Consider the following 144179-nt stretch of genomic DNA (forward strand, 5'->3'; position numbering starts at 1 on the left):
GCTGAGAGATGAGAACTCCACTGTGAGTGGCTTTGGAGGTGATAGGGACAGGGAAGCAACTGCAACAGAGGAAGGAAGTGGGAGGGAACAAATTGCTCCTTTCCTTGGCTTCCGTGGGGCCTTAGCATTTGAGTAGGATTCTGCCAATTTTTCCCCACTCAGCTGGTGTAGTGTGATCCCTTCCCCCTCTGGGTCATGCTCTACCAGTAGGTACCTGCTTGCAGCCTACCTTATGATCACACCCACCAGCTAAGAAGCACTGTACTAAATGATCCAGTAGGTCTTTTCCATCTCTAATTTTTGCAATTTTTACAATCTAATATTTGAAATTTCTAAGGCAATGCAGTGATAGTTTCCCTAGAATTATAAACCTGTAAATTAGTTCAGCCACAGATATAATTGATCCCCTCTATTTGTACTACTGAGATCATTTAGACTAATTTTCAATATGAAAATCATGTAGCTATTTCGGTTTATGATTTTAGCTGAACATATTGGCTCCACCATCTTCAAAATTCCGAATTCTGGAGTGTAACCAAGATGATCTTTCTGCTCTGGAATTCAAAGCATGGCTAAATTAATTTTCCTTTACATATGAATTAGGATCAAGAGCAAATAGACACTAGCACAGGCCACACTGAGCATAAAAATCTTCCCTGTTGGAACTGGAACATTCACTGGGCTTGTAATAAAAAAGGAAGCTTATGGTTAATCTTCAATATTTCACTATCTGACAAATCATTGCATATCCTCAACTCTTCAGGAGAAATCATCCATATTAAATGCCAGGTAGCACATTTTTGGAAATTATTGCCCATTACAAGTAAACTATTTTTTTTAAAAATCAGTATTTTATTATACAGGCATAACTATATAAGCAAAAGTTAGCACCTTGCCCCTGGAATTTATTTAGGCATTTTAAAGAATAGTCTTTAAAAAAAAGGGACACAGATCTGAATTTTCTATGAGATATGCTTAAACCAGGCTATTGTTCAGCAGTAACTGAAGGCATACTACCCCCTAGTGGCTCACAGGGTTCACAGTTTGGTTCAATGGCTCTCAGCACCCCCACTATACAAGTTGGTCCAGCACCCCTGGTGTGGGATGATTCACAAGACATGCTCTCCTTTAAAATATGATTTACTCTGTCAGAATTTTGGTAGCACCTTGTGACAGATATGCAATTTCCTGCAATATCCTTGAAAAATCCTTATTGAATTAGGGTTAAGTATCTTTGGAGCCAACTGTATTAAATGCAAAGGTTATGTATTGTTGTGAACATGTATGTAACCCCTCTAGGGGGGAGATGGGATGTGAACCCAGGGAAGTGACAGACAAGCAGTATCCTCTCAGGACCCTGGCAGTGAGGAATATCAGCTGCATCAAAGATTGAAGTACCACTCTCCCAAATTTGGCATCTGATCTAGCAGCTAGGTCCAGTGCATAGTGCTTTACAAATATTGTATAAGTGTATTGCTCGACCTAGCAGCCTCGTAAATTTCAGATATTGGAACATTTCAGAAACTGGCTGAGGATTTTGCTTGGGCTCTGGTCAAGTGAGCCTTAATAGACAAGTGGGAGAAAACACGGTTACCTACCTTTCATAACTGTTGTTCTTTGAGATGTTTTGTTCACGTCCATTCCACATTAGGTGTGCGCGCGCCACGTGCACGGACGTCAGAAACTTTTTCCCTTAGCAGCTCCCGTCGGGTTGGCAGGGGAGCCCGCCAGAGCGGTGCCTCCACGCCGGTGCATATATACCCCTGCCGACCCGACCCCCCTTCAGTTCCTTCTTGCCGGAGACTCCAACAGAGGGGAAGGAGGGTGGGAAGTGTAATGGACGTGAACAACACATCTCGAAGAACAACAGTTACGAAAGGTAGGTAACCGTTTTTTCTTCTTCGAGTGCTTGTTCACGTCCATTCCACATTAGGTGACTCACAAGCTTACCATAGGAGGAGGAGAGAGTCATGGAGCAATTGATTGAAGAACAGCCCTGCCAACCACCGCATCATCTCTGGCTTGCTGCTTGACTGCGTAGTGGGCTGTGAAAGTGTGCACCGATGACCAGGTGGCTGCTTTACAGATCTCCTGGATTGGGACGTGCGCCAGGAAAGCTGTTGAGGACGCCTGTGCCCTCGTCGAATGAGCTGTGATTGCCAGGGCTGGAACCTTGGCAAGCTCATAGCAAGCACGGATGCAATCCGGAATCCACGATTAAATGCATTGCGCCGAGACTGGAAGCCCTTTCATTCTATCAGCTATGGCAACAAACAACTGCGTCGACTTGCGGAAAGGTTTAGTTCGCTCCAAATAGAACGCCAGGGCCCTTCGAACATCCAGAGTGTGCAGACTATGGTGACTCAGGTCCATGTGTGGTTTAGGAAAGAACACTGGTAAACAAATGTCCTGGCCCATATGGAATTGCGAGACTATTTTAGGGAGGAATTTTGGGTGTGGCCTGAGTTGCACTTTGTCCCTATAGAAAACTGTATAAGGAGGCTCCGAGGTTAGGGCTTGTAACTCGGACACCCTCCTCGATGATGTAATGGCCACCAGGAATGCCACTTTCCAAGAGAGGTGCAGGAGAGAGCAAGAGGCCAGAGGCTCGAATAGGGGACCCATAAGCTTGGAAAGGACGAGATTAAGGTTCCAGGGAGGGACCGGTGGGCACAAGTAGGGGAACACTCTCTCCAGTCCCGTGAGGAACCGCACCACCATGGGGTTAGAGAACACAAAGCATCCGGATTCCCCCGTGTGGAACGCTGAAATGGCAGCTAGATGCACCCTGATTGAGGAAGGAGCGAGACCCTGATGCCTGAGGTGCAGGAGGTATTCTAGGATGACTGGAATAGTGGCCTGGAGTGGCTGTATCTGCTTAGGCTCACACCAGCAGGAAAATCTTTTCCACTTAGCTAGATAGGCCGCCCTAGTGGAAGGTTTCCTACTGCTAAGGAGAATTTGTCATACCGGAAGAGAGCACTGGCTCTCCATAGCGTTTAGCCAGAGAGCTTCCACGCCATGAGGTGCAGAGACTGCAGATCCGGGTGGAGCAGGCCCCCTCTGTCCTGCATGTTGAGGTCCCGGTGTAGGGGCAGGGCAATCGGAGTGGCCACTGACAGCTCTTGCAGGGTTGTAAACCAGTGCTGCCGAGGCCAGGCTGAGGCAATCAAAATTATCATTGCCTGGTCCCTGCGAACTTTGAGTGGGAGTGGAGGGAAGGCGTACTTCAGACTCCTGCTCCAAGGGATCACGAAAGCGTCTGCGACCGAGCCTGGACTGTGGTTCTGGAATGAGCAAAACCGCGGACATTGGCTGTTGTCCTTGGTGGAAAAAAGAGGTCCATTTGGGGAAACCCCCACTTCTGGAAGAACGACTGCAAGATGTCCAATCTTATCGACCACTCGTGCACACGGTACGACCTGCTGAGGCTGTCTGCTAGCTTGTTCCGTTCTACCAGGAGATATGACGCTATGAGATGGATGGAGCGGGCTATACAAAAGTCCCACAGAAGAAGGGGCTCTCGGCAGAGGGGAGAGGAGCAAGCTCCGCCCTGCTTGTTTATATAAAACATGGCGGTGGTGTTGTCTGTCAGAACTGTCATGCTGTGACCTTCCAGAGTAGTGTGAAAGGTTTGGCAGGCTAGACGAACTGCCCTGAGCTCCTTCATACTGATGTGGAGCGACATCTCAGCCTCAGACCACAAGCCCTGCGTCCTTAGGTCCCCTAAGTGAGCTTCCCAGCCAAGGTCTAACGTGTCTGTCACCAGCGTCGGAGCAGGCTGCAGTGCGGTGAAGGGGATACCCTCGCATACTACCGGCCAATTGAGCCACCAGCGCGGGGAGTCCAACACCTGGGCCGGAACTGTCACGACAAGGTCTAGGGGATCTCTGCCTGGGCGATACGATCAGGCAAGCCACGCTTGTAAAGTCGTGAGCCACAGTCGAGCGTATTTGACTATGTGGGTGCACGCTGCCATGTGCCCTAGGAGCTGGAGGCAGCATCTGGCCATGGTAGTGGGGAACCTTAGCATCAAGTCTATGACCCGCTGGATGGCCAGGAACCTGGATTCCGGAAGGCTCGCTCGTGCCTGCACCGAGTCCAGCACTGCCCCGATGAACTCCAGCCTTTGGGTTGGTATCAGGGTAGACTTGGGCAAGTTGACTAGAAGGCCCAGCTTGCGGAATGCATCTAGGGCCACTGTCACATGGGAGCAGACCTCCTCTTCGGACTGACCTGCGAGGAGTCAATCGTCTAGGTATGGGCATACCCATATTCTCCTCTTTCGCAGGAAGGCTGCCACTACTGACATGCACTTTGTGAAGATGCGGGGGGCTGTCGCCAGGCCGAACGGGAGGACTGTAAACTGGTAATAGTGCTAGTTTATGGTGAATCGTAGGAACCGCTGGTGAGCAGGGTGAATATCGATGTGAAAGTAGGCATCTTTCATACCGAGGGCAGCGTATCGATCCCCTGGATCCAGGGACAGGATAATAGTGCCTAGGGAGACCATACGGAGGTGGACCTTGACTAAGAACTTGTTGAGCCCGCGAAGGTCTAAAATGGGCCGAAGGCCCCCCTTTGCCTTTGGGATGAGAAAGTAGCAGGAGTAAAACCCCTTTCCCCTTAGTTCCCGAGGGACTTCCTCCACCGCCCCCACCTCTAGGAGCAACTGTATCTCCTGCATAAGTAGTTGCTTGTGAGAAGGGTCCCTGAAGAGGGACGGGGAAGGGGGTGGGTAGGAGAGAAGGAGGAGAACTTTAGCGTGTAACCCACCTGTACCGTGCGTAAGACCCAACGGTCTGACGTTATACAGGACCATGCCTGGTAGAAGTGGGAGAAGCGGTCCGAGAAACATGGGGAAGGATCTGGGAGCTGGGTTGGTACGCTGTCCTTGAGTGCACCTTCAAAACCCCTGCTTGCTGCCAGGCTGGGGCTTGTCCTGGCCCTGGCCTTGACTGGGCATGTTATTCTGCCTGTGCCTATTGTCTCTGCCCCTCCTGCGGTAAGGCTCCTGCCTAGGGCGGGGCTGGTACTGCCGTTGTTGCAATGGTTGAGGCTTGAATGGCTTCCTCTGAGTCACCGGGGTGCATGCCTAACGACTTGAGGGTTGCCCAAGAGTCTTTAAGGCTATGCAGCCTGGCATCCGTCTGGTCGGGAAAGAGGCCAGACCCTTCGAAGAGGAGGTCCTAGATGGTGTTCTGGACCTCTGGCGGAAGGCCCAAAGCCTGAAGCCACGCTGAATGCCTCATCACCACACCTGAGGCGATTGTTCTGGCTGCTGCGTCTGCCGAGTCCAGAGAGGCTTGTAAAGAGGTCTTGGCGACTGCTTTTCCCTCTTCTACGAGGGTCGTGAACTCAGGCTGAGAGCCCTGGGGCAATGAGTCTTTAAATTTGGAAACTGCTGCCCAGGAATTAAAATTGTGCCTGTTTAGGGTTGCCTGCTGGTTAACAACCAGTAATTGGAGGCCCCCAAAGGAGTAGACCTTCCTGCCATAGAGGTCCAAACGTTTAGCCTCCTTGGCCTTGGGGGCCGGGGCTTGCTGGCCATGACGCTCCCGTTCGTTCACGGCTGAGACAACCAGCAAACAGGGGGTCGGATGAGAAAAAAGGAAGTCGTATCCCTTGGAAGGGGCAAAGTACTTTCTCTCCACCCCCCTTGCCGTCGGTGCGCTGGAGGCTGGGGTTTGCCAGACCGTCTTGTAGTTAGACTGGATGGTCTTTATGAGCGGGAGCACAATTCTGGAGGGACCTGCAGGGCTTAGTATGTCCACCATAGGATCCTCCTGCTCCACCGTTTCCTCTGCCTATAGGCCCAAATTTTGGGTGACCCTGTGGAGCAGTTCCTGACGTGCCCTGTGGTTGATTGGGGCAGGCCCCGACACCGCCGTGCCCGCCACAGCCTGGTCTGGGGAAGATGAGGAGGTGAGGGCCTGCTGAGCCTCCTCCGTTTTTTTTCTTCCTGCCCTTCATCATATGTCAGGGGCACATCCGAGCCCTGCCTGGTAGATTGTCCCTGGGAAGGCCCGGGGCTCGGTGCCACTTCCGCTCGCCGGTGTTCCGGAGAAGTGTCTGGCGGCCTGGATACCGTAGCCTCCTTGGGCGCGGAGGGGTGTCTGTGTGGGGACCGGGACTGGTGCACCGAATGGCCAGACCTTGAAGCTCTGGAGGAGGTCCCTTGCTGCTGATGATAGGCCCAGGGTGTCCAAAAGGGCCATTGTCCCGGCGGTCCCCATTGGGGATGCCACACGGTCTGGGGCTCCCTGCTAGCTGGTGCTCTGCGGGCATAGCTGGAGCGGCCTGAGTCGACCTCGGATTCCGAGGAGGCCGATCTCAAAGGCCAAGGCGGTGCCGTGGCATGGTGACGTCGGGGGGCTGGAGAGCGGCTTCTCCCTGACCGGGACCGGGATTGGTACCGATGCTCTCGGGACTGGGATCGCTGCCTTCTACCTGGAGCCGGGGATTGCGGTCTTATGTCCCCTTGGTGCCGGCTTAGTGGCGGTGCCAGGGAGCGGTGCGCCGGGGGAGTCGGTGCCGTGCGCTGGCTCGGTTCCAGTGCCATTGAGTCTCGCTGAGTCAAAGGTAGCTGGGAGTCCACGGAGACTGAGCTTGACCAGGACCGGTGCTGGGGAGGTGACCTCGAGCAGCGCACCATTGCCAGCCTGCTTCTGGACGGCACCCTTGGTGATGGCACCGGAGGCTGCTCCTTGTCAGGGCGGGGACTTGCCGCCGACAGCTCGATGAGGTCTTTTGCCGTCTCAAAGGTGTCTGGCGTGGAGGGCTGTTCTAGGATGTCCTCCAGCCCTTCTTCTGCACTCGACCCACTTAGCCCAGGGCTCGACGGGCCTGTGGCGCTGGAGCCACCGGTGCTGGTGCATGTCCTGGGGCCGCACTGCCCTTTTGAATGCTCAGTCCCTTGAGAGGCACCACCTTCTTATGTGGGGAGCGCCCTTTATTGCCTTTCAGCTGCCCCTTCGACCTTACTGGAGAGGTCGAGCGGTGCCTGGGCTTGTCCTGTTGTTTCAGTGCCGCATGCTTGCGGTTCCCCACCGGTACCGGATCACGGATTGATGCCGGAGCACTCTGCACCGAGGACGCCAGCACCAAAGCCAGCTGGTCTGAGGCCGCAAGTTGTAGCGCGGCCTCCATGAGCAACTGCTTGAGATGAAAGTCTCTCTCTTTCTTAGTTCTTGGCTTAAAGGCCTTACAGATCTTGCAGCGCTCAGTCTGGTGCGCTTCCCCCAAACAACGGAGACACGAGTCGTGGGGATCACTAATCGGCATAGGCTTGCGGCACGTGGCACAAGCCTTAAACCCTTGGGCCTGCGGCATGCCCCGCAGCCCAGGGCTGGTGCTGGAAACAACTTCCAGACACCTAAAACAAAGGAAGCTTAACTATCTACTATTAAGAAGTGCTAACTACTGATAACTATTAACTACAGATAACTGCTAACTACTGATAACTGTTACAAGTGTGCTAAGGGATCACTCACAAGCGAGAGAAGAGTTGTTCCAACGCCACCACCGACGGTAAGAAGGAACTGAAGGGGGGTCGGGTCGGCAGGGGTATATATGCCCCGGCGTGGAGGTGCCGCTCTGGCAGGCTCCCCTGCTGACCCGACAGGAGCCGCTAAGGGGAAAAGTTTCCGATGTCCGTGCACGCAGCATGCACGCACCTAATGTGGAATGGATGTGAACAAGCACTTGAAGAAGAAGTACACTTGCCAGCTGGTAGCACAGTTAGATACAATGCATTATCCATTTTGATGAAATAGCCTGGGTCTTGGAACAGCCAGCTATAGCCACAAATAGGCATGGGAACAGTGTGAAAGATTTGGTCCTGTAGATGTAATATCAAAGAGCTCTGGAGATGTCTAGAGTGCATAGCTGCTTCTCCCTTTGTGAAGAATATGATTCAGGGAAGAACATAGGTACATTTAATTGATTAATTTAAGTGGAAGATGGAAACCACTTTGGGAATGAATTTTGCATGAGGTCTCAGTACCACTTTGTCCTTACGAAACATATGGACTTGAACGTGAGTGCCTGCCACTTGCCAACTCTCCTGTCTGAGGCAATGGCCACCAAAAATACCATTTTGAGGGTGAGATGGTGGATGGAGCACTTCAAGAGAGGCTCAAAAGGACACTCCATCACAGCTTCAGAAGGATGATATTGAGGTCCCATCCTGGAGCAGATTCTCTGACAGGTAGGTAAGTGTGTGTTAGGCTTTTAAGAAACTTGAAAACTGATGGATGAAGGCAGTGGCACTGCCAAAGACGGCAAGCGAGCCAATTTTTAATGGCATGGTACTGCCTGCCGGGAATCCAGCATGCCATTAAAAATCCTGCCCAGCCCGGCCCGCTTTCCTCTGCCCTCCGCTCCCCCCGCAGGGAGCAGAAGCATAGGCGTGCGCACGGGGTGGGCAAATAGCCCCACTCTCCCAGCGTGGCAAGCCGCGGGGTCCGCGCTTCCAGGCTGGAGCGCCCGGCTGAGCGCAGCAAGCCACCGGCTCCTCCCCCGCCTTCCCCCCACCCCTGGAGCTCTGCCGCCACACGCGCAGCGCTCTGGGGGTCGGTGCTGTGTGCTCCTGCGGGGCAGTGTTTGGCTCCGCGGGGAGGCAGACACGCTCCCCGCTCAACCGGAGCCATGCCACCGCACGCGCAGCACTCTGAGAGGCGGGGCTGCGTATCTGGCTCTGCTTGGAGCCTCATGGTAAGGGGGCCGGGGCCGGGGGGGTTGGATGGTGGATGGTGGGAGCAGTCAGGGGACAGAGGGCAGGGTGGGTTGGATGGGGGTGGGATCCCGGGCAGGCTGGTTAGGGGCGGGGGGGGGTCTCTGGAGGGGGCAGTCAGGGAGCAGGGGGATTGGATGGGGCATGGGAGTCCCTGGGTCTGTCAGGAGGCGGGGGGTGGATAGGGGTCAGGGCAGGGAGCAAGGAGGGTCCTGGGGGGCAGTTAGGGTGGGGGTCTCTGGAGGGGTTGGTCAGGGGACAAGGAGGGGGGGGTTGTATGGGTCGGGAGTTCTGGGGGTCCTGTCAGGGGGCGGGGAGAAGTTGGATAGGCATGGGAGTCCCGGGGGTCTGTCTGGGGGCGGGGGTGTGGATAAGGGTCGGGGCAGTCAGGGGACAGGTAGGGGGTAGGGTCCTAGGGGGGCAGTCAGGGGACAAGGAGCAGGGAGGCTTAGATAGGGGGTGGGGTTCTGGGGGGCAGTTAGGGGCAGGGGTCCCAGGAGGGGGTAGTCAGGGGACAAGGAGCGGGGGGGGGGGGGTTGGAGGTTCTGAGGGGGGCAGTTACCCAGCCCTCTGCCCTGAGCCCTGACCTCCCCCCCCCCACACCCAGCCCTCTGCCCTGAGCCCCGCACCCCCCCAGGCCCCTGCCCTGAGCCCTGTACCTCCCTCATACACACCCAGCCCTCTGCTTGACTCCTTCACCACCACCCCACGACCCCAGCCCTGACTCTGGCACCCCCACACATACCCAGCCCCCCCCCCTTCCCTGACACCTGCACCCCCTCACATGCCCCCAGCCCTCTGCCCTGACTCTTGCACCCCCCCACATCCCCAGCCCCCCCACATCCCCACCCCCACCCTGAGCACCAAACGGGAGCTCCTGCACCCCACCCCCACATTCCCACCTGCACCCCTCGCATCAAATGGGAGCTGCCCAGGTAAGTGCTCCACACCCAAACCTCCTGCCCCAACTCTGAGCCTCCTCCCTCATTCTAGCTCCTGGCCAGACCCTTCACCCCCAGCCCTGTGCTCAGTGGACTCCCATCCTCAGCTCAGTGCAGAGGAAGAGAATGGGCCAGAACCAGGGAGAAAGTAGGTACCCACTGGATGTGGGCAGGGCCGGGACCCCAGACTGGCAGTGGGCTGAGCAGATCCGGCAGCCGGGATTCCGGCTGGCAGGAGCCGGCGGATGGAACCCCTGAGCGGCAGTGGGCTGAGCCGCTCAGCCCACTGCCAGTCTGGGGTCCCAGCCGCCAGCCCTGCACAGCCTGCTGCCGGTCTGGGGTTCTGGCTGCCGGACCCTTGCCAGCCGGGGTCCCGGCCGCAGGCCCCGCTCAGCCCGCTGCCAGCCTAGGTGAACAGAATCCCAGATCAGCAGTGGGCTGAGCAGGCCGGCGGTGTAAGATCAACATTTTAATTTAATTTTAAATGAAGCTTCTTAAACATTTTGAAAACCTTGTTTATTTTACAATACAACACTAGTTTATTTATATAATATATAGACTTATAGAGAGAGACCTTCTAAAAACATTAAAATGTATTACCGGCACGCGAAACCTTAAATTAGAGTGAATAAATGAAGACTCGGCACACCACTTCTGAAAGGTTGCCGACCCCTGCTATAAACCATGTGTGTTGAAAAGCTATGTGAAAAAGTGCAATTCCTGCTCACACCACACGGGTGCAGCACAGCTTCTGGATTCTGAAGAATCATGACCTAATGCTAGCTTCCTTCTGACAGCACCTGCAAACTTTTCACAGTGAAACCTGGAGGTGCTGCAGCAGTAGCCGCACCCCTAGTTTCCAAGCCTATGGATGAGAGAAGATTGAAAGCAGCTGCATTGGTGGATGGTGTGCCAGTATTGCTGCTAAGTGGACTTTGAGCTACAGGAAAGGCCAGAGCATTTTAACTGCAGCAAAAATTGGGGATCTTTGGTACCAGCACCAGGTCTAGGCTGTGTTAAGCAGCTCTTATCGAGAACCTTTTCAACTTGGTGGAGTAAGGTTGGTTTTTTTCCTCGATGGAGGTTTTCTTGCTTTGTAATAGGATTTCTTGAACAGAGCAGTCCTCCATGGTGCTTCACCAGCCAACATCCAGGCCATCAATTGTAGGGACTGTAGAGCTGGGTGGAAAACCTGGCCCTGATCCAGAAAAAATAAGTTTGGTTGGCCTGGAAGCTTGATCAGTGACTATGTGGACAGCTGCAAAAGGTCTGTCAGCCAGAACTGTACTGGCCAGTAGGGAACTGTGAGGATGAGTGTGGCCTGGCTTTGGCAGTCAACCTGGGGATTAGTAGCACTGGTCGGAAGGCATATAGGAGGCCTTAATTCCACTGTAGGCATCTGACAATGATCCAAGTCTCATGCTGCCTCCAGAACTGAAATTTGTACTGGTCCTTAATGAGAAATGGGCCTGTCAGTGGCATCCCCCATGGACTTAGTGATGGACGTCAGCAGTGACCACTCATGATTGGTGACAGACTGTCTTCTCAGGAAGTTCACCAGGTCATTGCTGTCTTCTGGGGGAGTGCAGCTACTGGGATTATGCCATCTGGCACCATTTCCACAGCTTGACTGCTTCTCTGCAGCAGGGAGAAGAGCATGCTTGTTTATGTAGTGAGTGGTGCATCTGGTTCCATGTTCTCAGAAGGAATTTTTGCAGGCACATTTGGAGAAACCTCAGGGATGAAGACAAAGGTTTAACTCTTGATTTTCACCCTAGTTGTTCATTAGCAATACTAATTGCTGCCCTGAAAAGGTGAGGCTTGCCTCAGTATCTGAAATGGGATCCTCACTGACACATACTCAAAGAAGCTGTTTTTACAGATCAAGAAGATCTGTATTTCTGAACTGTAAGGTCTAAGCTGGGCTACCAAGTTTCAATGCACCTTGTTTGCTCATTTTTTTAGTGCATGTGTGTGTGTAGAAATGGAGAAGTCTGGCAGACTTCACTACTGACTTAATGACTCACATTGGTTTTTATTATTGCTGCTCACATCTGCTGGAGAGAATATGTTGCCAATCAAGTGAAGAGCCAATGTAAAGACTTGGTTTAGTATAAAAATGGTTACCTACCTTTCTGTAACTCTTGCTCTTTGAGATGTGATACACATGTCCACCTACAACACTGTGGGTGTGTTTTCACCTCATGCACAGTTGTCAGAGAACTTTTTCCCTCAGTGGTACCTGAACAGTGATTGTAGGACAATCCATCCAAAATTGGCATTGGCCCTGGACTGACAGGAAATGGCATAATTAGATGCAAAAATGTGGACTGATGACCAAGTCACTGCTTTACAAATATCCATGATAAGCATTTGGCCAAGAAAGCCACCGAAGTTGCCTGTGCTTTAGTAGCATGCACCAATACTCTATCTGGTGGGGCTATATTACCCAACTGGTAGCATAAATGAATGCACAAAGAGATCCAGGATGAGATTCTCTGAGTGGAAACTGTTTGGCTCTTAGCCCTGTTTGCAACTGCAATGAACAACTGCATGGACGATCTAAAGGACTTAGTATACTCCAGGTAGAAAGCTACAGCTCACCTCACATCCAATGAATTAAGTGTCTCTTGCGCCTAGGGTTTTGAGAAGAGCATTGGAAAAGAGACTGCCTGGCTAACATGCAAATTAGAAACTACCTTCATGAGGCTGGACATAAAACTTTTTCCTTATGGAAAACTGTATAGGGAGGCTCAGACATTAGGGCTCTCAACTTGCCCATGCTTCTAGCTGAGGTAATGACAACTAAAAATGCTACCTTCATAAAGAGGTGGAGCAAAAAAATAAGTTGCAAAGGGTTCAAATGGTTGTCCCATTAACTTTGCTAGGACCAAATTCAGATTTCAAGGAGGGATAGGACTTGCACATGTGGGTAGAATCTGATCAAGCCCTTTAGGAATCTGGTAACAATGGGGCTGGAGAAAAGGGATCTACTATCCACCAAGGTATAGAAGGCTGAGATAGCTGCCACATGTACTCTTATAGAGCTAATCTCCAAACTCTGATGTTTTAGGTATAGAAGATAGTGCAGTACGAGGTTCGGGGGGCATGCTCTGGGGATACACCTACCTGCAGGACCAAATGGAGAAGCACATCCATTTGGCCAGGTAAGTGCCCCTAGTTGAAAGTTTTCTACTATTCAGAAGCACATCTTGGATGTTCTTAGAACAGGATCTCTCGTTTGGGTAGGGGAGGCAGAACTTGTTGGGATTAGGGATAGAGAGCCCAAAACCGGGGCTGGTGGTACCAGGAGCTCATTGGAGACTTGCCCCTTGACTACACCAGCCTTTACTGAAGCATGGAAGGTTATGGTACCATGAGTTTCTGACACACAGAGGTAGGTGCTGCAGGCATCAGTACCAACTGCAAACCTTCTTGCACCACCAGGGATAGCAGCACCAAGAGGCTAAGTAGGTCCCACTGGGGTGGTTGAGGGTGGCAATGACTGATGACTCTGCTGCAGAGCTCTTTCAGGGAATGCCGTTGATGATCCTGGCATAGACTCAGGTGGCAGCGATCCCTTCTTCTTAGCTGAAGACTGCTCCTGCAAGAGACTCTTCCCCCAAATGTCTCAGAGTCTCTGCTTCTACTAAGTTTTGACACTGACACCCCTGAACATAGTACTGAGTCTGAGGAGGGTCTAAACCTTTTCTTTCATACAGGCAAATGGGACCAAGGAACTGCAGACATCTCTGGTGTGCTCTGTACCATGGGGGGCAAAGTGCTGCCTCCATGAGCAAAAGTTTGAGCCTAGCCACTCTATCTTTGAGCAGGGCTTAAATCCCTCACAAATGTGACATTTATCACTTATTCAGGATTCTCCCAAACATTTCAAACGGGCTGGATGTGGGTCACTGACCAGCATAGGTTTAGCTCAAGTGCGGCAGGACTTAAAACCTGGTGAGTGTGGTATGGTTCCAATACCGATCCCAGTATCAAAAGATGAAAACTAGTCCAAAAAGACCTAAAAATAAAATCTATCGCTAAAACTAACTTAAAGTTAACTACTTCCTAACAATAACAAGGTATAGAGACAAAAGATTGAGAGACGCTTATGACAAGTCTGAAATTGCTCCAACAATTGTCACTGTCAGTAAGAAGGAAATGAGGGGAGTCGGGGGCAGCTTGGCCCTCTTGTGACAGAGTGCTCGAGCCACCCTGGTGGGTACTGCTGAGGGAAAAAGTTCTCTAACAACTGTGCACTAGGTGCATCCACACCTTCAGTGGAATGGACATGTGCAAGCACTCAAAGAAGCAGCAGCATTCCCATGGATAAACCGTCACCTGAGAAGAGGAAGGAGAATGAGCCACTCCCCGCCCTCCCAACTAGCTCAGACACGAGCACTTGGCCCAGATCATGTTTGCTTCCCAGCTTGAACCTGAAGTAGTTCCTGTAAGACACAGACAATGAGTTGTAGAAGCAAGCAACTCAAAGGTCAAGAGTTCTGAAACAATTCTGATGGCTGAAAGATGGTATTATGGTACCTACCTGGAGACACCAAATGGACTCTGATCCTTTGTATCAGGTGAGTCTTGGAAGACCTAGAATAAGGCAAGGATCCAGGGAGGATAAAGAAATAGCAGGAATAAAAGTCTCCTTTTTAAGGTCTTTGCTGTATCAAGATGAGTACCCAAGGTTAGTGGACGCTGACAATTTTGGCCTTAACCTCTCTGTGCCTCAGTTCCTCAGCTGTAAAATGGGGATAACATCACCACCCCACCTCACAGGGAAGATAAATTCATTAATGTTTGTAAAACACTCAGATACTATGGGGAATACACTATAGGAATATTCATGAGTAAGGCTGGGAGTTTGTCATGGAGATCACAGAAGTCACTGATTCCGTGACTTTCTGGGACCTCCATGACTTCTGCAGTTGCAGTTGTGGCTGGCCCAGGGACTGCCTGAGCTGCTCAGGCAGTCCCTGGAACGGCCACACTGGCCGCTGCTGGGGCAGTCTCGGGCCACAGCGCCCCTTTCCCCCCCAGCAGCAGAAGTTTGGGTAGGGGGCTCAGAGGGTTGGGGCACAGGAGGGGGTGAGGGCTCTGGGCAGCACTTACTTCGGGGGGGGGGGCGCTCCCCAGAAGTGGTGTCATCCCTCAGCTCCTAGGCAGAGGTGCAGCCAGGGGACTCTGTGTGCTGTCTCCGCCTGCAGGCACCACCCCTGCAGCTCCCATTGACCGCAGTTCCAGACCAATGGGAGCTGTGGAGCCCGCACTTGGGGCAGAGGCAGCACACAGAGCTGCCTGGCCACGCCTCTCCCTAGGAGCAGAGTGAGGGGGATGTCGCTGCTTCCAGGGAGGTGCGGAGTCAGGTAGGGAGCCTGCCAGCCTTGCCCGCCCCCAGCAGCGGTGGGGGTCCCAGGCCTTGTACCACCATCCCCCCAGAACCCATGGCGTGTCCCAGGCCACCCCTCCCACCCCAAGATTTAGTCAGGGGTAGATAGTACAAGACAGGTCACAGGCCGAGAGTTTTTGTTTACTGCCCATGACCTGTCCATGACTTTTACTAAAAATACCCATGACTAAAACCCAGCCTTACTTATGAGAAAATTAATAATTCTGCATTCAGTGCAGAATTTGGATGGTGTGCATTACATAACTCCCAGGGCTAAATACTGAATGATGAGGATAAAAGGGAATACTGAATGGTTACCCTTTCAGTGAGCACTGTCCACCCTAGTGAATGAAGCTGGGGTCCATTGGAAAAATAGTATGTGGCCATGTAATTAAAGACTATCACAATGAATACACACAAGGGGGCTGAATTAAGATTGCATGAACAACTTTAAAATCTGGTATTTCCTAAATTGTGAGTGCTTGAGTTTGCAATCTTAACACACTTTTGCAAATGTTTAGCTTTGTGGTGCAGTAAAGTGCCAACTAGTGAGGTATTATTGTAAAAGTTCTTTTAAATACTACAAAACATTGTAGATGGTTTCTTCCTTATCTTTGAATATTTAATATGTACAAGTTTCTGAAAGTATTCTATTTGAAATTCACAGATTGTCAGCATATCTGTTAATTTTATGTCATTACAAGCTTTCACTATATGTTAAACCTCTCAGTTATGACTGCAAAAACAACACGATTCATTATTAAAACAGCAAAGTTAAAATTAATAATTTTAATACATTGGGTGTCTTTAATTATGGAAGTACTGGATGTGCTTGCAGATCCATAGTTAAGGTTGAGTTGAGTTCTGGCACTTAAAGCAGGGATTCAATCTCTTCATCATGTATGAAGAATGCAGTGAATCTTCCTTCTATACACTGGTCTACAATTTTTGAGAAGTCATCTGCTTCAGAGATAAAATGTGCTATTTATTATGTATTTTGATGTGCTGAATTCAAACATGACAATTAAAACAACTGATTGGCTACTGTTTCTAAGATATTTAAGTTTTTACATTTTATGTCTATGTATATTGTGTAAATAGTAGAGTTTTAATCATAAATTGTAAACCTAGGTCTTTTCATGTGTTTATGGTTGCTTTACATGATAATATTTCACCTGTACTGTTTATGTAACACTTTAAAAATCAGCAAAAGGGTTATATAAATAAAATTTATTATGAAACAAAAGGCAAAAAACTATTCTGTACATAGTTTAGTCCTATTCAGTGTCTACTCGGCGCTTCTTGGCTTGTCTCTTGTATTCATTAAATGGAGCATCTCTTGTCACTGTCCAGCAATAGTCTGCAAGCATTGATGGGCTCCATTTGCCCTGATAGCGTTTCTCCATTGTTGCAATGTCCTGGTGAAATCGCTCGCCGTGCTCGTCGCTCACTGCTCCGCAGTTCGGTGGAAAAAAATCTAGATGAGTGTGCAAAAAATGTATCTTTAGTGACATGTTGCAACCAAGGCTTTTGTATGCCTTGAGGAGGTTTTCCACCAACAACCTGTAGTTGTCTGCCTTGTTGTTTCCGAGAAAATTTATTTCCACTAACTGGAAGGCTTTCCATGCCGTCTTTTCCTTGCCACGCAGTGCATGGTCAAATGCATCATCTCAAAGAAGTTAACGAATCTGAGGACCAACAAAGACACCTTCCTTTATCTTAGCTTCACTTAACCTTGGAAATTTTCCACGGAGGTACTTGAAAGCTGCTTGTGTTTTGTCAATGGCCTTGACGAAGTTCTTCATCAGACCCAGCTTGATGTGTAAGGGTGGTAATAAAATCTTCCTTGATTCAACAAGTGGTGGATGCTGAACACTTTTCCTCCCAGGCTCCAATGACTGTCGGAGTGGCCAATCTTTCTTGATGTAGTGGGAATCTCTTGCACGACTATCCCATTCGCAGAGAAAACAGCAGTACTTTGTGTATCCAGTCTGCAGACCAAGCAAGAGAGCAACAACTTTCAAATCGCCACAAAGCTGCCACTGATGTTGGTCATAGTTTATGCACCTCAAAAGTTGTTTCATGTTGTCATAGGTTTCCTTCATATGGACTGCATGACCAACTGGAATTGATGGCAAAACATTGCCATTATGCAGTAAAACAGCTTTAAGACTCGTCTTCGATGAATCAATGAACAGTCTCCACTCATCTGGATCGTGAACGATGTTGAGGGCTGCCATCACACCATCGATGTTGTTGCAGGCTACAAGATCACCTTCCATGAAGAAGAATGGGACAAGATCCTTTTGACGGTTATGGAACATGGAAACCCTAACATCACCTGCCAGGAGATTCCACTGCTGTAGTCTGGAGCCCAACAGCTCTGCCTTACTCTTGGGTAGTTCCAAATCCCTGACAAGGTCATTCAGTTCACCTTGTGTTATGAGGTGTGGTTCAGAGGAGGAGGATGGGAGAAAATGTGGGTCCTGTGACATTGATGGTTGCACTGTCCACTTTTTCTTCTTTGACACACCTTTCCCAACTGGAGGCACCATGCAGAAGTAACAATTGCTGGTATGATCTGTTGGCTCTCTCCAAATCATTGGCAGTGCAAAAGGCATAGATTTCCTTTTCCTGTTCAACCACTGGCGAAGATTTGTTGCACAAGTGTTGCAGCATATGTGTGGGGCCCACCTCTTGTCCTGATCTCCAATTTTGCAGCCAAAATAAAGGTGATAGGCTTTCTTAACCATAGTGGTTATACTGCGCTTTTGTGATGCAAAAGTCACTTCACCACAAACATAGCAGAAGTTATCTGCACTGTTCACACAAGTACGAGGCATCTCTGCTCACTTTGGCTAAACAGAAATGTGTCCCTTTGCAAAATCAAACACTGACAAATAAGAGAGCATGACACTGTATGATTTCTAGAGCTGATATAGGGCAATTTGTTCTGCAGAGTGATGTAAGATTTGTTATGATTGCATCATCCATGACTTCTAGGAATAACATGATGCAATTCATATCATGTATGACGCAATACCAGCTTCAGATTGCATCATTCATTGTTTTGCCTAAAAAGCAAGTACTGTCCAAACCCAGTCATGGATTTATTCATAGATCCAGTCAAAGATGTATTTTAGTCATTTCTGGTTTAAATTGAGATCCCTTCCCTTTGTAACTCACTTATCCTCCACCATTCCCAAGTCAAGGGTCGTATATACTGCCCCAATAGCATATCTTGAAAACTAGAGCCAATCAACAATTTTAAGCATCATTTTCGTTCTCAGTGACCCAGAATTAGTAAAGTTTGACTACATTTATTTCAGAAGCATTTTGGCTGTAGAGCAGTGTACTCAGAAAAAATGTAATTTTAGGGAACTCTCCAAAAATTTACAAGTAGATAAATTAGCTTGAGTTAAAATTGGTGCTTTAAGAAATTGAGCACCCTGTCTCAGACCCATTTTTGTCCTGATTGATTTTAATAAACAAATAATGCAACCTCTTCAAACTTTCCCATAAAGTTACAACTTACTGAGTATATTGGCCACACCTGAAGAATTTTGTTACTAATTAACATTCCTTTTTTGCCATTATTCTTCATAATGCTAAATTTCTTCCTCAGCAGAAACTGACAAATGTTTTTCTCAGAGAACTTCACAAAGAACTGCTTTCTTTCAAAATGGTTGCCATCTTCTATTGTTCCCAATGGGAACGAGACTAAAGGCCCCCTTAGCAAAAATAACCACCTCCACCCCTTGGCAACAATGAGAGTGAAGCCCAGGTGTTTCAGGGAGGATGATAGCCCCTAGATGTTTAAGGACCTTAGAACATCCAGCTCCAGTGGTATCTTATGTATGGCTCTTTCTGAATTTTCAGCAGTGATGTCTTTGATCAGTGGATAGGTAGATCAGAAAATTTGTTACTTGATGATTTAATATCTATGACCACCAACCTAGGTTGTTTCCCTATGAATAGGATCCAAAGGTGGCTAAATTCTTTGTCTAACAACCTTTTCTTTCATTATACCTCTTCCAATGGCCACCTCAAATGTTTGTAAAGCTGTATAAATAACTTCTCAAATTTGGTCATCAGTGAAAATTCAACTTCAACTTTACTATTACTGATAAACTTCTAATGATCACCTACAACAAAATTGCTATGAGTCAATTACTACATCACTTTTTCTGGGTGGTATGAGCTAGCAGTCTTGACACAGAAAGGAAGTGATGGGTAACATTTTCAATTCTGTTTCTTAACTTATGAAGTAGCAAAATGCTTTCAGCTTATGATTTTTCCATTACAATAAGGAATATAAAGTGTAGCCTATAGAACCTCTCTGTTTGTAGGAGTTGGGTAAACATCTTTGTGATCTTAAGACTAATGCCTAGACCGTCACAAAGGTAAATTTCAGTTTGGAGATGAAAACAGTCTCAAACAATAATAGCTTTGTAATTGGTCCATTTCAGAGGAAAGATAAATGAAGATGATTTCCTATCCATCTGCTTTCATCTTCTTGGCCCTGAATCCAGGTCATGTCTAAATGCTTTCCAAGAGTGAAACGTATCATCCATTATATAAAGAGTTTCCTCTTTGAACAAAAAGGGTGAGGTACTTGGAATTGAAGACTACACAGGAGCTGATTGGATAGATTGGGATTTCACACATCAACAATTTGATCTGAACATGGACTAGAGGAGGGGCTACAGAGTACTTATTCAAATTCTTGTCGCCCATAGATGCTGGTGTACACCTGATCAGAGATCTTTCTTCCACTATTAACTAGAGATTGTCTCGATATAATGTGCTCGAGAGAAATAATATGGTTTTAGAGGAAAGTTTCAGGGTCTTTTTTGCTTCATTGAAATTGTTAGTGGAACAGTCTATTCCCAATCAATTTCCCTCTCTAATAAAGGTTTATGTTTGATTGGATCCTTACTCTTCAGATTCAATAACTTGAAAATTGCCTGGGCTGAGCCCTCAATACCTCGAGGATACAGGTAAGACTCCCATCTTATTTACTTTGAGTCCCAACGATAAAAGTGACACAGACCAAAGAGCCCCAAGAAGAATGCTCTCCTCCTTCGAGACATCTTAAATATGCTGTTCCAAAATGGACATTTAGGTCAGACCCTGCATCACCAAATTCAATAGTAATTTTGATTAATTTCAGTTGGGCAGGATCACCCCCTTTATATTGCATATCTTTTAATGCCTGATCCCTTCTCCTGCTTCTCCATCCTGAGAAGAGAGACAAGCCACAAAGCCACTAAATCTAAATTTTACAAGGGGGAAAAAAAAAAGATTAACTATAAAAATTTCTCGCTCAGATAAACGACTTCCTGACTATAATGATACCAAAACTGAAAAGAGCTCCAGGACCAAGTGGAAGAAAAGGAACTGAAGGGCATTTGAGACTGGACCACTCATAATCTTGGTCAGTGCCATGGTAGATACATATGTGGCTCCAGGATTAATGTGCTTAATGGTTCAAGGATTCACAAGCCATAGCATGTGACTAATTGATCATCAGCTGCACAGATGGATTCATGAAGGATTTTTTTTCCACCTAAGAATCTGCTGCTCTAATCCTAAAACAATAAGGCATTTAACATACATCAAATGCTTCAAAGACCTCAGTGCATCCCTAGGGTTTATAACCAATTCTAAAGAAACATTTATTAATGCCAATTGCATTGTCTACCAAAGATAGTGTCAAAATCAAGGCCATCCGAAAGCACTAGCTTATTTTACTAAAGGGGGACAAAAATGTTTTTCAAGCCTCAGTGCCTCTGCTTTCAAAGAGATATGCTCTAGATTACTCCAGTGTATGAAATTTGTTTCAGTTTAGAACCAGTTGAGGTACAAGCAAATGAGAAACAGACCTGCTTCATTTCTTATATCTGATCAATGGTATGTGGTTTTCTGCTACAGTAACTTACATCATCTCAGGATGTTTCTCTCTAGAGCACACTGACTCATAACCTGAGTTTGTTGAGTATTTAACATTAAAGAATAAGATCAATCCCAGCAAAACAAAATACACATATCCTTTGCTCTACAGTTTTCAGCATGTGGGCTCACCCTAGATCTAAATCTAAAAAGCTTTTCTATCTGACATTAAAAGAGACTTTAACACAAGCCTTTAAATATGTTTTTATATCCTACAACTCATTATGATAAAGCTTTTAATAAGAGGCCCACTTTCACACTAAATACCTTTAAAATTACTGAGTTTTACATTTTTGTAATCTACACTGTAGCTATTTGAACAACCTCAAGAATTGTGCAAAGAGGTGTGCCATAACTGATATTAAGAAATATTAGTAGTCAAGACTTCATTTAATTATGGCCTGAGGATACCAAACCATGTCCTGGGAGATGTCAACTATACTAATTCACTTAAGTTTGGGGATTAATATTTTTTGGCAGAAATCTTAAACAGAATAACATTTCATATAGATTTTAGTCATTAGTGTATGTATATTTTCATTGGTTTTAATGTGAAAACTCCACAAAAAGGAACTAAGCTGTATCAGAAATTTGCAGTTCAGTTTTAACAGACCTGATACAACTGGATTCATTTTCTTAAGGTGACAAAACAGGAGCTAACCAGGTTTCAAAGTGGCTACATCAGACATACCTTTATGTTATTACTGTAAAATATTCAGTTACGTTTTCCCCTGTAGTTAAACAAAATAAGAGAGGAAGTGTAGTCTAGTGATTAGACAATCAGACTGGGATATAAGCATTCTGGGTTCTGATTCCATCTCTGCCACTGACTCAATACATGATTATGGTTAAATCACTTACCTTCTCTTTGATTAAGCTTCTTGATATATAAGATGGAGATAAAAATTACCTACCTTAGTTGCAAGACTTAATGTCTATTAAGGGCCTTGAGCTTCTTGTATATATCAATGGAAGAAAACAAGTCAGAAATACCTCCTCAATAAGAATGAGGAGTACTTGTGGCACCTTAGAGACTAACAAATTTATTTGAGCATAAGCTTTCGTGGGCTACAGCCCACTTCTTCGGATGCATGCAGTGGAACATACAGTAGGAAGAGTGTGTATATATATATACACACACACACACACACACACACACACACACACACACACACAGAACATGAAAAAATGGGTGTTGCCATACCAACTATAACGAGAGTAATCAGTTAAGGTGGGCTATTGTCAGCAGGAGGGAAAAAAAAAACTTTTGTAGTGATAATCAGGATGGCCCATTTCCAACAATTGACAAGAAGGTGTGAGTAACAGTAGGGGGAATAGTTCTACTTTGTGTAATGACCCATCCACTCCCAGTCTTTATTCAAGCCTAATTTAATGGTGTCTAGTTTGCAAATTAATTCCAATTCAGCAGTTTCTCGTTGGACTCTGTTTTTGAAGTTTTTTTGTTGTACTATTGCCACTTTTTGTTGTACTATTGCCACAATTTGGTCTGTAATTGAGTGACCAGGGAGATTGAAGTGTTCTCCGACTGGAATTAATTTGAAAACTAGACACCAAATGTCAAATGGGGGGATTCTTGGGCTAGGTAAAGTACCAGGCCCTGGCTCTGCAAAATGATGTCTTATGGGTTCAGAAATGGAGGAAGTGGACTGATTGATAGCTGCATCAAAACGGAGTACCAAAATTTATGCACCCATGATGGAATTATTTATATTACCTGAGTTTTGTTTGAATTAAATCTTCCTTAGGACTCTTGGGATTAACAGAATGGGGGGAAAAGGGGAGAGGAACGTAAAACAGATGATTTCCCCATTGAATTAGAAATGCACCCATAGACCCTATGCTTAATCCTGCCCAGAAACAGAACACTGAATGCTTCATGTTCATAGCAAATAGATCTGTCAAAAGGACTACCCTTTTAAGAAACACCTGAACTAAGACCCAGTCTTTTAATTCCTACCCAAGAGATGGAGGTATGTCTACTTAGGTGACTTGCCAGACCATTCTAGGAATCTAGAAGATGTAAAGCTACCAACTTGATCAAGTGTAGGATTTACCCAGTCCCACAGGCCTAATGCTTCCTTACATAATAGGAATTACTTTGCTCCCTACCTCCACCTGTTTATATAGTCATAGCTGTTGAGTTTGCTGTCAGGATTTTAGTGGTGGTGCCCTGAAGAAGTGGGAGAAAACCATTGCAGACTAACCAAACTGCTCTGAGATAAAGAATATTATGTGCCACTGAGACTCTGCTCAGGATCACATGCCTTGATTTGAAGAAGGCCCAAATGAACACCACAGCTCAACCTTGATGCAGCTGTCATCAGAAGAATTGAAGGTGGTGGTTGATGAAACACAATACCCTAGGAGATATTCAGAGAGTCTGTCTACCAGAAGAGAAATGAGACTACCTTTAGAGAAACTTGTACAGGTAGTTCAAGCTGTGTCTACTTAGTTGATAAATAGTCCTCAGACAACCTTGGAGGGGTTGAAGACATAACCATTCACGCACAGACAGGTAAGCACAAGCTGCCATATGGTTAATAAGCTGAGGTGCACAGTCACGGTGGTTCTTGAGTGAAATCAAAGACGAGATGAAATGAGAGATTCCCCCCCCCCCCCCCGCAATGAATCAAGGACAGTACGCCCTTGCTAAATTGGACTCCAAGACTGCCTTTATGAATGCTATCTATTAAGTAGAGATGAGAGCAGACTTGTCTTGGTTGATTGAAGCCTAGCTTAGAGAACAGTTGTAGAAATGTATGAAAGTCTCTGTTGATTTGCTGAGCTGACTGACCCTGAAATCAGCCAATTGTTCAGATATGGGTACACATGCAGACCCTGTCTCCTTTGGTGAGATACTACCACTGCCAGGAAATTGATAAATACCCTGGGAGCTGTAGGAAGGACAAATGATAGGACTCTGAAATGATTGTGAAGATTGCTGACCACAGAATGCAGATACTTCCTATAAAATGGATAGATTCACATAAGTGGGCATACTGAAAGTTGAGAGCTGCAAACCAGTTCATATGATCTAAAGAAGGGATTATAGAATTAAGGGTGACCATCCAAAACTTGAAGTGATGAATAAACTTGAGATGTCCGAATCCTAAGATCTCCCTCTAACCAACTTTCTTCTTCAGGAGGAAGCAGTGTGAATAGCACAAATGCAGCAGAGTTTTGTGAGATAGGTCCCTGAAGAGGGATGGGGTAGGAGGGTGTGGAGCAAGTAGGCAGAGTAAAATCAAATTGCGTATCCTTTTCAGACGGGTTTTTAAAACCCACTGATAAGTGGTAATTGCATTCCATGAATATGCAAAAAAGGAAAGACAAGTGCCAAAGGGAGGGGAGATGGTGTAAAGATCCTCTGTAATTAGTCCACGACTCTTGTGGCACTGGTACCATTGACTGAGGGCAGGTAGAAGTTTTCACCTTCAGTACCTTCAGCTCCACTAATTATAAAGCTCTGGATACAGCAGATAATGGAGAAAGATCAAGTAAAAACGGGCTCCAGTTCTTGAATAATCATAAGGTCTGCGGGTGATATGAAAGGAGACTTAGTGGATGGAGACGGTACCAATGATGGTATCTAGATGATGGATACTGATACTAAAGTCCCAGAAACAGTCTTGTCCAGATGTGATACTGATAAGTCTGAGGTACACGGTACTGAAGACAAAGGTAACAAAGTTATGTCTGTTACAAGGTGTAAGGCATGGTACTGACTCTAAGGAACGTAACCCACCAGCCTTAGAAGACTCATGGGCAGTGATGTGGTTTTTAAGAGGTATTTTTAGAAGAGCCATCATGAAGACTCTTATCTTTCTTAGCTGTGACCAGGACAGTAAATGGTACTGAGCCCTACTTAAGAGATCTTTAGTCTTCCCTGCTTTGGGCAGCAGGAGCCACTGACTGACCTGAGAAGGGCTATGTGTTTGCTAGCAGCATGAGGACTCTAAGGGCTGGTCTACACTGGGGGAGGGGGGGAGGGGGGAGAGGGATCAATCTAAGATACGCAACTTCAGCTACGAGAATAGCATAGCTGAAGTCGACATACCTCTCGTCCTCACGGCGCGGGATCGACAGCCGCGGCTCCCCCGTCGACTCTACTTCCGCCTCTCGCCCTGGTGGACTTCCGGAGTCGACGGGGAGCGTGTTCAGGGATCGATTTATCACATCTAGACGAGATGCGATAAATCAATCCCCAGTAGATCGATTACTACCCGCCGGAAGACGTACCCTTAGAGCCAGTAGATTTCTTACCGCTTAGTTTAGCATCACTGGTAGCTAAAGCACTCAATGAAACCTGCTTTGAAGCAGGAACAGACTGCTGCTCAGGGGGTACCTCTGACCTAGGCACACTCCACGTAGATTTTTCCATTAGGAACAAATTTAAATGAGCATAAGCCCTATGTGTGCACTTTGAAAAAGAATTACACAGGGGATATGAGACTCCCCTGAACAAAATAAGCAATTAGAATGTACATCATTAAGCAGGCATAGCAATCTCACAGGCAGAGCAGATTTTAAAACCTGTAGACTTGGTCTCCACCTTTGGACTTAGTTCTCAGTACCATGGTGAGACTAAACGTAAAAAAAATCAATAGCCAAAGTACTTAAATAAAATAAATAAATTATCAAAACCTAAACTACTGCTAATACCATCTAAGCTACAAAGTAAGCAGGACACAGAAGCCCCTCCTCTTTTTTTTTTTTTTTAAATGTACGGCAAGGTGATTAGCAACATTCAAATAATGAAGTCCAGATTAGCGAGTCAGTGGGCAGCTTCAGGAATGTCTTTGTAAGTCTGAGAGGCCACTGACAAATGATCAGTGCCACTGAGGGGCACTGATTTACAATTTGGTACATAATTCGTGACTGGTAACCACAATCTCATTGTGTTTCTCTTCTTTTCCAAAGGTATAAGAGATGACAGTATCTGCCATGCAATGTTCTAAAACAGTTTAATGGTGCGCAATGTTCATACTGGTGCTCAATGTTCAGCAGTCGAGTATACCAGTGCTCCAGTCTGTGTTTGAAGAATGTGGACATCAACACCCCATGTTGAACCCATGGGTTTTCAGACAAGACTAGTCCTTGCTTTCACCTTTCAGCTTTTCCAGATGGGCTTTAAAAATCAAGCATCTACCACGAATGGTGAGAAGGAACTGAGTGGTGGTTGGAGCTGCTCTGCTTTTTGTACTTTTACTGCAAGGGGCATGAAGATGTATAGGAGGTATATGGGGCCCCAAAAGACTGCCGGCAACAAGATTCCAGGTTTGCACGCACAAGGTGCACAAACCTACAGAGGGATCCATGTGGGCCAATTCTTGAAGAACCTTCATTTCAACTTTAATATTTTCAGACACTGGAAAGTTTTATATTATACAATTAGAGATCAGAATGAGAAATCTGAGTAATATATAATCTGACATTAGTCAGAAATGTAGGGATGATAAATTCCGTGTCACGCACAATTACCAAACCAGACCTAACTGTTCTGAGGTATTTTATATTACAATTTTATTTTCGCTCTATAAAACAATCAAATTATTTAGGGAAAAGCTTATTTTTCTAGATTTATTCTGTTCCAACAAAGCCAGCTGACAGACAGATTTTGGGTTAAAAATAGAGCAGCTATCAATTATTTTTTATTATTTGTTTCAAATGTGTCGTATACATATATATATACATACACACACACATATACACACACACACACACAGCCAAGATCTCAACCTTAATTTATTCACTTTGTGTCTAAATATATTGGATTTTTGAAGATAAAATTTTAACAGACAAAAATGAGTAACTGTCATCTTCAGGAAAAAGTTTGGGAAAAAATTCTGCCTGCATACCTTTTTCTGTAATTTGTCGTCTGCATTTTATTAGGGACATTTGTATAAACATCCGGGATCTTTGACTTTTCTTAGATTGCATCTGCTTATTATCCTTCTGGACTCATAACCTCTATTTGTGACCTCACAAATAATTGCTGTTCAGATGATGTAAAAAATGTAAAAATGTAAAAAACAAAAATCCCCAAAGACAAATTGTAGGCAGGGATCACAGAACATGAAGTAAATTAACTAAACAACAGAGATTCTGGTTTTAGATATATGGCCTAAAAAAACACCACGGACAATAAAGACAAAAATATAATCTAAGCACCCTAAAGATATAATTTGAAGTATTTCATCAAGTCAGTGGGTTTTTAACCTTATTAAAATTATTCCTCCTGCCATACATTTTAAAGTATGATTTTGCTACAATATTCTGAAATTTGATATAATCACTAAAATTAGTATACATTTAAGGGTAAAACATTTTAATAATGTTTAACTTATAAGGAATGTAACACCATAGGAAAACATCATCAGAAAACTACAAGAGCCCATATATCCTTTAGTTAAATTTAATTTGTCAGATAGAAGTTATCTATTTACAATCAGTGTGTATTGTAACAATTTCTATTAATAAGGTCACTCAAATCTTCTAAAATATTAACTGGCTGCATAGCACATTTGACATTATTGCCTATACTGAAGAGGGAAAATAAATGGATTTACAATAAATTCTGGCTCATATGAATTCTGAAGGGTTCATGTGTTGAACTCTCCTTCTCCTTTTAAAACAAATACACCTAAAAAAATTGTTTGTTTAGAGCCTAATTTAGTTGTATATTTCTCACCATTTCATTACAACAATCACAACACAGACAGTTTAATAGAAAAAAAAAAAAAAAAAACCATGTATCGCACACAGCATCTTTAAAAAAAAAAAAAAAAAAAAAAAAAAAAAAAGAGCACTAAATGGAATAAAGTGTTCCCTTCCCCCAATTTTACATTCTGAACAGTGATTCCATCAAGATATTTTATTCAAAAATGTAATACACTGATTTTGTTTCATACTTGTGACAAGAAGGCCTGAGTTGGTGGGGAAAGGAACAGTCAAAAAAAGCCTGAGAGGGGAAAAAGCTCATTTAATTAATTTACAATAATTTACAGCTCTTTTTTGTAAAAAGGCATTACAATTGATCACAAACAGGAGAAATCCTGGCTATTTTACAGTTCTAGGTACAGAATTTAAATATTCAAGCTTGTGATGAAAAGCGGCAAGGTGGTCGCAGTGTACAATGTAAACAAGTAGCTTTGGAAAGTGAACAAGGTCCTTGAGAGTTCTTTACTAAAATAAAATAAAACAAAATAAAACCCAAACGCCTCATTCCTTCCTGATACACGATCACAGGTCAGTGTGTAAAAGTTCATTTACAAACATAATTTAAACTGTATTCAGCCTAAAAGCACTTTGACATGAAGAGTTTTATAAGATCCAGTCTGAATGGGGCAGTGTTGAGGTCCCTGTAAAAGTAAACATCTTCCATTTCTTAAAAAAAGTGCCACAACATTTGCAGCACAGTGCAGCATAAACTTTAAATACAAAAATATTTTTTTCTTCTGTTGGGATAATAGACCTTGCATCCTGGAAAGAAGTAACAATACTGCTACTGATAGAATATCCAGTCCATGTCTTTCAAGTCATGTAAGGCAATTACTGTGTTAGTTTACTGTATATGGCTAAAAGAAGGTCCAGAAAATGTTAGTCTTTGTTATGTTTTCCGGCTACTCCATGTATGTTCAGGTGTACTTTTGTGATCTGCTGAGTGTTCAAATGGAGATCTATGTCCTAAGGGAGACCTTGAGCCATAAGGAGACCTCTGATCTAGTGGTGACCTTGGGCCACTACTGGAAGCTCTATGGTCCATTTGCCAGTCTGAGTGGTATCTATAGTCCCTGGAAGATTTATGATGGCTGTACTCTGAACTAGATCGGTGATCTGAGTGTATCCGGTGGTCTGAATGGGAACGGTGGTCTGAATGAGACCGACTGTCTTTTAAATTTCCTTCCAGGCTTGACCTGTGATCTCTACTCCTGTGGTCATCCAGCTTTCTATGTTTACTATCACTGTAGTATCTGAAAGATAGGATAAATTGTTATTTTGGTAATAGTAATAAAAACAAGGGTTAAAATGGTGGCAATCTAGCAGAATTATTTTAAGAGCTCATTCTTTTAAATTCTACACTATACACAAAAATTAAGCTTTGGTGCTCAGAAACTTGGATATTCTTGTGTTTGTCAAAGGGAGCATACATATATATAAAAACAGATGAGATATATACTTTGTCAAATTAGAAAAGATGAAAGTGTTATAAAATGAAGAGATTCCAACGAGCCTGGTAACCATATTTCATTCCATGCTCTCATGCCCCATCATCACTGATGTCTTACTTGTCCAGTGTTACTGAAATAGGTCTACCACTTATGATATCAGAATATCAATTTTTCTTCCCATCCAACACAATTTCTTTCGTTTTGATTGCCTATCACTTCCATTGTCAGCCATCCTGTCTTATATTGTCGTCTTCTGCTTTTTTTTTTTTTTTTTGGTAGGGTCACAGTATTCACTCTTTATCAGAACTTTCTATTCCTTGAACTGACTTAAAATCTTACCTATATTACTATTTATGATAAGTTTATAGCGGAACACAATGTGCTAGGTGTTTTTCCAAAAGAAAAGAAGACAAAGTCCTTGACGAAAGGAGCTCACAATCTAAGAGATAGAGGTTAGGGGAAGTAGTACAGAAGCAGAGGATTTGTATATGTAGATGCATAAGGGAATGAAGGTGTCCAGTTTATTGCTTTGATCCTGAAATAACTCGAGTTTCAAAATGGTGCTTAACTGCATCTTGGCAAAATAAGGTGTCTCTCTCACACACACACACAAAATCAAACAATCTTTAAGAGGGATTTAAATGCACAGAGAGTAGATGGTCTTGTGGATGAACTCAGGAGAGGCATTACATTATTGGGTAAGTGTGAAAGAAGGCACATTTTAATTATAGCACAGTATTCTAATCAACTGTGAGAAGATGTTGGATAAGTATCTACAATGACCTAACAAACTGGCAACTTGTTTTTGGTATGAACCACATACTTAACTGAAATGCAATTAAAAAATCCCCAGAAACAATACCAACAATAACAAAACAAAAAACAAAACATCCCTCCCCCAGATTTCTATGGATTATTAGCAAAACTCACCTGCTGTCCTGTTTGTAGTGATCCCAATCCCTGTGATCTTTTCCATTACTGAAGGCAGAATAGGGCCTTTTTCTAGAGTCGCTTTTTTTGTAAGCATCTCCCTGATGTCTGTCTTTGTAATGATCGTGGTATTGTGACAAATGTCTGTCAGAGGAATAACTGTCCCTGCTACTGTCATCATGGTTTGTATTCTCTTTCAGTCTTTCCACATCTGCTTAATAAAATAGATAGCTATGCTGAATGTGTGTTTCTGCGTAAGGGAATTTCATAAACTACAAAATTTCTAGTTGAAAAGTATGAAAGGATTATTGTACAAGACAACACTTCAACCTCTTAGATTTAACTGTGTCAGAGAAATACAATGATTTGTAACAGAAGCTAACAATGGGAGCAAAAATGTGTGAATTGAGAGAACAGGGGTTGAACAGGCAGAAACAAGAGTAGAAATGCAGAGTGGAATTTAGAGGTGGAGAGATAGAGATTATGTAGGATCTAGAATGAATGGATGAAAAGTTCAATTTGATTAATTAAAGGACAGGAACCCAACAAAGTGTTTCAATGAGAGGTCAATGTGGGTAATGTTGCCTTTACCAGTGGAATTTTGAACAGTAGCAGGGGGAGCAGAGAAAGTTATAGTATTCAAGGTGAGAAATGTCCAAGGCCTGGACAAAAGTTTTAGTAGTGCAACTAATGAAACAATGGCATTTTATTGTAATTCAGAGGAAGTAGTACCATGGCTTCATGAGTGATTGGATATATATATAGTGAAAGAGGAAACAAAAAAGTCAAATACTGCATTGTGGCTGCAAGCTCATGAGATTGGGAGGATAATGTCACTGTCAATGACAAAAGAGATATTGCATCCTACACCATAGATTGCTGGTCTCTGCTTCAAGTGAAGACTTTAGAATGCATGATAGTGATTACAACAACTGCAAGAAAACAAAAAACGAAACAAAAAAGCCCATAACAAAAACAAAACAAAGAAAGAAAAAACCCATGTTGGAGCCTGGAACTCGTCTAGAGGCATCAAGTGTTACTCTTTCTTAACATAATTAAACACAAAAGTGTATTTTCAAACGTGTTCTAATAAAAAGGATTGCCAAATAGCAAATTACTGTTAAAAACACTAGCTGCAGTTGGATTTGTGCTTGACTTAGTTTCACCAGCAAAAGTATGTATGCTGGGTCTCACTAAGTAAATCTATCTGTAGGGACAAGTTCACTTAATGCTAGGAGGAGTTTTAGAAGGTTTCAGAGTTATTGAAGTTTATTTCATTTCAAATACCCTACTCAAAAACATTTCAACACACCACCACCATGCAGAACTTCTTACCTGGATTTCTAATCACATGTGTGTTCACATTGCTGCTGATATTCTGGTCATTGTGTTGCTAAGAGAAATAAATACAACAATTGGCATTACTAAATCTCAAAATTACAAATACTAAGTGCTAAAACATTCCATCTGATCAAAAAGGTGATATTAACACACAAAAATATATCCTTTAAATCAGACATTTTCATTTGTAAAAGGTAAATTCAGAATCCATTAACACTTTACCCTCATAAAACAAGTTTTAATACTTCAAAAAAAAAATCCTTTCAGAATGTCTCTAAATATAAAACAATATATTACCTGAGATTCCTGGCGTTTTTTGATTGCGTGTTTATATAGTTTGTGCAGCTTTCTGGCGTCAAATTCTGTAAACTTTGAAACAAAAATCCACAAATTTCTAGAGAAAGGGAAAAAAAAAAAAAAAAAAAAAAAAAAAAAAGGACAGATCAGCCTTCCTGCATACACTGGTTTTCCTTTATGCCACTTTGTATACAATGGGCCTGATTCACCATTGTGATATTTCAGTGCCACACTGGTGTAATAACATTGAAGTCAATGGAGTTGTACTGCAGTGGTGAATCATGTCCCATCGCTTGAGAAGGTAGCATATCTAGCAATACAACCAACAATTTTGCAGAATTCTCTGAAGATATAAAGCACTAAATGCTACACATGTATTATTAATTCCTCTCTTTCTTTACTGCTGTGTGATGTTTATAATAATTAGTTTAGAATGCAGATATGACCATGAAGAAGTAATTGACATCAGTAAAAACTCTGCTAGTTAAGGGTGGATGGACCTGACTTTACAATAGGAGTTGAGTGCTCAATTCTCTTAAGAGAAACAACATGGGTGACGTAATATCTTTTGTTGGACCAATCGTTAGTGTTGGACAAACTTTTGAGCTCTGATCTCTTCTTCAAGGTCAAAAAGCCCCCTTTGTTTGAAAATCCCCACTAAAATGGAAACTGTTACTCAATGATGTAACTTCCAAGATTGATTTTTCCCAGTGCAAGACTTTTGTGCCACATGCCTAATTTCCTGAAAATAGCAGAGGCAGATAGTCCATATGATTCCATGGGTTGGTCATGCATCTACTGCCTTGAAACCAGATGAATTTTCACAACTGAATAATCACAAAGATACTAGTGGAAATTAATCCTAATTCATTTTCTGGACGCTTGTCCAGACTGGGAGAGGGAACAATTGGTGATAAAGAGTTTGGTGGGAGGTCCCATGTGGGGAACAAAGTCCTTGAAATTTCAGGGCCCCTATTGATTCAAAAGAGAGTGGGAAAGAGGAATTTCCTTGCTGCTGTCCCCAATTCAACTTCAAAAGCCAGGATTGCAACATAGAATGTAGACGTGTTAAACTGCCACTTTAATTTTCATGGCTGAAAGAGAAATTTGAAATAGAGGGGGGAAGTGGCAAGGCTAAGCCTGGAACTATTTTGAACTACCTAACACTATTTGGAAGGAAGTAATGAGGTGCAGCCCAAGTTCTTGTGGCGAGGCCAGAATCCTTTTAAAAAAAGGTCATACATATGGTCATACATATCAGTTCTGGAGAAGACACTGTACTTGTGAAGTTTGCTGATGTAGTGCTGAAAACACAAACCACAGAGCATTCATTGATTTTCTCACAGGGTTCCGAAATACATCTTCAGTGCTTAGTTTACTACTTCTTCAGCACACTAAACTTTGCTCTTTCCTGGCAAGTGATTAATTATTACTACCTTGGCCTAAGAGCTTTACTTAAGTACGTACAATAGCTGTGTTTAATGACACTTGTATAATCGGTCACACATGGAATCTCTGAGAACTGTAGGGAATGATTGTCTTTAGCATGCTGTTTGTCCAATCAGATATTGGTGTAGTTTGTCTTTCAGTGCCCTATGTATGGCCAAAAAGAAGCCAGAGTTTGCACAGCCACTGTATGATTAAATATAAGGTAATCTACCAAAAACACCATGCATGTTATGGATAGATAAAATTTCTTAACATTTGCTGGTAGTTTTTATGGCAGTGATACATGGGTAGATATAAGGTAGCATGGATGATCTTAAATGTGAATGTTCATCAATTTTTCCCCCTTAAAAATAAAATATAATTGTCTATTTAGATTGTATGGTTTTTGGGGCATGGATCTTGCTTTCATACTTGTCTAAAGTGTTTAATATAATGTTGGAATACAATAATTGAGTAAGAGCAGCAGCATTCTGGAAGTTGAGGATTTTTTTTCCAATTAGAATTAATGACTGAGGACTTAGGACTTTTTTAATCTATTTAGAATTGTGTGAAATGCTGAAAAATATCACCCTAACTTTTTATTTGAAAGTATAATCTAGGTAAAATGAAGTCCTTATAATTAAGCACAAAAACATATTCAGAGATTCTTTCTGATCCTTTCTTGCCGTTATGTTTGAAATTTTAATGCTAATATTAATAAAAATTAAGTGATTTTTTTTAATAAGTAAAACATCCTATTATATGGCGCCAAAGTTTCATTGTAAAGCCATAGCTGACAAGCAATCTAGTTTCACAATATATTTTAGTGTTTTTTCTAGAATGGAGGCTCTAAGCAAATTTACATAGGCAAAACTTCAGAAGTGTTCACTATGCAAGCATAATGAATACAATAATAATCAAGATTAAAAATTAGATGCCATCTTCTGTCTTTACAGATAAAAGTTCTTTGCCACTGAAAGTTACTTATAAATTACTCAGGAACTTATGATTTGCTCACTTCCAGTCCTTTTTAAAACCCGGAGGAGGCTCCACCTAGTGGACAAAGTACAGCTTGCAGGGGTAGTCAATTGTTTTTTGTCAAGGTCCAAATTTCTTGGTCAAGATATAGTCAATGTCCAGACTCCAGAGAAAATAATACAAAAATAATAACAATAATGATAAGAAGAAGTAAATAAGATTTCGGGGTCCATTAAAAAGCATCTGGCGGTCTGGATTTGGCCCACAGTCCGCCTATTGACTATCCCTAGCTTACACAATGATACACAATTCAGCATATGGAACATGAATCTGGCTTCAAAAATCCACTACACAATTCAAATTTTTTCTTTATAGGTCCTCATATGGTATTTTAAAACATCTGTAAGTAGATTCAAGAATGTGAGAGTTGGAAGCCAACAAAAATGGACAGAAATCACTCTAGTTAATAGACACAGTGATGGATTTTTCCCTTTCGTTCATGAAAAATGTAGAATTACTTACTTCCTCCACTGTTTAATAAGTTCAGGATTTGTGTACTCTTTTAGACATTCAGTGATGTGATCCCCAATTTTGATTAGACACTGTCTAGTATGCTCCAGCTGTTCCCTTTCTGAAAGACCTTTTTCTGGTCTATCCAGCTGTTTCAGCGCTGCTTTAACAGGCCTCATTCTTTCTTTGCACTGTAAAGTGGAAAAAGGAATATATGTCAGGAGGGAGGGGGAAAAAGCTAAATTCTACAACATGACCCACCTTACTACTGTGATATTTACACAGGAAAAGACAGTGCTACTCTAAGCCAAATGAAACATCAAGCCTCTGGCTCACAGCTCTTAAAATTCTCTTTTACTACAGGTTTCCTTTGGAAAAGTTATAATTTAAACCGCTGCGATATTAGCTTCTTTATGAAAGCATTAGATTGTATTTAAGATTTAAGAAAATATTTTTCTTAGAAATAGGATATTACAAACAGATATGATGACTCTAGGTATTATAATTCTAATCTGTTGTCTTTTTTTTTTTTTGACCTTTCAGCACAAATACACAATACTAGACCTGTGTTACTTTCAAGAAACTTGTATACAAATTCAGTGTCAAGACCATAAATGACAGTATTCCATAAATCCTGAAACAACTGGAGCCTAGAGGCAAAGTGACATTCCACTCAGGAAAGGATCTGCATTCCTCTTCCTCTCTTGTTGGGCGTGGTTCCCTACCCTTCAGAAAAATCTCTGCAGCGCTCTCTCAGACAATCTTGCCAGTGGATTGATCCCTATGAATGAAGCTAAGACTACCAAGGAGATGCTGGTATGGACAGACAGATGAAACTCAGTTCAAGCTTTCCTTGCATGAGGAAGAGTGGAAGAGGCTGGCTCTCCTTGTCCCATATCCAGCCCTCCCAAACACCCATTTCTTCATGAACCAGTGAGAAAAAGTGGAAAGAAGGGGATATTTGGCTCTCCTTGTTACCTATCTTGATTCTCTAAGTGAAAAGAGAGAAGGGGGGAGAAGAGGGGAGGCGAAGAGGACAGACTGAATTGTAACATCTTATAGTGGAAGTGATGCTTTCAGTAGGTGAACAGGAGAAACTGTCAAAAGCAGGGTCTGACTGGACTATGTAGATAAGCTCCTGCCTGGTTCACTGATATTAGAAGGACTTCTGGAGAGACTGCAGCAAAAGTGCTATGATCTCCAACACAACTTTGTCTCCTTCATCAACCTGTTCAGTGTCGTGAGCTCTAAAAGCACCTGGACTACTCTTTTATCTTTTTCTTATTATGACGAATATGGGGAAGAGTGTATTTTTTTTAAAAAACTCACACGGCCAGAGCATTCAACAGATACTCTTTATTCAACAATCAATTTGTAAGCACCGAGAGGGTAATAGGATAATAAGCAATAGCCAGCATAGATTTGTCAAGAACAAATTGTGCTAAACCAAAATAAGTCCCTTCTTTGACAGGGTTACTGGCCTAGCGAATGGAGGGGAAGCTGCAGATATGATAAATCTTGTTTTTATAAGGCTTTTGACATAGTCCGATATGATATTCCCATAAGAAAACTAGGGCAATATGGTCTACATGAAATTGCTATTAAATGGATGCAAATCTGACTGAAAGACTGTAGTCAAAGAGTAGTTATCAATGGTTCACTGTCCATCTGGGAGGATGTATCTAGTGGGGCCCCACAAAGATCAGTCCTGGGCTGGTGGTATTAATATTTTCATTAATAACTTAGATAATAGAGTTGAGGGTATGCTTATAATATTTGTGGATGACATCAGGCTGGGGAGGATTGCAAATACTTTGGAGGACAGGATTAGAATTCAAAATGACCCTGATAAATTGGGAGTGGTCTGACATCCAAGCTGCAGCCCCCCTCCATATTACTGCCCTGCCCACAGCCTCCCCTCCCAGCCCACAGCCCTGACCTCATGCAGGTCCCTGACCTCATGCACTAGCAGCTTTGTGGGGCTGCAGTCCCAGAAAGAAGCACTGGGACATGCTGAGCACTGGTGACAGGCAGCTTTGTGGGGCGACAGCCAGGGAAGGCACGTTCTCCCAGCACTTTCTTCCCTAGCTGCAGCTGGTGTCTCTCTTCCAAAAAATGTTGCTAACTTGTTAATAAGCTGCGTGCTGATGCCAACATCTGAAGCCCCTTAACATAAAAGGCAATGGGATGGGATTGGTTCTCAGCAACATGTTGCTATTAACTGGCAGTTGTTAATATCCAGGTTGCTATTAAGTGGAATCTCCGTATTACACTTACAAGGAAAAAAACCAAATGCACAAATACACAGTGGGAAATAACTGTCTAGGTCAGGGGTCGGCAACCTTTCGGAAGTGGGGTGCCGAGTCTTCATTTATTCACTCTGATTTAAGGTTTTGCGTGCCAGTAATACATTTTAACATTTTTAGAAGGTCTCTTTCTATAAGTCTATAATATATAACTAAACTATTGTTGTATATAAAGTAAATAAGGTTTTTAAAATGTTTAAGAAGCTTCATTTAAAATTACATTAAAATGCAGAGCCCCCTGGACCGGTGGCCAGGACCCGGGCAGTGTGAGTGCCACTGAAAATCAGCTTGCGTGCTGCCTTCGGCACGCATGCCATAGGTTGCCCACCCCTGGTCTAGGTGGTAGCACTGTTGAAAAGGATCTGGGGGATTATAATGGATCACAAATTGAGTATGAGCCAACAATGTGAAAAAAGCTAATATTCTGGTGTGATCATTAACAGAAGGATCATATTTAAGACACAAGAGGTAATTATCCCATGCCACTTAGCACAGGTGTTCTAAGAAAGATGTGACCAAATTAGAGAGATTCCAGAGGAGAACAACAAAAATGACAAAAGGTTTAGAAAAATATACCTGTGAGGAAAGGTTGAAAAAACTGGGCATGTTTAGTCTTGAGGAAAAAAAGACCCAAGGGGTGAGTTGATTTTCTTGTTACCTATCTCTCTTATGGCCCCAACTATGAGTTAAACCAATCTGGGTTCTTTTAGATTCAGTGGGCCCAATTCAGGAGGAATGTAAAAGGGGGTGTAAACTACACGTTGGTAAACTGAGTATGGATGTTAGTCAAAGTCTGCACTGGTACAGTATATATAGAGAGAGCAAAAAAAGATGTAAATCATCTCTGAATCTGACATGTGCTACACCCAGACTGAAAATTCAACTCGGAGTCTAGGCAGTCTGAGAACTCCATGTTGCATCTAAGGTAATCTGTCACAACCTTCCCCATTAACATTTTCTATTAAGGTAAGATGAGAAACCGAGTGACAGTCAGCATGATAGTCAGTGTTAAGAAATGCTTCTTGAGCATGAACCTGACTGCTGGTTTGAATGAACATGGCATATTGTGTTTCAGTATGCATGTGTTATGGCCAAACAATGGGCCCAGTACATCCATCCCTCCTGAACATAGACAGGCCCATCTTCTAGATTGCAGGCCACATCTCCCTCAGCATAGGCAGAACCTCTATGATCAAGACAAGACGAAACAAAAGATGAAATATTACATTCGTCCATTCCTCACATAGACCTACAACAAGGATCCTCACATACGCCTACAACAATCCAAACTGATTCTAACCTATCTTGTCTGTGATGCACACAAATCTCAGGATTTCACATTTTTAAATGTTATATGTTGCTGGACATATGCCTATCAAATGATCTGTGACGAGATCAGAGCATATTTAGGCACCATGATATCACTGGGAGATCATTGTCATGTTTTCATAGGACCTCACTAAAAAGGAGAGTGCATATTTAATATGTAACTCAGAAGTGCAAACACACATCTGAAAAAGCTGCTATTGGGCTTGTGCAGAAATTCTGTAATGTTTGTCTGCATGAAGACAGAACTGAACCTTTAAAATATATATATATATACACACACACACACATACATACACACACTTCTGAGTTACATATTGAATATACATATATATCGCCCACATCTTTGGTGCGCTATTCTGAGACCTCACTGGCAATGGATCAAGTGCCACAATGCCTAAGCACATTGGTGTTAACTAAGCATATAGAAGCAGTTTTAATTCAGAACGTCATTCTTTTTGTGTTAAATAGCAGCATTAAGATAGCAATAAGGAACTTACTACACTGAATGTCTTCTGATCCAGTTCTTCAGATTCTTCAGATATAGGAACTGGCTCACTAATTGCAGTAATATGAACTGGAGTATCTGCTAATGTAGCTTTCTTGGTTTTGTCTCTGTTGTCAGATTTGACTTCATTTATCTATAAATAAAATATTAAAATAGATCTGAAAAGGGAATTGCAGTTTAGTTCTACAATTATACTATCTTACTACATATATTGACCATTTACATATATTTAATTTTTTCTTTTGTTGTTTTGCCTAGGGATACGGAAAGGAGTCTGAACGTTTCTTATCCCATTTGCACTTTCAGACAGCTAAACTATGTGGCAGTAACAATAACAGAGCATTAAGTGATCTGAAATGCCTGTCTACCTCAAAACCAACCTGGGCCTTTTTTTTTTTTTAATTGTATTACATAATATACTGAAGTCTAATTACCTTCTCTTCCTTTGCTTCTTTTTCTTTCTGTGTGGACTCCTTTACTTTGCTTTCTCTCTTTTCTTTCATATCTTTTTCCTTTAATTCTTTCTTATCCTCTTTTTCTTTTTTCTCCCTTTTCAGATCCCTCTTGTTTTCCTTTTCTTTTGTTTCTCTCTTTTCTTCAACCTCCTTCTTTATACCAATATCTGGCTCAGATTTTTCATCATTTTCTTTTTCTGCTTTTATTTTTTTATTTGAATGTTTCACTGAAGCGATCTCATCCTGCAATATTTAAGTATAGGCATCACATTGCAAACTCAATTCCTAGTTTTACAAATTTTACAGTAGTCAGATTAAAAATATACCATTCTTCCTCAAAGTGTGATTTTTTAAAACTTTAATACCTATAAAGTGCAGTTAAATCACACAGTGATAATGTAAAAACAATTACACTTCTGAAATTTAATAGGCATGTGCCAGAGAACGTTGAATTGGTCAATACCAGCTTTACGGGAATCACATTCTAGAAGTTTTCTTGAGAAGGAAATAGAAAAGTCAGTTGGGCAGTAATGATGCCCTAGGCACAAAGCAGTACAGCTTTATCTATAGCTCCAATGCTGGATTAGTATTTCTAGCAAATTTTAAGTCATGGGTGGGGAACCTTTGAAATCACACAATGTCATTTTTCAGACTATAATCACAGTTTATTATGTAAGAATTCAGAATCCCATCAATACTGCCACAGCTGCAGTTTTCTTTATAATTAGGGCCCTACCAAATTCATGGTCAATTTTTGTCAATTTCATGGTCATAGGGTTTTAAAAATTGTAAATTTCATGATTTCAGCTATTTAAATCTGATATGTCACAGTTTTTTAATTGTAGGGGTCCTGACCCAAAAAGGAATTGTGTGTGTGTGTGGGGGGTAACAAAGATATTGTAGGGAGGGTTGTGGTACTGCTACTCTTACTTCTGATGCTGCTGGCGGTGGCGCTGCCTTCAGAGCTGGGCAGCTGGAGAGCGGCAGCTGCTGGCTGGGAGCCCAGCTCTGAAGGCAGAGCTGCTACCAGCAGCAGCGCAGAAGCAAGGATGGCATGATATGGTATTGCCACCCTTGCTTCTCCACTGCTGCCTGCAGAGCTGGGCCTTCAGTCTGAAGGTAACTGCGCAGAAGTAAGAATGGCTTAGTATGGTATTGCCAGCCTTACTTCTGCACTGCTGCTGGCAGGGCGCCGCTGCTGCTCTCTGGCCACCCAGCTCTGAAGGCAGCGCAGAAGTAATGGTGGCAATACTGCCACACACACCCTGCAACTTCCTTTTGGATTAGGACCCCCAATTTGAGAAACACTGGTCTTCCCTGTGAAATCTGTATAGTTTAGGGTAAAAGTACACAAAAGACCAGATTTCACAGAGGGAGACCAGATTTCACGGTCCATAACGCATTTTTTATGGCCGTGAATTTGGTAGGACCCTATTTATAATTAAACTAAAAGGGATTAAACCTACTCCATAATGTTTAACTAACATAAGATTAACAATAGCTATCACAGAAAATATGAAGAACTCAAATGTTAAACATTTGCTAGGAGAATGCCATTCTAACTATTTTGTGTAAAAGCAATACTTAAGTGAGATGGAACAAACTGAACTACAGAAATGTTTCCTTTAACAGAACACATTTCAAAAATACCCACCTTGTTATCCTCCTCTTCCTCTTCATCAGATTTTTCTGAGAGCAGTGGAGAAGAATCACTTTTTATCTCCTCTTTAACTTTTGCAAGTTTTACTACTTTATTCTTCTTAGCTCTTGTTTTCCTCCTCTTTGAGTTTCCCTGAATACAAAAACATCATTCTAATTCTGTCAACTGAAATGCCTCATTGCCACGAGCCATTCAGAAAGATTTGTTTCTATATTAAATAGAAGTTCATTTTATTAAATGGTATTCAGTTATACAAGTTACCTTGTTAGACCAGAAATGAGAAAGGGAGACAGCCTGATAATAAAGAGCACATACAAACTAAAGACAAAAACCCTACGTAATCTGATCTTATAAATCATTATTTGAGCTAGCCAGACATGCTCTGATTAAATGGTCATCAGTGTGGAGAACAACTGGAGGGGGTGGGGGTGATGATCTGCTAACAAGCAGATTACTACTTCATCATATTGTTAAAGATCTGAAATTTCACTTACTGCACCAGAAAGTCTTTGTGCTTCCTTCCTTGCAAGATCTTTATTGAGTAATTTAATGAGGTAGTCTGCGCGGGTCTGCAACTGCTTGGCCTGGGGTTTCTTATCCGGATCATCTGGTAGAATCTGAGAGGAGAATAAAAATCACCAAGTATGAAAACCAGTATTTCCAATTTGGAAGATGCCAGAATGGAGAAGCAGCAGCAGCAGCAGGCTGGAGTAGCAGAAATACAGAGGAGAAAAGCACTGGAGGTGGGAAAAAACTGCATGATTCTGAATCCACTCTGACACTACACTGTAAATGTGCTGGTGTGGAAAACTTCTTGAAACCCACTTTCAACTTTTTGCTCCTTCCCACTATGTACACTAATACAGGAGCCTCAAAAGCAATTCACCAACACAAAAGTTACCAACCCTGGTTTTGTGTTTCTGCTCTCATAACACATAATTCAGCTAGGAGAAGCTGGGCTCCTGCATCACATGGCCATCAATGGATGGAACTTCCACCTCAAATAGCATACTTACTTCTAGTGAGTGGGGGAAATGAGTCAGGTGAACAAACAGGGATGGGGAGCAAAAAACAAGAGTAAAAATGAATGCAAACAGCCAAAAAAGAAAGGGGATGAGAGAAAATAGAAGAGGAGAGTGCTAATGGTCTGAAAAAGGAAGATAAACATTGTACCAGGACATGGCACAACGGAGTAAAGATGACCATGACATCTACCAGTCAACCACAAGAGGGGTTCCAATAAAGCAGAGTTGGCGTATACTTCTTGTGAGATTTCAAATTACCATAAAATAAACAGTTTCAATGGCTCCTCCTTACCAACTAAGCAAAATGAATTTAAAATATGCTCACCAGCTGGATGGCAGGACATACCTTGTGTGTCAAGCTGAGGTCAGGATCCATTTTTATCATTTCCCAACTACCATACCCATATTCATAGATGCCTATTAAAAGATTGGAGTCATCCTCTTTGCCCCAATCTATATCAAAATGAGCTGCCTTAGTGTGGCATGGAATGGCATATCTAGAGGGAAGAAATCAGAAAGCCAAATAAACTATTCTTATTTCTGAAAACTAAAAAGGTGGGAAAAGATTAGGTTTTGACTTGCTGAGAAAGTAACTCAGATCTATTTTCTAAGGTTTTCAAAAACATTTTACAACAATTTTAATTAAATTAAATTAGTGCTGTGATCTGTGTGCTAAACAGGCCAAGATTACTATAGAGGCACTATAAGGCCTGTATCTGGAACCATCGTTCCTGGAGTCATGTGACTTATTACATTCTCAGGACTCATTTTAAAAAGTTTCTAACTTCAGATAGCTGTGAATAAAAGCTTGAAAATGTGACCTAAGTATAACCAATGCAGTGTCTGCAGACAGGCTAAAACAATAGCTACAAGAGGTGTGAATCTCAATGAGTTAACCCAAAAGCCACATGCTTTGGGAGGCCCGGCCATTACCACCCGAGAAGAAGCTTCAGCATGTGGCTAGAGATAAGTGCCCATCTCAGCCATCCAAGTAGATACACTCCAGTAGCCAGGGTAAGTATTGCCATACCCCATGCTTCTTCAGTGATGGGAGAGGGAGGAGGGAAAGAGAGGGGCCCCCTGTTGTCACTCCTGGAAGGGAAAAGAAGGGAACTCTCCACCACCATTCTAAACAGAGGACAAGGAACCACAGGGGAGCCCCCCTCAGGTCCCTGTATGCCTAAAATCCAGATTGCTTTAATTAGGCCCAGGTGCTAAAAATGTTTGCATAGATCAGTATATAAAGGCATTAAATATAATAAGTTAACAGAAAATAGCTTATTTTTCATATTAAAAACAATTATTACTACTCACCGTTTCCTTTCTTCTGGATCTGAAGGAATAGACTTGTGCAATGGTGCCAACTCTTCCTCATGAGAGATGACTAGCTTTGCATTCACTTGTACTCCTGATATTCGGAATGTTGGGCCTTTAACTTTTCCAAGTCTGCCCCCTTGAATTAAGAACCATAACAATGTAACATATCTTGTACATACAATGGATAAATGAAAGTCTATTTTATCTACTGGCAAGTTTAAAGAAAAAATAAACCAGATTTTTATTTTAAATGTCCGTCATGCAGTGGTACACCTTAACATTTTATTCATCTACTCAAATTAACTTTGGTTAAACAAAACTCCAATCAACCCCCAGAATCTCAAGTATTGCCAATTATTGGTACCCAGATTTAATTTAAACTTTTGAATAAAGTGAAAATGTACTGTCTACCCTTATAATTCACCCAGAAAAAAACCTTACACACACTGGTATTCATTGCCTAATCCACCTATTTGATGTTTCTAGTGTATCTGCAATAGTTAGACTCAGATTAATAACTCTGATATCATATTTAACTGCTTTATGTAACTTATGCTTGATAAGTCCTTTTTATTTCATCTTGTATTGCTCAAACATACTGTACCTGCTCTTTCTTGTCCAGAGGAATTGTCCTTTAAAGCCTTAATGCATCCATTGTGTACCAGTTCCCCCAATCGCCTAAGGTCTGTCTCAGATTTATCAACTAATTCAGCATCTCTAGCTATAGCATCTAGCCTGTAATAAAACACAAGTTCTTCTTACACCTCTGAAGCTTTGACACTTTGTTAATGACTCCTTCAAAATATGAAACTAGAGAGGTAATGTCAGTCTGCATTCATCCTACTGCATGCACATCTGGTATGTTGTGTGCAGTTCTGATCAATACAGTTTAGAAATGCTATAGAAAAACTAGAGAAATTGTAAAAATGTCAATAAAAGTGATCTAGAGATCAGAAAACAAGACAAACAGGAACAACAAGGGAGCTAATTTTACTTATACAGTATTGGAGTGTGTACATGGTGTGTGTTTGAGACAGACACACCCACATCGACAATGGTTGGTAACATGATCCCACCGTCTATAGAAAGAAGGACAGAAAGAAAGAGATGAATTGCTCACATAATGCAGAGTAACACAGTTTAAGAAGAAAAATGAGGACTGACAGAAAAACATACTTAACAGTAACACTAACTGGGCAACTGGGGCCTGACCATTGTGAGTCTTTTCATAAACTTCAACAGGCATTGAACAGACTTTATGATAGCTTACAAAATGAGGTGGCCGAATAGCCATCACTGAAGATGACTTAACACTGTACTAGGAAGGACATAGTGAATAGTCCTGCAAAATGCAAAGGATCAGATTAAATGACCTGAGGTGTCCTTTTGGCATTCAGTACATATGAAAAAAGAAAAATAAACAATATGCAGATAATTTATTATTATTATTATTAAGGTAACGGACTAGCACAGTGCTCTCTTTTCAAGATATGGACTCTTGGTATATCGTTTTGATGTTTAATATTATAAAATTCCAAATTGCTATGTAACTATAATCAAATAGGTTTACCTTTCCAGAGGGCCACCAAATTTCTTGTAACTCTTGATAAACCTAACAACAGAAAATAATTGCACTGTTTAAGTGTAAGCTTAACTAATCATGGTTTAAAAACTACAGTGAATAATATGCTTATTGCAATATAAAAACCAAGTTATATGGATAATGCTAAAAAGAAAAATCACTAGGGCAGTTTAATGAATCAAGATAATCCACATTTAAATAATCCACATTTAAAAACAAGTGCTTCATTAAGTTTACTAGATAATATAAATAAAACAATAGAAGCTACAATTTATTTCAGAAATTACTTTATTAGTTTCACAAGACAACAGATATTCAAAGCAACTAGATGAGTTTAGTCATAAGATCAAATGTGGATTTACAGTAAATAGTGAATTCAGAGATATTATTCCTCGTGTAGTTAAGAAGGAGTAATGATTCAAGACAGATTATTTCAATTAGGATTTAAGATACATGGCAGAAAGGAGAAGGAATATTATTGCAATTAAAAGAATCACATGTGGATGGTAGATTATTAAGAAATATGAAACATCTGGGTTAAAGAGGGGAAACAAAGCAGCTTAATTTCCTTTTCACACATGATCAGAATCCGAGTTACTACTGTAGTCACAAAAGCACCCTTGAAAAAAATGCAGCAATCCATTAATGTTGCTAGATGAAATGGAGAGAGAATGAGGATCTTAAAGTTTAAAATTATGTTTATAACCCAAAATATTCTTCAAGTGTTACAGTCGTTTAATAGAGATAAATTTAAATACTTAAATTATAGAAACAAATCAGCATTTTACGAAATGCTGAAAAGGTAAGATTAAAAAAAGTAATTATTATTCTCCCTCATGCCAAACATTGTTTCCCGACCCAACTATTTGAAGGGATCATGTCAAAAGATCCCTTAGCTTAAGTGATTTCTTATGGTTTTAAAAACTTTAAGCATCATGTCACAGGAATTCAATTACAAATGGTGAGAAATTCAAAACAAAACCCACTCAACTTCTTGTAGGTCTTCCCACAAAAATTTGCAGGCTCTTTCTCCATCCACGGTTTTATATAAATAACTATGAAAAAGAAAATATTTAGCCTACGCATACATATTTTATAAAATTTTCTCACCATTGTAACAACTGCTTTTTGAAAGTGCAGTGTCGGGAGAATGCAGGAATTAGGAGCTGTACATACTATGAAACAAGTCAATCAGGCATCATACTCAACTTAATATTATACCATATTAAAATGGGATCTCATTGTGTACGTATTAATAGTCCATTATGTCAGCACCATATAAGTACTTAAAGGAGAACACCCAAATGCCTACAATAAAAATTCTTAATCCAAATTCAGTAAAAATTGACTTTGTTACATAGTGTTAAAGTATAATCTGATGAAATTTCATTTCACAACTATAAACAAGCAGTTTCCCCCCCCCATCTTACCGCCTAATCTCTGCATCACTAAATCCTTTAATATTCTCTCGTGGAATAGTGCGTGGTCTTCCTCGTTTTTTGGGTCGTTTTCTTTCAGAGATAGAATCACTATCAGAACCAGAGTATCTTCTGTTCCTACTACGCCTCCCTTCACTTCCATTGAAGCTAATCTGGAATTTTGAAAAGGAATAAGTCACATAAAGTTACATAACCAAAATTAATAATAAAATGTTTCTCAGTTTATCTAAAATACACTGTAATTAAAAAAAAAAAAAAAAAAAGGAAAGAGAAGTGAAGAAAAGTTTGTCATAACTCAAAGATACCTGTTTTGCACAGTTTCGCATTCTTGGAAGCATATAAATTTCTTCAAGCTCCTTCTGTCTTTCCTCCTCTTCTAATCTTCGCCTTTGGAGCTCTGGAATGATTTCTTCCCAGTTTCTTGAATTTCGTTCAGGCTCCAACCCAATGTCATCTTCATCCATATTTGAAAAATTGGCCACCTTGTAAAGCAGAACACATTTAAAAGCCAATAAGAGTAGAGGAATCTACTTCTGCACCATCACAAACTATAATATTAGGAAAATATGGTTCATATATTCATGACAGCATACACATACTTTTATATTTACAACTCACTGCAATTATGCCTAGGTATAATGTATACATTATGCACTCTTTTTTCACATGTGCATGCATGACACACAACACCTTGCCTTGTAGTGACACTGCGTGGTGGTGGGGTGGGTATGAAAAAAATATGGAGTACAAACATTAAAATGCCTTAATCATCGTTAGGGCTACGACTGTCATGGAGGTCACAGAATCCATGACTTCCAGAGACCTCTGTGACTTGAGCCCCCAGCGCCTAGGAGCTGTAGGGTCCCCACCACCCCTTGCGGCTGGGAACTGCGGGGCCCGAGCTCTCAGCCACAGAGGGCATCAGGTGCTCCCAGCCATTGCGAGCAGTGGGGTTGCTTCGCAGCTCCCCGCCACCGTGGACCCTCCCGCAGCTCCTGACCACTGCGGGCAGTGGTGGTGCCCCGGAGCACGAAGCTGCTGTGGGCGGCGGGGGTGCTCGGGAGCTCCAAGCCAGAGCCACCACAGGTGGTGGGGGTGCCCTAAGCTTGGAGCCACTACTGGTGTGGGGACCTTGCAGCTCCGAGCCAGGCACCCCTGGGTGGTGTGGGGAACTTGCAGCTCCCCATTTTGTCATGCATATTTTTAGTAAAAGTCACGGATAGGTCACGGGCTTCCGTGAATTTTTCTTTATTGCTGTGATATTTCTGTGACTTTTACTAAAAATATGCATGACAAAATCTCAGCCTTAATCATAGTCATTTGGTCATTTCATGGTATCACTACAAGGCAGAGTTAAGGTTGTTTTGGTGCCTAATTGTACGTTTCTTATCTTAATATATTTGAACTTTGTTTAAAGTGTGACTCTGTATTTTTTAGCCTTCTAATGCTTGATTTGGGGATAATTACAACATCCCTGTAATGTTTTGTACCCTTAAACTACAGATATATTCTCTCAAGCCTAACTCCATTTTGATGGAGCTTTTTCCTTAGGAATTATTTTGACACACTGCCAAAATTTTCCTCAGGAACGCAACCAAGACTGGCAAATGGTTATTTTAACTGTTTATAATTCAGCTAAACCGGAGTGGAATTTCAACAAAGAAAAGACACTTCTCTAGCCCAAGGGCTTTCTCCATGCCAAACTTCAAAGGCTTGCTGCAAGCAATGAAGGTGTTAAAGCTTCTCCAAACCATCACAAGAAGCTTTTAAAAATGAATGCATTAAGCAACCTAAATTTAGAGGCTGCGACCAGCTCCCACTAGTATGAAAGAGCTTAGACCTGAACACTACCCCGACACCCTTTTTAAATAATGTTAGATGTATATGCCAATCTTGACATGAATAGTTTATAGATATCACAGTAAAGTTGCAACTGAACGGACAGCAGGTGAATTATTTTGCCTGATCAGTAAGACATTAAGTAAGTCAAGTTTAGGTTTTTTTAAAAACCTCATGTTGGAGACAACCACCATGTGCATGTGAAAAGAGATTTGTGAAAAAAAGTTTAGTGAATTTCCTTAATTTGATACAGTTGTTACATATGAATAAAGATAAGATGGCTATTTCAGGTATTTCTGTAAATTAACAAATATTGTAAAGGAAACTGCCACTAACAGAAATAAATAGAGAGCAGTACCTTAAACTGGGAAAGCAACTCATCTCCTACAGTTAATGGACCTGGCTCATTTTCCCGTGTTTCAGCCCTCTTCAAGATTTCATCTATATCCATTTCCTGAAAAAATAACATTTCTTGTTACCATTAAAAGACTGAAAACAAGATTAGATTGATGTGTCCAGCATATGTAGAAAGTTAGCCCTGCTTACCTGCGGCTCCTGCTCTTCTCCTTCAGGTTCCTTAAAAAGTTCCTCAGCACCAAACTTCAAAATTGCCGACAACTCTTCCTTATTAAAAGGAGTAGAGCTGAAAATACAGGAAATTAAATTTCATTGTCTACTATTTACAGAAAACACCTTAACTTTATATTAGTGAGACAAAATTCTTCATCATGATTCAAGCCAGTTTTCTTCTCAGTGCATTGTTAGAAAAAGTTGCATCTAACATGCAATATGAAAAAAAGGTTTTTGAAGGTAGCAAAAGTAATTTTGAATCAGAATTAAGAATTCTTTAAATTTTACATATACAAGTTCACTAGATATACTTCCTCACTCCACATCTAAAAAAGTAAAATTATTTTAATTAGATGTCAATATATTAAAAAGTTATCACTCTTTCTGGATTGTGTATCAATATACCTTGAAGGAGTGGCACCTGTGTGGAGTACAGTCTTCCCTGTAGTGTCCATTCTCTGAATTACTAAATGATCTAATACCATCTTCTTCTTGGCTCTTTCAAGAATTTCTTCCTCTACTGATCCCTTTGTGACTAGCCGATAAATATTAACCTATGCACAAAAACAAAAAAACTTGACAAACATTTGGAAGTTACACATTAAAACTACATTTAAATTAATCTAAGACTAACAAAAAACTTATGCAAAAAGGGGAAGAAAAAATAAAGATATCAAATCTTTGTTTTCAATATCCTGATTGTTGTTGATCTGTGTTTCCAGATTTAAATTCAGTTTAGAGACTGAGTCAGCTCTTTCACTCAAGTCTCTTCATAAGCAGTTTCCTAAATAGTGTAATTCCAGAACTTTTAATCAAACTCCAGTGATGAGGCACATAGATTCAGCTATCTTCCAGAATGACATCCATGAACAATTCATGCTTAAATCATACTACACTTGTGGCAGACCCACAGCTTCCTCCATACTACTTGCAGCTGTCATCTGGTATTCATTGACATGAAGGAGCAAGTTCCAGCTGCTCAATGAAAAAGTCCTATTTTAGTCAATATAAGGCTCAGTTAAGCTCTTGCAAGGCAGAAATTTCACATTATATTTGATTTAGGGAGCACAGCAGTATGAATGTACTATTACAAATTTACTAGTGTGACAATGAGCATTAACTAAAAAAAATTGTTTACACAATTATTTTCTCAATAGATCTGTTATTGTTCTAATGTATGCTGTTGTATTCTAATGTTATGCTGTTGTAGCCAAGTCGGTCCCAAGATATTAGAAAGACAAAGAAAGCTCATCTCTCCACCAACAGAAGTTGGTCCAAAAAAAGATATTACCTCACCCACCTTGTCTCTCTAGTTGTTCTAATGTGTATTTTACAAAATGAAAATTCTTTAGCAACTAACATGGTTATTGTTATTAAAGTCAGCATCTTACTTACACAGATTTTATATGTATTATACACAAAAATATACAAACACATTATATTGAGAGTTATCTATGAACCCAATATTTATTGCTCTAAAAATGTACACAGACTTTGGCCTCCAATCCTGCAACTGACAGAACCCCATTGCAGGTTTGGGGCTTAAAGCTGAAATACATACCTGTTTCTTTTGGCCAATCCTATGAGCTCTAGCCTGTGCCTGCAGATCATTCTGTGGGTTCCAGTCAGAATCAAATATAACTACGGTGTCAGCAGATGCCAAGTTTATACCTAGCCCTCCAGCTCTCGTAGACAGTAAAAAGCAGAAATCCTGAAAGTAGAGAAAAAAAAGAAATGCATCATAAATACAATGTCAAAATCCAGCCAAAAATCAATCTGAACTTAAATGAATTTGGATTGTGTAAACTCTTTGGGGCAGAACCATCTTTTAGATTGTGTATTTGTACAATGCTTAGTATAGTAGGATCCTGGGTCCATAACTGGAGCTTGTTCCTGCTGCTACCGCAATATAATTAATAACTAATAAGTACTGATCTCAAGTGTATTTTTTTAAAGTAAATGTTAAGGTAGATTTTCATGCTGATCGAAGTCCCAAGAATGTGGGACTCCCTATTGCAAAAGGTAAGGATGAACCTGTCTTCTAAATTTAGATGACTCATCTCTTGGTGCAGGTTATTTCCTAATGTTGGATGACAAAAGGAGCCAGAATTCTAGAAGGTAGACACCAGTAGAAAGAATAAGTGAAATGGTTAAACTATGAAGCGGAGTATTTGTGACCATTTGGATAAAATTAGTTGTAGGTCTCATTTAAACCTAAATAATATGATCATGGGCACTTTATGTATACACAAACGGATGTGAAACAGTAGAAGATTCATGATCCAAATTGTTTTTAACAAATGAATTTTTAGCTACATGCCTAGAAATCTAATTAGAACAATATTGCAATAGACTTTTCTGGACAAATTGTTGGTTCCTTTGTGAGGTGAGGGGAAACAGCTTCCCAAGTACAGAACTTTACTCCACACATTGAATTGTTATGTACACAGCAAAATCCAATAAAGGAAATAAACTCTATTCAATGTAAGAAAAATCCTATTTTTATAAGAATCACTTTATAGTGTTTTGTTATATAACAAAAGGATAATCCAACTAATATCATTCAGATCTAGTCTAAAAGTATATACTTTTCTTAAGGCTGAAGAAAGTATTATTTTACACAAGTAATCAGGATCATATTTTATAAAAGAAGATGCATAGTCTTGTTGCAAAAGCACAGAACTAGAAGTCATACCCCACACACGTGAGGTTTAACTCTTTATGTTTGTTAAGTGTTTTGATATTTGGATGGAAGGTGCTGGAGAAGGGTGAGCTATTATGATATGGCCAATACACTATAATGAATTGTTTTGTCAATGTTTCCAATAATAAGTTTTACTTAGAAGATTTATTAAAAGTTGTAAACATTATGTTCCAGATAGATAAGGATGACATTTCAATCTTAGGAGTACTTGTGGCACCTTAGAGACTAACAAATTTATTAGAGCATAAGCTTTTGTGGGCTACAACCCACTTCTTCGGATGCATATAGAGTGAAACATATATTGAGGAGATATATATACACACATACAGAGAGCATGAACAGGTGGGAGTTGTCTTACCAACTCTGAGAGGCCAATTAAGTAAGAGAAAAAAACTTTTGAAGTGATAATCAAGATAGCTCAGTACAGACAGTTTGATAAGAAGTGTGAGAATACTTACAAGGGGAGATAGATTCAATGTTTGTAATGGCTCAGCCATTCCCAGTCCTTATTCAATCCTGAGTTGATTGTGTCTAGTTTGCATACCAATTCCAGCTCAGCAGTCTCTCGTTGGAGTCTGTTTTTGAAGTTTTTCTGTTGTAAGATAGCCACCCGCAGGTCTGCCATTCAATGACATGCATCCGAAGAAGTGGGTTGTAGCCCACGAAAGCTTATGCTCTAATAAATTTGTTAGTCTCTAAGGTGCCACAAGTACTCCTGTTCTTTTTACGGATACAGACTAACACGGCTACTACTCTGAAACATTTCAATCTTAGTGCTAAATTTCCTTGGTTTTAAGCCCTAAAATCTTGGCTTTTACTGTAATGGTTTTTATCATAATTATTAAATAGCAAGAAACAAAATATAAATAATAGAAAAAGACACAGTAAATTCCATAAATGAAAACACACAGTAGCCTACCTCTGATCCTTCTGCGTTAAAATGATCCAGTGCTTGCTTCCTCAATTCCCCTTTTATTGATCCATCTAGTCTCTAGAAAGGTTGAACACTCCAGTTAAAATACAAGTCTACATAAAGGTTAGTCCTTACAATGTACCACTAATTACAGTAAATTTGAATTCTGAACTGACAAAAGTACAGCCATAAAAAAATACAGTAACTTGAAATCTCACACCCCACCTCATGTTCCCCCTAAATCCAGCAATGCTGTTTCAAAATAAGTTTTAGGCTATATCACTAGTCTTAGTCTTCTGTTCATAAGTTCAGTCTTCAAGAAGGATATATAACACTGATTAATTTTTCTTAAGTAAAATTGTAAAGATCATTTGGCAAGGCATTTTCTGTTAAATAAAGGTGACGTTAAGACATTAAATGCTAAAAGAGAATGTAGACTCCTTAGGCCAGTACAAAAACAAGAATAAACTCTTACCTGAAAGGGGAACTGACGATACTTCAAATATTCTGCTAGGATGTCCAGCATCCTCACCATCTGAGAGAAAATAAGAACTCTGTTGCCACGCTCCCTTAGGCGAATAAGTAGCTTGTCAAGAAGGATTAGTTTCCCGCTGCTACGGATTAAATGCTGCAGGAATATTAAAAGTCTTTATTACAAAATGAATCCACATAAATTAGTATTCTGTGATCAGAAGAATACTTTTTTATTATATTGTAGACAGTGTACCATGTGCATGAATCAAAAGTTGAATAATTAGTGAACAAAATAATCAGGATATTATATTCAATTCCACCCAGTATAACAGGAGGACAGTATGAATTTAGCCTACCTAAATCAGGCAAAGGTGTGCAGTGAGAGCCAGGGTTGCTAGGCAGCTGATGAGACCCTTCACATCATACATATACTTGCAACTTCTTGATACTTTAAACATTTAATCTAAAATGACTCCTCACTCTCCAAAATATAATTTGCTGGGCTGTCCTAGTCAGTAGCAGCAGTCAGAAGAATGTTCGTGCTATTTTAATATAAAACTTCACTGGAACTTCCAACTAAGGAACTCATTCACCTCGGTATACTATACATAAGGTCCCTTTAATTTTTATATTTTTTTAAACTAATTTTTATCAAAAAAATCCCCATGTTTTACAAAGGCTATTCTTCTTTTGTAAACAATTTTCACCTGAATTTTGGACCACTCAAGTACATTAAAATATTGATTATGTTAAGAAAATCCAATATATTACATTAGGTAGATGTGCGTATGTTAATATTAACTTAAGTGTAAATGTGAGGCTGTCTGTTAAAATAAGGCAGCATAGTGTCATATACACATATAAACACAAATGGGATGTGTGTGTGTGTATATATATATGTCAGTGCTTGAGTCCTAAAGAAAAGTAGTGCTGGAATTCTCTGGACTTGTCTCCCTGCTACGGAAGGAGAGATGCAGCGTTGGTAATCTGATCTGACCTGACCCCAGGAGTACCAAGATTCCTCTCTTTTCAGGAAGAAGTATGTACACTAATATTGTATTATGAAGCTAAATACACTTCATTAAATAAACAACCACTGCATTAGACTGTTTTTCCTTTCAATACTCTTATTTTTACTCTATTTGTTGCATTTTTTCTGCCTTCCTGTCCCCTGATATTAAGCCCATTATTTATCCAGAAAACTGGGAAATCAACATTTGGTACCAATTTTCGCCAGTTTTTAATTTTTTATAATAAATACTGATATTTTTCTGGGAAATTTTAAATAAAATAAAAACCAAAACTAAAAGATCTTGACTATACAGAGTTACCTTTGTAGCTAAATACAGTTGCTATAGGAATATGTTACTACCCTAGGTGATGTTCAGGTAACGGGGAGGTTATCTGGGTATTTCAGAACATCACTATGGTATCTGAGGCCTGGTCTACACTACCCGCCGGAATCGGCGGGTAGAAATCGACCTCTCGGGGATCGATTTATCGCGTCCCGTCAGGACGCGACAATCGATCCCCGAATCGACGCTCTTACTCCACCAGCGAAGGTGGGAGTAAGAGCCGTCGACGGGAAGTCGATTTTGCCGCCGTCCTCACAGCGGGGTAAGTCGGCTGCGATACGTCGAATTCAGCTACGCTATTCGCGTAGCTGAATTTGCGTATCTTAAATCGACCCCCCCCCCCCCCTGTAGTGTAGATGTAGCCACAGTGCCTTAAAGGTAAAACAAAAGTAAAACAATGTAATGCCTTAAAAGTGAAACAATATCATGGTGAAACTTGAAACATTATAAAAGTAAGTGCCTTAAAAGTAAAACAATCTAATATTTTTCCTCCCACACTTTCTCTTTCCCCTCTCTCCTCACATCCAAACCTTTCATTCCCTTTACAAAAAAATAAAAAATAAAAAAAATCTATGCTATAACTAGTTGGATTTGTTTAAATTTTAGTTTACTGGCCTGAGGGTATGTGGGGTATTCCTGAGTTCCTGCAAAAAGTGTGTTGTCCCCTAGGTACAGTAGCACATTGAGTTGACCACCATTATCTTCTGTACTTAGTAAAGATGCATTCATTAGAAATTAATATTTATACAGTGAAAATGGCACCTTACACATGGGTATGATCAGCTGAGGTCTTAATCCTGTAAAAATTTTCATACATGCTTAACTATAAGCATGCGAGCAGCTTCACTGAAATCAATGGGACTACTCAGCTGCATACACTTAAGCACAAGTGTAAGTGTCTGTATCATCCGGGCATAAGAAATATCCTAAGGTAAAATTAAGATGGAAATTGCACATCATTTACAGTTTTTCACTAATGCTAACTCATCTTATTAAACTGGAACAGGGAAGCTATCACTTCGAATATGCATCTACTAAAACGATGAATGAAGCAGTATCTCTGACAAATATGACAAATAATTTATGTACGATTTACACTGCAGAATTCAGTACTTCTGCAGGGAAAAACATTTAAAATGAGAAAAGATCCAATGAATAATTTTTCCTCTCTGAGCTTCAGAAACATACAAAAAAGGCCGCTACTTCTGTCACTACAGTACACCCTTGCTATAACAATAGCAAACCTTGGGCTATAGCGAACCTGGTCCATGGATCCCACCTCAAGCCCTGGGACTGCTGTGGAGGGCTGACAGCTCCTCCGGCCCCGGGGCTGTGGCAAAAACTCCTCTGGCCACGTGGCAGAGTCCTCCTGAGGCCCTGCAGCCAGAGGAGCTGTCTGCCTCAGACACAGCCCAGGGGTTGGAGGAGCTGTCTGCCTTAGCCATGGGGCCGGAGGAGCTGTCAGCTCCGCTGCGGGGCTTGAGGTGTCAGCCACAACCCTCATCCCCACAGCAGGACTCTTTCCCTTTAACGAACCCCTGGGTAGAACAACCAAATGGCTTGGATCTCCAGGGGTTCGTTATAGCAAGGGTGTACTGTATTAATTGTTTAGAATGCTATATTTGTCATTGGTTATTCTATGGTCTACTTGGCTACAAATTCACATAGGTTTATACTTATACGGCATTAGAAAGCAGTCATTACAGACATATCTTGGTCTTTTCATTTGTTCTATTTCAGATTGATTTAAAATCTGTCAAGTTTTGCTTTGGTTCAAAACACAGTCCCAAATTCTCAACCCAATACACCACTTCCCTTTTAATTTAATCAAATCAGCTCTATTTTTATTCAGAAATAAAGGAAACATCACAACTACGACACAAAATCTATTCAATTACACTGGTCTACAATTTTTGAGAAGTCGTCTGCTTCAGCGATAAAATGTGCTATTTATTATGTATTTTGATGTGCTGAATTCAAATATGACAATTAAAACAACTGATTGGCTACTGTTTCTAAGATATTTAAGTTTTTACATTTTATGTCTATGTATATTGTGTAGATAGTAGAGTTTTAATCATAAATTGTAAACCTAGGTCTTTTCATGTGTTTATGGTTGCTTTACATGATAATATTTCACCTGTCCTGTTTATGTAACACTTTAAAAATCAGCAAAAGGGTTATATAAATAAAATTTATTATGAAACAAAAGGCAAAAAACTATTCTGTACATAGTTTAGTCCTATTCAGTGTCTACTCGGCGCTTCTTGGCTTGTCTCTTGTATTCATTAAATGGAGCATCTCTTGTCACTGTCCAGCAATAGTCTGCAAGCATTGATGGGCTCCATTTGCCCTGATAGCGTTTCTCCATTGTTGCAATGTCCTGGTGAAATCGCTCGCCGTGCTCGTCGCTCACTGCTCCGCAGTTCGGTGGAAATAAATCTAAATGAGAGTGCAAAAAATGTATCTTTAGTGACATGTTGCAACCAAGGCTTTTGTATGCCTTGAGGAGGTTTTCCACCAACAACCTGTAGTTGTCTGCCTTGTTGTTTCCGAGAAAATTTATTGCCACTAACTGGAAGGCTTTCCATGCCGTCTTGGTCAAATGCATCATCTCGAAGAAGTTCACGAATCTGAGGACCAACAAAGACACCTTCCTTTATCTTAGCTTCACTTAACCTTGGAAATTTTCCACGGAGGTACTTGAAAGCTGCTTGTGTTTTGTCAATGGCCTTGACAAAGTTCTTCATCAGACCCAGCTTGATGTGTAAGGGTGGTAACAAAATCTTCCTTGATTCAACAAGTGGTGGATGCTGAACACTTTTCCTCCCAGGCTCCAATGACTGTCGGAGTGGCCAATCTTTCTTGATGTAGTGGGAATCTCTTGCACGACTATCCCATTTGCAGAGAAAACAGCAGTACTTTGTGTATCCAGTCTGCAGACCAAGCAAGAGAGCAACAACCTTCAAATCGCCACAAAGCTGCCACTGATGTTGGTCATAGTTTATGCACCTCAAAAGTTGTTTCATGTTGTCATAGGTTTCCTTCATATGGACTGCATGACCAACTGGAATTGATGGCAAAACATTGCCATTATGCAGTAAAACAGCTTTAAGACTCGTCTTCGATGAATCAATGAACAGTCTCCACTCATCTGGATCGTGAACGATATTGAGGGCTGCCATCACACCATCGATGTTGTTGCAGGCTACAAGATCACCTTCCATGAAGAAGAATGGGACAAGATCCTTTTGACGGTCACGGAACATGGAAACCCGAACATCACCTGCCAGGAGATTCCACTGCTGTAGTCTGGAGCCCAACAGCTCTGCCTTACTCTTGGGTAGTTCCAAATCCCTGACAAGGTCATTCAGTTCACTTTGTGTTATGAGGTGTGGTTCAGAGGAGGAGGATGGGAGAAAATGTGGGTCCTGTGACACTGATGGTTCAGGACCAGAAGTTTCATCCGCTTCCTCGTCTGACTCAAGTGAGAGTGATTGTGGTGCATCAGGAACCGGCAGTCCTTCTCCATGGGGTACTGGGCGTATAGCTGATGGAATGTTTGGATAATGCACAGTCCACTTTTTCTTCTTTGACACACCTTTCCCAACTGGAGGCACCATGCAGAAGTAACAATTGCTGGTATGATCTGTTGGCTCTCTCCAAATCATTGGCACTGCAAAAGGCATAGATTTCCTTTTCCTGTTCAACCACTGGCGAAGATTTGTTGCACAAGTGTTGCAGCATATGTATGGGGCCCACCTCTTGAGCTGATCTCCAATTTTGCAGCCAAAATAAAGGTGATAGGCTTTCTTAACCATAGTGGTTATACTGCGCTTTTGTGATGCAAAAGTCACTTCACCACAAACATAGCAGAAGTTATCTGCACTGTTCACACAAGTACGAGGTATCTCTGATCACTTTGGCTAAACAGAAATGTGTCCCTTTGCAAAATCAAACACTGACAAAGAAGAGAGCACGACACTGTATGATTTCTAGAGCTGATATAGGGCAATTTGTTCAGCAGAGTGATGTAAGCTTCGTTATGATTGCATCATCCATGACTTCTAGGAATAACATGATGCAATTCATATCATGTATGACGCAATACCAGCTTCAGATTGCATCGTTCATTGTTTTGCCTAAAAAGCAAGTACTGTCCAAACCCAGTCATAGATTTATTCATAGATCCAGTCAAAGATGTATTTTAGTCATTTCTGGTTTAAATTGAGATCCCTTCCCTTTATAACTCACTTATCCTCCGCCATTCCCAAGTCAAGGGTCGTATATACTGACCCAATAGCATATCTTGAAAACTAGAGCCAATCAACAATTTTAAGCATCATTTTCGTTCTCAGTGACCCAGAATTAGTAAAGTTTGACTACATTTATTTCAGAAGCATTTTGGCTGTAGAGCAGTGTTACATATCTATAATACAAAATGCACATCAAGTTCAAGTCTTTACACAGTATACTTCAATAAGACATCTGATAAATAGCTAAATACTGTATAAACCACTTATTTCAGAACTAAGAGAACAATTTTATTTAAAAAAAGTGTTTTTACCTGTAAGGCCTCTTGTTTATTATAGAATTCATTATCATCTGGTGGTTTAATGAGGTAGCAATGGTTACAACACTTCTTGAGTTCCATCATGATGTTCAAAAAGCCTGAGGTACTGCCCTTTGAACCTTTACTCAGGGCTTTGTAATTCCTGGTTAAAATCCACCTATGATAGAGAATATGTAGTGTAATTCTTAACCAGATTTTTTTAGGGGGTGGAGGGAAGGAGCAAAGAGGAAACAAAAGGTGGCAGGCAGCTATTAAAATATGCAGTAACTGCATGAAAAGAATGAAGCTCCAAACATAAAACTCACAAGTATCCCATATAAGGCAAACTGATTGAAAGGAATTAAATTAATATGAATTCCACTAAAACAAATCTGAAAAGCAGAGTGCACATACTGAAGGTGAAATCCAGGATCCATTCAAGTCAATGACAAAAATCACAGACTTGAATAAGACCAGGATTTTACCTAAGCGGTTTTTACAAGACTTTATTACATGCTGAAAAATATGTTTAGCAGTTAGCATCATGCAAAGACTCAATAAAATATGGCAATCACACTTATACAGGAGGTGGATGTGTTTGGTTTTTTGTTGGATTTTTTTGGCTATTTCATGGTAGCCCACTTACTTGTAATATTGCTTCTGCAATGCACTCATCTCCATTCTCAAAATCTGTTCAACCTTGGCAGGTAGAGATTTTTCTACGTCTTTCTTAACCCTCCGTAACAGAAATGGCTCAAGTTCTCTGTGAAGACTTGCATAGCCAAATTCTCTCCCTTTGCCATGCTCCTCTTCAAAATCTTCCCAGGAAGAAAACCTTAAGGTAACATAAAAGATTTTAGTGGTATCAAGTTTTTCTATTCCTCTGTAATGTTTGAAAAATGAAGCATTGATGCACTGTGGATGACCTGAGAGGGACGTGGACTAGAAAGTGAATATATGGAGAAAAGAAAATGACTAGCCATTTAACCAAACTAAGAGCAGATTGGAGCAAAATTCAGAATATCCTCCTCTCGTATTTGGGGAGGCTATCCTGAGCGCTGGAAGCTCCCACAGACTGGGGGCTCCGCCCTGAGACCCCAGGCCCATTCAGCCTTCTCTCCCGAGACCCCATCCACTCTCCACCTCTGCTCCGCCCCCTCCCTTAGGTCTCCCTGCCTGCTGCTGGCCAAGTCCCTCCTCTCCTCCACCCCCATCCTCCACAAGGCTCGCGCTCTCCACCCCTCCCTCGAGCACTCCTCCCGGCTGACTTGAACAAGTACAAAAACTTGGAAGGCGGGGGGGGGGGGGGGGGAAGCATTCGCTGCCCCCAGGTACACCTAATAGCTGCTTGCTACTTAGCAGGAGGAGGGTCATGCCAAGCGGGGGGGGGGGGGGGGACGGCCTTACGGGGGAGGGAGGTGAAGGAGAGGAGGAACGCAGCCAGGGGCGAGTGGTAGGAGCCTGGGGGAAGGGATGGAGCAGGGACGGGAAGAGGCGGAGTGCAGACGCTCAAGGCATCTGTGCTCTGAAAGGCAGGGGTCAGCGGCTGCACCGCAGGGGAGGCTTAGTCTCCCCGGGCCTATTATAACCGGCACCTACGATATCCTCCTGTAGAAGATGCCAATTTTTCAACATTTGTTTTAATCCCAAATTAGGATGAAAAATTGAAATTTCAAAAAATTTTGTGGAAAGGAAATTCTAATCAGGAAACACAAATGTTTCTTTTTGACATGCTTGATCAAGAAATGAAACATTTTGATATTCTGGAAACTAAAATGTTTCATTTTGGTTTATTGAACTGACCGAAAATGCTTCATTTTGAGTTAGTTCAATAAATAAACTGTATTTGCTCATAGTGATACATTGCCTCATGAGAACTGTAGTACGAGAACCTGGTGCTCCTAGTCTTCCTCTATGGGTCAGGTTCCCTGGCCCAGACTACATTTCCTGTACTTCATCCAGTCACATTTCTCCCATAATGCATCATGCAGCTCAGAGGCAAATCCACACTGCATTATGGGAGACATACGTCCTCTGAGGAGCCCAGCCCATAGTTAAGAATGGGGGTCAGAACTACAACTTCCATTAAGCAATGCACTGAAAGGGAAATGCAGTTTCATTTGATTTCAGATCAGTTCAACAAAACATTGATTAATCCAATTTGGGTTAAGCTGACCAAAAATGAAATATTTCATTTAGATTTTCCCAACAGAAAATCAAAATATTTCAGCAAAACTGAATTTTTCACAGTAGAAAAGTTTGAGTTTGCAGAAACTGCATTTTCCAGGAGAAAACCATTTCAATGGAAAACTCCCAAACAGCTCTGAGAGAAACGCAAATATATTAACAGCACAGGGAAAACCAAATTACTGTTCAGATTGCTTGCATTTTTATGTAAATATAGTTTTGGCGGGGCGGGAGGAGTTTAGGCAATGATTTTCAATAGTGTTTAGTTTAGTGCAATGGGCCATATAGCATCACTGGTTCTGAATCAATACGGACTTCTACATAGGAACCAATGACATTGTATTTCCCATTGTATTTTATGGACAAAAATAAGCTTTATTAGAGGACTGTGTGACAGATAGGCCTTTGCTATGCAAACATAATTGACAGTAACTGATAACCTTATTAGCGTCTCAAAGACAATGATTGAAAGGATGTTGAGAATTAACTCTGTAAAGACTATCCTGCAAAACAAGGTGAGGCATACTGTCAGGGTTGTAACCCATATTAAGGAATTTGGTTTCCAGTATGAATTCATTTATTTTAATGGTTTTCTAAAATAGAAAAGTTTTAAAAGTATTATCGAAGTTATTTGTCAGATGTGGCATGAAAAATAAGTGCATCTGCTACATGTTTAAATATTAAAAATATTTTAAAATATTTTTCACTGTGAAATTTTCTGTTTAAGAATACTATAACTATATTAACGAGTCTGAAAAATTGTATTTACTTTTCTGGCATGATGAAGTGCAGCAAAGACCAGAGCTCTTTGAGGGAGTTTTGCAGAGGAGTTCCAGTGATAAGAAGACGATGGTTCGACTTAAAGTCTATTAGCGTCTTGTATAGAAGGGAATCATCATTTTTTAAACGATGAGCTTCATCCACTCCTATAAATGCCCAATTTAGACCACCAAGGAAAGACTTAAAAAAATAAAAGAAAATTATGTAAAAGAATCATTTCATAGTTAGAATCATGAAGGCCATATTATATTATTTTTCTAAAACAAATAAATAAAATTCAAATCTTATAAAACTGACTGATAGTTCTGCCAGTCCCTTTTCACACGCCAAACAGGAAGCAGAGTAACCATATAATGTTTGTTAGCAAACCTTTAAATAAATGGTATATGGACACCAGTGTGTTTTAATATTGAACTACAGTATGTCTTTTAAGTTGGCTGGGATCAACAGAAGAAAAAGAGTTCTTAATTGTTAAAATATTATAGTTAGCTGAAGTGTGAGCTATAGCAACAAAAACTCAGGCCTCAACACGTCATTAGCCTCCATTAGCTTTCCTCTGGTTCCATTAGCTCAGACTTTCAATTAGCTTTCCTCTGGTTCTGCAAGAATTCACAGGAATGCTATTTATCACACATGACGCAGTACAAAGTACACTACAAAAAGAAATAACCATGGTCCTTCTTCCCAGAATATATAAAACAGAAAATGAGGGGAGAGAACACACCACTTGGTGCTAGGAATAGGGAGAATAAGAAGAGAAAAAACTGTCAGTTAACCACAAAATAATTGTGGCATGATGCTCTGACATGCTGTTGTGATGTTTGTATTGATAATTAAGGTATAAACCAGTTTTTTGTTTAAAGCTCAACTATGAAGTTCTAAGTGCTCTGAAGTCCACATGGTTAATTGGAGTGCCTTCAAACTGATATATGAAAACACTGCACTACTGTTCATCATCATCACACATTGACCAAACACTGCAATTGAATTACAGGATATTGTGCCATATCTGTGGCTCTCTGATGTCACTCCTCAAGGTTCAATATCAAAATTGAAAGAACAGCAGTGGGTAGTAGTAGCATTAATAGCTTGGAGAAACAAATCAATGTCTCAGAAATTTGAAGAAAAACAAATCTAAACTGCTATAGAAAATCTATCATATTTATAAAATAAAGTATGCACATTTCCAGGAACCAAAATAAATGTAATGGCAAGTACAACTCTATATGTTGTGGTACAGGATAAACGGTGATCTCTATTAATGGAAAATAAAATAATTTAAAATTATGACTTACCTTATCCTTTAGCAAAATTTCATAAGTTGTCAAAAGAATATTAAATTTTAACCGCTTGGTCTGTGGATGCATCCATTCATGAGTTCTTATCTATCCAAAGAAAGATTATAAATTTGTGAGAAATTTAAGATAGAAAGTTGGGATGGTCATTTTCAACCTAATTAACTTTAAATGCAACAGAAGTATGAATGTTAAATAATATACAATTTTCTGATTATTTAAAAAAGCACAAAACAGAAAAAAATCACTAATAGGAAAGCATTAGACTTAGAAGTAGGATAATATATATGATAAACACTCAAAAGTAACTTGTTAGATATAGGGGCAATGTCATAAAGTGATCAAAGAAAACCAGGAAGGTAATTTGCTCCTCTAAAATGAGAAGTAACATTTGAAGGAGGAAGGTGAAGAAAGAATTGGTCAACTATTTTCCATTTTGAAGTATATACCACCTTTGGTCTACAAAAACATTTTAGATACATTAGCAATTTATTCCAAAATAATAACCTAGACAAGCTTTAATGTCATTTTTGGCCATCAAATGATTTTATTTCTCATGTAAACATTCAGTAATCAACTCATAAAATCTGTTCCCTGAAATGATACAAATCTATTCTAGTATTATAAAAATTATTTTAAAAGTTATAGTATGTTCATCAAAAAGAACAGGAGTACTTGTGGCACCTTAGAGACTAAGGCATTTATTTGAGCATAAGCTTTCGTGGGCTCCAGCCCACTTCTTCAGATGCATAGACTGGAACATATAGTAAGGAGATATACATACATACAGAACATGAAAAGGTGGAAGTAGCCATACTAACTCTAAGAGGCTAATTAATCAAGATTATCACTACAAATTTTTTTTTCTCCTGCAGATAATAGCTCATCTTAATTAATTAGCCTCTTAGAGTTGGTATGGCTACTTCCACCTTTTCATGTTCTGTATGTATGTATATCTCCTTACTATATGTTCCAGTCTATGCATCTGAAGAAGTGGACTGGAGCCCACGAAAGCTTATGCTCAAATAAATGCCTTAGTCTCTAAGGTGCCACAAGTACTCCTGTTCTTTTTGATGAACATACTAACACGGCTGCTACTCTGAAACCTGTATGTTCATCGTGCATCACTAATCTGTGTCCTAAAGCAAGTTTGTAGCTAAACAATACTTGGCTACTTCATTGTTACTTTAGTAAAATAAGAACTGGCTAAAGCCTCCTTAACTGCAAAGGAGAAAAAGTAACAGGTGATATGTGGACAGTGCTTACTTATAGAATATTCCATGAATTTTTGGGGAGATGAAGAAGCTAACATGAAAAATTAAAGGTTCTTGTTTTTTAAACTTCCATTCTGAAAGAAATTCACAACTCAGAACATTACATCCAGAGGTTGAACTGGAAGGGAAAAAAATGGTTCTCTTCCAAACTCTGGCCACAAACAAAGCTCAACAACTCTCTGACTCCACTCACATCAGATCTTATGTAACTGCTGTGACCAGCAATGAAATAGTCAACTATGACATTTAGTTAACAATCCCTTGATGTGAATAGGGTCAGTTTGCACTTTTTAAAGTTATTGTTTTATACTGTCTGCACACCTGGACAGATGTCATTGTATTACTTCACATTCTGGTCACAATTTTAAATTTTATCTTCTCAACCACAAGGGCAAGAGAAAATTTATTTTTAAATGGAAGCTTAGATTTTTTTAAACAAACTCCCTGACTGTAGTAAGCAGAGACTAAGAAGGAAATAAAAGAGCATATATAAGTAATTATTTTACACCAAAATCTAAACTTTTAAATTTGCATATTAAATATTGTATTTCAGGCAAATACAGGTTTTCTAATTTTTAACCAAACACATAAAAGATGAATACCAGGCAAATGTTTGAAAGAACCCTTTTTATAGCACTGTGTTTTTCATTACTGTTCAAATGTACTCACCATGTTTCTGCTATTGATGTCTCCTAAATAAACCACAGCATTCATCTGAGGAGCCCATGTCTGAATTTCTCTTTGCCAAGATGTCAAAGTAGAAAGTGGCACAACCAGCAAGAAAGGCCCATACAACTGATGTTCATGAAACAGGTAGTTCAGAAAAGAAATAGTTTGTATTGTTTTACCCAAACCCATTTCATCTGCAAGAATACAACTGTTCCCTCTGCAAAATGAAAGAAATGTAAAAGTGTTTATATAGTACCATACTGCTAATCACTAGGATAAAAATTACATTCCTTTAATGATTTGTAAACAGAAGTTCAAAGATGTTTTGCAAGGTTTTTCAAATGAATATCCTCTGAGGAAATGTAATTAGCTCACAGATTATGAGGACTATTGCTTATAACTGTATATTCAGCAATAAAACAAAGAATGTTTTCATACTACCAATTCAGAAAAAAATGGTTACAAACTTTTTTGTAATGGTGGTTCTTTGAGATGGATTGCACATGTCCATTCCACTGCAGGTGTCTATGTGCTCCAGTGCCCAGCTGTTAGAATTTTCCCCATAGTGGCACCCATCAGGGCAGCACAAGTGCCCTCTGCTGCCTCATGCACAGGCATAAAGGGCCAAGCCACCCAAAACTGCCCTCAGCTCTCTCTTACCGAAAGACTCGGATAGAGATGGGAAGGAGGGCGGATCATGGAATGGACATATGCAACACACCTTGAAGAACAGCAGTTATGGAAAAGTTAGTAACCGTTTTTTCTTCGAGTGACTGCACGTGTCCATTCAACTATACGTGACTCACAAGCAGGCTCAACTGGAAGTGATTTCAGAGTCTATTTGAAGAGGGACTGGAGGCCCACTCGTCCAAAAAGCATCATCTCTAGATTACTGAGGGACAGAGTAGCGAGAGGCAAGTGTGTAACATGATGAACAGGTTACCACTTTGCAAATGTCCAATACGGGCATATCAACGAGAAAAGCCGCAGAGGTCACTTGGGACCTAGTCGAATGAACCAACACACTATCTGACAGCTTCACAACCAACTGGTAACACAGTCAAATACAGACAAAATCCTTGGTCTGGACACAGGAATGCCCTTCTTTCTGTCTGCAAATGTAATGAACAATAGGGAGAAAGACTAAGCCTCTCAGGTCTGTCCCAAATAAAATGCTAAAGCTCTTCTATCATCCAGACAGAACGTGTAGTCTCTCCTCCCCTTTACTACTTACTATTACTTTTCATATTAACCCAGCAATGTTCTTACCAACCTTTCAGAAAGAAAGCCCCTACAGAAACAGTCTGTCCAAACCCTTAAAAAAATCTTACAGCCATCAGGCTGGAAAAGAAAACGGTTACCCACAGATGAGTGAAATGCCAAGATAGATGCTATGTGTACTCTAATTGAGCTAATCACTAATCCTTGATGTTTCAGGGACAGAAAGTAGTCCAGTACGTGCTGAACAGCAAGAACAGGGGGAAACCACTTTCTGTCTGGAACAGGTGGAAAACCTCTTCCATTTAGCCAGTAAGTAATTCTAGTGGATGGTTCCTACTATTCAGCAGCATATTCTGAAATTTTCTAGAGCAGGACTCCTGCCTAAGTTAACCATGAAGCCTCTCGGCCATCAGGTGAAGGGCCTGAAGGCTGGGGTGGAAGAGGCAGACGCAATTCTGTGAAATCAAATCTGCATGGTGTGGGAATAACAATGGGGGACTAACTGAGAGGTTTAAGAGCTGTGAAAGCCACACAGTGGCAACCAGTGTAAAACTGGCCTCATCCTGCTTGATCTGGGCAGAAGAGGGATTGTGGGTGTAAATATATGCCAGACAGACAACAGACCAAAGGGGAGCACTGGGAACTGATAATGATGACTGCTGACAGTGAATCTTAGAAATTTTTAGTGGCTCTGATGGATTGTCACATGGAAATAAACGTCCTTTAAGTCGAGAGCAGCATACCAGTCCCCTGGCCTCAGTAAAGGGATTATGGAGGCCAGAGTGACTGAAATTTCCTTTTTTTTTTTTTTTTTTAAGGAACTTGTTTAACTCCCTTAGATCTCAAATAACCCGGAGGCCCCCTTTTGCTTTCGAAATCAGGAAGTATCGGGGGTAAAAACCCCTTTCCCCTGAACAAAAGAGGGATCTCTTCTATAGCTTCTACAAGGAGAAGTGATTGTATCTCTTGAAGAAAAACTGCCTTATGAGAGAGGTCCATGAAGAGGGATGGGGAAAGGGAGTGTGTGGGAATAAATTGGAGTGTATATCCACCACACTTAGAACTCACCAAATTGTTGTGATGTGGGCCCAAGAATGATGGAAACGGGACAGGCAGTTTGCAAAAATTGGGGAAGAAAAAAATGGCACTTTTTGAAGTGGTAGGCTGCTCTCGACCCACCCATCAAAATGAGCTCGCTACTTAAAGGACGTTTACTTCCATGTGACGATCCATCAGAGCCACTGAAAATTTCTGAGATTCACTGTCAACAATCACCATTATCAGTTCCCAGTGCTCCCCTTTGGTCTCTTGTTTGCCTTGTATGTATTTAAAAAGTGTATGGCGGTGGTAGCAGCATAGCAGCATCTGGTGGTCAGGGGATGTCTTTCCTTACCTGGATGATTGGTGATAAGAGGTTGATCCATGTCACAGAGAGGTTGTTCAGCATAAACATAATGGATGATGCCATCTGCCTTAATAAACTGGCAGATGCAGAAGCAGATGGTGGCTGTGGGTGTCTTTTGTAACCTCTGCTCCTTCTCTTTGGCAGATCCTAGGCTCAAGGGACAAACCACTGAAAACGCTGGGACTGGCGAGGACAGAACACACTCTGCTTCACTGCATGTGCAGGGATTTCAGGATTCCTCTCATCAGTTTTTTGTGATAGGAGTGATGGCCCTTCAAATTGGGGTCCTGGACTGTTGGTTGTACCTCTGGAGGGAGGCCAGACGAGCATAACCAAGATGAGTGCCTCATCGTGATGTCAGAGGCCATGCCATGACTGTAGACCGGGCTGGATTAATGCAGGAGCTTTAAGGGCTGCAGCCCAGGCGGGTAAGGGGGGTTCCAGCACAGCAGGACTCAGGTAGGCTGCTTGCATGCCATGGCCCCACGCCACTCCCGGAAGCGGCCGGCTGCTGGCATGTCTCTGCAGCCCCTGGTGGGGGGGCGGGGACAGCTCTGTGCGCTGCCTGCACCCCCAGCACCATCCCCGCAGCTCCCATTGGCCAAGAACCAATGGGAGCTGTGGGGGCGGTGCTTGCAGGCAGCGCACGGAGGCATGCTGTCCCCCTCCCCCCCACGGGTGCGCAGAGTCGTGCCAGCAGCCAGCTGCTTCCGGGAGCAGCATGGGGCTATGGCAGTCAGGCAGCCTGCCTGAGCCCTGCTGCGCTGCCAGCCAGGAGCCGCATGTGGTAAGCGCCTCCTGGCCAGAGCCTGCACCTTGCACCCCCTCCTGCACCAGCCTGAAGCCACCTCCTACACCCAAACTCCGTCCCAGAAAGAAATTAATATAACAGCTGTTCTAAGGTAAGAAGTTGGCTATTTTGAATTAACTTAACTATATTCTACATGTTTTAAGACTGAAATGTAACCAGAGAACGGCTTTATGTTAATTAAAAGGCAAGTTTAGTATAGCGTTAATAACCTCGATGCCATAATTGTGATATTTTTGTTTTAAATTAGGAACAAGACTTGTATACAGGGGCCCCACAAAATCTAATAGCCCCGGGCCCACAAGAGAGTTAATCTGGCCCTGATTGTAGAGGTTGCTGCATCTGTAGAGTCTGCTGCATCCTCCTGCAGAGCTGTTCTGGCAACCAATTTGTCAAAGTCTGTAACATCCTATTTTGCATCATCTGGGTGCTTGTCCTGGAACTTTGATACTGTATCTCACAGGATGAAAACGTAGTGCCCTAGAAAGCTTACTGGTTTGCAATATGAAGCTGTAATCCACCTGCAGAATAAAGCTTCTTCCCAAATAAGTCCAGCTTTTTGGCCTCTTCATTTTTTGGGGTTGATGTCTGATGACCATATCACTCTCTCTCACTGGCTGCCAACACTACAAGTGAGCCCAGAGGGCAATGATTATAGAGGTGCTTGAATCCCTGGCAGTGGACACAGTATCTCCTCTCCAGTCTTTTTGCAGTCAGTGGCAGGGAAGCTGGGGTCTGCCAAAGAACTTTGGTAGGCTCTAAAACAGCATAAGAGAGATATTCTAGCTGAGATTGCAGATGCCAAAATGTCTACCAGTTCAGTGGATTTTTCCTGAATCTCCTCAGGGAGAATGTCCAGGACCACAGCCATCCTCCTCAACAACTCCTGATGAGTCTTAAAATCATCAGGAGGCAGAGAGATAGGTTCAACCACAATTGCCTCATCAGGGGATAGAGGAAAAGAATGACAACAATACCAGGGACTGGTCCAGTTTCCACTGCTCTTGAGGATACTCGTGAAGGGGTCCTGAATGTGCTCAGTGCCAGGCTTGGTTCCAGCGCTAGGATGTTTGTGGCATGGATGCTCCTGATTGCCTGTAGATGGAGCCAGCTGAGATAGATGTGGGGACACATTTGATTTGGGGGGAATCCCCACTGGTTCCAAAATGGCCCCTGGTATGGCCCCGATCCCCAAGTGTATTTGGGTCCTTTTTGTAAGCTCCTTGCTGAAATTGAGGCTGAAACCAGGGCAGGCAGGTGGTATTCTCTTGATGGTGAGACCAGCTAGGGACACATAGGATTCCACTGCAGAGTCTGATGAAGAAAAATACTCTTCCTGAGATCATGGCGGGGCCGTACACTTCGGTACCGGAGAGGACGGTTCAGACCCGGGGAGATCACCTGGGAGATCACCTAGATTTCCCTAGACGGTACCATCTTGATTGGTACCCAGATGGCCAAATCAGCTGGATCTGCCCAGTGCAGAGGTAAAGCTGCTAATGCCAGTATCTTGGGCACTGGTGCCAGGCAAGACTCCTGAATTGCCGGTGACAGCAGCACCAAGAGGTTCAACAACGCTCTCACAGCCTCAAATGTCTCAGGAGTAGATGGTTCTGGGAAAGTACTCTCCAGTACTGGGGAGTAAGGTGATCCCAATGATGGTGCTTCGAGAGCCAGTCTCAACAGGCCCATACTGGGCTCTGGAGTCAATGAACTACCCTGCTTAGAGTCCTTAGCACCCTCCCTAGTCCTTAGATGACCTCAACCTCTCTGCTTCCTTCGAAGATCCTGGTACCAAGTCCAATTTACAGTGCCTCTTCCTTGGTAACAGCAATGCCGATCTACCTCTCTGTGCTGGTAATGCCGGAGATGCGCTACTGGTGCTGAGCAATGACGGTATCTGGACTGAGGTAGATGGTTGAGATAGCGTTGATTCCAGCAGCAGATTTCAGTGTAGCTGCCCTGTCCTTTTTGGAGCGGGGCTTAAAGCCCTTACAATCAGCACATTTGTCACTCAAATGAGCCTCCCCCAAGTGCTTAATGCAGCTGGGATGAGGGTCACTGTTAGGTATTGCCTTACCACAAGAGTGGCAAAGCTTGAAACCCAGAGAGCACGACATATCTCCGGTACCACGGTATCCAGACAGGGTGCCAGATCCACACAAACTCACAATTAAAAAAAACCAAAAATTTATTTACTTACTACTCTGACTATTAAACTATATTAACAATACAGAACTACAACAGGTACTAGTTACGTGCTTGACTATAGACTTGCAGAAGGAAAAGGATCTCTAACAACCAACATGGTCTGCAGGAAGGAACTGAGGGGGGTCAGGGACAGCTCAGCCCTTTATGCCTGCATATGGTGCACGAGACCTCAGAGGGCAAAACTCTCTGACAATGTGCACTGGAACACATGGACATCTACAGTGGAATGGACATGTGCAATCATTCAAAGAAGAATCTTAATTACTTTTATTGCTGCAGTTTGAAAATCCTTCATTAATCAAATGGTAAAAAGGGACCCAAGATAAATTTTGTTCTATATAAAGCTACTAAATAGATCTTGTGCATGAATTTTAAAAATAAACTTCAATGTGCGATATTTGAGGATAATGTAGTTTATTTTCTATTTCACCTACAAGCACCAGAGGAAAAAAGGAAAACCATGGAAGTCTTGCCTGTACAAATCAACTATGTGCTAAATTTATGTATTTGCAGGTGAAAGCAATCTCTCTCAAATCTTTACTTTACAATTTACCACTCCAATGACAAAATAATCCATTCTGCTAAGGTTTTATGAATTTCTATCATTTATAAGTAATAGAAAAGCATCAGACTTTCAGAATGTACTTACTTGCACCAGGAGTGAGCGAGCCAGTTTAGTCCATTTAACTGATAGTCTCTTAACTCTAAACCCTCATGCCCACCAATATATGATGGTTGCTTCTTCAGTGCAACAAACCTCGGCCTCTGTTTTAAAACCTATCAAAGTGAAATTGAACATTAGCCCTACTACTGAATGTAGTAAGATTCTAAATATAATTTTACTGAAGTTGCAGGAGAAAATGGAAAATAATTTAAATTATGTTTATATACATTACTATTTTAACTTCTAAAAGCTAACATAATTCCACTTTTGAGTGAAAATAATTACGATGGGGACATTTGTCTACTTAGAACTAATAAGACCACTGACAAGCTTAACAGTCATTACTAACCTAAGCAATTTTAATATTTCATTCTGTGATCTGAAAAACTTTATAAGGTTTATAATGTAGACCATCCCTAATCCAGGAACAATACAGCCTGCTACAAACATTTTTATTGTTTCAATTCTCAGACGTCTATGAAAATTATCTTAAATCTCACTCACCTTGCAGTCCTTAAAAGGAGTTGTCTTGGATTGATTTCTGCTAAAATACTCATCAATGCATGACTGAAATTTTTTGGCAATGAGAGCACCATCTTCCCAGCTGCACTCTGAGTAAGGGAGACCCTGCCACTTGCAATAATAATCTGGATAACCTGCTGCTGACTTCTGATTTGAATGAGCTGTAGAATACATTTGAGGTACTTCATTAATAATTTTGATTTTAATGAGACATTTAATTCATTTTTATGACACAATCAAGGGACAAAGTGCTCAGAATTAAAGAACTCATGATTAAACTTCATCCTAATTTATATCCATATTATTTTAGTTTGAAAGTAAAATAATTAAGAATTCTAATAAATTTATTATCCACAGATATAAAATTTGGAGAATTGGGTCTGAATTCAAAAAGATGAAATTCAATAAAGACAAGTGCAAAGTACTTCACTTAGGAATTAAAAAAATCAAATGCACAACTGCAAAATGGGGAAAAACTGGCTAGATAGTACTACTACTGACAAGGATCTGGGGGTTTAGTGGATCACAAATTGAATATGAGTCAACAATGCAATGCAGCAGCAAAAAAGGCTAATATTCTGGGGTGTATTAACAGGAGTGTCATATGTAAGACATGGGAGGTAACTGTCCCAGTCTACTCGGCACCGGTGTGGCCTCAGCGTGAGTACGGTTTCCAATTCTGGGTTCTACATTTTAGGAAAGATGGGGACAAACTGGAAAGAGTAATGAGGAGAGCAACAAAAATGATAAAAGGTTTAGAAAACCTGACTCATGAGGAAAGGTCAAAACAACTGGGCATACTTAGTCTTGAGAAAAAAAGACTGAACGGAGACCTGGTAAGTCTTCAAATACATTACAGGCTGTTATAAAAAGAACAGCGATCAGTTGTTCTCCATGTCCATTGAAGGTCGGATAAGTAGTAATGGGCTTAATCTAAAGCAAGGGAGATTTAGGTTAGGTATTAGGAAAAACGCACTAACTACAAGGGTAATTAAGCTCTGGAATAGGCTTCCAAGGGGGGCTGTGGAATCTCCATCATACAGGCTGGACAAACACCTGGGATGGTCCAGCACAGGGGGCTGGACTTGACTTCTTGAGGTCGCTTCAAGCTCTACATTTTTAAGAATCTATAAAAATAGTAGCAATGACAGTATATTATCCTTATTGTTATTTCTAGTCTCCAATTTGTCACTTACCAATTATTCTCTCCACTATTTGATACTGTTTATGCAGATCATCTGTAAGTTCTTGCTGGCAGTTATAATATTCCACATCTTCTGGAGAAGCATTTTTCAGCCTGGAATGGAAATTATGAAAATAGTCATCACATTGTTTCATTCTAAAACTAAAACAATCTGACAGTCCTAAAGCTTTCAGTATAAGCACCAGAGGAAAGTTGCAGGGAAAGCTTCTTTGAGAAAGGAACTAAGGGATATCTCAGTGGAGAAAAAACACCTGCTACAAAAATTCCTTATCTGAATTAGGTGCCCTCCTGCCTGGAAGCTGAGGAAAATTACTGAGAGACTGTACTAGTGGCAGCTACACCTGATAAAAAATAATTAATGTATGTATAATACAGAATTTCCACTCCCAACAGTTAAAGTATTTTACTCTGTAGGACACTTTTTTCACTTAATGAGAATAACACTTGAAGAGAGTTAAATCCAGGGAAATCCATCTCAACCGTTCCTAAAAGTAATGGACAAGAACCACAACTTTTCATATAGGCCACTGAATAACCCACTGGAAACCAGTATCAAAAGAGGGCAGTGGAAGGTAAAGATTTTCTCCAAACATTTTGTTCAGGACTTCTAACAACACTGATAGAGAGTGCTTGTTGATCCAGACAATGGGCAGAAAAATGAGACTGTAGAACTGGAAAGCCATAGCTACAGAATTTAGGTAAATTTCTAAGAAAAAGATTTAAGTATCACTGTGGTGAATGTAATGAACAGTTCTGCTTAAAGTACAATGGTCAAGAAAAGCAAATGGTAGGCCATTTGAGTAAACAGTAAACAATGCATACTGTTTATTGTGTAAGTATTTTATTTATACTATGCGAATTATAAACATTTAAGAAAAATAATTTCCAAGCAGACTTAGCTATTTATTAAAGGCATGATCCTGCAAGATGCTACATATCATCATTCACTCCACGGAATGAAGTTGAGCATGCTGTATACCTTGCAGAACCTTAAAATGTTGAGGTGGTTTTAACATAAAAAGATCATGTATTATCTTCTTGCTGAACATACACTATGGAAATATATTCTCATACGGAGATCAATCCCCTTGCAATACTACATAAGCACAAATGCTGGTAAAATAATCTGTATTATGAAAGATGGCTATTGATAACATTCACCATCGTTTTGTTTCCTGATCCTTTTTCTTGTAGTTGTCCAGTTTCTTCATTCCTTTAACATTCTGCTGCTTCAAGGTTTCTTCAGTCTCCCATGTATTGTGGATATGGGACCAGCCTTTCCATTTAATCAGATACTGTGTTTCTCCTGGCTCCTTCGATTTATCAAACCCTGCATTTGGATCACCATCTGCCTCAACTGCATAGATGGTGGTTGTAGCACCAGTGGCTGAAAAGGAAATCACAACGTAAGTTTTAATAGAGCATCAGGTACCGGTGAATCACCTAACAATGAATTTGATATTAATATAATTAAATTGGTAATTGTTTATAATATGAGCATTTATCAACACATGATCAATTACTTCTGTAGTTCTCTTCCACCTAGTGTTACTTGCATAATTCTGCTGTAGAAGTATATGCCAGTCAATAAATAGTCTCAAAGACTTGATTTAATAATAAGACAATTTAACCAATAAAACTGAGCATCTAAATTAACTGAAGGTGAAAGGAGAGTGGATGAAAGACGGGGTGGACAGCCATCTTACAAATATCTAAAATAAACTGACAAGCTTGCCTGGACATCTCATGTAAGAGAACATCAATCCCACCGCTCAACGGGCTTTTTTATGGGACATTAGTTGCTAAAGAGGGAGCAATTATCATAACCAACCTATTGCAGGCTACCAAAATTCCAGCAACACCACGTTCCTAGATATTCTGGTGAACCAGGAAGAGCTGACAAGGTCAAATTCTACCAATGCCCACTTGTTTACTCTGACTTTGCAGTGTACAACTACAGTGCAATCAAAGATGTGACTGTAGCTGAGACAGAAACACCCATGCTAGCTCTAATCTAGTAAACAAGGCTAAAAATTGCAGTGAAGATGTGATGGTGGCTTCAACATGGGCTGCATATGTTAGCACAGGACCTGGGTACATACTTGCATTGATCACACAACCATTTGCATACAACTTGCTTTGGAAAATGCAAACCACACTGTAGTCCTCCACCATCTGAATCTCCACCAGTATAGCGTCGATGAGGTCAGAAATCGGTGGCATGATAATCCTACTGCCACCAATACCATCCCACTGGTCACTGATTAAATGTCCTATTTAGTCAACTTTCTGCATTCTTCTGAAAAGGGATTAAGTTTGTAGGAAGCAACTTAGTTGTGCATACAGTGCAGCACACAATCTGAAGCTCATTTGCATGGCATTGAACTAGCTTCCCCTTAAACTCCTTCCTCAGCAGCTGTCCTCTTATTCTCTTCCCATTACTTGACCATGGAAGCTTCCCTATATTCTACGAGGCTTATTTAAAAGGGCACTGTCAGTTTTAAAACACTTTCTGTCTGAACCTTTTAACCTAGCATTGTTACAAGTTAACACCTAAAGCTACCTATAACTGAAAGAGATAACAGAAAATTCCACTTGTTTCCTCTTTGCATTTGTCATTGTCTTGTGAATAGTTAATTTCACTGTTTCACCTATATAGTCAGTCTGTTTCCCCTTCTGTTTGGTGGTTTCTCTCACACCAATAGGGGGTGATAAAAAACATTTAAAAAAATCAAAAAGTGTTATTGTTAAACAACAAACATTGACAATGGGACTCATGGATATGTTTAATACCTGAAACTACTTTTAACTTTTTTATTAGTTTGTTTTAAGTTGATTAGATTTCATGTTGTTGATGCCCTTTTAAAGTCCTGGAATAATGGAATGATGATGATAATAATGAGACGGGGAAAAAAAAAAATCAGGAACAAAATTTCTAATGGTGAGATCTGTCAGACCTTGTCTATACTGGGATTTTACTCACTGGGGTGAAATGTAGTCAATTTACTCACTGAAGTCAAGGAAATTCTGCCATTGACTTCAGTAAGGCAAGGATTTCACCTCTTATGTAGGCACAATTTTCACCAATGCAACAAAATCTACACCAAGGTAAGATGGACCAATGCAGCTAAACTGGTAAATGACATTCCCGAGAAGACAAAGCCCTACTTTCTGGAATACCAGAAGAAATAAAAGCTTCATTATTTGGGATATCAAGGCCACGTCTACACTACAAACTTTCACTGGCATAGTTATGTTTCCCAGAGTGCGAGGAGGTACAAATTGCGACCAAGATAGCTGTGCTGGTGAAAGCCTCTAGGTCAGACAGAGTTATACAAGCAAAATTATATTTATTTTGCTTGGAAATGGTGGGGCAGGAGGACTGGAATAAACAATGCTTGCAAAAGCAGAATGCCAGCAAAGCACTTCTAGCATAGACTTGGCCAAAACCAAGACTGTACAGAGCCCTACAGAATACACTCTAAAGTATCAAGCACTTGATATTTTAGAGTATCACAGCTGGCTCCACAGAGAGGATAACATGCCCTAAAATGGACTTTTTCTAATTTAGTTCCATTATTTCCATACACACTTGATAAGCAACGTAGTCAGTGTTTCTGTTAAAGTGAAACTATCAGTAGTGATTAGCAGTGAAACTGTATTAACATTTGCCTCTTTGATATGAATGGGGCAGTTTAAACCGCTACAAACATAGTTTCATAGAATCACAGAAATGTAGGGCTGGAAGGAACCTTGAGAAGTCATCAAGTCCAGCCCCCTGTGCAGTGGCAGGACCAAGTAAACCTAGACCATCCTTGACAAGTGTTTGTCCAACCTGTTTTTAAAACCTCCAATGATGGGGGTTCCACAACCCCACTTGGAAGCCTATTCCAGAGCTTAATTACCCTGGCAGTTAGTAGGTTTTTCCTAATATCTAACCTAAATCTCCCTTGCTGCAGATTAAGCCCATTACCACTTGTCCTACCTTCAGTGGACACAGGGAACATCTGATCCTCATCCTCTTTATAACAGCCTGTAACGTATTTGAAGACTGTTATCAAGTCCCCCCTTAGTCTTCTTTTCTCAAGGCTAAACATGGCCACTTTTTTTTTTTTTATTTAACCTTTCCTCATAGGTCAGGTTTTCTAAACCTTTTATCATTTTTGTTGTTCTCCTCCGGACTCTTTCCCATTTGCTCCCATCATTCGTAAAGTGTGGGACCCAGAATTGGAAACAATACATAAGCTGAGGCCTCACCAGTGCCGAGTAGAGTGGGACTATTACCTCCCGTGTCTTACATAAAATACTCCTGTTAATATACTCCAGAATATTAGCCTTTTTTTTTTTTTGCAGCTGCATCGCATTGTTGACTCATATTCAATTTGTGATCCACTAAAGTCCCCAGATCCCTGTCAGCAACCATTTAGCCAGTTATTCCCCATTTTGTAGTTGTGCATGTGATTTTTCCATACTAAGTAAAGTATTTTGCACTTGTCTTTATTGAATTTCATCTTGTTGAATTCAGACCAATTTTTTCAATTTGTCAAAGTCATTTTGAATTATAATCCTGTCCTCCAAAGTGCTTACAACCCCTTCCAGTTTGTTGTCATCTGCAAATTTGATAAAGATAGTCTCCACTCCATTAGCCAAGTCATTAATTAAAACATGGAAGAGTACCAGACCCAGGACTGACCTCTGGAGGACCCAACCAGACACACCCTCCCAGTTAGATAGTGAACCACTGATAACTACTCTGAATATAGTCATTCAACCAGTTGTGCATCCACACTCATAGTAATTTCATGTAGACCACATTTCCCTAGTTTACTTATGAGAATGTCATGTGGGACTGTGTCAAAAAGCCTTACCAAAAGGCTTCAGGTGGTCAGGAGACTCACTGAGCCTCAATGCATTCCAAAGCCTTCTTCACAACAACAAAAGATTTGAAAAAAAGTTTGTTTTGTAGAAACTAATAAGGTGGAAGGAAGAGTGTGCTGGAAAGATTCTGGTGCACTTCAGCTCACTTCAAGCCTCAAACCTAAGCAAGTCTAGGTTAATACATTCCATATTGGGGCAGAGATGGGAGTGTTTTTAGAAGTTTTCTGTAACAGAATGAAGGAATTTAACTTCATTAAAAGAAATTCCTATAGAAATACAACTTGGTCATTTTAGGTAAGAGATGCGTAATTAATGTACAAGTGTAGGCCCTGATTTTGCCAACACATGTGCGTCTGAATAACTTTAGACACGTGAGTAGTCCCATTCACATATATATAAGTTACACAGGTGTGAAAGTATTTGCAGTATATACTCACATACTAGAACCAGCTTAACTACATTGTTTTTTTGTTAAACTGGTGTAAGTACAGCCCTTAATATGTTCAAGGCTTTGCCACTACATGTAACCTTCTTCCTTTTATTTAGTTAAAAATATAATCATTGACAAATATTAAACCTGATGTTATGTTTGCTCTATTAGAAAGAGTGGATGAATTCAAATTTTTGGGGAATCTAGAATCAGTTGGGAGAAACTGGTCGTTTATCCATTATATTAAAAAAAATTAAAGCCTCTTATTATACAATAAGCTTCAGAAAAAATTAAGTGTTTGGGTATAGGGCTAGCTGAAATTGTTTATCGGTGTAAGGAAAATATGGAGACATGGGCAGATTTTCCACTCACTTACAGAAGAGTTAAATATTCTAATAATTAATATACTCCCTAAGTTTTTGCCCATCATAGACCAGTTTTTCCAAAATGAGGGATAAAGTTATTTACATACTTTAATGGAAAGATGCTCCTTAGGGTTACATTCATTAACATTTCGTTTGCCATAGGGGTAGTGTTAAATTTCAGCGCCAAATTATTAATATTGGGTTGTTCAAGTTCAATCCTTTTGTCATCAGTAAAAGGTGTTTTGACATCCTTTGCACAGAGAGACAAGGTGGGTGACAGGACTTTGGAGCTGTGCTCCGGCTCCGCTCCAACTCCAGGCAAAAACCTGCAGCTCCACTGCTCCGGAGCTGCTCCATGCTCCAGCTCCGGGCTCCGCTCCAAAGCCCTGGTGGGTGAGGCAATATCTTTTATTGGACCAACTTCTGTTTGTGAGAGACAAACTTTCAAGCTTACACAGAGCTCTTCTTCAAGTCTGGGAAATGTACTGAGTGTCAAATACACTAAATGCAAGTGTGCTAAATACAAGGTAGAACAGCTAAACAGTGTATTTAGTTGTGACAGCCTGAATATCTTTCCCAGACCTGAAGAAGAGTTCTTTGTAAACTTGAAAGCTTGTCTCTGGTCCAATAAAAGATATTACCTAACCCACCTTGTCTCTCTAATATCCTGAGACCAACAAAGCTACAATACCCCTACAAACTGTACACAGGATAGATCAGGGTATTTTAGTATATTACAGTTTATAATTTACCTATATTTAGTTTAAATGACACATAGGTTCAGTAGAAGAGTGGAATATATTTCATAAATGTAAGCCTGTACCATTTGTATTACATTTAGGCCATGGAGTTGAAATCAGTTATTCCCTTTGTGGTGAAATTTTATTTTGTTTTGGAGTTGCATAGAAAATATAAAACAGATTGAGCTGGTTTTGAATATGGTTTGGAAGAGCACTAATAATGCAAAGCTTTGATAAAAAAGGAAATTAATAAATAATTCAATAGACCATATTAGGTATCCATTCAGATATCAGCCACAGACCTTTGAAAAGGAAGATACAGAACCCATATTTGAACTTAAATTTGGTATATCTTTGATTATGAAGTTTACTGTTTTATTGGACTACAACCTCTCAGAGTTGGTAAGACAACTCCCACCTGTTCATGCTCTCTGTATGTGTGTGTATATATATCTCCTCAATATATGGTTCACTCTATATGCATCCGAAGAAGTGGGTTGTAGCCCACGAAAGCTTATGCTCTAATAAATTTGTTAGTCTCTAAGGTGCCACAAGTACTCCTGTTATTTATATGTTTAGGCTCATCCAATTAGGAATGCGATTGTATATTTATAATTTAAATAATTTATAAAACAGCACATATTAAAATGTAAGGGGACGGCAGCAGTGATGAATTTCTGGTGTGGATCAAGGTTATTCACTATCTCAGCAGTTCTCAAACTGTGGGTCGTGACCCCATTTTAATGGGGTCACCAGAGCTGGCTTAGTCTTGCTGGATCCCAGGGCTGTAGCCAAAGCCCACGGGCTTCAGCTCTGGGTGGCAGGGCTCAGATTACAGGCCTCCTACCTGGGGCTGAAGCCCTTGGGCTTCGACTTTGGCCCCCTCGCCCAGGATGTTGGAATTCCGGCTTTGCCCCCCCTCCACCCTGGGCAGCAGGGCTCAGGCTTCACTCCCCCCTTCCTGGGGTCGTGTAATAATTTTTGTTGTCAGATGAGGATTGTGGTTGAATGAAGTTTGAGAACTCCCGCACTACATACATGCGCTTGTGAATTCCCTTTCCAAATGGCCTATCAAGTCTGAAGAAGAAAAGATTCTATGAAATTGAAATTATGAAACTCTATTTTCCCAAAATTCTTAATATTTCACTAGCAAGGAGAAATAATTCACTATGTGTTTTAAAATCTAATGTATGCTTAACACTATTTTGGGGGAAGATGACAAACATAAAAAAGTTATGCACGCTATATATTTTTGAAATGTAAAAATGTTTTTTGTTTAACTGTAAGTTACAACAAAAGTTTTAAAAAGAATTTAAAACAGGATTATCAAAACCTCATTCTGGACAGAGCCAAATTGCAGTTTTAATTATGGCTATGGGACAGGGCATACCCTATATACTCGATCATAAGCCGGTTTGTTTATAAGCTGACCCCCACAAGATGGATAAGTAAAAATGGAAATTTTTTATAACCCGTTCATAAACTGATCCTATAATTCAGGGGTCAGCAAACTTTGGCTCCCGGGCCATCAGGATAAACTGCTGGTGGTCCGAGATGGTTTGTTTACCTGGAGCGTCCACAGGCACGGAGGTAAACCTAAGTAAACAAAGTGTCCCGGCACGCCAGCTGCTTACCCTAATGGGCTGGGACAGCAACTGGTGGGGAAATTTTTTTGGGGGGGAGAAGCTGGGAGTCAGGGGAGTAACCCCTGTGACCACCCCCCACATGACCCCACCCCAGCCCGGGACCCCCACACTCTCCCCATCCCATTCCTTCCCACTTTATCTGGGGAGGGTCAGGGGAGGATGTCTCTGACTGGAGTGAAGCTGCTACGGCAGGCTGGGCAGCAAGGCCGCAGCCTGCTCCGGCGGGCCAGACCGGGCGGCACGGCCGCAGCCTGTTTCAGCGGGCTGGGCTGGGCGGCGTGGCCGCAGCGTAATCCTACACCTGGGTGGCGCGGCCACAGCCTGCTCTGGGGGGTGGGGCCGAGTGGAATGGTTGCAGCCTGCCAGCCCCTGAGCTCCAGCTGCTTTGGAGGCTCGGGGGAGAGCAGCGTGGCCAGAAGTGGAGAAACTCTGGCCCCGCCTCTCTCCCTCTCTATACCCATTCATAAGCCGACCCCCGTCTCTGGTGCTTCCCTTTTTTACTAAAAAAATTCGGCTTATGAACGAGTATATACAGTAAATACTGAACTCCATATACTACCCTCATAATCCACATGAAATTCCCACTAATATCAAAGGAAAGTTTGCACACCCAAAAAGTTTAAAATATGTATTTTATGTCTTAACTAAAGTTTTAGTTATCATTATTTATCCATTATCTTATTGCCACATTCAGCATCACCCAGTGGGGAAGTATGCTCACCTCTACGACCATCATTCTTTCTAACTTTCTCTTCTCATTCTCTCTCTCTCCCCCGCCCCCCCATGGCCATATCAACACTAGGAAGAATGGTGTATTTAGCATGTGTTAACTATCACATGTTAAAATCCTAATATAGACAGGGTAAATTGCGGTTTTAAAATGTTAGCTGGTTGAGGTCAACCCTAGGGCTGAGACTAGGGTTTTCTTTGACCAGTTAACACACGTTAAAAAGGACATTTTTTCGTAGTGAAGACAACACTGTATTTCTTTCCCTGAAGCAACTCCCAATTCCCACCTCCAATGGTTTCATTCCTACACCCTTCTCCATTTTACCCCACAACTACTAAGCAATTCAACAGTTAACGCAGATACATAAGCCATTATCATTACACTTTGGAGCTAACATCCAACATGTATGCAAGCACGCACGCGTGAGCAAAAATACTCCATTTGTTTACTCTGAATTCAAATGAGGAGGTTATCTTTGCATTTATTGAGCTAGAAACTGGTTTTTAAATGAAAGTTTAGATGCTGCAGAAACTGAAACAAATATATAAAAGTTGTAAAAACTGCTCTTGGATTCACTGTAGTAGCATTTTGAGACTCTAGGTCAAAAATACCTCCTTTTCGTCCAACACGACTATCCATAAACTTTTCTATAGTTTCAAATTCATCTTCCTCAGGTTGCGGGACATCCTCTCCACAGACTTCCAGCAAGTCATCTGAATCTGTCTTTGTTTCTTCAGCTTCTTTGTAACTAATGTTGACTGTTGCCTGGCGACGAGACCCTCTTTTATCATAATCCTCATCCTCATCCTCATCATCGGATGAATCAAGTTGCCTCTTTTTCTGTCCTGCACTCTTTTTCCCACTTTTTGCCTTAATTCTTAAAAAGAACAAGAGTTGACAAAACAAAGATGTTTTCAATACAGAAATACCCACAAATGTTCTGCCATTTCTTACAGAATATTAACATTTCACAGCGATTGTTCAACTGTACCACACTCAATTAGATAATGTAGGGGAAAACATTCACTATGACTCACTGCTGTGATAACATCTTTTGTAACTTCAAAAAACAACTTCCACTCTTGGGATACAGAACTCTACTAATAAATAGTTACATTTGGATTTGAGCTGAGAGAGAGAGAGAGACAGAGCCAGAGACAGAAAAAAAGACATTCATATTCTCATCAGAAATCTTATAATAAAGTATCTTAATTTCCAGAATTCTTACCTGCTTGGAGGTTTCCTGCTTTTCACTTTATTTTTTGGCTCGTAGTCAGATTCACTCTCTTCACAACTGCTTTTCTCTCTATCCTCCTCTGATTCAGAATCTGAACCAGTCCCAGAGACAGATCCTGATCCAGACATTTGCCAGTCTTCACTGCATATATTAAAAGGCAGAGAAGTCAAGAATTAGAATATTCAGCATTACAGTGAAGTCTGTATATATGAACGCCGGAAACTGGAATAATCTTATTGACAGAAATAAGCATTAAGGCAGTTAATAATTCAGTGTCATTAAAAAGAAATTACTAAGAACAGATAGAAAATGTTATGAAAACTCATTGATCTCTCTACTGCCATGAACATGGATACTGCATCTGGAAACATGGAATACCATCCAATTTCTGGAAAACAAAAAAACAAAACAAAACAAAAAAAACATACCAGATGCCTTTTCATTAAGCTGTAAATAAGGAAGTAATAGAATGATGCTAGAAACACTTTCCTTCACTTTACCTCTTACAGATACAAGAAAGATTATATTTTCAGTGTTCAAGTAAATGGATAATTGTTCAGGAGTTTAATGCTATAGTGTTACATGAACCTACTATAATCAGGGTTTCTTCCATGGATATTAATTTTGGACATCCTGACAAACTGATATCTAGGTTGGCAAGTAACTACATCTCTACCCCGATATAACACAAATTTGGATATAATGCGGTAAAGCAGTGCTCCGGGGGGGGGCGGGGCTGCGCACTCTGGCAGATCAAAGCAAGTTTGATATAACGCGGTAAGATTTTTTGGCTTCCGAGGACAGCGTTGTATCGGGGTAGAGGTGTATTTGGACAAATAGGCAACAACTATGAAAATTTGTCTTTTAGGGCTCAATATTCTGTTTCAAGAAACATGGACAGAGGTTTCTGCATATTTGGTAAGATAATTAAAAACAAATGCACTAGTTAAAATATTCTTAGAACAAAATAATTAGATCTATAAAATTCAACAACAGTTTTTGGTTTTCCATACTCTAATAGATTTCTGTGAATTTTTAAACTACAAAGGATAGGAAAAAATAAATAACTTTTGTCAATCACAACCAAAAAGAACTAAACATACAAAATTACACACTAATTTTAAAAGAGTTTTTTTTTTTTTAAATTCTAAAAGAGTTCCTGAAAAGTGCGAGATTGACAGTCCTAGAAATTGGTTTATTTTCCACAGAAACTATATCAGACAGGCAATGACAGCACAAGCTTCCCTATACTGCACCTCTAACATTCCTCAACTTTGACCAGGTGAAGGGCATGCTTTTAATTTCCATAGGTCATTCAATCCTTGCTTGCTGTACTGAGATCAATAAGTCTTCCAATTAGTGTCAAACATGATGGTCATTTTTGCCCTTGAGATTTCAAAAAGATGTCAAATTGTAACAACTTTGTCACTAACTGCTTAATTCCAACTAGTGACCTGGAGATAAAATGACCTATATAACCTATTCCCAATTACCATGGCCATATATAGATTATGTTCAGGATAGGATGTTGAGCAGGAAAAGTATGTTACAACTAAAAAGCTGCACTGTAAGATTCTACAAAGCATTGCTGGAGGTACTTTTGAACAGACACTATCAATACAAGTGTACCTGGTGCTGGGTATTTTACTAACTGGGGAATTTAAAGTCCTGTTTTACATATAGGACTCAACTTGAAATATATGTTGCATCTGAACATCTATGTATTAGAAAATATCCCAACATTCTAATCAAAAGTGAGAAGTGACAAAATCAAGTCCAAAAACCAACCTGAAGTCAGAGTAAAATTGAAATACTTTTATATATTAGATGCATATTTTAGTATTATATATACTTCAAGTAGGAAGGACATTTTTATATAGTATTCTTATATGTAAAATATCCTACTCTTTATGTTTTTTCCTCTTGGTCTCACTGGATGAGTCATCCAAAGTGTCTTCGCTACTAGAGGAATCCTGCAGAGAAAGCAAAGAATATATAGAATTTATTATCAAATATTAAAAGAGCAGTGCAACTGTTAGCAATCTGGCTTCCATTCTTGAATTGGTATAAATTTATTTTTCATGTTTGATTACCGGACTCCTTCAGTACACAATGATGCACTGAAAATGACTAGGGTTTCCACATTTTAGTATGATTCAAAATCCATCACAATTGTTTATGCATTCACGGTGCTCTACTGGAATATCTTTTTAAAGACTACTGTGCCTGCATGAAGTACATTTTTAAAACTGTCATAAGTTAGTCAAAATGAACTTCCATCAGGAGACTGAAAATCTCCGCTGTAGTTTAAAGATAAGCCCTGTACCAAAGATCACCTTTTAACCCACTCAGGCCCTAGAACTGTTTAAACTGTTTTTTAAGAAAGGCAAAAATATATCTGACTTCTCACTACCTTTACTCTCCAAAAAAAATGGATGGACCATATCAACTCAGACTTCCCTACAATAATTCTCACTCAGGCAGAAAACAGAAAAATTTCATCCTGAAAATAAACTTTTAGAAAGAACCATTTAGCAATAGCTGTAAGTTAAGATTTTCTAAGTGTTTACATAGAAAATCTTAACTTACATTTACCATAAAACTAAACAAACAGTTAAAAATGAAAACAACTGTATCATACAAAAACAGAAGACCAGGGTAACAGAAGAAGAAAATGGAGAAATGATGAGAGAAGATACTTCTGACCATACTGTTTAATTATTTTTTAGAAGTGAGGAGAGATGTCCACAAACTTTTTTGCTTAACTTTCACCCTCTCAACCTTAATAGTATCCCTTTTAAACATGTGCTCACATCCTAGATTCAAATAAAATCAACTGTTCAGACTTTAAAACCTTCTATTTGAATAATTCCAAAATCACTACAACAAGAAAATGTAATGCCTTGGAAGAGATTACAAGTTTAGGCCAAGGTTTTTCAAACTATTTAAAAAAAAAAAAAAAAAAAAAAAAGTGTGGACCATATTCTCACAGGGATTAGCATGGAGCTACATCTCCTCCCATTCACTACTGCATAACATACTTTCAGAAATGACAGCCATTGCTTACATGGAAAAGTAATATTTGGAAAGTACTTTTATGCTTTTAAGTAATTTAGAAGCTGGAAACACAGATGAGAGCCAGTAGTACATGACTTTCCAGCTTGGTCCATGGATCACAATTTGACAACATCTGGTTAAAGTGCTTTCTAAGAAAAGTAATTTCTGCAACACTTACCCAAATATACGAAATTAAAAATGATTCAACATTTCTCTAAAAGAGCAAAATTCTTTCCTGAGATGTGTGTACACAGTGCTTATTGCCTTCAAACAGACTTTCACACATACATGCGGAGTGAGCTATGAAACCTCTACGTTTACATTTAAAGCATAGATTCAAAATAAGTTATTCACCTCTTCTGACCCACTGTTTGATGAAGCTGCTTTCTGCTGCTGCTGCTTCCTGAGCATTGCTGATCTCTGTACAGCCAAAATACTTGGATTTGATTTCCAAAACTAAAAACAGAATTCAAATAGAAAAGTCATGCAGTCAAAAACACTGGAACTTTACAATGATTTAAGACAGTCAAATCCCCTAACTGAAGTTTTGCTAGTAAAATTAACTATTTTCAGTTTAAAGAATGAGGAGAATGTTTCAATTTGTTACAGCATTTTAATGCAAAATGTAGCATGCTTTACAGTAAATTTAAGAATAATTATATTAACACAAAAGAATACATATGCTATAGCCATTGCTAACACATTTCAATTTTAAGTTGTTATAACTCACATAATTCCGATGAGGAATGTAGTAGTACAATTGTCAAATAATTTTGCTTCATATGAAAACATTGCAACACTTTAAAAAAATGAATGAAGAGGAAAAACTGAGTTTTAAGCAGAATTATGTTAATTAATATTCTGTTACATTTATTATACTTTCTTTCATTCAAGGGGAGTCATAATACTTTACAAATTTTATATATTACACACAGAAGCAACTAGAGCAAATTTGAGGTTATTTAATCCCACTGGATATGCTCAGAAGACATTTTCTAAACAATTTAGATTTTTTTCTGAAATTTTGCAAACTTCTTCCTCATAGAAGACTAACTACATGCAAATTTGAAGTGTTCCAGTTCAACAGTTTATCAGATAACAGCAAGCTAAAGTATACAGATATGATTTTCAAAAATGAATAGAGTTAAGAAAGGATTTAGTAGTTTAGGGGCCTAAATAAGTGGCCTGATCTTGAAGAGTGGACTATCTACTACAATCAATAGGAGCAGCTGGGTGCTCAGCGCTTTTGATAATCAGGCTATTTATTTAGGTACCCTGGTAAGAATTTAGGAGCATAATTTCATGTATCTATTTCTGAAAATCTTGGCCTTAATATTTTCCATGATATTCCAGTCATGGTATGCAGATATTTTACTAATCAATCCAAGCTCAAATCCTAACAGTTTAACAAGTCTTTCATTCCAGTTCTTATCTATAGTGAAAATAGCTACAGGAGATAACCACACAAAGTCTAATATCTTTCACTGGAATGTTTATTTGTGCATTTTACCTCAGCTCCACCAACTTTTGGTGGTTTTGCTTGAACTTGTTTCTTCTCTCTAGATGTGTCAGACTCTGATTCTGACTGACTGCCTGACTCTGAACCAGAGTCAGAGTCGCTGCTACCTGACTGGCTGCTACTTCCATCGCTACTGCTTCCAGAACTCGAACCAGATCCAGAACCTGATGCTGAACCAGAATCGTCATCCGACTGGCTGTAATTAAACATAAAAGAATATTATGCAGCATTTTGAATAGTAGAATAAAATCAAAGTGAAGTTAGAAATAATTTAGCTTCACCTGTAAAATTAATTATGAAATTAGCCAAGCATGGATATAATAGCCTACTCTTAAATAACACACTGCATCCATTTATAGGACCTCCATGCTGTGATAACTGGGAGCACTTCACAAGTTGGGTCAATTAACAATATATCCATAGACTATGCTCCCCTGCAGCCCACAGCTTTAAAGAGAGAGGAAAAAAGACTTTGCCAGTTGATTAAATGTCCACAGTTTTACTTTCATTCAAAAGGTATGGGCAAAACAAACGTGCCTTGCTTATCTTTATAAATAGGGCGAAATTCAAGGTGAGAGGTATTCCCTATAAGAGGAAACTGTAGAATGATCATCTTGCTATTGTGAAAGCCCTACACCCAACTTCCATCAAGTTCAACTTTGGGACAGGTAGTTCTAGCTTTCGTGTCCAGTGTAGGTTATACGATGGGTTTCGGATAGAGACATGTACTACGATTTTCACCCTGCAGTTAATTAACAGCTGATGCACAAAGCAGAACTGAGATGGAAAGAAAGGATCAGAGATAGCCTCTCCTCCTTCCAGACAGCCAGACAACAGGAAAGGAGAAAGGGGTCTGATAAACTCAGAGCTATTAGCCAAACCTTGTAGAAAAGTTTATGCTTCAAGCAAGGACCAGGGACAGCACCCTGATATAGGACAGGTCATCCATGATCAGGGCATACAGTCCAAGCAGGCAGAATGGTAATGGCACTGCATTTCACACCCATCTCAATTATGTAGTTGTTTGTTTTAAATAACATCTATATAACTTCAGTATCACCCATCACTGTCAGGTGAAAGAGAGAACAATAAATATGCTCTAAGACTGCAAAGAGGTCTTCCAGCAAAAGCAGGATAGATCAGATTGTCTTTACTAATATTTTTGAAGTAAAAAGAAAAAACTTCAAAACTTTTAAAAAAACCACACATATTTCAGCCCTTCTTTATATTTCATAAAGAAACCAAAATAGGACAAACCATCAATTTAAACAAAATCCTTTGTAGGTTACATTTCATGCCTTGTGTTGCAAATCTGGACCTGGTGATTTATACAAAGACAGGGTTATCAGGACCCTTGGATTCCATTCCTGAGGGCTCGCCTAGATAGGTGATTATACTAGCATGATTTTACTGGTATAGTTATCCAAATATAACTCCCCATGTTGATACTCTTATGCCAGTAAAATTCCCCATTTAGAAAAGCCCTGAGTCTCCCACTAAACTATTGCATGACAACCAGGAAGTCACCCGTCCTATGTACATAGTTATGCTTGAGATGACTAACTGCCCCCTTCTCTCTCTCTTCCTCCTTTAGTTACATCACACTTCAAATAATTTATTTAATTTAAAAAGAATGAATTAGTGTACATAACATTTTGCAACTATATTTTTATATGCACATATGGTGAACTATGTTCAAGATACTGTACAAACAAATCTGGTTTCTCAAAACAATTTTCTCTATAACCTGTGCTAAAGTCTCAGATTCTGAAAAAAACCCATAATATTAATCTAACATAGAAGCCCCAATATTTTTAAACAGACATCTTGATGGAAAGCATTATAGGGACAATATTGCCTTTAAAGCAGCTGAATAATTTAAAAAGAATGTATACCAGGACTGTAAATAAGCATCTTGATAAAGAACAGGTAATACAAAAAAATAAACTATTACAAAAATCAATCCATCCTCTTAACAGACTTTCAGTTGCATCACACATGTTTAAAAAAACTGTTATCGTATAACTTTAAACAAACTTTCCTTTGTGCTAAAACTATTTGAACCAATGTATGCAAGTTGCGCGCCTCTCTATCAATGACTGATGAATACATAAGACTACAAAGCATGCAATAACTGTTTTAAAGACTACCAGTAGCTTTATTTTAAAAAACAAACAAAACACCAAAGCCTCTAATCTAATTGGATATTTATTAAGAGCATGTTTTCTATAATAAAATAATGTGGTTGGAGCAGTGCTTTAAAAAAAAAAAATCATGCCCTCATGGATGCCAAGAAAGCATTCCAATATTAGCACGAAACAACTAGTTATTAGTTAATGGGAGCTGTGCATGCCCAGCACCTCTGAATTTAAAGCACCTCAGCGTTTAAAAATTAGACATCCTAAAATTGAGGCAATCTTGTAAAATTTGGCCCTTAACCTCTGCGCCTTACTTTTTCCATGTCTAAATGGGGACAATACCCATCTTTAGGAAAAAAAATATTGATATCCTCAGTTAAAAGTGCCATATGCAACATACGACAGAGACACTGGATTTATGGCTTATTATAACAATCTGTAACCCACTAAATACCCTCTTTTTGTCCTATACAGAGGTGTTTACAGGCCACTCTACCTTGAATGGTCCCTTAGAATATGAGCTAACTATTTATGCTAAACAATCTATTCCATCTTGCATTTAGCTGTGATGCTCAGAATACCTTTCCCAGACCTGAAGAAGAGCTCTGTGTGGCTTGTCTCTCTCGCCAACAGACGTTGGTCCACCCACCTAGCCTCTCTAATATCCTGAGACAGACATGGCTACAACAATACTGCATATGCAGTGTAAAGTATTCTTAATGTAGCTGGCTGCAGCTGTTGTGGATATGAAGGGAAGTGCTCTACTATCTACAACTGCCCCATTAAGGGCTGTAAAGCCCAACAGTGCCATTCTCTCTCCTGGTCTCTAATCCTGGAGCAAGTCTAAAGGACAATGTTAAAAGCTACCTCTGTTCCCACCTTTGCCTAGCCCAGTGGGAGAGAAACAATGTTTCTGTTACTTAGAGGACCAATGAACAATTTCTATAAAGTGCTCATTGGGCATGTCTCCACAGCAAAAAAAAAAAAAAAAAAAAAAAAAAGAGGTGGTGAGTCTCAGAGCCCAAGTCAACTTAGATTCACACTGAGGGGTTAAAAATAGCAGTGTAGATATTGGGGGCTCAAGAAGCTGGTGAGGGGGAGGGGCTTAGAGCCCAAGCTCCAGCCCGAGCCCAACGTTTACACTGCTATTTTTAGCGCCGCAGCATAAACCCTACAAGCTAAGTCAGTTGACCCAGGCTCTGGGCTCACAGCCGTGCATCTTTTCACACCCCTGAGCGACGCAGCTAGGTTGACCTAAGTTTTAGGTGCAGACCAGGCCTGAGTGCCCTGAAGTGGGCGTGTAGAGAAACATGCTATTGAGCTTCCGCATCCTTGCCCAGGAAAGAAAACAAGGCATTGAGATTGCTCCTAAACTTCCCCATTCCCTGGTCAAGGGCTTGTCATTTCCTAGATGGGAAACATGAGACAAAACACACAACAGAGGCAGTCCTCCAGGGTGGATCTAAGTTTGTAATGTAAAAAAAATATGAATGGACAAACCCTTTTTTCCCCTTTTCAGTTTACCTTTAACAGGGGGATCACTCTGCTCTGGTACACTGAAGAACTGATAAATAGTTTATGCCAACATGGACCACTGTAGCATCCCTTTGGATTGATACTACAGCCCCAAATGAGCTTTTGTTTTTTGTCCCTGCGTTCTATCGGAATACTGAAGCCTGACAAGTTCTCTTCTGATGGTAGAATATCCTTTACATCCGGAAAGGGTTACATTTGTAAATTGCTTTGAGATATGAATGTACTATGAAAGTTTAAGTTATAAAATTTACTTTGTGTGTGTAGGTGAGAGAGGGAAGGAAGGAATTTATCTTAGGAAGCATAACACTCCATCCATATTTCAATTCACAGCTTCTGCCTAAAATATGACAGTAATTATTTTTCTCAAGCTCACACACTTGCTGGGAGATTTGTTCTTCCTAACCAAGCTGATGGGGAAAAGAAAGAGGAAAGGAAAGGTGGGTGGAAGAGAGAGAAGAATCCATTTGTATCACCAGAAGAAATGAGAGGAACAGAATTAAGTTAGAAAGTTTGGCAAAAGTCAGAGGGATTTGTTTTTTTTATTTACTTTGAAAGTCTACTTCATCTACTTCTGTAGTTTAGTATCAGTAATGAAGAGCCAACCATTCAGAATTATTAATAAGGTTAAAAATAAACTTCTACACATCTCACTCCAAAGAAATAGTTCTAGCCCAGACTCCCACTCCATAGGCTTGTAGGGTCTGAGAACAGTGTGTAATTTGTGTCAACAAACATTGGTGTTCATGGGGTACCTCATTTAATTCTGATATAACCCTTGTAGCAAAGCAGAGTTGACAAGTTTTCCAAGAGCCAGAAAGTCATCATAAGATGCATGGGTTGTCTGGAGGAAAAAAAGTAGTGTGTTGACTGGAGGGTTTGTCGCAAGGGTGGGGGGAAGGGTGTGTGTGTGTGTTTTCCTGTGTGCACTGGGAAGGTTTCAGAGAGTTGGGATGGTCAGACTGGAGTAGAACATCAGGGTTTTGGCATTCCTCCCCCAGGTCTATGAGGACTTGGGAGGATATGCCCTACTCCATTCTCACCAGCCCCTGGCCTTCCAGTCTTCTCTTTAACCAGTACCTGCTCTCTTAGGCAACATGTACAAAAAAAGAATTGAGGCATTGTGTAAGTGAAGCAGTGGTAAGTGAACCAGCACCACATAAGTACCAACAATGCAGTGAGTTCACATCAGTCATGCTATTTCAACTGTAGGTTCTTTGCATTTTTGCCCCAGGTGCATACCAGTGTTCTGTCCACTGACGCAGCTCTCCCCCTCTGGGTATCTATTCCACATTTCCCAGAACAGCACTTTGCAACAGGTGTATAATCTCTACAGTATATAGTGTATGTATGTGCATTTATTCACATACTTTTGTTTTAGTTGTCACTTTTGAATGATGCTGTCCTGCATGAAAAATTGCTCATCTGATGCTGAAGGGCAGAAGCTATGCCCTCCTACTTACTGCAGATACCGTGACAAAAAGCCTAAACCTCTGCTGACCACGTTCCATGCACTCCACCCAGTTCCTCCATTGCCTTAGGTGGGAAGGTAGAGAAAGGCGGGGGGGGGGGGGGGGGGGAGGGAGGAAATGGGCAAATGAGAGGCTGAGATTGTAGTCAGTGATGAAGGGTGAAAAGACAGTCTGGGGCATATACATTAAAGCCTCTGTTCTATTTTTCAGAGTGTAGGGCTATGGGAGATGGTCCTAAGAGAAAGACTTGGAAGTTGTAGCAGCCCCACTTGTATAGGGAGAGGGGGAGTCCGTGTGTAATTCAGACTAAATACTCATTTCATGAGGAGAGATGATTCCAGGTGGAATTCCATGAGCAAAATATACATACAAGAAGTTACAGGTTTAAATTACATTGTACTTCAAGCTATTTTTGTGCCCTTCATTGTTTCTCTGTAAGATGGAGTTGGGGATGTATCCATTGGAAGCCAACTGGAGCCAACTTCAGCAGAGTTCCATCTTGGCTGCTCTCAGGCAAACACTGAACTGGGACAGAAAGACTGGGTTTGAGCAGTTTGCATGCCTATCTGTAGTCAGCTTGACAGATGATAGAGGCAGTAGTCTGAGCCATCAAAACTGTCAGGGAAGAATGAGTAAAGGCATTCTAGGATAGCACTAACTCCCATCCAAAAAGTGGTTTTTATTTATGTACACCTGGGTGTACATATGTGCTAAGTGATCCACAGAGTGATTAAAACTGAAGTTTTCCTAGTGCATATAAAACCTATCTTGATCAACTGCCTTGACATAATATGGTTCTAGAACAGTGTTTTTCCCCCCATCTCCAACATTCCCACTGACGACTGGCCTTAGGAAAGCAGTGCATCCATTCAATTTTTGAATGGATTTTCAAATTTTTTGCTGAGTGATTGAAGACACTTAGCATTTAAGCTTTCTAAAAACAAAAAATCAGATCTACCAGAAAAATGGATATCAGAAATCCATCACCCAGATTTCTAGTGCCACAAATGAGATTTACTTCATCCTCCAAACTACTTCCTATTCCAACAGTTTTAGTTACAGAAGAGAAAGAGGAAACTATTCCCAAATCTAAATCAGTTTGAAAAAAAAGTTTAAATATGGACAATCTGGATTTATGGAATTAAAAGACCCCTCTCTCTCTCTAAGTTGTGTGACAGTGCCAGAAGTGGTTTAATCTTTCTTGAAGTGGAAAAGGAGAGATGTGATGTTAGAAGGGAAGTGATCAATATGTTTCAAAAAAGAATCATTACAAGCTTTCATTTTTAACTCAACTACTACTGGTAGTGTTTCACACTATATCAAACCTGACCTTTAAAATAATTGTTTTACTGGAGAACAACTACATGACAACATGACAGTCAAGTAAACATTACAATAAAACAGTATGTGGGCTCCCTTTGTGACAAACATGTTAAGATGTGAATCCAAACTAATAGCTGCAAGCAAATATAGTCATATCTTAACGCCTCCTTTGCTTGAGGTTTGCCCTGCTTTAAAAGCAGGGTTCCTTCCTCAATATACTATTTCCTTTCCCCCCCCCCACCCTTCCCCACTTTCTCCAAAGGCATTTTATGCCAGAAACTCCCTGTCTCAGCTGAAGAGTGATGGATATTGCTCACTGTTATCAACTCTGCCTCTTTAGTTAGGCCCAATTCTGCAACCCTGTCTCACAATGAATACTACCTGTTCATGCAAGCAGTCCTATTGAGCTGTATGGGAATACTCACCTGAACAGGTACTGCTCATTATGAGTTAAGGTTCCAAAACTGTACCCCTCATACTCATAGTTCAAGAGACCACTGAAACATTCCTTCACCCAGGAGCTCAAAATGCTGTCATCACTGTTTCTAGTACTGTATGTGCTTGCCCACAGAGTAAGAGACCAAGTCTGACATGTGGATAAATATCCTTGAATAGAACTACTGCAAATCAATATGCCTTAGTTCACCAATGCAGTTTCTCCATGTTTGCCTCTTCCCTTAATTTCTATTTGGATTCAACTCTTCTCCTACTGCCCCAGGATCGTATCTGTTTCATGCTGTTCAAAATCAGGAAATTAACTTGAACCTAAAGTTTTCATTCTGTTATTCTTGCTGGGATTGTGATCCTCTGCCGCTGCTGGAGGTGTTCTTATGTGAGGAAGGAGAGGGGAAAGAGGTGTGATGGGCAGCTTGTTCATTTGCCTCCCCCTCACTTCAGAGAACTCCTAGCAGCAATGCAGAGGATTGTAGCTTTGCTTCAGCTGCTCTTAAACACAATAGCAGTAGAGTGAAACTAGGTGTATGTCAGTCTCATCTACTGAGACCAAAAAGAATCTCTATGGATAGTAATTCCATGCTCTAATAATAAGAATATAGCTGTAGGATGTGTTACCAACCACCTGATCAGGATGGTGACAGTGACTGTGAAATGCTCAGGGAGATTAGAGAGGCTATTAAAATAAAAAAAACTCAGTAATAATGGGGGATTTCAACTATCCCCATATTGACTGGGTACATGTCACCTCAGGATGGGATGCAGAGATAAAGTTTCTTGACACCTTAAATGACTGCTTCTTGGAGCAGCTAGTCCTGAAACTCACAAGAGGAGTGGCAATTCTTAATTTACTCCTAAGGGGAGGGCCATCCACCCCATTAAGAGAAACTAAGAACCCAAAGGTATACAGGGAAAGGAAGGGATATTGGAGTGGGTCCATCCACCCTAGAAGTTCTTGGTGTTCTTCACTGACACATTAAGCTACTATATGAAGGCGGCACTGTTAATGACAGCTGTGTGGGAAGTGGGCAGCCAAGCATCTGCTGCCACTAATTGTTGGACAACAGCTTAGTAACAGTACACTTGAGGTGCCTCTTCCGGTTGCCTAAAGTATGGGCTCACCGAAATTGCAATTCTTTGGAGAGGTATTATACAAACATTAAAAAAAAAAAAAAAGTGAGCCAAGCAAATAAACATTTTTGATACATAAAAACATATATTCTGAAAAATTAAATTGCATCAGCATTGATTTTTTTTTTTTTTTTTGAAGAAAAACCTAAAGATGCATGCACTTTATTAAACAGGAGTTCAAAACAAAAAAGTGACCAAGAGCACAGGAGACATAAGCAATGCACAGAATAGTTTCAGGGGCACTGTGGGACTATGCAGGGAGGACAAATAGCAATGGGTCAGCTGCAAAGCCACTGTTTTCAGTCCTGATGCAAGTTAGACGAGTGGCAAGTCTTGCTCCAAGCAAACAACTGCAACAGAAGACTGGACGAGTCTTCTCCATGAAAAATAGCGTGTTCTTACCTCACGTTAATTAATACATAGTAACTCACCAGGTAAAAACCTTAGATGAGCACAGTGTAGTTTTCACATGTTGGCAGATTGAGATAAATCTTAAAGGGGAGTGTAACGGGGTCAGCACCCACCTCTCACAAGTGCCCCCTCTGGTTAGGTGTGTCTCCATTCTTTCAATAAGCAGTCCCGGCCCTGGTATGGGGCCATATCCCCAGGGCTCAGTCCCTACTCAGTCCCCACAGCCAGCCACGAGCTCCCTCAATGCTCCCCTGGTCCCTGCTAGCAAAGAGTCTTAGGCTCCAGCCAGGAGCCTCTCGCACCCCTAGTCCCTGCCCCCACTTAATTGTCTGTAATCCTGCTGCTTTTCCAGCCAAGCACGCAGTCGTTTCTCCTCTGGCTTCAAGAAGCTACTAAACTACTCTGTTCTGCAGCTCCTTTTTATAGGACCCTCCTGGCCCGATGGGCCTTGCCAGCAGCCCCTCTGATTGGTTGCTTCCTCACCACCACTCTAGGATGCTTGGAGGACCTCTCCACTGCTCCTTTCCTGGGATGGGTGTGGCAGAATCCTGAGGCCTCCAGCAGAGGGCCTTTAGGCCTAGTCCACCCCATCACAGGGAGGTTAGTGATACTTTATGAGGGAGTCTCTCCCTCTCACCCCCACCCCTAAGGGAGTAACTGCATTTCTGTTGCAGCAGATATGTCATCAAGTGGAGCTTGGTGCACAAGTTCACAATGTATAGTTTAAAAGTTTCATTTCATGTTCAATGTTTGAAAAGAACCTTTCACAATATTACGCACGTATAACTGATATTTTCAGAATGAGCATGAGGAGCAACAGTGTGGAAAAAAAGAACATTTCCCAGAGTGGTTTAGATTTCTTGCACAAAAGTGGTACAAAGAAAAGCATGACAATCTAGTGAAAAGTTGGCAGATTTAATTTATTCTTTCTGTGTCAATCCATTTTTCATCAAACTATAATGAAAAATAAATAGTACTCAGTTTACATTCCATTTTTTTAAATTGCCATTTCAATGAGATTCAACTCCTTGTCACAGGTTGAGCTTGCCCTTTGAGAATCCAGGGCTCTGCCTCATTCGTGACTTAGTTTACCACTCCGCACAATGGTCACCTGACAGGTGTATGAGACTAGAAGCCAGATCTGCTGGGGGATACAAGGGCAGCCTGAATTCAGATAGGAGTGAGAATCAAAAGAAGAAGCAATTGGCTGAAGAACGTAGGATCTGGGAAAAACAGGTTTTGACTTTCATTCACATTGAACTGTTATTTTAATAAACTAGAACCCCAAGGAGAATGTACTTGAATGACAAGGACCATGCTATTATTAGAGACCTCAGGAAGGGTTAACAGAGGGAGTAGAGACACCCATAGCCAGACTAAGTAAGCCACTACTACATTCTTGTTAAACTGAAATCTGAAATGTGAGTATGATGGAGCCACTACTTGGACATAATTTCATAGACAAAATTTTGCAGACATATGCAGCTTAAAAATTGAAAACTCATCTAGAAACTTTTTCATAAGAGTTTTGAAATTAACTTATCTGCGTGAAAGTACATTACGTAAGATTTAGCATCCTGGCACAAAGGGAACAAGGCAGTAGTGTCCACTTCCATACTTCCAATGTTTTAAAAAAAATTAAAGTGTAAATTTAAGTTTGATTTTCCTAACTTAAAAAAAAAAGCTGTATCCTTAAGCCACATTCCCCTGAAGTTACCAATAAGAATGTTCAACCTTAAACTTTTTCCAAAATAAATATGACAGCGTGAATAATTTCTGTACTGAGCATCTGTTGCTTGCTCCTATGCACACACACTAACTCTGTTGCTCCTCCCTACAGATATCCTCCCAATTCTGTTACCCCTCTTAACCACATACTTCAAAAATTCCATAGCATTTCCATGTAAACCAATAAAACCCCGTGTGGCTCTCTTCTTGTGCTTCCCAGTTCCTCCCCACCGCACCCCACTAAACTCTTATTCCATGTGGCTCCTTGCCATCCATTTGCCACCCTGATCAGATTCATTGGCCTTCCGTATATGGAGAGGAGCATCGGCTCACAAGACGGCCACGAGAAGTCCATGGCCCACAATCTACCCCCGTTATATCAGGGGCGTGCAAATTTTTTGGCCTGAGGGCCACATCAGATTTCTGAAATTGTATGGAAGGCCGGTTATGGGAGGTTGTACCTCTCCATACAGCTAGGCGTGGCCCAGCCCCCACCCCCTATTCCAACCCCCCCGCTTCTTGCCCCCTGCCAGCCCCCCCGGGACTCCTGCCCCATCCAACCCCCCCGTTCCCTGATGCCCCCCCAGGACCCCTGCCCCATCCACCCCTCCCTGTCCCCTGACCACCCCCAGGCCCCCCCACCCCTGACTGCCCCCTGCCACCCCATCCAACCCCTCCTCTCCTTCCTGACTGCCCCCCCCGGGTCCCTGCCCATCCAACCACCCTTTTTCCCTGACTGCCCCCAGAACCCCTGCCCCTGACTGCCCCCCGGACTTCCCATCCAACCCCTCCTCTCCTTCCTGACTGCCCCCCCCCGGAACCCCTGCCCCCATTCAACCCCCCTGTTCCCCACCCTCTGACCGCCCCGCCACCTATTCACACCCCTGCCCCAACCACCACCCTGAACTCCCCTGCCCTCTATCCAACCCCCCCTGCTCCCTGCCCCCTTACCACGCCGCCCAGAGCACGGGGTCAGGCCGGCTCTGCAGCTGTGCTGCCGGACAAGAGATTGCAGTCCTGCCGCCCAGAGCATTGCGCTGGTGGTGCAGTGAGCTGAGGCTGCTGGGGAGGGGAAACAGCGGGGGGAGGGAAGGGGATACAGCACGAAAGGGGCCGGGGGCTAGCCTCCCAGGACAGGAGCTCAGGGGCCGGGCAGGAGGGGCCTACAGGCCAGATGTGGTCCTCGGGCCATAGTTTGCCCACCTCTGCGTTAGACTATGCCTACACAGAATTAGAATACTTGTATCAGAGCAAATGCAGCTGAATACATTGTGCAATAGCTAAATTAAACTCCTAAACTAGCCAGTGGTTCCAGTCCTTACTGAATCCAACACAATTAAATATAATTGGAAGGGCCAGTTCTGATTGTTTGAGATAAGCATTACCACACATTACTAATACCTCAGAAGTGAAAAACTCACTTTGTTTTAAACTTTTGTATCTCAAATACCCAGACTGAGTTTTTCCAACCTAGAAAAATAAAAAAGAACTCTGGCATCAGATGACATATGGGGAATTTCTCATTGATTTAGGCCTTGTCTACACTACGAGAGTACTTCGATTTTAGTTAATTCGACTATGTGGAATCGATATTACAAAGTCGAACGTATGTGTCCACACTAAGGACAGTAATTCGACTTTGTGAGACTTTGTGAGTCCACACTAACGGGGCAAGCGTCGACATTGGAAGCGGTGCACTGTGGGCAGCTATCCCACAGTTCCCGCAGTCCCCGCTGCCCATTGGAATTCTGGGTCGAGCCCCAAATGCCTTCTGGGTAAAAAAATGTGTCGAGGGTGCTTTTGGGCGCCTGTCGTCATCCGTCCGTCAATCCCGCCCTCCCTCCCTCCCTCCCTGAAAGCGCCGGCGGGAAATCAGTTCGCGCGCTTTTCTGATTACTGACAGCGCGGACGCCACAGCAGTGCGAGCATGGATCCCGCTGCGACCATCGCTGCAGTTGTGGCAGTTCTCAACGCCTCGCAGCTTCTCATCCACCTGTACCAGAGGCAGCTGCAGATAAATCATGAGAGGAGGCTACAGCACCACCGTGACGGCATGAAGTCGGACACTAGCTCCGACCTCTCAGAGAACATGAGACCCAGCGCCCATGACATCTCGCTGTCACTGGGTCTTGTGGATACTGTTGAACGGCGATTCTGGGCCCGTGAAACAAGCACGGAATGGTGGGACCGCATAGTGCTGCAGGTCTGGGATGAATCCCAGTGGCTGCGCAACTTTCGCATGCGGAAGGGGACTTTCCTCGAACTGTGTGAGTTGCTGTCCCCTGCCCTGAAGCGAAAGGACACCCGGATGCGGGCAGCCCTGACTGTCCAGAAGCGAGTTGCCATAGCCCTCTGGAAGCTCGCAACGCCAGACAGCTACCGGTCCGTCGCTAACCACTTTGGTGTGGGCAAGTCTACCGTGGGGGTTGCTGTCATGCAAGTAGCCAAGGCAATCGTCAAGCTACTGCTATCTAAGGTAGTGACCCTGGGAAACGTGGAGCTCATCATAGATGGCTTTGCCGAGATGGGATTCCCAAACTGCGGTGGGGCTATAGATGGGACTCACATCCCTATCCTGGGACCGGACCACCAGGCCAGCCAGTACATCAACCGAAAGGGATACTTTTCCATGGTGCTGCAAGCACTGGTGGACCATCGGGGACGTTTTACTAATATCAACGTTGGATGGCCTGGCAAGGTTCATGACGCTCGGGTTTTCAGGAACTCTGGTCTGTTTAGACGGCTGCAGGAAGGTCTTTACTTCCCGGACCACAAAGTAACTGTTGGGGATGTGGAGATGCCTACAGTCATCCTCGGGGACCCTGCATACCCGCTAATGCCCTGGCTCATGAAGCCCTACACTGGCGCACTGGACTCAGGGAAAGAACTATTCAACTACCGGCTCAGCAAGTGCAGAATGGTGGTGGAGTGTGCTTTTGGCCGTCTCAAGGGGAGATGGAGAAGCCTACTCACTCGCTGTGATCTCAGCGAGACCAATAACCCCATTGTGATAGCTGCTTGCTGTGTGCTCCACAATTTGTGTGAGAGCAAGGGGGAGACCTTTATGGCGGGGTGGGAGGTTGAGGCAAATAGCCTGGCTTCTGATTACGCCCAGCCAGACAGCCGGGTGATTAGAAGATCCCAGCGGGACGCGCTGTGCATCAGGGAGGCTTTGAAAGCCAGGTTCCTGACTGAGCAGGGTCTCCAGTGACTGTTTACTTTGTCAAGTATCAGAGGGGTAGCCGTGTTAGTCTGAATCTGTAAAAAGCAACAGAGGGTCCTGTGGCACCTTTAAGACTAACAGAAGTATTGGGAGCATAAGCTTTCGTGGGTAAGAACCTCACTTCTTCAGATGCAAGGCATCTGAAGAAGTGAGGTTCTTACCCACGAAAGCTTATGCTCCCAATACTTCTGTTAGTCTTAAAGGTGCCACAGGACCCTCTGTTGCTGTTTACTTTGTGGACACAGATGCTGAACCTGCCCCCGTTTCTTTACCCAGTTACTGTTGACTATCCTTCCAAGTTACATACCCCCTTCCCCACCTTCCCAACAAATAAAATCTGTTCCGTTTTGTTAATGAACAAAGTTCTCTTTCTTACTGTTTTCGCGGGAATGTTTTAAACCGGGGACGCAGACTGTGGCGGGGGGCGGGTTTAGTGTTCTGATGCAAATGATGCTTCTAAACTCCGGGAATGACAGGCTCCGCAGTGCTGGATTGGTTGTTTCAACGCAGCCTGCCAGCAGTCCTGGGCGGGACTGCGTGTATGTGTCGGCCAAGTGACTTTCTGGCAGGGGGCGGAGGGTAACAGACCCCCTGCTGCGTGGCTCTGTGATCCAGGATAAGGACCGCGGCATAAGATCTCTAACTGCCCTCCCCCGCCACAAAGTCACAGATCAACCCCCTCGCACCCCAGAACATGAAAACTGCCTCCCAGACTGACCAGGGTAACTGGTGACTGCACTGTGTATGTGTCCTGATGCTGGACCTGCCCCCGCCTCTGTAGCCTGCTACAGGTGACTGTCCTGTCCAAGTAACAAACCCCTTCCCCCCCTTCAGACAGAATCCCCTCTAAAAGACACTCTCGGAAACAGTACTTAACAGAAACAGATGTTTTATTATGAACCGCACATGAAAAGGGGGGGGAGGAAACTTGGACGTGGGCTAGTGTGAGATGGGTAGGAAAGGACTTTTCAAACTTTGTGGAACGAGAGCCTTCCAGTGCTGCAGCAGTGTGCAGGGGCCGACTGAAAGTTTTAACGGCCCTTGCCGCCCCTCCTTCTTTGGACTTTTGGTGAGGGGGGTGTGGGACTTGGTGGCGGGGGAGGGCGGTTAGAGATAGACAGCAGCAGGGCTCTGTCCTCCTGCCTCCGGTCTTGCAGAACATCCACTAGGCGCCGGAGCGTCTCCGTTTGCTCCCTCATTAGTCCAAGCAGGGTTTGAGTAGCCTGCTGGTCCTCCTGGCGCCACCTCTCCTCCCGTTCCATGACTGCTCTGTGCATTTGTGACAAGTTCTCCCTCCACTGTGTCGTCTGGGCTGCCTGCTCTCGTGAGCAGTCCATAAGTTCATAAAACATGTCTTCACACGTCTTCCTCTTCCTTCTCCTAATCTGCGCTAGCCTCTGGGAGTGTGATGCCAGGCTGGGTTGGGAGACAGTCGCAGATGTGTCTGTGGCAATGGGAAAAAGGGAGTGAATTCCTGAGACAGATAAATGAAGTTGCTAACAAAGAACATAGTCTTTCTCTGTGAACAACACCATGCACTGGACCTTTCACATGCGCACTCAGGACAAGGTCGAATTTTCGGCCCTCGCCTTCAGTGCCTGGGGTCCTGCAGTTGCGATCAGAGAAGCGTGGCAGGACACCTCTACTTCTGTTGCAGGAAAGCATGGTAAGCCGTAGACTTGTGGCAGCTTAAAAATGTAATAGTAGCACTGGGCTCTTTTCGCACTGAATGCAAGGCCACTCTCTGCTGGCAGCAATCAGGGAAGCATGAGTTCTGCCCCTGTCCCACCACCTCGCGGCTGTCCCCGGGAAAGCTCCCTGTATGCTGCCCCTCTGCCGCCTCCACCGCGTGGCTGCAAAGCAGTCCCAATACTAACATTCCCCTCCCTAATTTAAAGCAGGGCGTCATGTGTGATATTACTCTCATGAGGATCTCGGAGACCGAGAGGGGAAGGATGCTTCGGGAGACCATGCAGAGGCCAGGGCCGTATGCCGCCATGCTGTGCCGTGCCATGATCCCGGACTACCTAATGGACTCATGGCGTGGGAACGTGTGTTACCATGGTGGACCGAACAAGATCGCCCTGCCGCGGAACCTGATGCGCATGCTTGAGCGGTACCTCCAGGAGAGCTATGCCGAGCTATCCCAGGAGGACTCTCTGTCCATTCCCGGGCACATTGACGGTCTTTTCCTTTAAGTGCAGCATAAGGGACTACAGAGTGGAGCGTCCTGTGGTGGCCTAATCATGAATATCCGGACATTATTTGATTTTTTATACATAGTTAGGACTAAATAGTTGACTAAGCCAAATAAATCATGAACACCAAATTGCTAATATAGTTACTATTCCTGTTTTGTTATAAATAAAAGTTTCTATGTTTAAATGAGTGAATGAAAAGCCCATTCTTAACAATATAAATATTCCAGTTATGTTAAAATGAAATGTTTAGATGTTTAAAGCACTCACTGCTTGATCCTTCCCCTGATTCGGTGTCCGGGGTAAGGGCTGTGGACGGTTGGTAGGGGATCTCGGTAAGGGTGATGAAGAGCTCCTGGCTGTCGGGGAAATCAGCGGTGCAAGCGCTGTCGACTGCCTCGTCCTCCTCATCTCCTTCCTCATCTTCCCCGTCACCTAACATTTCCGACGAGGAACCGGCCGTGGACAATATCCCATCCTCGGAGTCCACGGTCACTGGTGGGGTAGTGGTGGCGGCCGCACCTAGGATGGAATGCAGTGCCTCGTAGAAACGTGATGTGTGGGGCTGGGATCCGGAGCGTCGGTTTGCCTCTTTGGTTTTTTGGTAGCCTTGTCTCAGCTCCTTGATTTTCACGCGGCACTGCGTTGCATCCCGGCTGTATCCTCTCTCTGCCATGGCTTTAGAGATCTTCTCGTAGATCTTTGCATTCCTTCTTTTGGAGCGCAGTGATCAATGGCTCCATGTCTAGTTGGCAGCCGGTTTCAAGCGGAGTGCCCCAAGGGTCGGTCCTGGGGCCAGTTTTGTTTAATATCTTTATTAATGATCTGGAGGATGGTGTGGACTGCACTCTCAGCAAGTTTGCAGATGACACTAAACTAGGAGGCGTGGTAGATACACTAGAGGGTAGGGATCGGATACAGAGGGACCTAGACAAATTAGAGGATTGGGCCAAAAAAAACCTGATGAGGTTCAACAAGGATAAGTGCAGAGTCCTGCACTTAGGACGGAAGAATCCCATGCACTGCTACAGACTAGGGACCGAATGGCTAGGTAGCAGTTCTGCAGAAAAGGACCTAGGGGTCACAGTGGACGAGAAGCTGGATATGAGTCAACAGTGTGCTCTTGTTGCCAAGAAGGCTAACGGCATTTTGGGCTGTATAAGTAGGGGCATTGCCAGCAGATCGAGGAACGTGATCGTTCCCCTTTATTCGACATTGGTGAGGCCTCATCTGGAATACTGTGTCCAATTTTGGGCCCCACACTACAAGAAGGATGTGGAAAAATTGGAAAGAGTCCAGCGGAGGGCAACAAAAATGATTAGGGGTCTGGAGCACATGACTTATGAGGAGAGGCTGAGGGAACTGGGATTGTTTAGTCTCCAGAAGAGAAGAATGAGGGGGGATTTGATAGCAGCCTTCAACTACCTGAAGGGGGGTTCCAAAGAGGATGGAGCTCGGCTGTTCTCAGTGGTGGCAGATGACAGAACAAGGAGCAATGGTCTCAAGTTGCAGTGGGGGAGGTCCAGGTTGGATATTAGGAAACACTATTTCACTAGGAGGGTGGTGAAGCACTGGAATGCGTTACCTAGGGAGGTGGTGGAGTCTCCTTCCTTGGAGGTTTTTAAGGCCCGGCTTGACAAAGCCCTGGCTGGGATGATTTAGTTGGGAATTGGTCCTGCTTTGAGCAGGGGGTTGGACTAGATGACCTCTTGAGGTCCCTTCCAACCCTGATATTCTATGATTCTATTCTATGAGCTCTGAAAGCACGGACTCATCGCCCCACACAGCGATGAGATCCAAGACTTCCCGATCAGTCCATGCTGGGGCCCTCTTTCTATTAGATTGCACGGCCATCTCTGCTGGAGAGCTCTGCATCGTTGCCAGTGCTGCTGAGCTCTCCACGCTGTCCAAACAGAAAATGAGATTCAAACTGCCCAGACAGGAAAAGGAATTCAAATTTTCCCGGGGCTTTTCCTGTGTGGCTGGTCAGAGCATCCGAGCTCGGAGTGCTGTCCAGAGCGTCAACAGAGTGGTGCACTGTGGGATAGCTCCCGGAGCTATTACCGTCAATTTCCATCCACACCTAGCCTAATTCGATATGGCCATTTCGAATTTAGCGCTACTCCTCTCGTTTTCGAGGAGTACAGAAGTCGAATTTAAAAGAGCTCTATGTCGAACTAAATAGCTTCGTGGTGTGGACGGGTGCAGGGTTAATTCGATGTAACGGCGCTAAATTCGATATAAACTCCTAGTGTAGACCAGGCCTTAGCTTTATTGTAGTGGAGTGTAAAAACAAAAACAAAACAATTTGTGATAGTACACTTGAAACTTAGAGGCTCTTTGAACAGAGATACTAATTCTCACCAACACACTTTAAACTCTGTTCGCTAACACTAATGTTATATAGGCAACAGAGAAAGAGTCTCTCCCCTGTGTGGAGGACTGTGGTGAAACTCAGCAGGGTCCATGAAGCCCATAGGTTGCCCTTAGCTTTAGGGCATCTTCTTCCAGAGGTTTTTTTAAATATTAAATCTTTTGATGAAAAGGTGCCACAAACTGCTTTTACCTTCTGATTTGTGTTGGAATTCCACAGAATGTCTTGTCCGTAGTAACAGGTGTTTTGTTTCCCCCATTTCCCCAAAAAATGTGTTTCCAGTTTGGGTCAGGGGAATCGGTTGGCTAGGCTTTAAAGTAGAATTTAAGCAGGGCATCTCATTTAGCAGAATTAGTTCTCTGGCTCATAAGTGTATGCAATGTTCACACATAGAGGGTTCGGGGACAACGCTACCCAGGGTCACTTCTTGACTACTAGCGGGGAGAATGAACACTTCTCCTTTCCCCTCTCCCCATGCACTCTTCAATGCTTCACTGCCCTGTTCTGTCTGAAGCACACAGTAAGAGCAGAAAAATGGAATCCAGATCACAGCAACCCTCTGTTCAACCCATGAGTGTTGATACTATCCTTATGCAATTCAGGAGTAAGTAATACAGTACTGAATTTCCCCAGAGGGGCTGCGCTAACTTTCTCACTAAGCTTTTCTTGACACTAACTAGCAGGCAATTGTAGCTGAGCCCCCATAAAGAGCTACCACTCCCCAAAGGAAAACTTTGTTTGAATCAGGTCTTCTTGAAAAAGTTTCTTTCCTCCTTTATAGCAAAGGCCATTTGCACAAAGCCAGTATTATTGTTACTGAATTTATCTGCTCGTGCTTCCTTCCTACTCAGAGGAACAACAATTTGTGATGTTACAGTTAACTGCTCTGGACACATTCCATAATCCTGTGATATTGTCTTTACATACTGGAATAAGCAGAAAGAAAAGAAGTCTCCATAATAATTATGTAACAGAACATTGGGATGACAGAAAGCAGGTTTAGATGATAGGCTGTTTAGTCTTGTCCAACCTACAGCTTCCACCATTGCCAGCATCAGCGGTAAATTATAAGCACAAAGGCTGCTACCATAGACAAGGTTCATATGCAATACCTGACAAATGCTTGGACTATGAACATAAGTTACATTTTTTTTCACAAGTGGTAAAACAAAGTTTTCCTAACTGGCAGCTGCTATGGGTGGACAGGGATAGAAAAGCCAGATGATAAATTTAATCAGCCTCTGGATGGGGTGGAGACTGGACACAAACGTAAGGGAGATCTGCACTCTTCATAAGCAAGATCCCTGCTTCCTTCCTTCCCCATCACCAAGGGAGGAAAATGGAAGACAGCTGGAATTCCATTACCAGGCTGCTGCTGGAACAATCTTTGAGAGCGTCACCTATGCAGCAACTTCTTGCTAGTGTGTGAAATTTGAAGTCCGCAACTAATGTTTCCTCCAGCCCTCTTCTCTACTGGGAAGAAGCTGAATTCTCTCTCTGCTCCTCCCACTCCAGAGCTTTCTAATTATTGTGATAGACAGCAAAAGAGGTTATCTGATGATTTACTGTTACCCAGCCTCCTGGCTGCTATTTTACAAGCTCCATTTTAGGTCCAGCAACAAAGAGTCCTGTGGCACCTTATAGACTAACAGATGTATTGGAGCATAAGCTTTCGTGGGTGACGAAGTGGGTATTCACCCACGAAAGCTTATGCTCCAATACATCTGTTAGTCTTTAAGGTGCCACAGGACTCTTTGTTGCTTTTTACAGATCCAGACTAACACGGCTACCCCTCTGATTTTAGGTCCAGTTGTCCTCAGTCACTGCTCAACTTTCTCAACCAGTAACAGGACTCTAGATCAAGAGTGACAAACTCATTTGGAGAGGACTCATTTTTATGTTTAATTACGATCCATGGACCAGGATATACATTGAGGTCTACATATTCCCTGCAACTCACAGCAATATCACAAAGTTTGTACAGGGCTCAAGGGAAGAATATGCCTTATTTGTTGCATTGTCACCAAAAAGATAAAAGACCCTTTTAGATTCACCACTATTTCTGTTCTTTGTTTCTCTTCCTTCCCCAACCTCTTTTTATCGGTTTCTCGCCCCCATTCCCTGTCTTTGAGTGCTTCCTCAGTCCTTTTCTCTGCATTTCCTTCCCTGAAGCAACTCCCAATTACCTACCCAGTGTGCTTCACTCCTATTCCCAACCCCGTTCCATCCACTGTGATCTGTGATTAAATAGTTAATGTTGACAGTGAAGTGTCATCACTGGGCTTTAATGCTGATCTTCTAGTCAGATTAAAAGGGAACATGGGAGTTCATATCTCTGGGTTATGGGCTGAATGCAGATATCACTGCATTGGTTACATCTGGAAGCTTATCTGTGCAACAATGAGGTTTAGATGCCCTTTTTAAAAAAGCTTAGATTCTGGAGACTCTGAAAAGCATTACAGTATAACAAAATTACATGGGTGGACCATACATTTAAGAACCCTTTGTTAGATTTTAGCTAAACAGTACTGCTGGAATTTACATTCAGTTCAGATTACCTTCACAACTAGGGCTCAAAACTTTTTTAAAATGAAAATGTATATCTACCATTCACAAAGGAAAGCTTCCTGCTTGCAACTTGCAAGTAGGCAGGTGGATTGTTTAAGCTCTATTCATGCATTATTAGGCTATATGGTTAATAAATAATACATTTAAACAAGCGGTGTTTAAATGCAGAATGAAATGTGACTCCACAGTTAATAATCAAGCTGATTAAGTATATTAGAATCTCTGCTTGATATTCACTTTTAATCAGGTTATTGGAAATACTTGTAACAGCTTATTTAATAGTAATATTTTTAATGTATGTTATCTTTTTTAAACAAGAAAACACACATACATTGCTATCCTATATACATTATGCAGCAGGTGCAGTGTTTCAGTTTGATATGAGGCATCTCTCTTCCTACATTATCTTTAATTAGGATGGCTTGTGTTTCTTTTTAAGTAGGCAATGCAATCCCATACATTTGCAAAAACATTTGAGATGTTCCAGACAAGTTAGCCACAGTTTTTGAATTTTGATTTACAACATTTTGAAATTCAGGAGGACAAGCTTTGTTGATGCTATTTTTTTCTGAGAAAGTGAAAATAAGCATAGCTCTGAACTTGTGCAACATTATGGTATTAAACTGCAGCTGAAATTCCATAACCTTGCTGCTTCCAATAAAAGCAAGATAATTGTCTACTCATCAAGTAAGACTTCAGAAACATTAGAGTGAATCATTATTATCAAGCACTAAAACAAAAATTTGAAACTTGTCATTTTAAAATGCATATACATTATTAATTCTAGGTATAACTGAAGTTCTCATTACACAGAGGCATGATTGTATTTACACAGTAAATACATTTTTGGATGTCTTGTCCCATCCCATGTGCAGCATGCATTATATTACTTTAATTTAAATAGAAATCTTTGAACTTCCTACAGTCATACAAAGCTGTTAATCATAGAATATCAGGGTTGGAAGTAGGGTGACCAGATGTCCCGATTTATAGGGACAGTCCCGATTTTTGGGTCTTTTTCTTATATAGGCTCCTATTACCCCCCACTCCCGTCCCGATTTTTCACATTTGCTGTCTGGTCACCCTAGTTGGAAGGGACCTCAGGAGGTCATCTAATCCAACCCCCTGCTCAAAGCAGGACCAATCCCCAAGCACACCATACTAAGCACATTTGTAAGATAACAAATTTTAATTCCTGTCCATAGTGCTTAAATACATTAACTGGGAGGTTCTGGTAAGTTGATTAGCTAAATAGTTAATATTTACACACTGAAGCTTGAATGAGAACTAGTTAACATCCCATTGAAAGAAACAGGTAGTTCACACCTCCTTTACAACTGTTTCAGTCTAAAGATGTTTAAAAAAAAAAAATGGAACAATTTGGTCAAATTCTCTGCAACCAAGCAGAGAATCTTTAGATGGAAGTTGTATTTTCTACAGCCATGGAGGTTATCAGAAATCCAGAGAGACCCTAAATTTACACAATTTATAAAAATTATACACACAAAGTTTTATCTTTCTTACTCCCATTTATGAAAACCAAAAAAATAGCCTTTGAGGTTCCATGAGGACTGTTTTGCTTGGTTTGAAAGACAAGATCTGTATTATACTAAATAAACTTCCCTCTAGCAAGAGGAAAGTCTTCTAAACAACTAAAAGCAGTATACATTCTCAAGCACCAAAACAAAGTTTGAGACTAGTAACTTCTAGATTACAGATTGTTAAATAACTCAAAATGGCAATGAATCAATGGCCGTACTTGAGAAGGCAATTTTGCTACCTGGTTATGTCACACTGGTGAAGCCCCCAAAGCTTTTGTAGCTCAGCAACTAAGGAAAACTACAGATTACGTAACAAAATCAAAGATCAACCTCCTCTGATAGGTTAGGTTGGGCTTTTATACTGCACCCATCACCATGGTATCTGAGTGCATAGGTTGCATTTCCAATATCCAAGGCTTATTTTGATATTCTTAATACATTTTTCAATCTTCAAATTTATTAGACAGAACAAAAATCATTTTCATAAACAGTAAAGCTCTTCTCTTGGACCAACTATATTACCTAAATACTAATTTAACACAGTAAAATAACTTCCTTTACTAAGGTCTACAGTCTTTATAAAACAATGCTGACAGTTGTTAAATAATGCCAAGCAAGCTGTTTTTTTCCCCAAATGCAGATAGCACAGGCTAAATACGAATAAACTAACTGTATGCTTATAATACAACATGCATTAAGATACCAAAGTGACAGGCATTATATAAGGATCTGAAGAGGACAGAATGAGACCTAAAAACTATGTTCTACATCTATGCCAAAGAGTTTCAGCTGTCCACAATAAAGTTATAAATTCAAGCTGTCTTCAAACAAGACCATATAGCAGAGACTTCAAATGATTAGTGCTTACCTTGATTCTCCACTACTGTTTCTTATGCTTTCCTCATCACTGTGCCCATTCATTGTAAATATTCAGAAGTTTAAAATATAAGTCCACTCAGTTTTTGAGATGGATATTAAAAGTTCCCTTTATAGTCTTCCTTGTACTCCACGTGTTTTACAGGTGACTTGTTTGTTCAACTGTTCACTGAAGGTATTCAAGATCCTTTCCCAAATTACCTAAAACACAGTTAGACACACAAAATTGTTAAGAATATGACTTTAAATATTACATGGTTCCATACAACCTCTAAGGATGCTAAAGATAACTGACCTAATAAACTAACATTGAAAAGGATCAAATATGAAATCTACTTCATTAAAAAAGTGAAATGTAGTTTCTGGCACTACCCACTGCAATTGCTGATAGTTTTGTAATCACACTTTCCTGTTTAAAGAACATTTCTCTTTCCCATTGCTCTGTGAAAGGCCCACACAAAGAACGGAGTATGACTGGCTATACAAAGGAACTGTTACACTGAAAGTACTGTGACAAACACAAAGTACACAAACTGAAAATAAATAAAAGTATTTTTCTAATTTATAGTAAGTGAGAAGGTATTACTGGTCAACATTTTGGGACAGGAACTGTCATTTATTGTATGTATCAAGGGCTGAACAATGTGATCTAGACCAATGTCTCTCAAACTTTTTTTACTGGTGACCCCTTTCACATAGCAAGCCTCTGAGTGCGACTCCCCTTCTACATTAAAAACACTTTTTATATATTTAACACCATTATAAATGCTGGAGGCAAAGCAGGGTTTGGGGTGGAGGCTGACAGCTCTTGACCCCCCCATGTAATAACCTCATGACCCCCTGAGGGGTCCCAACCCCCCAGTTTGAGAACCCCTGATCTAGACCTACTTGGCTTTTAAGAGCTACTACATAATAAACTTTAAACAAGTACAGGTTAAAAAGGCAAGTATTTTATTTCAACTGATGGAACAATAATCAAATCAGTAAATAAATACTATAAACATACTGTAAAAGCATTTCCAGGTTCAAGCATAACATTTTCTCTAATTATCAACCAGCATAACTGCCACACATTTAAAAAGTTATACTTGTCAAGAGTTATCCAATAACAAATCTAACTCAAGATCCCACAGCTGAAATGGTCAATATTTCACATACCAGGATAATCAGAGCTGTGTGTACTCAAGTATCCGAAGCGTCCGGGGTCACTGTAAGTGTCCTACAGCAGGAGTACAAGAATAAACCTCCTAACAAATCAGCGAATGAAGAGTGCCCCGAAGGCACTGAATGGATGTGAATGAGACGAGGGTTTCATACACAGCTCACCCGTCCACCTCCTCGTTTGCCCACAGTGATCCGACTGAGTTTGTCCTGCTGGGGTTCCCTCGGGCTACTACTACTCCTCTCAGGCATCACAGTTTCTCATCCAGGCCAGTACACAAAGGACATGGCGGAGGGTATGAGCGACCAAGGAGCCCGATAATCCTGCCCCAGCCACAAGCCCAACCCGACTGGGAATCGGAGACAAACAGGCCGCTCACAAGGGGAACTGCGCGTCCGTGGGGCGGCCCGTCGCTAAAGCACTTTAAGGCGCTGTCGCGGTGGGAGCGCCCCTGTCGATTACAGACCTGTGGGGTCTAGTGGTTCAACAAAGCTGCCCGCTAGGAGGCCTGGCTAGCACCCGCTGCGGGCCAGGCTCCTCGGCATCCCCATCCCAGTCATTCGGCCTTCAGCAGCTTCCAAATTTACCCGCCCAGCCCGGTGGTCGCAGCTCCCTCTCCCCACCATGCACCTCCCTGCTGTGCTGTGGGACCCGCTGGCCAAAGAGCTTCCCTAGCTGTAATCCCCGAAACGCAGCGGCCTCTTACTTTCCCAACCACCCGCCCTCCAGGAGCGCCCAGGTCAGAACCGCCCCGGCCTCCGCCCCCTCCCGACAATGGTCGGTCTCCCTCCTCCTCCGTGGACACTTCCCCGCTCCCGGCGCGGCCTGCACTGGCGCCGCTCTTGGCCACGGCTCCCCGGCCGACTCAGCCCCCGCGCTGCACGCTCCTCACATCGCCAAGGCAGCGCGAGGGCCGGCTCCCCCGCCAGGAGCCAGCGAGCCCAGCTTCCTCGCGCTCATCACCCCCGCCCCGCCTGGAAGCGGTAAACAGGCCCCACTCCCGGCTTCTTCCCACTCAGCCCCCGGCCTGGCCACCGAGCCCCCGGCAGCCGCAGTGAGTCCAGCTCCAGCCCTGCGAGAAACTAAGGAGCCCAGCCCGGGCAGGCCGCTTCCTACCTGCGCGTATCTCGGCCGGGCCTCCCCAGGGCCGCGCTGTCGGGACACAGCGTTATCCCAGTGGAGAGGAAAGTACTGCCTGCAGCCCGGGCTCGGGGGCTACTCCAGCCGCCGCCGCCGGGCCTGGGCCGCTTCTCCCCCGCCGGCCGCACTGAGCCCCTCGCTGACCTACACGGCGGGCTGGCCCGCGGCGCTTCGCACAATGAAGCCCGAACCGGGAGGGGAAAAGAACCAGGGTGCGCGCTGCGCCGCTGCCGCCACCGCTTAGGTCCTCCCGGCCGCCGCCATCACGCTACCGCCGCTCAGTACAGTCAAGTCTCCCCCTCCCTCGGCCCGATGGAAACCCCGGGCGTGATGTCAGCCCGGCGCCCTGGGACAGTGTGAGCGGAGGGAGGAGCTAGGTGAGGGGGGCAGGACTCAGCAGCCGGGAGAGCGAGTGACGGGAGGAAGGTGGCGGACTGACGGGGACCAAGGGAGAAGGTGGCGGACTCTGCAGGGCGGCAAGGCGGTTGAGGATCAGAAAGAAGGGCATAGGGCAGGGTAAAGTCAGGGGGGTATTCACTGTTGGGCCTGCTACCTCCAGAGCACTAGCCGACCCGCGAAACAGCGAGTGCTGCTGCCAGGAAAGGGAACCTTAAAGCTTGGCCTGTTGCAATGTACCAGGTTTAAGTAATTGTAATCTGCTCTGACTGTGAACCTCACTTATTTTAAAAATCATGGCTCAATTTTGCTTTTTACCAAGAACCTTAAAAACAAGCTTAAAATCGTTCATCTCCGTTTGTCTTCTTCCAGGTTTGCAAGTAACCTCACTAGAACAGGAAGGTGATTAGTTCCCACACCATTTCTGGGTTTATATGTGGGCTCTACCAAATTCACGGCTGTGAAAAATGTGTCCCGAACCACGAAATCTGGTTTTCTGTGTGCTTTTATCCTACTATACAGATTTCATGAGGGAGGCCAGCATTTCTCAAATTGGGGGTCCTGACCCAAAAGGGCATTGCAGGGGGATCACAAGGTTATTTTATGGGGGGGGGAGGTCACGATATTGCCACCCTTACTTCTGCGCTGCCTTTGGAGCTGGGCGGCCAGAGAGCAGCAGCTGTTAGCTGGGCACCCAGCTCTGAAGGCAGCGCCCCTCCAGCAGTAGCGCAGAAGTAAGGGTAGCAGTACTGCAACTCCTCCTACAATCGCCTTGTGACCTCCCCACAACTCCTTTATGGGTCAGGACCCCTACAATTACATGAAATTTCAGATTTAAATAGCTGAAATCATGAAATTTATTATTTTTAAATCCTATGACCGTGAAATTGACCAAAATGGACGGTGAATTTGGTAGGGCCCTATTTATATGCATTAGAATAGAGGACAGTGCCATGCTCCTCCAGGGGCATGGAAGCCTAGGTACATTAGTGGAAGATTGTTTTCCTCTCACTCCAGCTGTTCTCATCTTCATGGAACTGATGAATAAATGGATCATTTATTTAATGTTATTAAACATGGGGTGAAATCAAAGGGATTAAATATTTGTAAAGAACTATTACATTCTCAGTATTGTTAATTAAATATATATATATATTTCTATGTAATACACTACATGTAGAATGGTTCTGTTGTACATCTTATATATCTTCCATTCGGCAGCCACTTCTTTCCCAAACCAAACACATCAGAATTCCAATTGATTCCCCAATCCCAGCCATTAAATCTTGCTTCCTACATAGCAAGGCAAGAGTTATAGATTTTAAGGCCAGCAGGGACCATTGTGATCATATAATCTGACTTCCTATATAACACAGGCCAGAGAAATCCCCCAAAATAATTCCTAGAGCAAATCTTTAAAAAAAAATCCAATTTTAATTTAAAAATTGTCAGTGGGGGACAACCCACCACAACCCTTGGTAAACTGTTCCAATTGTGAATTACTCTCACCATTAATGCCTTATTTCCAGTCTGAATTTGTCTAGCTTCACTTCCCACTACTGGACATTGTTATACCTTTCCCTACTAGCTTAAAGAGCTCATTTATTAAATATGTGTTCCCCATGTAAGTACTTATAGACTGTAAGCAAGTCACCCCTTATCCTTCTCTTTTAGCTAAATAGATTGTGTTCTTTGAGTCTATCATTATAAGTCATGTTTTCTAATCCTTTAATCATTCTCATGGCTCTTCTCTGAACTGTCTCAAATTTATCAATATCCTTCCTGAATTGTGGGCATCAGAACTGGACACAGTATTCCAGCAGCCGTCACACCATTGCCAAATACAGAGGTTAAATAACCTCTCTACTCCTACTCAAGATTCCTCTGTTCAGGCTCCCAGGATTGTATTAGCTCTTTTAGTCACAGCATCACATCGGAAGTTCGTGTTTAGCTGATTATCCACCATGACCCCCAAATCTTTTTTTAGAGTCCCTGCTTGCCAGGATAGAGTCCCCACATCTTGGGATAGTATACCAGTATTCCGAGTGCAGACTTGGCCTTTGTCTATATTCACCTGCCATTTTGTACCCTCAAAAATTATATAGATTTATATTCTGTAATACTCCATCTTCCTGTTGTTACTTACCTAGTGGTTGTTACTTACTGGGTCAGCGCCACAGGACAATTGTGGTGACAGCTATTAAAACCTTCATCACAAATGCTTAAAGGCAAGGTCTCATTCATAGTGTTACCAGATTTTTAGTAACCAGAGGTATGAGTTTCTATCCTCTCCCTTCAAGGGTTGAGCAGGGTCAGAAGAATGTATTGTTTGCTCATTGACAGGAAGATAGCAAAAGGGAAGTATCATGAAGTGGGTACTAGAAGAGAGTTGCCGGATTATTAGAATAACTGGAATGAAGAAGTTATACAATATTTCCCTGCTTTTGGGGCTCTATTGGTCTGGAGAGCAGAAGTGCAGCACAGCCTGAGCCAGCAGCAACTAATGCCAAAAGAACCTTTCAGACTGAATATATGGAGTCAGATATTTGTCACGTACCTGATGGCTGCTACCTCTCTGGAAGGGTAGGCGGTGGGCAATGGCCGGGAAGAAAAGGATAGGTGGCAAGCAACTGGGCAGGAGAAGGTGGGTGACAGCTGGCTGGGTGGGAAGTGAAGAGCAGGCAGTGGGCGACAGCAGGGAAGGGAAGGATGGGTGACAGCCACATGGGCAGGAGGAGTAGGGTAGGTGACAGGTGATGGAAGGGTAGGATAGGGTTGGTGGCATGGAAGAGTGGGTGACCACTGGTTGGGCAGGAGGGGTAGGTGACAGGTGACAGCCAGGAAGGGAAGTGGAGGGTAGGCGAGGGAAGGGTGGGTGACAGCTGGCTTGGCAGGAAGGGTGGGTAGGTGGCGGGCGATGGCAGGGGAGGATAGGGTTGGTGGCAGGCGATGGCAGGGAAGGGAAGTGGAGGGTAGGCGATGGCAGTGAAGGGTGGGTGACAGCCGGCTGGGCAGGAGAGGTAGGGTAGGTAGCAGGCCTTGGCAGGGGAGGATAGGGTTGGTGGCAGGCAATGGCAGGGAAGGGAAGTGGAGGGTAGGCGATGGCAGTGAAGGGTGGGTGACAGCCGGCTGGGCAGGAGAGGTAGGGTAGGTAGCAGGCCTTGGCAGGGGAGGATAGGGTTGGTGGCAGGCGATGGCAGGGAAGGGGAGGGTAGGTGGCAGGCAACAGCAGGGAAGGGAAGTGGAGGGTAGGCTGCAGGTGACGGCAGGGGAGGGGAGGGTGGGTGACAGCCGGCTGGGTGGGAAGGGAAGGGTAGGGTAGGCAGCAGGCGGTGGCGGGGCAGTGGAAGTGAAGGGGTGGTGGCTGGAAGCTGGAAAGCCCTGCCCTGGCTGCTCCACTGCAGGGACTGGACACCATCCACAGAGGTGACAGTTGGGATCTCCAACAGCCCCTCTTTAGAACTCTAGAGCTGATCCTGGAACTGGGGTGTCTGACTGGCTGTAGCTTATAATGAAGCTGCCACCTCAACCAAAGAGGTTTCAAAGTAGAGATAGAGACTGGGGAAGGGGCAGCCACCATTCCACTCCTCACAACCTTAGAGAAACTGCAACCCCCCTTTTTTTTTCACCTTGCCTTTTCCTTACAGTGATACTACACTAGCAGCATTGAAAGACAAAACAAAATTAAGAAAGCCCAGCCCCTGAAGGGAAGAGAGAAGGAATTTGTTGAAAAATTTTAAAGTGTTCAGAAAAAAAAAACACCCCAAAAAACAATTCAAGGCCTTGAAAATCTGCCTTACAAGAGACTTAAGCTAAATAGATTGAACTTCTTATCAAAGAAAAGTGAGGGTAAATAACCATTGGAAGAACTTACTTAGTGATGTGATGGATTCTCCCTTACTTGAAGTCTTTAAATCAAGACTGGATGTCTTTTTAAAATATATGCTCTAGTTCAACCAGAAGTTATAGGTTTAGTGCAGAAATTACTGGGGAAATTCTCTGGCCTGTATTATGCAGGAGGTCAAATTACACTGCTCTACAGCCAAAATGCTTCTGAAATAAATGTAGTCAAACTTTACTAATTCTGGGTCACTGAGAATGAAAGTGATGCTTAAAATTGTTGATTGGCTCTAGTTTTCAAGATATGCTATTGGGTCAGTATATACGACCCTTGACTTGGGAATGGCGGAGGATAAGTGAGTTATAAAGGGAAGGGATCTCAATTTAAACCAGAAATGACTAAAATACATCTTTGACTGGTCCTATGAATAAATCTATGACTGGGTTTGGACAGTACTTACTTTTTAGGTAAAACAATGAATGATGCAATCTGAAGCTGGTATTGCGTCATACATGATATGAATTGCATCATGTTATTCCTAGAAGTCATGGATGATGCAATCATAACGAAGCTTACATCACTCTGCTGAACAAATTGCCCTATATCAATTCTAGAAATCATACAGTGTCGTGCTCTCTTATTTGTCAGTGTTTGATTTTGCAAAGGGACACATTTCTGTTTAGCCAAAGTGATCAGAGATGCCTCGTACTTGTGTGAACAGTGCAGATAACTTCTGCTATGTTTGTAGTGAAGTGACTTTTGCATCACAAAAGCGCAGTATAACCACTATGGTTAAGAAAGCCTATCACCTTTATTTTGGCTGCAAAATTGGAGCTCAGGACAAGAGGTGGGCCCCACACATATGCTGCAACACTTGTGCAACTAATCTTCGCCAGTGGTTGAACAGGAAAAGGAAATCTATGCCTTTTGCAGTGTCAATGATTTGGAGAGAGCCAACAGATCATACCAGCAATTGTTACTTCTGCATGGTGCCTCCAGTTGGGAAAGCTGTGTCAAAGAAGAAAAAGTGGACTGTGCATTATCCAAACATTCCATCAGCTATACGCCCAGTACCCCACGGAGAAGGACTGCCGGTTCCTGATGCACCAGAATCATTCTCACTTGAGTCAGACGAGGAAGAGGAAGAGGATGAAACTTCTAGTCCTGAACCATCAATGTCACAGGACCCACATTTTCTCCCATCCTCCTCCTCTGAACCACACCTCATAACACAAGGTGAACTGAATGACCTTGTCAGGGATTTGGAACTACCCAAGAGTAAAGCAGAGCTGTTGGGCTCCAGACTACAGCAGTGGAATCTCCTGGCAGGTGATGTTAGGGTTTCCATGTTCCATGACCGTCAAAAGGATCTTGTCCCATTCTTCTTCATGGAAGGTGATCTTGTAGCCTGCAACAACATCGATGGTGTGATGGCAGCCCTCAACATCGTTCACGATCCAGATGAGTGGAGACTGTTCATTGATTCATCGAAGACGAGTCTTAAAGCTGTTTTACTGCATAATGGCAATGTTTTGCCATCAATTCCAGTTGGTCATGCAGTCCATATGAAGGAAACCTAGGACAACATGAAACAACTTTTGAGGTGCATAAACTATGACCAACATCAGTGGCAGCTTTGTGGCGATTTGAAGGTTGTTGCTCTCTTGCTTGGTCTGCAGACTGGATACACAAAGTACTGCTGTTTTCTCTCCGAATGGGATAGTCGTGCAAGAGATTCCCACTACATCAAGAAAGATTGGCCACTCCGACAGTCATTGGAGCCTGGGAGGAAAAGTGTTCAGCATCCACCACTTGTTGAATCAAGGAAGATTTTGTTACCACCCTTACACATCAAGCTGGGTCTGATGAAGAACTTTGTCAAGGCCATTGACAAACACAAGCAGCTTTCAAGTACCTCCGAGGAAAATTTCCAAGGTTAAGTGAAGCTAAGATAAAGGAAGGTGTCTTTGTTGGTCCTCAGATTCGTGAACTTCTTCGAGATGATGCATTTGACCAAGACGGCATGGAAAGCCTTCCAGTTAGTGGCAATAAATTTTCTCTGAAACAACAAGGCAGACAACTACAGGTTGTTGGTGGAAAACCTCCTCAAGGCATACAAAAGCCTTGGTTGCAACATGTCACTAAAGATACATTTTTTGCACTCTCATCTAGATTTTTTTCCACCGAACTGCGGAGCAGTGAGCGATTTCACCAGGACATTGCAACAATGGAGAAACGCTATCGGCAAATGGAGCCCATCAATGCTTGCAGACTATTGCTGGACAGTGACAAGAGATGCTCCATTTAATGAATACAAGAGACAAGCCAAGAAGCGCCGAGTAGACACTGAATAGGACTAAACTATGTACAGAATAGTTTTTTGCCTTTTGTTTCATAATAAATTTTATTTATATAACTCTTTTGCTGATTTTTAAAGTGTTACATAAACAGGACAGATAAAATATTATCATGTAAAGCAACCATAAACACATGAAAAGACCTAGGTTTACAATTTATGATTAAAACTCTACTATCTACACAATATACATAGACATAAAATGTAAAAACTTAAATATCTTAGAAACAGTAGCCAATCAGTTGTTTTAATTGTCATATTTGAATTCAGCACATCAAAATACATAATAAATAGCACATTTTATCTCTGAAGCAGACGACTTCTCAAAAATTGTAGACCAGTGTTAGATGATCATAATGGTTCTTTTGCCCTTAAAATCTATGAATATGGAATTGTACAAGTACAGTTGATAAATCTGTGAGGATCTCAGGTGTCATGATGATGGGTTTGCAAAGGATTTTATCCTGCTCCCCCTGAAGTCAGCTGCAAAACTGCTCCAGCATCAATGGTGCAATAACAAGCCTTAAATGTGTTCATCTCTATCAAACAAACATGGTCCACAGAACTATGAACACCTTGAGAAAGTAAGCAGACCTTCAGAAATGCATCCACCCCTAAATAAAAGCAGAGGAAGGAAATAAAAGATATCCACTAAAGAAAAAGGGACTGTAGGCATCAAGCAGTTCTTACATTGTGTCTAATCCAAAGATATATCAAAAGTGCCCAAGGAAGGAAGAAGAAAACAAATTCCTACCAATATCAACAACAAAAAGTGGATAACCAAGACAACTTCAATTACTTAATTACAGATACAGTTGGCTCTTTTAATAAGCATCCAAAGTCTAAATGCCACCAAAGATACCAAATGCTAGTCAAACAAATCCTACTTTCCCATCTCAGTTCTAAAATCTTTCATATGCTCCTAATTATCCAAAACAAAACACATTTCTGTTTGTTCCAAATCAGAAGTGTATATGTAGAAAAGCATTAGCTATCAATAGAAAAGAGAGTTAAAATTAAATAAATTCAAAGCTGGTGTGTGTTAAAGACACTGGATAAATCCCTATTGCCAAACAATATTTTTTTTAAATCCACAGTTATATCTACAGTGATGACAGAGTCATATAGGGGAGATGGAAATCAGGCACTGTTTCCAAATAAAATGATTAGTTTAGAAATCCATACCATCATTAATTGGAAAAAATTACAGTTTCAAACAAAAGTAAAAATATAATGATTTTGTCACACATGATCTAAATTTCTTCACGTAAATTCCAATCCTGGAAAAAGAACCATCTGTAGCTGATGGGGCTGCACCTGCAAAGTTTTCTTTGAAGGATCAAAGCATTAGCCCAGAAATACTTTAAGCAAGTGTATAACTTCATGCAAGTGAGTAGTCTCACTGAATGCTTAAGGCCTTGTCTTCACTGGGAAAAAATGCTCCCCCATAGTCTTTACCTTAACTTGCTAACATGTGAAAGCTACAAAGTGCCTGGTCTTCATTGGGATTTTGACTTGTGTTACCATGTATGTTCTAACAGGACCTAAGAACATGCCTTTTTTCCTAGTGCAGTCACATGCTAAGTGTTTCCAGGATCAGGACTTTAATGACGTTACTATTGCATACAGCATCACTCATTAGGGAAAATGATACAAAGCTCCTAAAACCAGGGGCTATTTCTGCCTTTTGTTTATTAGATGGTTAGCATGTTATTGCATGTTTTGCACACACATTGTCAATGTATTGCATAAATTAGGGGCACAGATTTGCACTTAATACTGAAATTATTTTAAAATCTGGCTCTTGAAGTTATTTAAATGTACTATCCTTTTGATATTAAAGGTGCCAGTTCACACTTCTCAGACTATCTGCAGATGAAGAAAGACCATTTTGCATTGATTTAAAATCAGTTCATATTTGGGAGCTTTTCTTCGTAATCATAAAGGCATAAATACTTTTTTATCTTAAAAATGAAGGCTTAAAGGCTGCAGTCTTTCATGGGGTGAGATAAATACCTAATACAAATAATAAGTATACCTGCCCTTGGGCCAGATGTTTAACACCATTAGTTTAGTGTTGTCCCTTTTCTTTGAAAAGTAGTGCCTCCATTTCTTTATTACATCTCTTTTATTATTAATTATCTGTGTTATGGTAATGCTTAAAAGCTCAAGTCCCATTGTGCTACACATAATACAAGTATAAAAAGATGGTCTCTATCACCAACAGCTTACAGTTTAAGTAAAAAGTCTTGTCTACATTAGTGGTTTTCAAACTTTTTTTCTGGCGACCCAGTTGAAGAAAATTGTTGATGACCGTGACCCAACAGAGCTGGGCATGAGGGGTTTGGGGCATGGGAGGGGCTCTGGCCTGGGGCAGGGGATTGGGGTGCAGGAGGGCATCAGGGTTCTGGGCTGGGGGTGCAGGCTCTGGGGTGAGGCTGGGGATGAGGGGTTTGAGGTGCAGGAAGGGGCTCTGGATTTGGGGGGGCTCAAAGCTGGGGCACAGAGTTGGGGCGGGGGCTTACCTCGGGCGGCTCCCAGTCAGCGGTGCAGCGGGGGTGCTAAGGCAGGCTTTCTGCCTGTCCTGACACCGCAGACCACGCTGCACCCTGGAAGCAGCCAGCAGCAGGTCCGGCTCCTAGACGGAGGTGTGCAAGCAGCTCCGGGCATCTCTCGCCCACAGGCACTGCCCCCCTCAGCCCGGCCAATGGGACTGCTCGGGGCGGGGGCAGCACGCGGAGCCCCATGGGCCCCCTGCCTAGGAGCCAGACCTGCTGCTGGCCGCTTCTGGGGTTCAGTGTGGTGTCAGAACAGGTAGGCACTAGCCTGCCTTAGCCAGGCAGCACTGCCGATGGGACTTTTAACAGCCCGGTTGGCAGTGCTGACCAGAGCCGCCATGACCCAGTGCCTTACATTCTGCGACCCGGTAATGGGTTGCGACCCACAGTTTGAAAACCACTGGTCTACATGGCCTTAAACAAGGCATTGTCTATTTTCTTGTCAGTCTTCTATTCCCCTGTTGCTATTATATTCAGTCTTGCATTCTATGTTTCCACCATCGTTCTCTTTTCTTTTATATAGCCATTGGAGCTCCACAATGGTAATTTATCTAGGTGTTTATCGTTGTATGGAAGTATTTCATCTTTCTTACCTTTCTCTCTATCGTTCATATTTACTTTGTTATCCTAGTCCTTTCAATTGCTTCCCTTCTTGCCATTCAAGCCTCTTCTCACTTTTCTCCCTGGACTCCCCTTCTCATCTAGGGCCTAACTGCTCAGTACTGAGGAGTGGGGAATATTACATTTTGGCCAAAAACAGGGGAAAACCTTTTCTTCTTCTAAAAATAGCTATGAGATCTATTAAAATATAAGAAATATGATCAGTCATGCACAGAGAGTGAATGGTGTGGCACTATTTTTATCTAAATAAAAAACACAATATATGCCACCCTCACTACGATGTCATAATTGTGCCGGTATAGTTGCCATAGTGTAGACATGGCCTTATCCTGGTTTACCAACATAAGTTACACTGATACAAAACAACTTTAATTGAAGTGTGTCCACTTTAACTAAACTGGGTTAATTAAATGAGTGGAAAAACTCTGTGTAGACCAGCCCTGACTTGTCCTGCTATGGTTCCAGGGAGTTCAGCAATCTTGATAGTGTGGCCATGTCTACAGTACAAAGTTTGGTCAACATAAATTACTTTGAAATATAGCCACCAAAGTTTCTGTATTGCTTAGGCATATGAATACTTGGCTACTTGTGTCAGCGCTGTGCATTCTCACCAGCAGCACTTGGGTAGCTATAAGGTGTGGTGCACCTATTGTGCCATGCCATAAGGGTTGGCCAGGGATCCCCCTCCCTCAGACTCCCCATGGATGAGGCCACCGAAGCAGAAGTCACACGCGTGGCTGAGTCAGTGTTCACCATTGAGGGCAGGTGGCAGGAACAGCCATTGGAAGGGAGGGTAGAAATGATAAAGGGAAGGGTCAGGGTAAGGAAAATGGAGGCTATATGTGGGGGAGAAGGGTGCAAACAAACTGGAGGGGTTAATGAAATAAAGCAAGGAGGGCAATGGAGCACAATGGGGGGGGGGGGGAATGACTCCTGACTGCACTGGATTAGTGGTAGCTGTAAGTGTGAGGGAGTGCAGAGAATAGTGGATGAAACAAAATGGTGGGGGGGCAATCACAGGTGCATGGGGCAAGTGGGGCTTGATGGGGCAGGGGAGGCAGGGAACAAACAGCCGGGGGGGCTGGGTAGTGCAGGGAACAAATAGCAAAAGGGGAGGGTGCTGGGTTTGGAAGGTGAGTACAAAACCATGAGGTGGGGGCATGGGTAAGGCAGGTACCAGACAGCAAAGGGAGGGGTCCTGAGCGGGGCAGGGATCAAACAGTGAAGGAGGGGCTCTGGGCAGGGCAGGTAACAAAATAGCAAAGGGGGCCCTGTGTGGGGCAAGAGGAACAGGCAAATATATAGCAATGGGGGCCTAGGGCAGGGCAGTGGAGGCAGATACCAAACTGGGGGAGGGGGGAAGCAGCAAGCTTCGAGGAGGGGGAGCACCTGATCTGGGGGCAGTGAACTGCAAAGGGGACGGGGGTTGTGCAAGATTGGAGGGGTTGCAACCACAAGGGGGAGGGGCTGGTGGGCAGGCATGGACAGAAGGAGGAGAAGGCGGCCCCTCAGCCAAATACAAACTGTGGGAAGAGAAGGGGAGGGAAAATCCAAGGGAGGGCATGTGCATCCACATGTGCTTGTTATAAGAGTCCCTGTTGCAGTAGTAGTCCCAGGATAGGTGAGTGGAGGCTGGCAAGGAAGTAGGCCAGCAGATGGTCTTCAACACCAGGAGCAAGGGTGGATGAAATATGGGGAGGGCTCCATCCAGCTCCCCCACTCACCAGCAGCAGCAATGCTAGCAGCAGCCTCCTCTTCCAGCAGCAGCCACAGCAGCAATGGCAAGCCCTACCCACAAAGCCACAGGCAATAGTGAATGCAGCAGAGGATTGCAGGAAGAGAAAGGATGGTTGTGATATTTTGGGGATCATCCAGTTCAGTAAGGGATTCTGTCACCACATGCCCTGTAACTTCAGGGTGCATTGGTGCTGTGTGACTATGGTTCAGATGCTGACTCCAGTAGGCAGCCAACAAACACAAGGTCTCACCCTGGCTCTCATGGACCTAGTACTCCTTGCAGGATGACAGTAACAGCCCTTCCAGTCTCGAATCTTCCCAAATCCATCCTCTCTGAGTTCTTAATTATCAGACACTTGAACCATTCCTCTCTGGTTCCTTACCTTGAAGGTATGAAACCAGCCCTCCAGTCATCAGTTCACTATGGCGCACACACTCCACACAGTTTACGTACTAGAGACCTGCTTGGGGTAAAAACAAAGTTTATTTTATAGAAAAAACACTGATTCAAAGATGAAATAATGAGGGAAAGCAAACATATACAAGTTATACTGAAAATAAACATAAAGACACACTTCAGGCTTTACACTTCCGTATTAGATAAAATCCCTTCTAATACAATATCTATTGCATTTGAACAGTTTCCCAGCATACCTCCTAGCTATAGGGGGGATTCAGCGTTTCACAGACAGCTTCTTGCTTAGATGCTATCCATCAGGTTCTGGATAGATTTCATGTCAAACCCCTTCCATTTTACAAGGGTTTGCATTTTTTTTCCTAGTCACTGTAGACATTCAAAGTGGGGAAATTTTCAGTTATCTTAATATATTTCCATTAACTCTAATGGCCCATCATTGTCTTTTCCTGGGTTGTACAATGGATCATTACTTGAGTCCGGTTTTGTGTAAACACTTAGCTTGGGAGGTGCCAGTTTAGAACAGTACAAGCTTTCATAAAAGACCTTACTCGATATATTTTTAAGGTACAATAACATTGTATACAATCAGTTGATTTCACTGCTTATTTTGGGGGTTTAAACCTTCTGTTCTCCCCTTGGGTTGTGTGGACTCTGATTGTCACAATGGTCTCACGTTTAATGCAGTTTAATGTAGCCCTGGAGAAGTGGATTATATCTCTGTCTCTGCTACAGAGTTCCTATGTGATTCTGGGCAAGTCACTTAAACCAAATTTTTCACAGGGGGTTATAAAGGCCATGTTTACACTAGGAACACTCTACCAGTATAAAGTGTAATGGCAAAGCATTCCTAGTGTGGCTGCACCTATACTGGCAAAACTGTGCTTTGTACTGTTTTAGTAAGACCACCCCCCACAAGCGTAACGAGCTATGGCAGTAAAAGCACAGCTTTGTCAGTATGGCTGCATCTGCACTGCAGAATTCTGCCAGTACAGCTATGTCGGTCAGGGATCACACTTCTTCACATCCCTGATTGACATAGCTATGTAGGCCTTGCTGGAACCCTAGGCATGGTGAATTGTGTGAACCAAAGTAGGCCTGGCCTTTGCAGAATGGTAACAAACCAGGTATTAGCTAACTCAGTAAGCATATTCCTGACCTGAGAGGATGGAATAACACCCAGAGTTCTCAAGTAACTATGTAAACAAATTCCTGAAAGATGGTAGAGGGCCACACTGACCCCTTGCAAGGTAAGCATGGAATGACAGGATAATGGATGAGGATATTTTGTTCAAATTAGCAGGTACAAGGCACAGGATATTAACAAAAAGCATATGGAATGTAATGTGTAACTTGTATCAGTATATAAAACAAGAGTGGAAGGATGGGCATCCTTATACTGACGTAAGGGACAGCATTATGTTATGTTGATTGAGTCGCTACCTTGTTGCGGGCATGTTACCCCCAAAAATCAGACTTCAGGAACCCCTATAGTGGCCTGCCTATATTTGTAATTTAATCCTCAATTTGTCTGTTTTTGGTAGTGAAAGGGGGTAGCCTGCCCTAGAGAAATTGGCAGGGGGCTTCCCTTCAAGCTGTGGAGAACTTAGACTAGACTAATTCTCTTAACCCCAGGAGGACATGGATACAGCCTTCCACTCAAAGGATTGACACCCTGGCAGCAATTCTTCAAAAACAAAAATAACCTTTATTTTACATGAGATTTCCTAATACAGTACATCTAAACCATAATATTATGAAAACACAGCAAATCTAAAACATAATAAAAGAAATAAAACCACACATTCTTTTAACAAAGACATAAAATTCTATTAGCACAGATACACATTTAAGTACCTCTAATTGCAATATCCTACAATTAGAAAATAGCTTTAAGAGGTTATATTTTATATGCAATGACCAGTGCTAGTGCTGACAAGTTTTTAAACATTAAAGACAATACACATAACAACAAAACATACACACACAATCATCCAGCTTTATAATCTCAAAAACACCCATTCATACATTCTAGATATTCCTTATGTGACAGTCATCATGCTTGCTTCTCCACAGTCTTCTGTCCCTCTTCTCTCTCTAGGTCCTTCTGATCTGTCAGGACTGATGTTATTGCTGCTACTGCTTCTTTGCTTCTGCCTTTATTCTTCTTTCTTCAATGATTTTGGCTCTTATCTTCAGTTTCTGATGTCTCCTGATGATTCTTGTAATGTTCACTCACTGCAGTATCTTCCTCTGACACAGACTGACAAAAGCCTGACAGTTATCTGCCTTATGTACAGATTTTGGCCTGTTCTGATTGGTTATTTTTACAATCCTGAACATTTCCACCAATCAGGTTTAAGCCCTCTATTTGTTAATCAAAACTGGATCTGATTGAAAACCTGCACCTTAGAAGCTGGACCTGACTGAGAACCTGTGTTATGCTTAACTGACCCCTCCATTCAGGTTTTGGAGTGATCCTTGTTTCCCCTTGGCCTATCTGTTTGCTATTGGCCAAATCTCTCTGAGACCTCCAATTTGGATTTCTCTGACTGTGAGTGCTTGCCACTGCCATCTTGTCATTGCTAGCCATAACCACCTAAAACTATATTAATTATTAAAGCTTTATAATTATAAACAACTATCAATATCTAAGCATACCCTAACACTATGATTCACTGTCTTCACCCTATTTTTATCTTAAACAAGTTTAATTTCAATCTCTCCCTCTTTCAGCTAGTGGTGGCAGCGCAGCGCTCTTAGTGCTGGCTGCCTTATACAGAACAGAGTAGCTGAAAAATCTCTTGTATCAGGCATACAGGTGTCAGTGTACCTGTAATCATTGAGCCAGGGCACTAATACCATGTTGGCCTAATGCCTTTGCCACCGAACCAAGCCTGTAGTCTTTCCTTATGAGTAACATTGAGATCTGCTGAATCAACACACTGCACTCGGCTGGTGAGAGTTACACAGGAGCTCCCCAAACCAGCAGCACTTAGCAATAGAAACAACAAACTATAATGGCAGAAGTCTGTAGCATAGACCTGGCCTAACCATTTTTGGGTGCCCAGCTTGAGACATCTGGGGTCTGATTTGCAGAATTCTCACTCACAATTGCACCTGCAGTCACAGGGAGAGCTGTTGTATTCTGTACAAATAAAGCGCCATAAAAATGCCAAGAAAAAACAGGCCATAGGCATCTCAGTTTGGGCACCCAAAATTAGTGGATACTTTTGACCCTAATTTCTCTGTGCCACAGTTCCCCATGTGTAAAAGGATAATAATATTCCACACCTCACAGGGATCTTGTGCAGATAACTTAATTAATATTTGTGAAGGACTCAGATGTTACGGTAATAAGCATCTCACAGGGATCTTGTGCAGACAACTTAATTAATATTTGTGAAGCATTCAGATGCTATAAGGATGAGCCCTTGGGGAAATTAATAATTCTGTATTCAAAGCAGGGTTTGAAAGTGTGCTGTACATAAGGCACAAAGCACACACTGAACAACGAGGATAAAACAGAATTCTGAATAAGTGCTCATTCATTGAGCACCATCCATTCTGTGCACTAAATGAGGCAGGGGTCCTGTAACAAAAATAGAGTGTGATCATGAAATTAGAGACTGTATGATAATCCATACGCACAAGGAGACCAAATTAAACTGGAACAAGCAACCTTAATTATGACATTTCCTAACTTTTGAGTGCTTGACTTTGCAGCCTCAGTGTTCTTTTAAAGCAGTTTTTGGTAAGTAATTAGATATAATGCTCTATCCTAAATGCAGTTATAATATACACTGAATCACAGCCTTTCCATTTCCTAATTCTGCCACAGAAATAGAGTTTTGCAGCCTAGCAAATTCCACTCTTCATCAGAGGCTATGTTCTTCTCTGCAAAATGTGCATTTTGACATCAAGATAGCCATTTTCATACACCTTTATTGTAGGGAAGGCATAGAAAGTGAGCACAATAACAAGACCTCCTTCCCTAATTGCAGCTTCATTTCTTTTTTAAATCTTCCCTGCTTCTTAATCAATTCATTAGCACACTCAATTAATGCATTTCCACTATCTTTAACAGCCATGCAAAGCATCACAGAGTCATTATGTTTACAGTTGTAAAAAGCTGACCTATAACATTAATAATAAAAATTACAAACTGACTCACCTTTACTAGTCACACATTTACAGAACTGCTGACCCAGAAAATGTGCATGCTAGAAGGCATCTTAATCAATGAGAAATCCCATCACATCTCAAATACACATATATAACTTTATATATGGAATATCTGCCATCCACTTTCCCTATGATTTTATATTTGGACAGAATTTGTGAAAATATCAGATTATAAAACTCAACGTCAACAAATCTGAAATATTAGTCCTCAGCTGAGACAGAAGAAAAATTGATCCTGAAATATCAAAGAAAATGGTGATTGCTGTAGTAAAATTCCTGGTAATGAAACTCAGCCAGTCTCTCCTATTCTTTGAATTAGAAGCAGCAAACAATCGGATATTGGGGAAAGTTACTCCATCATTGCTGGGTAAAATTTATGTAATCAAAATGAATACCCTAAGTGTTTATTTTTATTTCAAATGCTACACTGAACACTTTAGAAAACCCTTTAAAAATAAATGTCACATTCTTCATTTACCAATACGTAGTATGAGAAAAGATCAGCTACTACTACCAAAAATTAGGCTATATTGAATATATATAAATAGTTGTTTCTGTCCCTCCCACTTACTTTTGTTTATATGTTATTGGGTAATAATGATATGCTAAAAAAGGAAAGAAAGATTGACTCAGGATTGGGCCCACCGGGGATCACATCACAGGAAAAATGCTAACCTTTAAACCTCCTAAAACTCAGGAATGGCTTACGGAACCACACAATGTTGATTGATGGAGGAAAAATGTGCCAAACTATCACAGCATGTTCACACATCTTACTCACTTGCTGAGCATTTGGAAAAACTAGCTATTATGAAAAGCTAATGAAATACTAACTTTCTGATAATGTAACGTCTGTAAGGAAAAGAAGAAGGAACAGAAACAAAATGAGGTGTTAAAGACATTGGCTAACATCAAGTTGTACATTTTATTGTTAAACTATTAAATAATTAGTATGTCTAACAACAACAAAATTTATTTGAGCATAAGCTTTCGTGGCTTATGCTCAAATAAATTTGTTAGTCTCTAAGGTGCCACAAGTACTCCTGTTCTTTTTGCGGATACAGACTAACACGACTGCTACTCTGAAACAATAAAATTGTAATTGTTTATTTGTATTACTATAGTGCTTGAGACTTCAATAAAGCTCAGGGCCCTCTTCTGCAAGGCACTATACAGACACATAATAAGGCCTTGTCTACACTACAGAGTTTTGTTGACAAAAGTCAGCTATCATTGACAAAACAGTGGATGTGTACACACTACAATGCTCCTACCGCCAACAAAACTCTCCTGCTCAACAAGAAACATAGAGCTTTTTGCATCAAAGTTAGATCCACAAAGTGTCAGTGTAGACATTGCACTTCGTTACGTTGCTGTAAATGGCCTCCAGGAGTTGTTCCACAATGCTCATTCTGACCACTCTAGTCAACAGCTTGAACTCCGCTGCAATGCACCCAGGTACACAGGCATCTGCCTCTCCCCCTTTAAAGGACCAGGAATTTTTGAAATTCCACTTCCTGTTTGCTGGGCGTGGAGAATTCACATCGCATCTTCCCAGCTGATCATGGCGGCTCCATGCAGCAAATGCTTTCCTGCTTGAAGCACACAAGAGTTGTTAGATCTGCTAGGTCTGTGGGGAGAGGAGGCTGTGGAGTCCCAGCTCCACTCCAGCCATAGGAACTTCGATAACTAAGGTCAGATTTTTCGTGGCATGTTCAATAAGGGCTATGAACGGGACACGCATCAGTGCCGTACGAAGATAAAGGAACTGAGGCAGGCATACCAGAAGGCAAGGGAGACAAACCATTGCTCAGGTGCTGCACCGAAGACCTGCTGCTTCTATAAGGAGCTGGACGCCATCCTCGGTGGCGACCCCACCTCCACCACCAAGAGCCCCATGGACACTTCGGAGGGGCTGGAACAGCAGCCCGCAGACTGAACCCCGAGGACGAAGTGGGATGAGGAAGTGGAGTTGTAGGATGAGATGGGACAGGCGACAGGTTTGTCCGGTACTGTGGCAAGCCAGGACCTCTTCTCAACCCCAATGCCAGTCCCAGCACTCTGACTCTGGTGCGCAGGATACAGGAATGGGAGCTCTGATAAATGATCATTTTGAGTTAATGCTGCTCGGTTACATGAGGTAGAGCTGTTCTTTGCTTTGTTATATACTAGAAATGGGTTAAGGGATAGAAATGTACAAGACTAGCTGTGTTTGCATCTGCTTCACATTCCCCTGTACAGCTAAGCAGTGAGGCAGAATAGTGTGTTAATGTACACCAAGATTTCACGGGAATCCTCCAGAGAGCTCTCTAGGAAACTTTCCTGGAGGTACTCACCAATCCTCTGCCTATGGTTCCTTAGCAGAGCTGCTTTGTTCCTTTCCCTGTTGTAGGAAACTTTCCCGTGCCAATTGGCAATCCGTTGAGCAGGGACCAAAGCGGCACACAGGCGAGCAGCATAGGGACCCAGTCTGAAGCATCAGGCATGCAGAAGATGCACCCTTGCATCCTTGCTTAATCACAGGAGTGAGATATCGGTTTCAATGACCCCAATCTGTGGAAAATGGTGGCAGAATTTACGATATTATCCCTAGTCACTTGCAGTGATCCCCTTAAAAACCCACAAAGACTCTTTGCATCATCTTGAGCGTCCCCTCTTCCCCTGGGCCAAATGCACTAACAATCATGCTTCTGTTTACTGTTTCTGGTGCTTCTGTACCTGTGGCCTTCAGGGGAACCCCCTACACACTGGTGGAGCGCCTCTGCCAGATAAGGAAGTGACTGAGAAGAAGCAAGGAGGACATGTTTCTAATCCTCTGACTCTGCAAAACAAGAACACAGGGCATGAAAAGAGATAGTTAATGAACATTTTAAAATAGATAGGCAGGAGAGGAAGGAGCACCAGCAGTGGATGATAAAAGTGATGGAGCAGAAAACAAAGATGCTGAAGCCCCTAATCATGCCCCGCAGCCCATACAGAACTGCTTTCCATGCCCTCCCCAAACTCCTCCCACACATTCCTTGCATCTTCCTGGCCCATTGCAGTACCCCATTCACTCCACCCTCTTGGACAGCTTCCAAAATGATAACTGGAGTTACACCCAGCTATGAGAACCTCCATTGGGAGAGTGCCCTTCAGTGTTATCTCCTTTTCAACCAAATGTTTTCTGTGTGTGTTTTTTATTGCTATTTAGTAAAAAAAAACTCTCTGAAAGATAACCAATCTTTATTTGTCTCCTACACACAGTGATTGCTGCTGGAATTAATAAACAGTGGCAATTGGTACATTTGCAGACTACAAATCACAGTCAAGAAGCAATCATCCCAATTTTCATGCAAGGGGACAAATTAACAAAGCATGGCAGAATGCTTTATAGAAAGACACATTACTGGTGCTCATTGTCAAAATGGTGCCTCAAAGCCTCCCTGATTCGAATAACTCCCCATTGTTCTCTGCTAATAGCCCTAGTATCTGGCTGCTCAAAATTAGCAACCAGGTGATCCGCCTCCATGCCTGGGGAAATTTTTTACCCTTAGCCTCACAAATATTATGCAGTGTACAGAAGGCTGCTATAACCATAGGAATATTTTCCTCATTTAGGTCTAACCTGCCATAAAGTCAGTGCCAGCGAGCTTTTAGTCTGCCAAACGCATATCCAACAGTCATTCTGCATCTGCTCATCCTATTGTTGAAGGATTCCTTGCTGCTGTCCAGGTTTCCTGTGTAAGGCTTCATAAGCCATGGGAATAAGCGGTATGTTGGGTCTCCCAGGATCACTATGGCATCCCAACATTGGAATCTTCTGATCTGGAAAGAAAGTCCCTGCTTGCAGCTTTCTGTACAGGCCAGTGTTCCTGAAGATGCATGTGCCATGCACCTTCCCTGACCACCCTGTGCTGATATCAGTGAAATGACCCCAGTGATCCACAAGTGCCTGCAATACCATAGAGAAGTACCCCTTTCTATTGATGTACTCCATCGCAAGATGGTCAGGGGCCAAAATTGGGATATGTGTGCCATCTATCGCCCCGCCTCAGTTGGGGAATCCAATTGCCACAAAGCCATCCACTATTTCATGCACATTTCCAAGAGTCACAGTCCTTCATAGCAGGATGTGATTAACGACCCTGCACACTTGCGTGAACATAACCCCAACGGTGGACTTCCTGACTCCAAACTGCTTTGTGACTGACCGGTAGCAAACTGGAGTTGGCAGCTTCCACATAGCGATCGCCACACGCTTGTCCACTGAGAGGGCAACTCTCATCTTGGTGTCCTTGCATCGCAGTGCTGAGGCAAGCTCTGCACACAGTTCCAGGAAGGTGACTTTGCACATCCAGAAGTTCTGCAGCCACTGCTCATCATCCCAGACCTGCATAATGATGTGATCTCCCCATTCAGTGCTTGTTTCCTGAGCCTATTACCGACAGTCCTCCATGTGCAGCTGCTCCGTGAGTGCCAAAAATAACTGTTGTTGTTTCTTTCCATGACACACAGCAGGGTAGGCACCACAGATTCCTTTTCAGATTTGGAGCTCATGATACACTGCATGATCAGTCGCATTGTGTTTATAACACTGACCACAACAGTAGAGAGCAGTGCAGGATCCATCGTTTGAGGCAGAGATGGCAGACATACAGTAAACAGGGTCCATTGAAAAATGGCACAAAATGTAGTCGGAAGCCCATGGACTTTGCATCATGGGACGTTGATCCCACACCCATGATGCATTGCCATCCACTCCGCCTTCCCACACTCCTAGCTGCAGAAGGTGGCAAGTTGCATAGTGGGATAGCTACCCACAGTGCACTGCTCTCACTATCGATGCTAGAGCACCAACTGTGGACTCACTCCACCGACAGATGGAGCATTGTGTGAACATGCACAAGCAATGTAATTATATCATTTTTTTTATCATTGGCGTAACTTGCATCTACTTAACTCTGTAGTGTAGACATAGCCTTTGTGATGGTTGTGACAGATATCTTGTAATATCCTGAACAAGCCTTTTTGAATTAAATTAAACCTTAATGAATTAGGGTTAATACCTTAGGGATACATTCTGTTGGAAAGGCAAATGTTTATGTACTATTGTGAGACTGTATGGAACTTCTTTAGCAGAAGACAAAATTAATGCAATCTCTGGAAGATCTGAGGAAGTTCAAGGGTCTTTGTGGAACAATATGCGTGAAGTGGATTTCCTAGGCTGAAAATACCATGGTCAGAGGGTGAGACTCATGTCCTTATCCAAAAAGGCAACAGCTAGGGAGCTGGAAGCCTGAGAGTGGCTGCCCTTGCTGAACCACTGAGGGAAGATACAGGTATAATTGCCCTAAACTGTGACAATAGTTTTACAATCTAAGGCCCCAGTCCTTCAAGTATTTAGGCATGGTCTACACTTAAAAATGCTAAAACTATAACTATTTTGGCTAGAGAATTATTATATCAGAAAAAGCCTTACTGTGGACAGTTATACTGGTATAAAGGTGATTTATACCAGGCTAGGTCTACACTACCCACCTGAATCGGCGGGTAGAAATCGATCTCTTGGGGATCGACTTATCGCGTCTCGTCAGGACGCGACAATCGATCCCCGAATCGACGCGCTTACTCCACCAGCGGAGGTGGGAGTAAGCACCGTCGACTGGGAGCCGCGGCAGTCGATTTTGCCGCCGTCCTCACAACAGGGTAAGTCGGATCTGATACGTCGAATTCAGCTACGCTATTCGCGTAGCTGAATTTGCGTATCTTAAATCGACCCCCCCCGTAGTGTAGATGTAGCCTCAGTATTGTTATTTCCCTTGCCTTAAGGGAATAAGCTTATACAGGGAGGCACTTTTATATTGATATAACTACATCCACACTGGGGACTTGTATTGCTTTAATTATACTGGTAGAGCTAAAGCAGTAACTTTTACATGTAGCTGAGTCCTCACACATGTCCTTAACTTTACATTCTGTGAGCTGTCCCATTGACTTTAATAGGACTATTCACAGCATATAAAGTTAAGCATGTATAATGCCAGGGCTACACTTGGAAGGCTTTGCCAGCATAGCTATAACAGTATACTATACTGACAAATGCTCTTGTGTAGACGCAGCTTGTACTAGCAAAGCTTAACCCCTATCCCACCCCCCATTCTTAATAAGCTAGACTGGCAAAAGCGTGATTTAGCCATCTACACTTGCCAGTGCAGCTATGTCAGTCACAAATCACATTTTTTCAAACACCTGACCAACTTAGCTATGCTGATGAAAGTTTGTAGTGTAGATCTGGCATAAGTCTTTGCAGGATCCGGACCTAAATAGACAAAAAGAGGCCATGTCTACACTACAAAGTTTTGCCAACATAACTACGCTGGTTAGTGGTATGTCCTTTTACTGGAGTAATTTATGTTGTTTGGGGAAGTGGTTTAACTGTGCACACAAAATAACTCTTTGCCCCTAGAAGCAGCATCTCCACTACAGGGCTTTGTCGATATAGTTAAGCCAGCAGGGCCGCCCGGGGGGAGGGGGGGAGCAAGTGGGGCAATTTGCCCCAGGCCCCGGGTCCCGCAGAGGCCCCCACGAGAATATAGTATTTAAACTTTTTTTTTATGGAAGGGGCCCCTGAAATTGCTTTGCCCCAGGCCCCCTGAATCCTCTGGGCAGCCCTGTAAGCCAGAATAGCTATATCAGCAAAGCCTCTGTAGTGGAGACTAGCTCAGACAAAGGACGGAAGTCAGATGGTCAAAAAATGAACAAACAATTTTGTGAAAAATTTCAACGTTGTTTTTGTTTCTCAGGATTGAAAATTATTTATTTTTCATTTAAAATAAATGAATTCCCTTGCTTTTTTCCCAAAAATTTGTATAATTTTTCCTTTTTCCTTCCCCCAAATCATTAAAAAAAGTTTCTTGAAAATGACTTGGAAAAAAGAAAAACAAAGAGAAATGAAAACAGTTAAACTATTTTTAAAATGAAACATTTTGTGAAAAAAATTCTAAAATGGACAATTTTTCATGAAAAATTTGGAAGTTTGAAACAAAACAAAAAATTTTGACAAAAAATGTTTGACATTTTTTGAGTATTTCTAGGTGCGACAAATTTAATATTATCTCCATGTGACAGATAATGGGTCTGATTCTCCCCTGACTTTTACTCTAGTGACCCTCCATTGCCTTCAGTGAAGTAATTCCCAATTTTCACCAATGTAAGTGAAAGGAGAAAAAGGCCTTAAGTGATTTTCCCAAGGTCACACAGGAGGTCCACAGCAAACCTGGAACCTGAACCCAGATTTCCTTAGAAGCTTATCCACAAGACTATGCTTCCTCTCTGATTATGTACCTCTTCTAAGTATCTCATTCCCAATCCTTACATTGAAGATTTTTATTAAGTCAATCACTTATATCCAGAAAGGAAGAGGGATGGTCTTTTCAATTTCTATTTTTAGATGAGAAAAGTGTTTTTCATAAGAGAGTAGAAGTCTAGCTTCAAAATTAGATAATTAAAATAATGTCCCCACTTTTAAATCAGATTTTTTAAACTAAGTTTCTGGATGCAATATTTTCACTGGCCTGGCCTACACTTAATTTAGATTAACATAGCTATGTCATTCAGGAGTGTGAAAAATTCACATCCCTGAGTGCTGTAGCTATGCCGACTTAGTTCCTGGCATAGACACAGCCAAGCTGATGGAAGAATGCTTCCATCATCCTAGGTACCACCACTCAGGGAGGTGGATTATCTACAGTATTGGCAACCCCCCTTCTGTCGCTGTAGGAAGCATCTACACTACGGTGCTACAGCACCATAGCTGTGCCACTGTAGTGCCCAAAGTGTAAAAAAGCCCACAGTAACTTCCCATAAAGACTAAAACTGAAAATAACTCCCTTCCACTGCTGCCCACTCAACCCCATGTACAAATTGTGACTTCGGAGAATGATGAGACATTGTTTTGTAACAACCTGATCAAGGAAGGGAGGCAGCTTACCACAGTGGGTTGCGTAAAGATAAAATGCCTTGTAATTTCTTGTCTCTCTTCCTCCAAACAAGAACTATTAACTCTTATTATTCATGAAAGCTATTTTTTAATTCAACACTGACAACATGCTTGATATTTTTAGAAAGCATAGGGCCCACCTACGCTACAAGAATGAGTATGAGAGCACATAGTTCTTTGCCTTGGCTAGAGGAGCTTGTGTTATACATAATACAGATGTTTATTGCCAGTGTGGCTGGGAAAACACAGTTTTATAACTTTCTTAGGGAAAGTTCAGCTCAGGTCTTTGAACCACATTGTAAACAAGGGCTGAGGAAAGTTTCTGCAAGAGTTTTCTTACAAAGAATAATATTAATTCTGCTCCTCCTTTTAGCTTTAGAATATCATCCTCACCGGTGTGGGGAGAGGGGGGAATGTGTTTTTATCCTTTTCAAAGGGGTCAACACTATCATTAGGAACAGGAGTCTGAGGAAGTAGTATGGAAGGACTGTGACTCCTAATAAATACTTTACTTTTCCAGAATAGCTCAAGATCTGATCTGATCTGAAGGAACCTGGGTGAGTTGAAACTTGCAGTGTTTTTTGAGTCTTCTGCAGGTCTGTTTGGTGTAGGACATGATCTGACCCATAAAGCTTTGAAGATCCTGTCAGAGGACCCAATAACTCTATTATCCACTTTCTAAAGTGACTTTGAGGACTGTATTAAGGCCAACATCCTGGATTTCTTTCAGGAAAGTAAGGAACCCCAATGCTAAAGTACAATGAAAATTGTCAACTGAGGCATGTTTTAAACATCTGCTTAGAATTACTTGGTTCATGTGCTAATCTAATATACAGTTGTAATTTCTTTTCTTTTCTTTCTTCAGTAAACTATGCTGTGGGTATTTATGACTCAGCTGTGGATAGTGCAGGACTCCATGTCTCCCCCTGAAGCTAATGAAAATGGGGCCAGATGATGACCCCGAGGCATTCCTGGTAACCTTTGAAAGGGTTGCTACGATTGCCCCTTGGCCTGTGGAGAGTTGGGCCACTCTGCTAGCCTCCTACTTAACAGGAACAGCCCAGGCTGTGTACTGGAGTCTCAATGTGATGGCTGAACAAAGTCTACCCCCAACTTACTGGCCAACTTAGACACCTTCAATATTTTGGCTGACACTCACCACCAGTGATGGGGCATGACCCTGGGCGATGGCCCAGTGCCTGAGAGAACATTGTTGGTGATGGCTTCAGCCCGATGAGAAAACAGGAGACTAGGTAACCAAAAGAATAGTCCAATTGAGCAGTTTACCCAGATTCTCCTGGCCAGGGGACAGGAGTGGGTGATGCAACACCATTCTGAATCCCGCATCTGAGGCCATCACGTTAGCTGAGAATTATCCCACTATGAGGCCTATGGCAGAGCACCCCCATCAAGTAGTGTGGCTCTGCCTCAGCTGACACAGGCAGTGGAAGGGAGAGCAAGAAAAGGGGATGTGAGAAGGAATTTCAACCTGATCCCAGCAAGGACAGAGCTGTGGATCAAGAGTGGTGGATGGACACTCCCCCACCAGTATCCGGGCCTAGGGAGTGTGGTTGGCTTTGGGAGCAGCCGCTCCTTTCAACTGGCAGCAGGTGCAGGGCCCCCCTCAATGATGGGATTGCTTTGCATGCAGGCAACTTCCACCAAAACTGCCCATACACGGAGTGTCTTTTTGGTCAAGTAAGAAGGGGCAGAAGGAACTATTAGTGTCCATATGAGTCAATGGTGTGAAGGTGCTAGGACTGATAGATTTAGGTTTCTGCCAAACTCTGGTGAGGACGAGTCTGGTGGGAAACAATTCCCACTGGCACCACCTATTTATAGTGCATCCACAGGGATGTGCGCCGTTACCCTATGAAGAAGGTGAAGCTGAGGATGCGGCACTATAGTGAGGAAAGCTGCATGGGAGTAGCCTGGAACCATGCATACCCTTTGATAATCAGGTGGGATTGGAGGTTTTTTAGAGACCTAATAAAGCCTGAGAATGGGACAGGCAGTGATGCCAGTGATGACGGGCAGTGGGAGTTCAAGCTATACTGGGTGAAGCGAAGGATGAGGACCCAGGGGAAGGAACATCAGAATACTCAGATGATACCTCCACTAGGGCAGGCCAAACTTCTCTCAGGGTAGATGAATCACAGGAGGGACTAAGCAAGGTAATGCAGACTGACCTATATTCAGACAAGGTTGATTTCTGTGGAAGAGCAGAGAAATGACCTAATGTTAAGCCAAGCCTATGAACAGCTCATGTGGGTTAACAGGGAGTTAGTGGAGCAATAATTCCTGAAGCAATGGCCGCCCTTTGAGTTAAAAGGGAAATAAAACGTCATCAGATTGGAAACAACTTCTTATCCAAAAGAAGTACTGCAGGGAAATATTACAATTGGCACATGTAATACTCTGTGGGAGATATCTTGGTCGGGAGAAAATACTTGATCAAGTGATGCTTAGCTTCTATTGGCCAGGTGTCCACAAGGTGGTACAAGAATACTGCGCCTTCTGCCCAGTCAAGAGAAGAGTCAAGAGAAGGTATCCCAGGGCCTGCTGATATTCCTTCTTGTGGTGTGGATACCATTTGAGAGGATCAGCATGGACCTAATGGGCCCCTTAGAGAAGAGTGCAGCACATATTAGACTATGCCATACGGTACCCCGAGGCAATTCCGCTCTGCTCCAAAAGGTGGCAGCCCTTTCCCCTAGCTCGTGAAAATATTCACCCGGGTGAGGATCCCTCAAGAGATAATTATGGATCATGGTACCAACTTTATGTCCCACATTATGAGGGAGTTGTGTGGCTTGTTGAAAATAAAATTCTTAAGGATGTCAGTGTACCATGCCCAATTGGATGGTTTGGTGGGGAGATTTAATAAGACTCTGAAAAATATGCTGTGAAAGTTTGTACCTCTGAAATTTCACCACTGGGACCAATTGCTTCCACCTCTTGTGTTCTCCATCTGCAAGTTTCCGCAAACATCATGAGAGTTCTCCCCATTCAAATTACTGTACGGAAGACAGACAAGGGGAATACTAGACCTCCTTCGGGAGACCTGGAAGGAACAAAGTTCCAAAGCCACTAACTTGGTACAGTATGTGCTGTGGTTGAGGAAGAAATTAAACACCTTTGGTGAGTTCATGAGGGAGAATCTAGTGAAGGTGCAATAGAGAAAAGTGTAAGCCTACAGCAAGGAAACCTGCGTCTGGGAGTTCCAATTAGGGAACTAGGTATTACTTATGCTCCCCACTTCAGAATCCAAACTGTTGACCATATCACAAGGCCCCTTTTAAGTGATCAGATAGTTTGGGCAGTAAACTATGAGATTCGCCAACCAGGTAAGAGGGAGGACTCTAGGGTATACCATGTCAGCCTGCTAAATGCCTGGAAAGATTGGAAGGGGCTCCAGGTAACACCTTTTCCCCCAGAACTAGAACCTGGATCACAGGCCTCTGTCGCCCCCAGTTCTGACCAAGCTGCAGTGAGAGAGGACTTGTAGACAGAACAAAAGAAGAAGATCTGAAAACTTGCCCAGTTGTTCACTTTTATCTTTTCTGCAGTGCCTGGACAGGCTCACCTGCTTTTCACCTGTTGTTTCACCACATAAATACTGAGCCAGGGGGAAAAGTGAGAGTGTTTTAGACCATTGCTGAGACACGTGTGCAAAACAGCGTGGAAGGAGCAGCAGGCTACACTACCTCAGAGTAGTCAAGAAGCCACGCAGTGAGCGGCAAAGTCCCATACCATTGGTACCAGATTCTGCATAGACTTCCAAAAAGTCAATGCAGTGTCAAAATTCAACGCTTACCCAATGCAAAGTGTGGATGAGTGGTTAGAGGCTGCCAGTTATATCACCAGCGTCAGCCTATCAGGGGTTATTGGCAGATCCCCTGGGCCCCAGAAACTGGAGAAAAGACAGCTTTCTACATGCCATTTGGCTTCTACTAGTTTAAGACAATGCCCTTTGGCTTACATGGCATTGTAGCTACCTTCCAAAGGCTGATAAATAAGGTGCTTCAGCCTGATGACCAAAATGCATATATTGATAACATCACCATCTATAGCAAGTCCTGAAATGAGTATCTAAAGCATGTGGCAGTGGTGTTGCAGGCCCTCAGAACCCCAGTACTTACAGCTAACCCATTCATGTGCCATGTAACTAATTGGGAGGTAACATACCAGGGCTATATGGTAGTGAGGTGCGTGCCTACACCCATTGGTGAGTGCCTACACCCTAGTGGAATGGCCCGAGCCCACAACAAAGAGGCAGGAATAACATTTCCAGGGATAGATGGTTTATTCCAGATTTTGCCACAATTGTGACCCCACTGATGGACCTAGTGAAGGATGCGGCCCCCCAAGGAAGTCCAGTGGTCTAAACACTGTGCCACAGTCTTCAGAAAATTTAAGGATCAACTGACTCAGGAATCTATCCTGTTCCATCCTGATTTTTCAAAACCCTTCATCTTGCAAATGGACACCTCTGACATCAGCCTGGGGTCGTATTGTCCCAGAATATGGAAGGAGAAGAACACCTAATCTTTTACCTCAGCCAAAAATTGTTCTCCTGAGAAGCTGCATACTCAGTAATTGAGAATGAGGACTTGGCAGTGAAATGAACTATCAAAGCACTCCAGCCATTACATCTTGTGACAGGTCATGCATCCCTTCAATAGCTGCATGCTATGAAGGCAAGAAGGCAGCCAGGCTGTAACTTCTGTGACAGAGCGATCTACAGAAGGGCCTGGACTGTGGGTAAGACCTGACCAGAAGGCCAGGGGCCTGAGTCCCTTCTTCCCTCCCGCCTGCCTTTCTTCTCCCTGACAAGAGGGAACAACCAAATATTGAAGGGAACTGCGTAAACCCCAGCTGACTACCTGAATTGCTGAGGTTGTGTGAGCAACTCTCTGGTGGGAAGGAAGCAGACAGCTGGGACCATGCCCCAAACTGAAGGGAGAACAGGGGAGGTAGGAAGTGGCCCTGAGGAGGCTGGTCTGGTGTATCAGCTAAGAGGGGACTGAGACTCTCCTCACCTCTTCCTCCTTGGACCCTGGGCTGAGACCAGTGGAGAAGGACGACCCAGGTCCCCCTACCCTTCCCTCCTCCTCTGGCCAACTGAGGGAACCCAGGGAGCACTGGTGGACAAAGGACTGTAACTTGACTGCCAGGGTCTCAGACTGATCAGCAAGGCCATCCTACGAGTCTAGGAGATTGTTGAGTTGCCGCCTGCCCACTAGGCCTGCTGGCTCCCTAGTGAACTTCCCTACACTAACGCCTGTTAAAAATACATAGTGACAACAAGGCCATTCTCTTGATGAACATTGATCTGTAGTACAAATGTCTTTTCCTCATCTTCCATTTTTACCTTCAAGAAAATGCTAGGATGTTTAGACATGAATATGCAGCAATGCATCCAGAGATTTTTGTTTTCTCCTTGTGGTCCAGCCAGTGCTGCCTGAAAATTCATATATTCATTAGTCTTGCCCCCCCCCCCCCCCCCGGTCTCTCTGAACTGCAAGGATTATATCCCTTTAGATATGCTTAAGGAGATTTATAACTTTGGGAGGGAGGAACGACAGTCTGGGGAGAATGCTGTTGTAGGTAATCTAGATAAAAGCTAATGGACTTCAAATAAGTTAGAAATCATGTATTATTAAATTTCAGCTTTCACAGAAGTCACCAGTGCTGTTTTAGTTGCAATGCAAAACGTGATACTACAGAAAACTACACATTTGTTAGAAGCATTTTAAAAGTAGAGCTAAGTGAAATTTTCATACAATTTTCATACAATTTTTTTTTAAAAAACAACAACACCACATGTTCATCAACCAAAACATTACTCAAATTTGTGTCCGTTTTGCTGAATTATTTCAGCTGGAAACTTCCAACCCCCCAAATCACAGTGTTTTGTTGCAACATTGTTGAAACATTTTATATTTTCTGTTTGAAACAATTTTTTTTCAAAATGTCCTTTAATGTATTAAAAATAAAATTAAAAACATTCAAAATCACACCAAAATGTTTTGTTCTGGGTCAAACAAAATGTTTTGTTCAACCCAAGACATTTTTTTTCAGTTTGGCAAAAAAAATTAAAAATATTTTCATTTCAACCTGTGAAAGTAGAATGAATTATATTGTAAAAATAGAATGGATTAAAGAAATGCTGTATGTTCCTTTAAGCAGAAATAAGGAATGTTGAAATATAGTTGTCAGGAAGAGAAACATTAAGGTATGAAACAATGGGTCCACTTAAGCTAATGGTGGGACATTAACAGGAGATCGGTAATAGTTAATAAGGAAATAAGATATGTATATCTAGCCCCAGGTAAACTTATCAGTTCTGCTTCCTTTTGTTATCTTGTTAAGTTCGCGCCCTTTTATCTGTATAAATAAGATAGTTTGAGTCTTGCATGGTGCTCACATTATCTGGGTGTATTAGCAAAGTGCTTCGCTAATAAACAGAGTGGTCTGACAAATTGTGAGTCCTGAATCTGACTTTGACAAACCCCAAATGATTTTTTCCCATTTTTTCAGGATTCCTGAGAACCAAAATATCAGTTATTTGCATAGTTCTAATTATTCTAAAAATATTAAGATATTAAAAATTAAGATATTATTAAAAAGAGAAATGAAGGGCATTAAGTCGGTGTCTGCAAATATGCTATTATTTGCATGTTTCTATTATGTTTTTCCATACATAGACCCCAAATAAAGTCAATGGGGCGCTGTACAGGAGGGATCGTCTGGTGAAGATCTTATTGTAGGATTAGGGCAAAAAGCAAGCATAGATGAGATCAACGAGTCCTTTAGCTTTGTCTAGATTACTTAAGGGCTAAATCTGACCATTGGAGGAATATTTACTGAATTCAACAACAGCTCTCTGTACATGTGAGCGCACAGGATTTTCCTTAAAATGCAATGTGAACACCACATACCAAAGGTGTTCTGGATTATTTTCCCCCCAGCCCTATATCAAACCAACAGATTCTTTCCATCCTCATAAGATCTATTAAAACCTCTAAGTTGTTCACCTAGAACCTGATGGCAACAGGAGTTTTGAGCACGTTAGAGCTGGATGAAATTTTTCAGATGAATACTTTATTTGCCAAATATTGCAGTTTTGGTCAACCTGAAACTATTTATGAATTTGATGCAAATAAATTTTATTTGGGACTAACACACCATTCACAATATGTCTGGAGGCTGTTCCAGTCCATATAAAATACCCGACTAGTTAGTAG

The 144179-nt window shown here is 42.1% G+C and overlaps 1 protein-coding gene across 1 annotated transcript; it reads right to left on the bottom strand.

The window, feature by feature from the left end:
* Positions 1-28019: 28019 nt before the first annotated feature.
* Positions 28020-112944, bottom strand: CHD1 (chromodomain helicase DNA binding protein 1). The gene is made up of 38 exons (XM_065406973.1): positions 112816-112944; positions 111696-111756; positions 110530-110738; positions 87560-87764; positions 86404-86505; positions 84898-84965; positions 82984-83133; positions 82367-82632; positions 74128-74353; positions 72959-73059; positions 71745-71923; positions 71226-71353; positions 64932-65148; positions 62989-63078; positions 61683-61873; positions 59373-59561; positions 58742-58904; positions 52821-52973; positions 52352-52423; positions 50290-50439; positions 49134-49282; positions 48705-48801; positions 48517-48612; positions 46625-46801; positions 46311-46471; positions 44869-44910; positions 43903-44033; positions 43296-43434; positions 42328-42478; positions 41451-41573; positions 40951-41088; positions 39276-39539; positions 38834-38974; positions 34714-34892; positions 31786-31882; positions 31483-31540; positions 30148-30358; positions 28020-29019 (listed from the first exon to the last, which is right to left on the bottom strand). The coding sequence occupies exons 3-38, from the start codon at positions 110580-110582 to the stop codon at positions 28656-28658; spliced, it is 5421 nt and encodes a 1806-aa protein (XP_065263045.1). The 5' UTR covers positions 110583-110738; positions 111696-111756; positions 112816-112944; the 3' UTR covers positions 28020-28655.
* Between the last annotated feature and the right edge of the window lie 31235 nt (positions 112945-144179).

This window comes from Emys orbicularis, chromosome 6 (genome assembly GCF_028017835.1).
Source record: "Emys orbicularis isolate rEmyOrb1 chromosome 6, rEmyOrb1.hap1, whole genome shotgun sequence".
Classification (NCBI taxonomy): domain Eukaryota; kingdom Metazoa; phylum Chordata; order Testudines; family Emydidae; genus Emys; species Emys orbicularis.

Coding starts and splice junctions, on each gene's coding strand:
- CHD1 (XM_065406973.1), bottom strand. CDS start 110,582: ATGAATGGGCACAGTGATGAGGAAAGCATAAGAAACAGTAGTGGAGAA. Junction 48,802..49,133: donor ACAGGTGCCACTCCTTCAAG/GTATATTGATAC, acceptor CTGTATTTTCAG/CTCTACTCCTTTTAATAAGG. Junction 38,975..39,275: donor AAGAAGCAAAGGAAGAGAAG/GTAATTAGACTT, acceptor TTTTATTTATAG/ATAAATGAAGTCAAATCTGA.